The sequence below is a fragment of the Megalops cyprinoides genome, chromosome 15 (assembly GCF_013368585.1).
Source record: "Megalops cyprinoides isolate fMegCyp1 chromosome 15, fMegCyp1.pri, whole genome shotgun sequence".
Classification (NCBI taxonomy): Eukaryota; Metazoa; Chordata; class Actinopteri; order Elopiformes; family Megalopidae; genus Megalops; species Megalops cyprinoides.
In genome coordinates, this window is record NC_050597.1 from 15,995,415 (window position 1) to 16,139,593 (window position 144,179).

The following is a 144,179-nucleotide window of genomic DNA, read 5'->3' on the forward strand; positions in this document are numbered from 1 at the left end:
CTAGCGGAAAAGTGTTCTTGAGACTCCAGTCAGAGCTATATTAACAAATGGACAAACAAAAAACTCACAATATAGCATTTATAAAAGATATAAAGAAAGGATTATTAAAGATGCATCATCTACATTGATGGTTATCTTTAATGTATTTAACATTCAAATATTTAAAAACTCAATGACATCACTGGCCTATGATTTCAGTGCAGAATACTAATTTCCCAGAGACCCTGATGGACTCTTTATATCTCATTGTAAATTGTGTACGAGGAATAAGTTCATCACAAAACAATGTTCACAATGGTATGTCTAAAATGATCTATGCATGTAGCCTCAGAATGTGTTCATTCATGATGACAACCTTCAACAACATCAATGGCCTAGATTATGCTTGCCTCCCAGCAAGCTAGTACACCTAATGTTTACTTCAGTAGTGAACAATATTCATTTGGGATGAAGGCACAGAAGAGAATGACACTGATACTTACTCCTAGTAAAAGACATAACAGATTAGGAATTTCCCTTGATAAAACAATGTTTAAATCAAAAGAAATAGCACCACACAAAGCATAAAGTGTAAGCATATATACAAATTCTTTATTTGTTTTTGTGTTTTTTGCACAAATTTAATACATACATGTGTCATATAAATAACACGAGAAAGTAATAAATGTTTTCAGGTAATCTAGTTTCTAAGTACCTCACAACTGGCAGAAATGGGTGTAAAGTATACAGATGCACCCATGTCCTCTTTTGTTACTGCTGTATAGACCAGTGAATGAATGAAGGCTGTATATACATGGCTAAATCACTCAGCTTTCTCCACTGCTTACATACTGCATAGTAGTACTGACACAACTGTGTACAACAGAGTTTCATAATTCTCTTTCTGTTTGCAAGACTGTTTTGCAACTTTCTTAAAATGAAACATGCAGTACCAGTAATGCGTATGTTATGATGTATAGGTCAATGTGACATGCATTATATTTTGTGGCTAATGCTACAAATTGGTAAGCAAACCTCACAACTTCTTAACCACAGGCTGTTCATTGCAGAGGGCAGTTGATATTTCTGCAGCAGATGACTGCATTAATGTTGGCTTATGATTTTATGAATGAATGAAATGCTGTTTCATTATGTGCATCGTGATATGCATCTAATTGTAACTGATCATGAAGCAATACCCAGCCCTGTCTTGGAGACACCCTCATCTACATAAATTCACATACATCTATATCACTTGCATGCAGTGTCCATGAACACTGATGATTATTTACTGCTGCTCTTTAGGTGAAGTGCTGTGGTGCTGAGCAGCAGCAGCATCTCGCTTGAGATCTAAACACACAACCCTCTGGTTCTGAGTACAGTGCTATGTTAACAGTCCTACACTGCTCTCCGTAAAAGTAAATGATTCACTCTCACATAACTGGCCCTAAGTTAAACTGTCAGTGTGCCAGGGTCAGTTAGATGTGAGAAAAGGTCTAAACATACTCTTGGAGAGCATTTGGTGTCTGTGGGATTAAAGAAAGGTACTTGTGAGTTGACTGTAGAACAATGTGAATGCCCCTTGCGTTAACGGGTTCGCCTGGGGATAGGTGGGGGAGACAACGCCCTCTGGGGAGGTCTCTGGGGCAGGGCGCGGGATGGGCAGGGTGTGTAACGGTCCCGCATTGGGTTCTCTGGAATCCTGAAAGACATAAAAAGTAATACAACCTTATTCAGGCCTAGTGGCTCTGTAACCCTCTATTACACCATGAAGCAGTTCTGTCAACTGCTGGCTTTACTTCACAGAAAACTTTGGTGCTTGTCATTATTTTTATCATGCCACCCATGGAAAACATGACTGTCATACCCAAGGCAAGTATCTATCTCTGAGTGTTTAATGGACTCTTTGTGTAATTCTACAATCTATCTTTGTAAGGCCTTCATAAAACATTCACAAAGTTCCCACAAGCATAGCAATTCAATATTATAGAGCATTCAGCGAGAAATGCAGTTCTTTTTTAGTTTTTCCACTATTTAGTATTCTTAGGTATTATCTGCACCACTAAATTAACTTTTTAAAACAGCATTATATTATTTAAAAAAAAAATGTTCACATGTTCGGTCATATTATGACCAGAGAGTTTGTAAAGATGAAGACAGCAATCTACATTTCCCACTGAATAACCCAAAGCCCTACCCCTAGATACTTTTTCATATAAAACACCGTTATTGCTGGTCTGAAGACCTTGTGGCACATAGCATAATTTTCTCGTGCAAGTTTAAATGCTTTACATACAATAACAAGTCGCATTGCTCTCTACCATTTTCATATAGCAAGCTCATGGAGATATTTGCTTTATGAAGGTCTTATGAAGAAAAACCTTTTGTGAGGTATAACCAGATTCCTAATAAATGTAAACTGAAAAACATATTACTAATTGACTTCCTGTAAGGATTCATTGTTGTAGGATTCATGTAGACATGTGCATTAGTACATATACTTGTAACATTTTTATCAGCGATAGTTCATCTGTGTCTGAGACTGAAACAAATCCAAAAATAAAGCTAAAAGATCTCAGCAGCGTATCCTTTCAATGCCTTGCAGTGACAGACCCTTAGCATACAGCTACAGACTGCCTCCCTTTTGGCAGCGTGATCACAGACCCTCAGCACACAGCTACAGAATGCATCCTTTTTCTACAGCATAATCACACAACCAATCAGAATACAGCTACAGGCTAAGGAGGTCAGGTCTTAGTACACTGTATGGGCCGGATGTTAACAGATTATAGTCCATATTTTTTGGTTGCATTACACTGGGGTCTTTTTGTTTTTAAAGTGTTAGAGATACTAAACCATTGAAAAATAAAGAATGAAATAGACATTAATAACCACGATGCATGTGTGCCTCTATTTTAAAGTTGCCATCAGTGTTACAGCTTGTGGTTTTAGTGTTTTCAGCTCTGATCGTCACTTGCCGTATATGATGCTGTGGCGGCTGTAAAGAGGTATCAGCTTAATGAGAAAATAGTTCTCTTTGTGATAGGAAATATACATCAGAGATACTGGGCGTGATGTGTTGTCAGGCAAAAAGTGAGAGTAAAATGTGTTGTGTAGCTGGTCTCTGAAAATAGCCTGCCAAACTTCTACTTTGAAATGACTCCACACACTGTTACAAGAAGTGCACAGTATGTAGTCAGTGACCAGACAAGTAGTTCAGTAGTTCCTGTATTCTAAAGTCAGTATGGCTGGAGAATGTTTGAGATGTGTTCAGTACTTACTGCCCCATTCAATGAGAACATCATTTATAGTTGATACCGTTTGCCTTGAGATGTGCAAGAAACAGTGTTTTCATGTCTATGTTTCCTTTCTGTATTTTCCGAGGTAACTTCTCACAAGATTTCTCTGAGATAAGAGCATTCTAATGTCGTAATGTTAACAGGACGGCGATGAAAATTACCGTTCAGGTAGGCGTGGCGGAACGCGGGGAGGTGGCTCCACATGCCGTGGTGGACGAGGAGGGGGGTTTAAATCAACGGTCTCCTGTAAACATGGACAATAACAAGAGTTATACGGGACAAGATGGTTTACCCAATGGCAATACCAACTCAAATAATCATAAGCACCCCTGAAAGTAAAGGCATTGCCCTCCGTCATCCACAAACCCTGTCATTGTGGCCTGCTTACTAAAAGGCACCTTATAGGGATGAGCCACATGATATGCTTCACTGCTGTTTACTGCTCTGTGCTTGAGTTAATTCGATGCTGGTGAAGACGGAGGCAGCTCTCACCTCAAAGTCGCACTCCGCTCCGCTGCTGTAGCTTAGAGTGCTCAGCCTGTTACTCCCACTACCTGCTCAAAACAAAACCGAAAAGATGAACCCCCCTTGCTCTCCCTCGTGTGGGGGGAATAACATTACAGACAACAGGATGTAATGAGTGCATGGTTAACGTGCTGACGTTAGTTTCACACCCCTGCCTGAGGTGATTTTACTGTAGGAAAAAAACTTAGCTTTTATAATAAGGGGTTTCGAAACCAGTCCGTGAGCAAAATGTGAGGGTTTCAGAAAAAAAAGTTATAAAAAGAAATAATTATTTTAAAGGAACAGTAAAGCACTGCAGTAATATAGACAACTTGCAAATGGAGTCTGGGATGATACTATGTATACCTTCTGATGGTGTTCACAATATGAACCACATTGCAAGTCACAGGTTAAAAGTAATCCATAGTGTAACGTTCGAGAAACATCAGCAATTTCACAGAGATTAGACATGCTCTATTTGTTCTTCTATGTCCTGGGGGAACCGAAGATGTTACATGCACCGAGATACATTCAAGATTTTAACACTAACTGATCTGTAGGGTGAAATTAACACAACAAAACTGAAGAAAACACTCTGCTTTGTCCCTCTCAAACAATGTGAAAGTCTGAACCCAGAGACCACTCAAATCATCTGTCATTGATAGTCTTTTTACAATGTAGGGTTGGGTGAAGTCCAGAATTTCACATCATCATGCTGTCCTGACAATACTCCCCAATGTTTGATGTTATCATCAGGGGAGGAAGCTTTCCAAATCTTCCTAATTCATAAAAACATAAGAATATATACATATCATAGCCTTACTTTAACCTAATTATTTCCAAACTTTAAGTTCCTATGTAAAATTCCTGTTTGTCTGCAGCTACCACTACTGCACAAAGGCTGTGCATCTACAGGTGGACTTCGCAGTGTGTAGAAGGGGATTCTACACACGCCTACAGACTTCTATCTCCATCTATACCCTCCACACCAACAAACATTTCTGCCTAACTATACCCTTGCACACCTACACTCTTCAAGCTCCATCTTAACTGTAAAACATAAACCCTTCACGTTATTTATGAAGAAACAAACATATTTTGTGTGCATTAATCTAACCTTTTGAAAAACATTTGATTGGCAGGTATTCCAACCAGCCAGGTTCCCTTCAATTGACTGAAATCTGAGTTACAGCTGTACACTTTTGTATCAGCTCAGCCCATTTAAACACACATAATATGAATACAGCAAGGACACCAATATGCTCGCTCTTTAACAATTTTGCACTGGCTTATGTTCTTTTCATCTATCTTGATTTTTCTGTCCATCACATAATTACAAATCCTCCAGTGCTTTAATATTGCTTCACATCATTGTACAGCCAAATGCTTGTTCATTGCAGCCAGTTTTAAAACCAAGAGAACATCACACTGTAACACCTGACAACTGCAAGACAAAGAGATGACACTCACTATTCTAATAGCCACATTGGATTGGCATTTTTACTTGACAGTTCTTACATTTTGACATTATTTGTTTTGCAGTCTGTACGAGTATAATCTGGGAGGAGAGTTTGTATCCCAAAATCAAATTTCCAACACTTCCATGCAGCCATCAGTCTCTTCTGTCACATACTCATAATAAAAACTAGTGGGGAACTAACTGAACAAGTTTTCAGGTGGCTACTAAACCATTCCCAATCGGATCCTATTTTGTCATACAACTCTGTTAAGTGAAGAAGTCAGCTAAGTGAAGTGTTGCAAGTCTAGGAAGAGGAGCGCTACTGTTGATTTGAATCCCATTTGACTTACTGGATGTGCTGGAGGTGCTCCCTGTCTGCCAGCTGCCTCTCTGAATGGTGCGACTGGGTGGGGCTGAGAGGGTTGGCTGGGTCACCTGGCGGGGTGTGGGCTCATACACAGCACACTCCAGGCTCAGCTCCCCCCGAGAGGGTCTGTGTTGTAGGGGGGCTGTGATCTCTAGCTCTTGGGGGACAACAATGATTGAACAGTTTATTTAAAAATGTCTTTTTGACAGGGTTGTAGGCTAAGGAGCACAGTTTTCACATTAGAAGGGAAAGTCTTTTGCCTGTTTTCACAAACAGTACCACAGCACCGTGCAGGGAAATCAACCCTCAGCTCGAAGGCCTGTTAAACTGGGGTAACATATACTCTTATGCACAAACGACTGTGGTAATTTCTACAGTCACTCATACATAGCTGTTGTAACACAAATACCTTCTCACATGGCTGTTGTGAAACCAACACTTAATACAACTGTTTTAAAAAATATATATATATTCATACAGCTGATGGTTTATCTGCTTCCTTACCTGTTTTCCCTTGTTCTTTGTGTCGCCTAGTAATACTATCTCTTAGCCTCTTCAGATTCTCCTGGAATAGCAATAACACATTTATGTAAATGCTTGTTATGTACACAAACCAGCTGCTATGAAGTCACTCACTGCAACTTTTGAAGTTGATGATTTCTTTACAAAAAGGATAATCTACTCAATTTTTCTGCTTATTAAAATATTTTAAATAGTGTTTATTTCAGTATGTGTACTTGGGAGATGAGAAATGAGAAAATAATGAAGGCACACCCCATCAGCGACTGACTGCATGGCTAGGGTTCATAGCTGCACTGAACTATGAAAGAGCTTGCTTTATAGAGACGACATTGTTTCTCCAGTGGAAATTTGCCTTATAGTTGACCGGAGGAGTGTAGCACCTGCTGGAAGCGTAAGGACTGGGACCTCCTCTCCTGATCCAGTTGCCATGCCTTGAACTCCTGGACCGCCTCGTCCACGTTAATGGCGCCCACTTTCACCCTCTCCTGGAGTGAGATGAGCTGCCTCTGCCCTGGCGTCCTCATCCCCGCGTACGGGTCATAAGTGGATGTCGAGAGCCTGTTTCTGACAAGTGTTGGAGGTGCTGGCAGAAGGCAGAGACATTGGTCATCTTTTAAACAAATAAGCTTAACAACCAAAGATGGGGGCTGATTATGTCACCTTGCGGAACCTACAGCACCTCATTACACTTCTGTAAAGGTCAAAGTTCTATTTGGTAACCAAATTACACCTGATACATAATATATCCAATAATATACAATATATCTTTGAACACATGTAGACAAAATAAATAAAAGTGTAGTAAATATAAATACAGCACACTTAAGCGTTTATGTATTTACTTCTATTGACATGCATTTATTTATTTGTTACTACATATTGTAAAAAGGTTTAATCCTCCACATTTAGGGACAATTATGTTTAGATAATTTATGAAAATCTAGAGTTCTAAATCTAAATGAAGATCTAAAGTTTCACCATTTTACAAAAAGAGTTCATATAATTTAGCATGTTCCCTTTGGTGATATCAGGGATGAATCGTCTAAAATATATTTAAGTCAATTAATAAATGGATAATAAATTTGTTTTAAATGAGGAGTTGCAAAGTATGTTATGGACAGATAAATGTACATTTTAAAAAAGAACCATAACTGGCATAACTCTACCTGGTCCTCCTGACATCGGTGTTGTCTCTTTCCCCAATGGTTGATTATTAGAAAACACTGAAAAACAAAGAGAAGGTGTCATTTTAAATTGTCATGTATCAGATAATAGGAAATGCCTGAGAAAAAAAGGAAGCCACACTGGAATTGCAATCCTCAGAGATCTGCATGTCGTCTCAGATGCTGAGATTAAAACACACCTCTGGAAATGTATGTCTTCTGCTCCTCTGGCTCGGCAGTGATGGAGGGTCTGGGAATCGGCGCTGGGGGGCGATTTATGATTTCTGGGACATAGCTGGCATGTTCGTCCACCGTGTCATAGATTTCATCAGGATTACACAGGTTGTATGGGTCTTCCTCTTCCTCCCAGTTCTCCACGTTCTCCTCTTCTCTCCTCTCCTCCTCCTCTTCCTCTGGGTCCGAGCACCTGTCTGTTTTCCCTGTAAATACAATATTTCCCTGACATACAATGGAGCAGCAAATCATACCTTGATATTTAACTGAGGTTGATGGTCTAACCCACAAAGCGGTTTCTGTCCTAGACAACACTTAAGATTGTTGCTGAAATTAATGTACAGTATGTACACTGTATAACTAAGGAATACCAGTTAATTTGTTTTTTTAGAGTTGAACAAAGAAGATTATGGCACACAACAATAGTAAACAATGCATAAATGGGGAAATATCATTAGACAAATGTCAGCATCAGTAATAATTTAAACAGTAAACTCTACACACACTTTCTCTCAGTCCACATGGGGAAGTCCCATAATGCCTTTTACCTAGGAAAAACTTGCGCAGCATGGCTTCCTCAGGGTTAAGGGACTGCTGCTGAGCTTTCTCCATGTCTTCATCTACACAGGAGAACAGGATCAAAGGACAAATGCTGAGAAACATCAAATGCTGCAAAACAGTGCTTCACAACATGGACATGAGTACGGTTCAAACATGACGTAACACGTTCACACAAAAGGAACAAGCTGAAGTGTCACTGTGGGCTTACAGAGGTCCTCTATGCACTCGGGGTCCAGCTCCATCATGGACTCGTAGATGTCCTCCTTACAGCCTGGGTTCATGGAGTACTTCAGCAGGATGTCCCGCGATGCTGTGGACATGCTCTCATACACATCCTCATCCCCCTCCTGTGTGATGCTCTCCTTTATGTGAGATTTCAGCATGTCTGCAGTCTCCTGTGTGGCAGCATTCACACCATCAACAGAGAGTAGAGAGTGACCATCAGAATCCCTCTTATGGCTACTCTTACCTTAGGGTTACCTTTGCTGTTATATCCAAAGTAGAAAAAAAACTGAAGGTAAATACCACAAAAACTGAAAGTAAATATGACACAATACAGAAACAATATAAGGATAAATTCTTCGTAAATACCACCAACATATTAATTCCAACAACGTTTATTTCTTGTGACACCCTTCTTATAAGTATAATTTGTTATAATGTTGGTATTTGTTAAAAAATATACCATTTGATCAATATTTTATTTCTATCCATTAAATACCGTTTATGAATATACACCACTTGTCTCCCTTTGTTGACTTACGACATACTCATCCATGAACTGTCTGAGGTCTGAAAAGCCGTTCTTCTCTGCAACATTGTTTGGGTAGTCTCCATACTTATTCACCACACTGTAGGCCTGCAGGGCACCAGGACACTGCAGGAGGACCGTCGCCAGCTTCTTTAACCCGTACTTAGCAGCAAAGTGAAGCAACGTTGGCAGCTCTTCATTTCGTTGATCTACCCAAGAGATACAGGAAAGGTTTTAACAACTCGAGTTGGAGGATTATACCCCCATCCTTACTGGATTGTTGTTTCAGCATTTGAATACTGACACCATACATGCTTGACAAGGCCAGACACACAGAGCTGATCCAGAATCAGCTTTTACACTGACCAGGACTTCCATTCAGCAATGGAGCCTCTTTCCTTCTATTTATGCAGTGCTGTGAGGGGTTTGCAGTTTTTGTAAGACTTGTCTCAGGACCTGCAGTTCTGTGGTAAGACTGACATCAGTAAGCTGATGTATTCTGATGAAAACAGATCATGTGAAGGCCACTGACTTCATGATTAGAGTTGAATACACTGAGCCTGGATCTGTATCCAAATTCAGATGGAACCCAGGAGACTTAGCCTACTTAAGGAGAGCTGTCTGATGTCTTGCAACTAATATAAAACTCTGACATTTGAAACATGTATGGTTTTTTAGCTTCATTTAAAAAGAGAGATACTTACAGCTTGACATGTTTTCTTCTTCAACCTGGCTTACTCCAAAGAGGTGAAGACCACTTGCAGGTATTCTGCTTTTGAGTGAGTTGGTCAGTAGACTGTCCAGAGCCTCTGTACTCTTGGATGTGATATTAAAAGCCTAGAAACATAAATATACAATATTTATAGTATGCAGAACTATGGTTTAATGTGTGTTCAATGACAAACTATGACTGGTTGTTAGTTGTTAGTTTGGTTGTTAGTTGTTAGTTTGGTAGCCACATCACATAACCTGTCCCCCCCCCCCCCCCCCAAATTCCTGCATCTGCCTCCCACAATGTGCCTGTCTACCCAGTAATCCCTATAATGACAGGATGGTATCCAGCATCTTTGATGCATTTCTCTCAATAAAAATCTTTACATTCAGGTGCGATAACCTAGACTCCCTCACTGTGAAAATAGTGAACTGGATCGGTTCCACTAAACTCTTTTCACATTTGGCAATCACATTTTTTTACATGTATCAAAAGCACTTTGACTTGATTCCGAGGGCAATGGTTTCCAAACAGAACAGCACAATTTGGGCCAAATTTGGAGTTCTCAAATATGTCAAACCAAAAAGGAAGGTAACAGATAACAATAAAATAAAAAAAAACTGCTTACCTGACACATGAATTCCAAGGGATTGGCTATATTTTCGAGGTAGCGACTGACTTCAGCCATTCCAGTATAGTACGTTACAGGCATTGAGCAGATCACGGAGTCATTTAAATACACAGACGCTAACACGGAGCCTGATGGCATATCTGAAATAATAATAATTTAAAAAATCTAGTGATACATTCACTTTTAGTCACAAAATTCAATACAATTAGCTACATCTCTGTGACCAGCTGGGGTGTATGTGGAGCATCTCTACTAAACCTAATAACTCACAGTAAAATTGCTCTGTATTGAGGAATGCATTTAATTAGTGATGTAGGAAGCCAAGAAACAAATAAATAATTATAACATGCTAAGCAACTGCTTAAAATAGAGTCAACACTGAAAAGTGAAAGTGAGCAGGAAACATGCGTGAGGGGGGCTGGGGCGTGGGAGTTCTTAGCCCTCAAGGTCCGGAAGCCATATAAGATTCTGAATGCTCATTTACCCGGTGACTTCACACTGATGGTGTAGTCATTCTCAAAAGTCCCTGCTTCTCGTTTCGGGGCGCAGTCCTTACAGGAAAACTCCACTTCAGCTTTCCCCTTGTTGTCCAGCTTACATTTCAGTATGATATAAATGGTCACCTGTGACTATAAAATACACAAAATCAGAATGTAATTCTTCATATTTTTTTTACAATGTCTCAGTAGATATGATCCTCTCTGTAGATATCAATGTCAGCAGATGTCACCCTCTGTAGATACCACTGTGTCTGTATACATCACCCCCTCTGCAGATACCACTGTGTCTGGAGACATTCCTCTCCCCTTAAACATTACTGTATCTATTGGTATCACTCTCTCTGCAGATATGACTTTGCCTCAAGATATTCAGAAAAGTTTCCACTAGGATAAATATTCATGTCACAATGATAGACAGGGTTGACGACTTCCTGTCCATTGTCATTTTGTCTGTCATCATCCTCATAGGTCAGCAAATCATTGTTTCATTAGTACCAAATAAAGTACTCCTAGAAGGACATTATGACACAGATATATTTTATAAACCCTTAGCAAATCTGTTTATATTCTCTACATTTAATATTTCATTTAGGCTAGGGCCATAACATTCACTAAATTTTCCAATGACTTCCACGATTGACAGCACACAGTACAGCTCTGAAATGCATAAACAATGATTCAGCAATAAATGGAATCAAAACTATTCCTTTATTTTAGCTCTTTAAACAAAATTCATTTTAAACATCACTGTATTTTAACCAGACATTAAAACATTTATGAAAGTCAGGAAAGTCTATGAAATTACAACTTCCTCAACAACATCTGATAACGACCACCTTAAATGTGCCCGGCTATGTAATGTATTGAATCTATCACAGGTCTTAGCATAGGGCATGGAATTTTAGATACATTTATCTGTAGACACACAGTCTTTGATTTTGGACACAAACTTCACAAACAAAAAACATAAATGTTTCTCCCTGGTAACAAGTGCTGTTCAGTAACTGTAAATGGTTGCTGTGAACAAAAAATGGGAAGTTGAATCGAGGACCAATATAAACCCTTTTAAGGGGTGTGGCTGATTTATACAGAATGTAGATAACATTCTCTCTAAGTCACGTTTCGGAATTTTGTGTCAGTCACAATTACTGAGGGGATTTTTCTGCCAGAGCACTCAAAATTTGGTAAATGATGGGTTGTCTTTGCCTAAGAGAAACCACGGATGTCATGCTCCAGCTTAATGCAGCACAATCAGTACATTTACATTAGATTACATTTACAGTGACCAGCCAGTCATGGCATTTGCAGCAAAATTCTTGGACTCACAGCATGTACATTTCTAGTGTATGATTACAGATTACAGTAATGATTCTTACCCCACACTGTATCCTGCTGGGTTGAATGGTAAGGCCCGTCTCATGAATGGAGCCAGCAGAAACGGCTGGGTTTTCTTCCACAACTGTGCAATCCTGCTGCACAACTGTGCAGTCCTGCTGCACGATTGCGCAATCCTGCTGCACGACTGCGCAATCCTGTTGCTGTAGCTCTGTTTCCGAGGGTAATTCCGGAGGAAGGGGCTCCCCTGTCGGCACCTCTGGGGTGACATCAAGGCCTTTCTCTGTGAGGGCGCCAACATCACCCTCATTGCCCCCAGCTGCGAGAAACACGGTTACACAGAGTTAACTTCCAATCACACAATTACTTACGTCATTCAGTAATCAATACTCAACACCAGGTTTTCTGGAGCAATCAGCTCAGCAGAAAGGTGTCCAATTATTTATGGTTTCAACTAACTAGGATGGAGAAAACAGTGTCTTTTTTAGGATGTGGGAGCAGAGTGCCAAAACCAATGATAGTGTTTTATTCTTATGTGGATTCAAACAATTCAACTGTGTTTACAGAACAGGGTAGGGAGGAAGGAGAGCAGAACAGCTTTTACAGGGACCTTTAGGCAACCAAGTTACTTACAAAGACAATTTTTCAAAACACTAAAATAGTGATTTGTAAACATGTCCTACAGGACAGGCCAATTTAGAACCTTATCTTACAATAATACCGCCTATTGCATTTTGTCCATTTGCATCAAGTATTTTTAATGATAAATGACATACTTACAGTGACAGCGACATACTCTTGTTGGGTACGCACTCATGGAAACCAGAGGATTATTATATCACAATCAAATAAGATGCAATCATATACAAACACTATTTTTGAACTTTCCCTCAATATTACAAGTGTGTCTCGTCTAAACTATGCCAACTCACAGCTGCCAGTCTTAAGATGGTCAAAAGAGGAACTACACCCAGCTGTACTGGAGTTTACACATGAGAGGTTGCACAGTAAAAATTCTTTTTAGGGTGCAATGTATAAAGTCCCCCTAAAATGAATGTAGTCTTCACTCAACAAGCTGCGGAAGCTGCATGAAAAAAAAATTCACAACAAAAATACACTGCCCGATTTGTTAGTAGGAGCCTCAATTAATATTGTTTAAAACTTACACTATGATGCATTAGAAATCACACTTTTTCTTACAAACAGTGTGTTATCTCCTTATATCTTAAATGATCACAATATGTGAGGTAGGAGCAAAAATTACAAGAACAACTAAAAACAAAAAGGCCATATACACTTCTGTCCAGCAATCATACAGGCATAATAGTAAATGACAAAATAAATCTTTTGTCAGCGACTGTGAGTTTAACTTTACCCCTCAGAACCTGCCCTACACATTCATGAATGAAATTGTTGTACAGTTGAAAGGCCTGTTTAAAACACGGCACTGGAGTATTTAGCCATACTGTATTTTATAAAACACACTTGTGCTGCTCTGTGTGGTGGCACTTCCTATTCTGATGAAACATGTTATACTATTTGTGCTTCATATCTTTGCTTAAATCTTACAAAATAAACTGCCACATTTTATTTCAGAGGAAACTGTTGCTAGCAGATTCTGCTTGTCTCCGAGTAAAAAGCATGATTAAAACGAGATTATGGTTCCACAAATAAATCTTAACTACATGGGCATCTTTCTCTAAATCTCAAGTTTTGACAGGGCATCTTGTTGGCCAAACTTCCCAACTTTCCCAACTGTTATTTTATCTTTTGGTTTGATTACAGAAATCAATGATTAAAATAGGATGTCCTGATTCTGATACAGACAATGACTTTCTGTATAGCAGTTTCTATGATGTGTAGTCTGCCCACCGAGGAACCACAACCACTATCCTCAGGTCAAGCCTGTCTTTAGCAAGGGTTATTATAACAACAGCAGACACCTAGAGTTTCTCACAGTGTCATTTAACCACTGAGGCTTAGTGCCCTGCAACGAAAAAGATGATGGAGTCAACAGTCACAACATCATGTGACTATATAAGAGGCTAAATTGTGGCACACACAACTAAGTCACACACAAATCAAAACCAGAGGGATGCTGATAGACTAACTCTGACGTATCTGAGGTTAATCTAAACGCAACTACAATGCTATTAAATAACTCAAGGACGTAAATGACAGACTGATTGAGTTTTTTCTTTCATACTTTGAATTAACAGGGTGTAGGCTGTACCGAGGTAACAACCCAATTATTTGAAACTCAAGTGACTGTGCTTTTGTTGGACTAAGCTGCATTTCAGTATAATTCATAACAGGCATATTACCCATCTACCCACACAGTCCTGACCAGTCCTCCCACTTAATCTTCATAAAAGAAATTTTTAAAAAATAGTTAATGCTGGCTCCCCTTTGTTTTTCAAAAGATAACAGTTGTATTAATTATCACCAACATGCTCTTTAATCTTATCAAAGCATTCTCTCTGTTTTTAAGACATGCACATAAAATCAAGTCAAAGCAATGTAGTGGGAAAGCTCATTCTTAGCTCAGGGATATCAGAAAAGAATGCAGTATTCTATCAGTAAAATCTCTGCAAGACAAATCTGGTCGTCTCCAGTTCATCTCCACCTACCTTAGTACTAGTAACACTTCATCAGTATAAGGAGCTCCTTAGCTTAAAATAAAAACATTAATACTTGGCCAACAGGGAAAATTGTTAGCCTTATCTAATATTATGCAACGTGTTGTAAACCAGAGAAGTGAAGATGTACTGATTCTTAGGAACTTCTCTCGGACCAACCCTGCCCTCCAGGTGCCTACAGCCACCAGCAGCATGGCAGCAGTTTGATATGTTGTTTAGATTATTTTCTTTTATTAAAAGAAACAACTGCAAAGAGGTAAAAAAAAAAAAAAAAAAAAACTCCCTTTGTGGTGTCCATGAAGGTGCTCTGATGCAAAGGAGAGAGACAATAAAAATACAGGTAGGATGACAAAAACCTACCCTTAACCAAAGACAGAAGCAGAGAAGGCAGTCCACTGCAGGGAAACCAGCACGGGTTAGGTCACCCCAAAAATGCATCAATTTGAGTTCCAGTGAAAACAAAAAAGGCAGACAAACTGACCTAGCGCTTAGGGTTGCTATGGGCCCAAGCAGATGCTGTATACTGGTCTCTCCACCAAAAGGGCCTTTTCAGGTTTACCAGAGGGAGGTCTGCCTGTAGCTGTGTGATGGCATCACTAGCATGTGCCAGATAGAACAGAAAAGAGTGCAAAAGTGTGTGTGTATGTGTAATGTGTCTGTGCTCCAATCCTACCAATTGTTGTGCTCTCAGAGACCCTTAAGAGGTGGAAGAACTAGGAGACCTAACTAATTTGATGATAATTTGATTTAAATAATATCAGAGGTTCTAAACTGTTGGTAGCATTTTAATCTATAATCATTTTCATATCTTGTATGTTTACAGGAAACAAACACAGCACCCACAGCTTTCCTTGTTACAACACACATTAGGCCAATGACTGCTATTGTCTTGGCTGGCTGCATTTCATTTTACAGCTAGAATCTACAAGAAAATGAGTTGCAGTTGAAAGCTATGCCTTATTTATAACTAGTTGGTGGTTTACTTTGGCTACAATATTCAGCTTCACAACTCATCAACCCCAAAACGTATATAGTATTTCCTCTATATGTAGTCTGAATGCTAAGATAAGAACGCTAATTATTTATTACCACAAGCTGTGAAGCCATTTACTCATCGATGAGTTAAGAGCTTCAGTGGCAGTATGCAAAAACAAAGTATTTGTATGTGCAAATGTTAAGAACACGTTAGGTTTTGACAATTGCTGGGTTCGACAGCAAAGGTTCAAGGGAACACAGGCTTTGATTTTGCATTCTGTGTCACTGCAGTTGTATATGTTGCAATCTGTAAACTGTACATACTTATTCATTAACAATACAGTGACAAACCAAAAGAAAATGTACTAGATTATGTGTGGAACTGTGTTTTGACGTTGTTCATGCATCAAGCCTAGAATCCTTGTGAAAAACGCCTTTTCACCATCATCAGCAAAATGTCAAGTCCAAATTGAATCTAATAGCAATACACTTTGACCTTAACACTCGAGTAACGAAAGATTGCAAGGAAAGAAGTGCTACCGTTTGTGTTTCACATATTTTCATTCAGTTATTGTGAAACCTAAAATAATGTGACAGAAGTCCAAAATTATACCAATTGTTTAAATCTAAACTAAGGACAAGGCACATTCTTGGCTGGTCCACTAAAAAGTAATAGGTATAAGAAGGGATGCAGTATAAACAGTTCTTAATTGACTCGAGAATCACCTGTGACTCAAATTTAAATAGGTGACAGTAAATACGTACCTTCACATGGAGTACAGGAAAAACGTTCATATTCAGAGATGACGTCTTGAACTGTGGAGATGTACATGGCTGGGTCGTCATCGGCATAGAGTTTTCTCCACATGTGCCAACTTTCGAAGAACTCCTCTGGTATGTCACAGTCTGATACTCCACAGAAGAGCAGTACCATTTTATTAGGAGGATGGAAGGCCCTCTGGAAAGTCTTCCACACCTCAGAGTCATCCTGCAAGTGCAGGAACCCCATGGACAGCATAAGCACAATGCACTTGCTGCCAGTAAAAGCTGCAGACTCCTGCCACAGCAGGGCCGAGCTGGGATCCAGTACGTGCAGGACGATGGACTTCTTGGGGAACCTCCGGGAGGATTTCAGAACATTCTGCAGGTATTTTGCCCACTCCTCAGCCTCAGTCAGGTGAACTATCAACACCTCACACTGGACGCGGCATGCAGAGGCAACTGAAACATGAGAACATTTCGTTTAAGAAATGCACCAGTTTGCACTCAACATTCCATCTGCCTTTGTCATCTGAGCTTTGTACATATTAAGCTATATGTTAGTCTAATAAAGCACATTAGGTCAATATATCAAAACCTACTTGAATGATGTATTTTTAATTTATATAGGTCCTTATCAACATTCTTATGGTGAAATGAAGTTATAATTTGTTCCTAAATAAATGCTACATCTCTTTAAACACCATCTGACACCAGTCAAAACCTATATTTAATGTAGGGTAGGCACTCAGCAACAACACAATAACAATTGTTGTGATTGGCTTGCAAAATTGACACTGTACAGTACCCACAAGCTTAAATGTCCCACTCAACATGATGTCCCGCTCAACCTGAAGCCACCCTATTATGTCAGGTGTGTGTCAGGTGTCAGTGTTTGTTAGTTATTTCAGTCTAGAGTAAGGCACTATTTCAACAAATGTGCCTCTGTTTATACATGAAAAGACTCAAAAAAATCACAAAACTCGTAAAGAGGTGTATGTACAGGCTTTTGAGAAGTTTTGCCAATATTTTGTCCCAGGATTTTAAATAGAAAAAAAAAAACAATTTAATCTCCTCCTCAATATTTTTGTACATACTTGGAAATCGGGTTGGGTATTGTTTGGGTTTTTTTTGATACCGGTACTAAAGTGATACTTTAACAGTGCCGGTGCCTACAAACGGTGCCTGAACCGATACTTAAAAAAAGGCACAAAACGAAGGTCGAGGACATTAAAGAACGGCTTTCTTATTGATAATATCACTTGTATCTATATGTTGGTTAACTTACCTATTAGCTTTGAAAAACACATAGCATATGTTGTCACTCTTTATCACACCGGTACGCGCGAAAGGGTTAGTGGCACCGAAATCTGCGTTACGATTCAGTCTGGTAGATACCGGTCGTGTAGGAACCGGTGCCATATTGGCGCAGGGTTTCGGTACCCAACCCTAGTTGGAAAGCATGTGACTTTATGTCTATTAACTAAAGGTGATTTCTCAGGCAACGTGTGCCAACTCAGTCTGTTAAGGGTCTTTAACAGAATGATGGAGAGCATGTAGGCCTATCCAGTGCCTTGAAAAAGTATTCAGACCCTTGATCAGTTTTAACATTTTACTGAATTACAGATAATACATTAAAACTTCATTCTGTGTGAGATTTTATTTAAAAACAGTGGAACTCCAAATTATTTTTTTTAAGGTGACATTGGTTTTATGCTAGAAAATATATTTAAGAAAAATAAAAAAAATGAATAAAATGTGCAGTTAGCACCAAATACTTCATAAGTATCCATAATCTATCATAAGGCAGACATGGTTTGTCAAAAGCACATTCTGTTACTGAGTAATTTTCCATTATTTCTCCTTGTGAAATTTATATGTTTATTATGCCTCTACACATTTCTCTGAAGTAAATACAAAGTAAGTTGCAGTGAAACGTGCTAAAGGCCAGGGCAGTAAACCTAATGTTTCTTTCGGCCTCCTCCTATAAATAAGTAGTTCATTTACCTCCAAATAACAGGAAATAAAAGTGAAATGAACTGTGGTTTTATAATTAACTTTTCTCCATGTAATCATTAAGCAAAATCAATACTGAACAGTACAAACCTTATGTAAAAGTAACATTGTTTCTGATTCATTATGAACAGTTGCACTATAGTGGTATAGTTTAGAATAAACCATATTATAGCTTATTCACTTAGTTATAGAGCTTTCCTGGAAAAAAGCAAGCACAACAGCTTGATAATGACTGAAAATAAACACATAGACATAATCATATAAGGACCATATAAGAGGTCCTTTAACTTAACTACAGCTAAACCATTAATAGGGGAAACACACACGACTTTAAACCTTTTGAGAAGGACTTCCTCCTTTTAATGGATGGTTAATGATTTTTTTTTAAAGTAACACAATATTCAAATCACACAATACTGTTCCCTACTTGACTATAGAGGGGATACACTGAACAACAGTATACTGCAGAATATATGCATTCAAACATACCTTTAAGTCAGGTACATGAGAAGGATGAGCCAAGGATATGTTCAGTTTAATAAATATATATATGTATATATAACAATTATTTTAATGAAAAAATGCTGTACTTACCACACTAGCCAAAACAAGGAAGCAAACAGAGACACAGATATGCAGATACAAACCTGATTCTGTCATGATGGAGAGGCAGACAGGCACCAGCCTGCATACAGTTAAAGGGCAAAATGCAGAGAAAGACAAACTGGAGAGCGGTCTGAAGATCTGTGCTCCTGTATGCCACTGAACCCGTTTATGCCCTGCGTTTTTTTTTTTTTTTCCGCTCAGTCTTTCAGCCGCTGGTAGACCTCCATCCGCTCACAGCCCCTCAGAAACAGATATAGCAACTGTCAATTTCCTGATGCAGGGTTAAGCTGCGTCACTTCCCAAAATGCTTCTGCTCAGTGCAATGTTTCAGAGAGAGAAGTGTGCGAGAGAAATGAGCTCTGCTTGGTGGTGGTAATGTGATTATTGAGTCATGCCGTCATTGTTTCCAAATATTTGCAGACCGCACTAAAAATTAGTTTCATGGGAAAAAGCAACGTCTCTGTCATTGTGCATATAGTGTAACATTGGTAGATGGCTTCTTGGTTGTTAGTAGAACATCTGGCAAACTGTCTGTGGTACAGCCAAAAATCCAATCAACCCAATCAAAGATCTAATATGGACAAACTGTAAATAGTGTCTGCCCACCAAAGTGGTAAAGTTCTCCACAACCTCCAAATTTAAATCTATATTTATTTAGTTTCCCACACATCAGGAAGTGATGTGTGGGAAGTGATTCTGTTACAGCTCAGAATTGATTAATTTGTTTAAGATATACTAGAGCTAGTGTGGCACATGCTCTGTCCTTTTCTCCAGGGAAATGTTATCCAAAGGCACGCCATGTATGCTGGTGTTTGTTAAAACTAGGTGCTCAAAAATAGAGATTGATGTCACTTTTAATTGAATGATGATGTGAATTTGATGTTAGCTCTCTGTAGTACAACCTTTGTGAAAGAAATGAGTTGTTGGAAATGTGCTTGCACCAGCAAAAAAAAAAGAAAAAATTTATTTGAGCCCTCTGATCCAATAAGTAAAATTAGTTAAATATAGGGCACCTGAATGGATTAAACAGAGTCTGTTGTTAAATGGGCCTAAAACAATTCTTGAACAACAAAATAACCTTAATAGAAAGAAGGTTTGATATTAGCAAAAAATATTTTGAATAAATACTTTTATCTTCCAGCTGTAAGCTTTTGCTTTGAATAAGAGCCATATAATTTATACGTTAGATCTGCTAGTATTAGGGCATATAATAAATCAATATGATTAATAACAATGATGATAATAACATGATGCTGACAATAATAACACTCATTAATAAGAAATGGTAACAATTTAAGTGCACACCTCAGGGGAGATGGTCTGCCTTTGTCCTGTGTTCCTTTTTTTCACTTCCTGGTTAATACGAGAAGTGTATGAGTATTGGTGACCTTTTCACTACTACTGTGCTGTCTCAATATAGAAGGCAACACAAATCGCTAGCCAACTGAATATTGCTGTGGTCTGGACAAGTTAAATGCTCAGTGTGCTTCCGTTACTGGAATTAACTATTTCCAAGCATCGGAACAGAGTCATGCCTGTTAAAACTCTTTTACATGTAACCTTTGAAAAGAAGAGAGATTCCTGGATTTTTTCTAATTGTGTGTGTGTGGTTAATAAGGCACCCACTCAGATGCCAAATGGTGCAGAGAAAGATGTACTGACTATTGTGACTGTCCAGTTTGTACCACTATTTTGTTCCTTTTTCAAGAATGTTTTTATTTTTAACATTTGGCTGTGTATTAATGCTGTGTTAGAGCTTTCTTTTCCTATTGAATTAATACAAATGTACATTGCATTTCATAGTTAAATATAAGTCCAGATTCATTGTGTCACATTACTGACCCATTATACAATTCACTTGGTGTAATATAAAGAATAGGCCTACTCTCAGTCGTACTAGGCAGTTAAGTAAGATATTTCTGAGTGGATGATCATAGTGTCCAAGTACATGCACACTCATGTAGAAGTGTGCTCTCTGCTGGCTGAAATGTAACATGACATCCTCCTTTGCAGCCAGATTGGGACTACCTTGTCTCAATTTCATGGTAAAAAAGTGATAGGTGGGCCACGTAAAGTTACCTACAGTTTACATTATGTGCTTTGCACCATACGTATATGAGTTTAATCTGAACTGCAGTGTTCATACAGTACAAGAGTAAATTTGTTATGAGCAGCATTTATTTAAAATAAGAATTGAGAATCATATAAATAAAGAATTGGGTATCTACTATATAAATTGTTACTACTTCCATCCCTCATACCACTGTCAGGATAACATTTTTCTTCATTTTTCATTGATGTTTTAACAATAAATAAGATCTCCAGGAATTACTTTGATACAATGAAGCAAAAATATTTTGTGTCTGCGGTGCTCACATGTGTGGATGATTTTAGCAATGAATACCTACTTCTGAGGCAATTTCACAGCATTCTCAAAAATACTTTCTATATATCAGAAAGATATTAAGAAAGAAAATAATAAAGAATAGTTGAGTGAGCTGGTAAAAATGACATTCATTTAGACACACATCTTATGTAATTAAATAGAAATTACTGAAAGAGAGTACAAGCAGAGTATTTATTAATTGTAGCTATGTTGACCTAAAAGGGCTCCTATTTGTGAGGCAGAAAATAAATGCCTTTGACAGAGAATTATACCATAGCTGATTCAAGGTTTGAAAACACTGCAGTTAGTAATTTTGGTCCAACAGTCAATCTTGCAGTGCTTGTAAAACTGGTAGATGCTCAGCGACTTTATGTTGTTGCTGGACTCTGTCAGTGCGTGGCCCTCTCCCTGCCCGTGATCTCTGAGTTGACCGCCCCTGATGACAGTTGAGCAGCTGCTCCTGGCTCTGTTGCTGTGGCGCTGGTCACCCGCTCCCCCTCTTGCGCCTGACCGCTTTTGGGGCTCTGTGCTCCGGTGCCTCACTGGGTTCTCGTGGTGGGAACCCCGCTTGTTCTGCTCTTGGACTCTGCTTCCACGGTTATCTTCAAAGGCTTTCCTGGGCACAGGGCCATGGGGGTAGACCCTCCAGTTTTCATAGATGAAGGAGTCCATCACTGATTTGCTTCCAGATGGTCGGGGCGGAGAAAAGGCTTTCCTCAGTGGGCTGTTGTAGAGGAATTTGCTGGATCGGACTCTCACGGGAGAACGTCTCCATTTCTGTGGGATTTTACAGAACAAGCCAAACATCACAGTTTGAAGTCACACAAAGCTAAGCACAATCACTGGTTGTACTGAAAAGTTGTAGTAGTCTTTCAACAGTTTGTTTCAATGTTGCTTTCTGTCCACGAAAAGTCTGAAGATTAAGATGTGTCTACCCTCCCCAGGCTAATTAGTAATCATCTTAACAAGCTTGTTTCAAATCTCCTTTCTTCTAGCTGCAATGTTATAAACGACCAAGTAACCCACTGCACTAACATATACTGTAATGTAATTCTCTCAACTTATACAATGCCTTGAGAGAAGGGTGACCATAATGCATCAGTGTGCTAGAAAATCAGATGATCAGTGTTGTATGACATTATTGTCAGTCTTTTTTAAATAGTAGTCTACTACCGCTAGTACAACTGCTGAAGAGTGTTCCAGATTCCAAGCTTATGAAAACATATTAAGACTATACCCACTATTATGTTCTTTGTTTGCATGACATAGTAAAAATGCATTAGACTTTGATGTAAGGTTCAACTGAAATGAGAATTCAATTAAACATCAAAATAACTTTAAGATTCAAGACACAATTTTATTACATTCACAGATTTTTTCATGGCTGTCCTGTACATCAATACATTTGTGATGCACACAAACATATGCATTTCTTGGTTTTTAAAGAGACTGTTTGCTTTACCTTTGAGTCCTGAAAAACAGCACACTCAGGGATGCTGGGTAGGACTGACACACCTGCGCTCTCCTTTGTTGTGAGATTCCCAGAACTTGTGTTCTGCAGGGGAAAAATGTCCCAGTGCACTGGCATGTTGGCATATGCTGACTTCCACTCTTCTGTAACGTTGACGTTTTGTAAATATGCAGAACTCAGGTTTTGCCCTCAAAATGTAAATGTTTTCATTCAAGAAACTGTCTCCATAAACTGTCTGCAATTACACGGACTCTTTATCTAAAACAGTACTCAAAAGACCATCCTTTGGAAGCACCTGTAACTTGTGAAGTTGTTCGTGTCTCTCACTCTAGCCAGATCAAGGGGATCAGGGGGATTCGTAGGCCTCAAAGTACTTAGTGAGATTAGAGACCGCCAGCTGCTGCGAAAATGAGGGGGGCCTTTCGGCAGTGTCACACCTCATGAGAACAGGGCTGAACAAACTGTACACAGGCCGGGTGACCAGGGTGGTTGAGTCAACCCCATAACCAGATTACTGAGGGTTTAGTGGTGGCAGCAGGAGAAAGCACACTCCTTCAAAACAACAGCTGTTCTGTGAAAGCAGCAGCACTGACTTAACTTTGCTCTATGGAATGGAAGATAGTTTCAGATGTTAAGAACACTATCATTTTGCATACTTAAAAATGTTCTTTATGTAAATAAAGACAAATAAACAGTCATTTATTTTGAACCAATGTGTTTCATTTCAAGGCAAATGTCCAAAAAACTAAAACTAATGTAAGTATGGCAGACAACACTCAAAGTGTAGTATCCAGTAGTATCTGCAAAAACAAATACACTTTGAATATTGTGTTTTGACTATTACTTGAAGAATCTGAGTTTCATTTTTAGAAAATATTTCTCTCAGAGCCATTCAGTATTTCCTACAGTCCAAGTTATGGTGTGGTGCAGTGATTAAGGACCCAGGGTTATGAGGTTGCAGGTTTGATTCTCAGGTGGGCCAGTGCTGTTGTACCCTTAACTGAGGTACCTCTTCTGAACATCTTCTGAACATACGCACAGATATTAAAGCAAAACTGGCCTGGATGTCTGCCAAGAGAATATATAAAATAAAATGCCTGTTTTGCAGGGTATCCATGTATTTTAAGTTGCACAGCTCTGGAAGTTATGGGAAAAATGTTCTGTAACATTTCCTACAGAAATGTACGTTAAATAATTATTCATCAAGAGAGTTTCTGTTTCAGATATATTGCCCTTTGTGGCAATGAACATCCACAGCAAAATATTAAAATATTGAGAATATTTTTATTCAGCTAGTAAAATATGTACAATATGGTGAAATGGGACTCTGAAGACTTAATCACAATTTCCACTCTCATTCTGATGAATCGTACTGCAAGCTTTATGTTGATTGAGCTTGCATTTCTGCCCTCTGACCTCTGCCAACGTAGCCACAGTATAATCTAATGAAATTAGGCTGCATTTGGTACATAATTAGTTTGTTTTTATAAAAAATATTGCACCTTGCATTTTGTCTTGCACCATGCAGCTGACTTACTCAATATAGTTCCTATAAGATGCCCCTGCTAGAGAAAAAATGCCCTTATAGTTGCCTTGGCTCCAGGTGTCCAATAACAATACATAACAACTGAAGAATACAACTCTGCTACCACTATCAGATGCACTATTATAATTATGATAATAATATACAAAGAATAATTACACCAATACCAAAATAGAACACGTTTATATATCCTGGAGCTGATGAAGCCTGTTTGGAAGGATGACTCCTGCTTGTTCCACACCGCCCACACCACTAAGCAGTGTTCAGGGCTAAGGGGCCAAATCACTAAGCTAATGTAATCAGACAGAGAGAATAATGTCGGTATTGCTTCTGTTCCTGAATATTACTGTCTGATGCAATACAAAACATTCAGTCCACAATGGCAAATCACATGTATTTTTTTGTAATATTCTCTTATTACTTAATGTTGGTAGGTTCTTAAAGTGCTATGAGCATCACATTTCTCACAAATGATTAAAAGTTAAAAGCACATGTGCGGAGTTTAAAATACAAGACATATTAACAGAAACCTTTCAAAATATGTGAAATACTTTTTACTTGTAAAACAAATTTCAATGTTTGAGCGAAAAGAAATCCACATTACTGAAGCAACCAGATGTTATTTTGCAAGTTTTTAATCACTGAATAAAGCTGGATTAATATTAAAAAAACAGACAACATAAATCAGAAACAGTCTGCGAGACAATCCACTGTTGATCATTTTAACTCCACCTGATCACTCAACAATAGTCTGAAATTTTTAAGCCATTTTCATGGTGCTAGTTCACTGGTAGCAGGAGGGGTGGAAGTTCACCAATGTGATTTAAAAGGTACATCTTTGAAAAGGCTGACAATAGGGTACAAGAGACTGAAGATACTGCAAAGGAGACAATGCAGTTTTGTCAACCACTGTGAAGCTACAGGACAGGCGAGGCCGATCATTAGACATGGAAGTATGGAATGTAGTGCGGGAATGTAGCATGCAAGTAAAAGGTTACAACAGGAGCCGACAGTGAGCGCAGAGGAATAATAAGACACTGAACAGCACCAGCAATGACACCTGCTCGTGCTACTGACTTAAACATGTAAATCTCACATTCGGCAGTTTTTCCGAAATCTCCAACCGCACAAATCTGACCAATCACAAATCTATGTTTCTGTGATGCAACCATTATTGCTTGTGTCGCACGTTAATGCTATAATTATAAATCTGACTGGCACCTTTCTCTGTAGGAAAAAAGACTCCTCTCACACCATTTACGTAAATGTATTTAAAGTCATTTGACTGATGGCCTTGATACTGTTTATCTGACGAGACGACTGTCAGACCTACTGGGGTGAGGTAGCGCATCTATAGGGTTCAGTTAGGTTACTTAGGGGGGGGGGGAGTCATGATACAACAAGATGATCTGTGCGTTCAGTGGAATCTACCCTAAGTTTACCCACTCATGAAAGACCAGGATGGAAAAAAAAATAATAACTTTGGTTGAAATCCAGTGAGATACTGCTACCTTGCTATCTGCTCTCATCGTGTCTCCTCTCACTGGGAGTCACAGAATACTGGGTAATTACTATTATATTATTGATGATATTCAATGTTGTGATCATAATACAGCAACAGGGCCATCAGTCAAACTATTTAATACAGTTGGCACTAGAGACAGTGTTTGCTTTAAGGGCATAGCTGCTGCAGATGGGGAAGGCTGATTTATAGTCTTTTTTAATTTGGCTTCCTCAAAAACCATTCCATTTTAACCTGACAGTATAGCTTACCAATGCACTATAATTTACATTATATGAATTATGATATATTGATCATCATTTCTCAAGATTCTCAAGAGTGTGCGGTGATAATTCTCCTGACCTGCACAGTCAGTCTATCACAGGGTAACCACAAGGGCATTGCATAATTCACCCAGTCAGTCAGTCTGCTGCAGGTGAGCCGGGATCCAAACACAGAATCCATAGGCAGACAAACCGACCTGGGATGCAACCTGTGACTATGAAGCTGTGAGGTCATGGCACTCATCACCACCTGACCACATCATGTGACCATGGCAGCAAACAAGTACAGATATTCATCTGTACAGGTGCATTCATGAGTAATGAACACACAAGGCATAGCTAGTAATAGGGAGCACTTATGAAATCTGCAGCTGTTACAGATACACACACATCTTGCTATGCATCACTCATATTTAACAGTAGTTTGTGTTAGAGTGAGCCCCATTACCTTAAAATCCCTTGCTCTTCCTACTCCTTCAAACCTAAATTTAATTTTTAATTTCTGCAGTTACTCACCAGTTGTGCCCATGTTTACTACTGTAAGAGCTGCACAGTATGTTCTAACTTAACTTGAGTGCAATTAAAGTTGATTTACCTACTTATTCATTCAAGTGCTAACTTGACTCTTATGATGCATCAGTGATATTTGAGTGATAAGACAGATCACATGGTCAGATAGAAAACATGGTCAGATCACATCAGAGGTATCTGAGGAGAGGGTGGAATGGTCAGATCTTGAGCAGCTGTTCAGCTGCTGCCAGATGGAACAGGAAGTTCTCCGTTGCTGAGGGGAAGTGCCGTTGCTTCAGGGTCTCCAATGTGATTTTTGAATCCTCACATTCTTCTGCTAGAGACACCAGGTTGGCCAGAATCTCTTTTGTTTTTAAAGAAATATCCTGAAAGCACAGGTAAGGACAGGTGAAACACAATGAAATCAGTTACTGAAAAATACAGACTGGACAATGCAGAAACAAACTTAAATCTCACTTAAAGAATGAAATACACTGTGAATTATATCAAGCACAGTTTCACTTTGGAAAAAAAAATAAATCGTTTACTGTTTACCAGCACAGACAAGCAAATGAACAGATGTTTCATACCTACAGCACCCAAGTGTACCAGTGGCTCAAAAAGTAAGTAAGCTTGGCTCATGTAACCTGTAAGTTGCTCATATACAAATGCATTGCCCCTGTAGAGGAGTCCAGTCAACCGCAGGACACGTCACCACAATCCAAGATCTTAATGCTGAAAGCCAAGCAGACAGGCACTGGGTGCCATTTTTATAGTCTTGCGTAGGACTCAGCTGGGGACTGAGCCCACAAGCATCCTTGTTCTGGATGGACAATCTGACTACATGGCCACTGAGCCAGTTAACTTCAAGCAAGCAATACACAAAGCCAAATCCCAACCCTTAATCCAGGGCATCTGATAACAACAAGAGTGAAAATGAATAAAACTAACAACTAAAGATGTATATTTGAACGAAATACGAACTCACCTTTATAACCTGTCCGTCTGTCTTATCAGCATGTTCTGCAGACTGAATGATGAGCAGTCCGATGTCTTTGTGCAGTTTACCCATCATCATCGCCTCTGAGGTAAAATAAAATAAAAAAAAATCAACATCACTTTCACTGGGACAATAACAAGGATATTCTGAATTTCAGGGTTTTAACTGTTAAATTCAAAACCAACAGGCCCGGGATTCAAAGGCACCACATTAAAAAACACATTTTACTGCTAAATCAATTCTCATTCATATCAATGAATTTTGGAGTTCATTCACCTATTTAGGTGTACTCCCCCTATCTCCTAACCCATCACTGAAACTAATTAAATCCTGCTGTCTCACTCTTCTCTACTAAAAGGACAAAGAAACATGATTTAGCTGCAGCATATAACTTGCAAGCCTGTCAATACTATGAATACTTCTGCTACCCTATACATGATTCTATTTATCCCAACTACAGTGCCTTCCATATTTGTTATGCATGGGCATATCAGGAACATGACAACATTGGACTCAATTGCAGATGTGGCTCCCACCTTTTGCACTCTGGGAAACTGTAATTTCACTATCTGGGAGGTTGACATACACGTCAAACAGGTCAGATCTATTGCTTACTTCCGGATCCACAAATCCAGCAACATACCCTGAAAAGGAAACAAGCGAATTACTGATTAAAGTAGTAGAGCACATATCTACTAATACCTCCATGAGAAAAGCCTAATCTTAAGATCATTTGATTCAAAGCCACACTTTTTAGACAGTTCATTTTTAATGATGTAGGATCATGTAGGTTACCTCATATACAGTGGTTTTGGTGTCTTAAAAGCTGAAATCAAGACAAGTCAGACTTTGCTGTAGCTTTATCTACAAACTGTAACCAACAATATGTATGTGAAAATCAAATGTGTCAGTGTTTCAAAAAAAAAAAGTATTATAAAATTGAAAAACTTTTAACGTTTGGTTGCATATGTCTGAACACCCTTAAATTAACTTGGTGGAAGCACCTTTGATAACTGCAGTTTTTATGTTTGCATAAGTCTCCACCAACTTCTCACATCAGTAATTCTAATCCTTACACAGTTGTTTAAGGATGAATTTCTGAAGTTATTTCATTTACTTTATCCTCTGGATAAAGTAAATGAAATAAAACGGTGATATCAATATACACCATTAAAAAGAAACACTAATTCCAGATGTAGTGTAAGACATGCTATTACACATCCATACCTGTGCATAAACGAAGGGCTTCTAATTCTGTGTCATTCAGATGTACATAGGGGTGAAGAATTGACCAGTCTTTCCGATGCCACGTCAGTGCTGGGAGGACTCTGAGGCACACATTAGAGAAGGTTTTCTTGATGGAGATTATTTTCCACAAAGTTAAACAAGGAGGGCATTCAAATTAACTACTAAACATGAGCCTTAACTTTGAATAACACATTTAATCAAATATTATTTCAGTTCTTACAAAAGGTTTTTCATTGATAACTATGACTATGGCCAACACACTTATAATGATGTGCAATTATTTAAAATAGTGTGCAATGTGCAAGTAGTTAAAAACAAAGACCTGCCCACCTTTTAGAACTAAGCTACAGTGTTCACTAATTTGTAATGTAACCTATTCTTATACAGTTGAGATCATCACGTTATGAGTAATTCAGCAGATTTAAAGAACAGAAAACATACCAAAATCTAGTAACTGACAAGGTCAAAAACAGAAAATTTACCTCTTACAATATAAAAATTCATGACTGTGTGAGTGCTCCCACAAAACTGGCTGGCACCGAACAATAGGAGAGCTATAAGGAAGCTTTTATGAATAAGCATTATTGCTTTCCTGAATTGCACAACTCCTGCTAGTCATTAGTTGTCATATCTGTAGTGGTGGAAGTAAAAAGACTATTTACTCATTATTCAGAATTACCACAGCAGATTTAATTAACGTTCTCAGCACTCATCTGATTGTGGATTCTTTATAATAGAAAAGTCTTCTTAAAATATTTATTGATTCAGCAAATTTGCTAAATAGACATGCATCATGTGGGACACCTACATATGACAGGGCTTTAATAATATATGTCTAAACTGGGGTCTTTTTGATCACAAATATAAGTTGGGAATAGTTTTATGCATGTGTATTTATCCAGACAAACCCTTAATAAACTTCCCTCATAGCAGAAGTATTTGTGCATAACAGAGCAATGCTGCATTTGAGTGCATGAATTATCTACCCCTCGGCCTTTCAAATACTTAAGTTATGATTTCAGTTGCCATGGTAGAGCATGGATCATTATGAATTTTAAGCCCACAGCCACCATGACCCTGAGAAAACACAGCCCAACAAGTGTTTTTTTACCAAACCTAAATAAAATGTAGGGCAGTTTCAAACTTGTCAAAACACACTGCGGTGAAGCCCCGGAAACCAAAGATAAACATGGTAACTAGGTAATTACAGGAAACAAATCATTCTACTCCTAAAGTTAGCTTTGCAACTATCTAGCCTGCTAGCTAAGAAATATGAACTGTATAAAATGCAGAGAAATGACTCTTATGCTCCAAAATACACATACAACAAACAACTCTACAGCTTAAGAGATAAAATAACACCCCAATAAGGACCCAAGCATGTTATAAAATATTGGCACAAGCTGGCCCGATCCTTGCCGAGAACAACCTCTAGCATCAGATCCCAATGGGCTCAGGTCAGGTAAGTAGCAGAATCACTAAAGAGATTTGGAACAGTTTAGCACACAGAATCTGCTCTCAGATCATCCATCTGAAACTGTTGACATACACTGGAAAAAATAAGAGATGAATAGAAATTCAGTACACCCCTAGTATTTCTAGTATTCATAGCCGTGCCCCCCAACACAGATACACAGACACACACACACACACACACACACACACACACACCACGATCACCAATATTTCCATCAGCAGAATCACCTGGTGAACTCTAAGAGTGCTTCAACTCTAGGGTGGTAAACCACAACTCTCTTCTTCAGCATCAGCGCCGTGTAGAGGATGATGGTTTCCATTCCAAACTGGGACACCACATCTGAAACAGAGCAGATAAAACCAGATGAAACCCGCATGACACAACATGCACACCGTGCACCTGCACGGCTGTCGCTACCAGATTACCCAGATTTAATATCAAGCTACACAACCGGCACACAACTATAAAAAGGAAGAGATCTGTTTCATTTTTTTTTTACCCAGGAAGACAAATTGATTTGAATGACAAGACAGCAGGTTATGTTCTGCTACCACTCATGTTACTGAGTTTCACCGCCCTGTTTTTAAGAGAAAACTATGAAAGTCAGCAGGTCTTTTCAATCACAACATACAATGGAGAAATTTTGTTTCTTTAAGTGTTAGGTCAATAAAAAGTTGCAAAATAGGTGCAAACAAGTCTGTATTATGGGAATTCTGGTGTTTTATGACTCAAACCATATTTCTGCATGGCTAGTAAGGGGAGCTAACAGCTATTGAAAGTCAGATTCAGTGAATACAAAATGGTTATAAAATGCACCAATGCAAATTCAAAATATGAAGATCCATGACCAAAAACAGGATGCTTGTTTTAATTATTCCGTGGTTAAAATATCTAATGGGAGTTATCAGAAATGTAAATATCTTTATGCAACTGTGTTAAATAGGGATCTTTCTTAGACTAACTGGAACGCCTCTGTGACTCTCATTACAAAGACATCAGAAATACTTTTTTCCAGTCTTTTATTCAAACAAGTGAGGTGTCATGGCCCTTGAGATTCTTCTCACTGCTTACAGCACCACCTAGTGTCAGATGTAAGAATAGCAATTTAATCTCCAGTTAACAAGCACCCTCCACCCGAGTTCTGAATGTATTAATGTGTTAAACATAATCAAGTTAGACATTAGGTTTGTCACAGCGTTCGGCTAACATCTGAAAAGAGAACTGTGGATACATCAACAGTGAAAATGATATGCTTCCACAAACTCCTGTGAAGCATGTCTGATGACACTGGAGGATTAAATGCCTGAGTTTTCTCCCTGTTACAGTCTTGGGAGAGTAATTTGTTGAATATACCTTTGATTGAACCTGCTAGGTAAGCCTTCCGGGCATCGTAGTCCTTTATGAGAAAGGAGCCATTCTCATCACTCTGGCACACACCCTTGGTGAGCACAGCAATGTAGCCCTCCATCATTCTGACTGGGCTGCCATGTTTGGAGTACATCCTGAAACGGGACAAACAGCCATGTGTTCACCATTTAAGATAGTCTGACACTCTCAGTCCTATTATGCTTGACATATTTGCAGTGCTAATGTTATGAATTATCAATGCATGACAATGAGACAATATTTATGTTCAAAATATGGGCAAAGGGGTTGATTTGAAGTTGGAGGGGGGGGTGTGGATGATGGTAACTAACCTGCAAAGTATTCTGCTGAAAGCTGCATACTTCTCAGGGTTGAAATCTTTTGCTGTAAGAACTGTCGAAAAATGCGTGACCTTGAGAGAAAAAGACATTTTTGGCTTACGAAAAGGAAATGGTTCTGCAATGCAACATGTAGGCCTATCTATACAGTAAAAGTAAGCAATGCAGCAAAAACTTTAAAATGTATCATAGTGTATTACAAGCAAGTACAAATCGCCTGGAAAAAAATAAAATACTGAAAATTTCTCACAAGCAGGAATTGCCATCTGTGCTCCAAATCCTATTACTGTCACATTAAGGATGAATAAATATTTACGCCATTGGTCTACGTCTCAACAACACCGCCATAGCCACACCTTTCTCAAAGCGGTGGGCTCCTCCACTTCCACCGTGGTGATGTAGTACCAGGTACGGTTGAACTGGCCGAACACAAAGGTGTGCAGGACGGAGCCTTCGAGCGTGAGGCAGCATTTCCTTAGCAGAAGATCTCGCATCTCTGCGCTGACAGACGGGTAGCACCACACCCACAGCACATCTTCATTCACGTCTTTCTCTGAAGGTGAGGTGGAGTCACCATAACGACGCAACAAGGACAAAATGACATCGAATTTTACTGCAGGGCCTTGGAACCTTTCAGACTTGCCATGCTTAATACGTGCATTTATGTAGGCTATCGTTAAATATTCATTACCGATTAACCCAACGCTCAGCATCAGTTGAGTTTCAGATCCAGCCATGTTCCATCCCTGTACCTCCACCTGCAGTTCAGTACAGTGGCGGGCTCCTCTAAATCAGAAAAGAAAAAAAAATCCAGCTCTCTAACTGTCAACACTTGCATTAGTACGGACACAATTATAAACTACTGTTTGTCTGTTTCTGAGTGTGGTAACATAATCTAAAACAGGGACTATGCTTACAGTTTCTGATACTGCAAGATGTTAAACTGGCACATAGACGTTATTGGAATTAATCAGATGACAGGCTTCATTTAGCTAGCTGGAGCAAGCAGAGCACAATTAACAGTGTAGCTAACTAGCTGTATGTGGTAATTTCTCAAATGAGCAGCTGCTGATCTTGGTAGCCATTTAACAACTTTAAATTAGGACGAGGACCTAACTTGGCTAGTTGTAAACCGGCCACTAGTTAGCTGCCTTGCTAATCAATACATAGACATAGATTGCGGCATACATTAATACAATAACAATCCCTATGAATACAACTGACAATACTAACAGTTATCTTCACTTACATACCTAGCTAGTTTACCCATCTAACGCACTATTTGAGGTCTTAGCATGATTAGCTAGCTAGCTGATGTGTTAGCCATTTTAGGAAGAAAAGTGTGATATTTACAACACTTAGCAAGACCTTTGGGCTAACATTTGATAGTTAACAGTTGCGTAGTTAATATTTTGATTTGGAGAACCGACAGTACTGGAAAAGTCATACACTGAAGAAGGAAAAACTCCAAAAATACAATTATTACAGATGTGACATGAACCAAACAGCTACCTCTCCCTTCCTCTTTCCCCCTTCACTCTCAACCACTCTTTATCAATGGGCATTGCTGCCACCTACCGTTCTGGAAGGCCACTCAGGACCATATTACTTACCATAGAAATAGAATAACTGGATAAATACTAAATTACAGTAATTCAGACATAGTTAACGTGTCAAAGAGCAGGGCAATTTAAGAGCCGGGCAGCCATACAGGAGAGGGTCGAACTTTAATCTTTGCTTCTATTACTATTATCCTATCACTGGGATTATTGGGATGACAATAATACGCATATTCATTTTCCTGCAAGACCACTTAAACATCACGAAGCAGAAAGCAGACAGCATAGACGCTAGACGCTTAAGCATTACAAATACTGTACTGCACAGTGACGGATTTTAGAATTTAAAATTAACCAAATAACTGCACTACTTCCTGCAATACCATGAAGCCAATGACTCCATTATTGTGTGTAGTCTACATTTACACTCACTACTCATTACTATCAAAGTAAGGGGATCGTTAATTCAGTTTAAAGAGTTTTAAGCAGGACAGAAGTGACACTTGAGTGAAGGACTGTTGAACGCACACAGTTGGAGTTTTTAACATCAGCTATGGCTTAAAACATTAGTATTAGCAATTGTTAGCTACAGTCTCAAAAGGCATTAACAAATAAATAAAAGTAAATAATATGCGTGCCTTCGACTCACTTTTTAAGATAATAGTCAACAGTTCATTTGGTGTCTTCTTCTCATCCCCTTCCCCCATTCAATTTAATGTAACAATTTAATTTTGAAGAGAAGAATCTGAAATTTCTTCATTTTCGAAATATTACACCATGTGATTGGTTGTCTAAACATCCAGACAGCTACTTTGCACGGTAAGTAACTGTAAAAGAACTGTCAGTTGAGACCGATCTACTCACTTCTATATCTCCTCTATCTCTTACCCTCGTCCAGTACATACGGGGAACTTGTGTCATGAGGAAGGGTCACTCCCGCGCGTCATCCCTTTCTCCGGAGCTTGACAGAGCAAGTTGAGTGTCAGCTGCGGATGGATTGCTGGGTTGTCTAAAATATACCCCCGACACCTTGAAATCGTCGTCAGTTGCAAGCCACAACAATGCCGGCATATTTTCAACGTCCGGAAAACGCTCTGAAAAGAGCAAACGGTGAGTTATGGAGGTTGTATTCATCGGTAGTTTAAGAGTGTGTTAGCTAGTTAGCTAGCTGCAGCCACACGGCGTGGAGGGAAGCCATGTTGGAAAGAAACCCGTAATCAGGCCATATGTTCACTAGTAGGCCTCGTCCAGTAAATTGTCTGTCAAATAAGTCGATGTCAGTGTAGTTGTCTCGACAACTGATTCCGTCCTTAAGCTAGACGGCTGACTAGTTGGCTGCAATTTTTTTCTTCGTTCACTTGGTCCGTAGACAGCGAACCGCGCTTTTGAGATGGCATCTGGAATGATGCGCAACTTTTACCATGTTAGCTTAGCTGTAGCTGATTACTTAGGGCTGAGCACAGGGTAACGGGCTAGGTTTCTTGGTTTTCCAAGACCTTTATATGCAGTAGTTCGCAGGCTGCGTTTTTCCGTTAATACGTTTTTCACAGTAGCTGCCTTGCTAAGAGTGAAAATATGAAGGTTTTTTGTTTTCCGTCTAGTTAACGTGAATGTGTAGATTAGTTAACGACTGATGTTGCCAGCGACTTGGCTAACCTTTTCTTTTTGTAGCAGACATGCTACGTGTGCTAGCTATGTAGTTGATATGCTATCTTGGCCATCATGCAGGTGTCGTTAGCAATCGTTAGGTACTTATATTAATTCCGTAATTTAGGTAGCTCACTACCTATCGTCTATGAAAGTTTGTGAGGTCTTGTGTCGCTAGCTACGACTAGCTAGCGAGCTACTTCCTGACGGCCATGTCAGAATTAATTTGTTCTGAAGCAACTAAAACACATTTTATACGCAATGCCTTTGAAAATGAGATGCTTGTTGGTAGCTAAGTAGCTGTTTTCTGAACACAGAAATTTATTTTCAGAGAACACTGCTTTAAAACCTCCTTTTTGTATCTCATGTTGGCAACCTAGGCTGGAAGTTCAGCATCAGCTAACGTTACGTTATTGTGTCGGACATGACACGTGCCGGGCCTAAAACAAGTTGCGTAACATACCAGCTGTTTTATTTGGGCGAATTAGATGGATTGGTAGATATTCTGTATTGATAATTGCATACCACTATCTAAATATTGGTTACCTATGGACTGTCTAAATGCCCCAGGGTTTTTAAGAACCATGGTAAGTTCGCAGTGGGAATTCTTCTTAAACGTAGGAATTCAAGCAGTTTAAAAGGGAAAATTTCCAGTGAACGCCTTTGATGTTTTATTGTTGCATTTGTGCTGAGAAATATGTATTCACACAAAGTGGTTTTGCTGACAGTCTTTCGAGTTTTCAGGTCATAGAAGCCTATCAAAGCTGTGCAGTTTCTTAGCTTCACAATATGGCGCCATGCAGTGCTAAATTTGTTCCCAGTCTGTTTACTTTCTGAAGTGCGTGTACTGTAAAATATGTTCCCCGGATAAGAGCTCCTGTTATTGAGTAATCGTCGCTTAATATGATACCTTTTTCCTGTTAGAACTCCTATTATTGTCTCCAACAGGCTCTGTAGTGTCAAAAAAGCTACAGAGAATCTCAGTGTATGCTGATGTTTTTCTTAGTCAAAAGGGTTTTTTTAATATTTGATCATATGTGCAGCTGAAACTATTACTACAGCTGCACGTGGTGGATTGGTAATGTGTTGTGTTTCCTCCTCCTCCTCCTTTTCTGTATTGTCTGGAGGGGCCAAAGGGAGATGGAAAACAGGGGGGTTAGGGTGTGTATGTGGATGCCACTTGGCTGAAATCAAAACATTGCCAGTTGACATATCAACTGATAAATATCAATCAGGTTGATATTGGTGTTTGAACTGGAAAGTGTAACTAGGAATATGTTTTGATTTGCTTAGGGTTACTGCGCTTGCAGTTTGAGTGCAGGCATGTTCACAGTTCAGTTTGTATAAAGTGTCCTAAATTGCATGCTGTGAATTGTGGTGTTAGGCTGAGTATAATTCACTTCATTTTTTTCTGCAGAAATTTAACTGAATACTCCTGTCTGTAATTTTGGGGTTGAGAGGCGATGAAAGCACTTTCATTTAAATATTAACTTGTGCAGATTGTAAAACAATAAAACCTACACATTAAAAGATTTGTTTCAGTTTCAGTCGTTGCTCATCTCTTTTACAGAGTTTCTTGAGGTTGGCAAGAAGCAGCCAGCTTTGGATGTTCTTTATGATGTCATCAAGAGCAAGAAGCACCGAACATGGCAGAAGATCCACGAGCCAATCATGCTCAAGTACCTGGAGCTCTGTGTGGACCTGCGGAAGAGCCACCTGGCTAAGGAAGGCCTCTACCAGTACAAGAACATCTGCCAGCAGGTGTGTGCCCCACAAGTCTCACATGCTAGAAAGTAAAGTACCTAATCCAGACCTGCAAACACTCTGAAAAGAGAGCATTTCAAAGAAGTGTGCTTCTGTGTCAGTGTCCATACTCTGATCACTGGTCCAGGAAACCGTTAGCTTGCCACCTGAAGGACTGTAAATTGTCATCTTTTACCAGATCTTACATATTGTTAGCTGTGGGGTAACCTAGGAAAAGCAGCCCCATTTCAGATAAACAGGATGATAATTAAAATTTGAAGTACCAGTATAGCCAGATGAACACATTTATCTGTCCCAATTAGAATGGAGGGAAGGGATTGGCATTGAGAAAGCATCATGCATCTGCATTGAGTATACTTTCTTCACTGGTGCTCTGGTTGGTACTCAGCAGTGATATTCTGGCTTTCTGTCACAGGTGAACATCAAGTCTCTGGAGGATGTGGTCAGGGCCTACCTGAAGCTGGCCGAGGAGAAGACTGAGACTGCTAAAGAAGAGTCTCAGCAGATGGTGCTGGATATTGAGGATCTGGACAATATCCAGACCCCAGAGAGGTACAGGGGGAACAGTACCATAATCGTGGCATTTTTAGTTAGTAATCCCTTACAAATTTTTAGTTTTAAAATCAATTTTGCATCAGATGTACAGACAACTTGGTCTTTTCAGTGAGAGCAGTGCAAATGGCAAGGCCCTGGGAGCATATTTAGTTGCAGCTACATTTAAAGGAAACGATCATACACATATGACTATACATATACACTATAGTTTGACTGGCTGTGTGGTGTGATTGCAGTGTGCTGCTGAGTGCGGTGAGTGGGGAAGACACCCAGGACCGTACAGATCGCCTGCTACTCACCCCCTGGGTGAAGTTCTTGTGGGAATCCTACCGCCAGTGCCTGGATTTGCTGCGCAACAACTCCAAGGTGGAGCGCCTTTACCATGACATCGCACAGCAAGGTAATGTATACTGATTGTACACTCCGCATTTCATAGTCACAAACTGCCACAGTCTTAATCATTTGAGGAAGCAGGGTTTGCTGTATTACTGTCTTGCGATAAATATTTACATGCTTCACAAACAGAAATCTTTAAAAAACTAGCTCTCTATAAATATCATTCCATATGGTTCAGTCGTACAATTTGTAAAGTGTAAATTTTAAGAACTGTAAATCGGTGTAATTTTTCTACTCCCCCCATTGCAACCACATGAGCCTTGTGTGTCTTCCGCAGCCTTTAAGTTCTGCCTTCAGTACACGCGCAAGGCGGAGTTCCGCAAGCTGTGTGACAACCTGCGCATGCACTTGGGCCAGATCCAGCGGCACCACAACCAGAGCACCGCCATCAACCTGAACAACCCGGAGAGTCAGTCTATGCACTTGGAGACCCGCCTGGTCCAGCTGGACAGTGCCATCAGCATGGAGCTCTGGCAGGTTAGCAACAGACAATCTTTTGTCATTGGGCAGAGGCCACCAGTCCATCTCGGTGAGCACGTGAACGTGGTTCAAGGGCATATATTTTGCTATCACTAGCAATTACAATAACAGTATTATATCAGGATAGTCATCAACTAATTCTGGCCATTGGTGATTTCCTGCCAGCCAGCAGTCGGTTAGCCATCACTTGTTGTGGTTTGCTATCTAGCTCATTGGTCTGATGGCTTGTGAGCCTTCACACATTAAATGTGATTTTGCAGATAACATCATGCTACCTAGGTTAGGCTGTGAACTCTATTGCTGCATTTATACAAAAAAATGCCAAAAAATTACTAAAGGAAATTGTTTTTGGTAAAGGGCATATGTGAGTGAGTAAATATACAAAAAGATACAATCAGCAGACACTTAGCTCACAAATTACACACACATGCACACACATACATGTTACTATATGCCGTAGTGCTAAGGTAACATACTATCTGAAAATCTACAGTTGTAAATAACATGCAGCCATCTAGTTGGCAGCCTGTTTACAATAAAAATCAAACAATATGTAGACATTTCCAGGTTACCTATTGGATACACTGCTTTGCTAATATTACACTAAAAAACTTTCTTGAAGTAAACTGCAAACATTATCTCATTTTTCAGGAAGCTTTCAAGGCTGTAGAGGACATCCATGGACTTTTTGCACTGTCCAAGAAGCCCCCAAAACCACAGCTGATGGCCAACTATTATAACAAGGTGTCTACAGTGTTCTGGAAGTCAGGGAATGCGCTGTTTCATGCCTGCACTCTGCACCGCCTGTACCATCTGTCCAGGGAGATGAGGAAGAATCTCACCCAAGAGGAGATGCAAAGGTAGTCTGACACCTGAGGTGTTTGCCAGGTTTTACACCACTTCGAATTCATTGCAAAAGGTTCATCTCTGCTGTCTCTGTCCAAAGGATGTCCACCCGAGTGCTCCTCGCCACCCTGTCCATTCCCATCACCCCGGAGCGCACGGACATCGCCAGACTCCTGGACATGGATGGTATCATTGTGGAGAAACACCGTAGGCTGGCCACTCTGCTGGGCCTGCAGTCTCCCCCCACCAGGCAGAGCCTCATCAACGACATGGTACATCCCCTCCCCGCAGAAAGCGCATGCTGCACCGTGTACGCTGTCTGCACAGGAACGCTCTGTCTCACTCTGCTCTGTCCCTCTGCTAGGTGAGGTTTAATTTGCTGCAGTACATTGTCCCCGAAGTGAAGGAGCTGTACAACTGGCTGGAAGTGGATTTTCACCCTCTGAAGCTTTGTGGAAGAGTGACTAAGGTAACAGTTAATTTAGCGCTCTAGTTCCTCGTGTGTACCAAGTAATTTGTTTTAGTTTGTTTGAGTTTTCTGATGTTAGAAGCATGAGCTGGGGGTGTTTAAACAGTGGTTGTTTCTTTTCTCTGCAGGTGTTGAACTGGGTTAGGGACCAGGCTGAGAAGGAGTCTGACCTCCAGCAGTATGTGCCCCACCTGCAGAACAACACCATCCTCAGGCTGCTGCAGCAGGTAAGATTGCATCAGCAGCAGTCTTTTGTGAAGTGGCTTTTCATAATACTGGATTAAACGTCATGCTCTTTCTGTGGAAGAGCTGAGATGCCTCTTGATTCAGATGTGCTGAGCAACCTCTGGATGTGAACTGGTGATGGTGATTGCCCTCAGGAATAACCTAGTTTGGGTTATTGCCAATTACTTGATATGGTGATCTTGTGCTTTATTTCTATGTGGGGATCATTTCAAAATGGATTTCATATGGACTCTTCTCTGAAGCTGTATGTGCCTTTACCTCTTTCAGACAAAGTCTCTTAATAAAATACTGTTGCTGCTACAGCTGCCTTCAGTTAGCAGTTGTCTTTGCTAGTTACATCAATTAGATATTAGTACTTGAATAGACCAGGAAGTGTAGGATCTCCTTAGGTTTTTGGCAGTAACCTGAGTTGTACCTGGTTGTACTTGTGAAATCTGAGTGTGGTGTCAAACAGGCATGTAATTGTCTTTAATGGGTTACTTTATGCCAGTGATGTCATTACTCGCCTCTTTTTTGTATCAGGTGGCTCAGATCTACCAGAGCATCGAGTTCAGCCGCTTGGCCTCCCTTGTCCCCTTTGTGGATGCTTTCCAGCTGGAGCGCTGCATTGTGGATGCAGCCCGCCATTGTGACCTGCAGGTACGTCACTACTGGGAAAGTAACAGCCAGGGGTATGAATTTGTTGGGTAGTAATGATACATGGACTTGGGTTCAGTTTGCAGGGACATTTTCTCACCCTGTGAATCAGTGTAATATTTGATGCAGTTGGATACAGCTCATTTACTTATAAAAATGTACTGTGTGCAAAACTGAAATTATAATTTAAATAATTGAGTGTTGTAGGAATTGTTGGGATGAATCTGTGTACACTGAAGGTGTTAGTTAATAAATATTTTAAAAGTTGCATGAACTTTGTTGCTGCATTACAAGTCTGGAAATGGCAAGTGCTGTGCAGTTTGACAATCATTCATGCCTGTAATTTCAGTAGAATTTTCATCCAGTGGTTTACTTTGGAAAGCAACAGTGCTTTTTGTGGTGCATTTTAATTGAGTCATTGACACCACTCACTGTAATTCTGTGGTTTTATGTATGATAAAGTAAATCATTTTCTTGGCTTATACAGATAGTATTCAACATTTCTGTATAACTGTACCTTCCAAAGTTTTGCTTTAGTTTCTCACTTCTGCGGTTTAAATCATGACTAATTTTTTTTTTTGGTAAAATTCACTCATCAGGTACGAATTGACCATACTTCGCGCACCCTGAGTTTTGGGTCAGACCTGAACTACTCGACCAAGGAGGATTCTCCAGTGGGCCCCTTCCTGCAGAACATGCCATCTGAGCAGATAAGAAATCAGCTAACAGCCATGTCCTCCTCCCTGGCCAAAGCCATCCAGGTCATCAAGCCTGCAGCCATCCTGGTGAGTCCCCAACCCCTCTCTTCGGGGGCCTACTGTAGAGAAGAGAACTTTCTCACTGTAATCTCAAGGAAAAGTTTGAAGAAAAGCGTTGTTCATATAATGAAGATCTCTTGGATTGGATGAAATATTTTTTCCTTCTGGATAAGTTGATTTAGCTGAATTAAATACTGCTTTGATAAAGGAGTGCCTAATGGTTGCTGATTTCTCTAACACATTCAGCAAGAACGTGAGGAGCAGAGCCAACAGGCCATCGCCGCCTACCTGAAGAACGCCCGCAAGGAGCACCAGCGTATCCTGGCCCGCCGGCAAACCATCGAGGAGCGCAAGGAGCGGCTGGAGAGCCTGAACATCCAGAGGGAGAAGGAGGAGCTGGAGCAGCGGGAGGCCGAGATGCAGAAGGTGCGCAAGGCGGAGGAGGAGCGTCTGCGCCAGGAGGCCAAGGAGCGGGAGAAGGAGCGCATAATGCAGGAGCACGAGCAGATCAAGAAGAAGACTGTGCGCGAGCGCCTGGAGCAGATCAAGAAGACCGAGCTGGGGGCCAAAGCCTTCAAAGACATTGACATCGAGGTACTTACTGTCAAATGGGCCTTTTCTGTGTGGATACGTATGTATCATTTCCTGGGGACAGTACAAGCCTAGCCTTACAAAATTGCTGACCTGGTTTTTTTTGTTTGCCCTTACCTTAACTCCCCCGGTTGTCATTGAAAGTTACGTAACTGAATACAATTGTAATCACTAAATTAAATGTGGGTACAAGATGAGTAGCATTGACTGACACTGGAAAACATCTGTGTAGAGGTGGTTTTCTGTGTATGCTCTGTTGTCAAACTGCTTGCTCAGGATGTGTGTTCTGCATGCAGGACCTGGAAGAGCTGGACCCAGACTTCATCATGGCCAAGCAGGTGGAGCAGCTGGAGAAGGAGAAGAAGGAACTGCAGGAGCGCTTGAAGAACCAGGAGAAGAAGGTGAGGATGGACCAGATCCATGACTGATTTCACATGACGCCCAAATTATTCCAGATTACTCCAGAGCTACTCATCTACTTCTGTTGAAGCCGGAGTTTTACCTTCAGATCTGTAGTGACAAAATCAAGGAACTGGTGATGTCAAAATGTTATGGATTGATTTGTTTGTTGTTGAATTTAAAAAGATCAGGAGTATTTTGAGTACTTGCAGTGGGGTGTCCTGCAAGTGGCTGTGGTCACATCGCTACTAACCTAAACAGTGTTGCCAATCAATAGCATTTTTCTTTTATTGATTTGGGCAGATTGACTACTTTGAGAGGGCCAAGCGACTTGAAGAGATACCCTTGATCAAAAAGGCATACGAAGAGCAGCGCATCAAAGACATGGAGTTATGGGAACTACAGGAAGAAGAAAGAGTAAGTAGATTAACATTTGGATTTGTGTTCTTGCTTGTGGAAATATGTTCTATAAACACAGAGTGACAAACATTTTCGTAGTATTCTGAATTTACATCATAAATATAGTTTGTCAGCACAGCTGGTTATATAATGTCCTGGTTGTCATTGGTTGATGTCTGTTACAGATCAGCAACATGAAGGTGGAGCGGGAGAAGGCACTGGAGCATAAGCAGAGAATGTCCCGCATGATGGAGGACAAGGAAAACTTTGTGTCCAAGATCACAGCTGCCCGTAGCTTCATCTATGAGGTAGACCTGCACTGGCTATCAAACCATCTTTTTTACTTTTACATTTGGTCAACCCAGTATGTTCACATATCAGTTGTAGACATTTGTCTTTTCATTCTTTTTTTTTTTTGAAGACAATTGTAGTATCCTACTATAAGGCATCCATTTTTAAGAGCGCATTTGTTGAGGTTATTAATGAGTGTCCACAGACATTTTTTCTTTTTTTAACTCTGGAAATTTTCTTGATTATCTACTTGCAAACCATTTCTGACTTTGATAACCCGGGTGTGAGTTCTTTTCCTGGTTATGACCTCCTACTGTTGTAGTCAAACGGAATGAATAATATCTAGTTGTAATGAAAAAGAGGGAAAAATATGTTCATATTATATACGTACGCCTGTTTTAGTCAAGTAAATTTGCACTTTATATTTCATGAATGCATTAAAAATATAATTTTCTTTGGTCTTTGTAGGAAAAACTGAAACAGTTTCAGGAGCGCCTAGTTGAAGAGAGGAAGAAACGTTTAGAGGAGCGCAAAAAACAGCGGAAGGAGGACAGACGCAATGCTTACTATCGTCAGAAAGAGGAGGAGGCCCAGAGGATCCACGAGGAGCAGCTGAAGAAAGGTGTGACCTCAGTTTAGTTTAGCTCTAAGGTTGTGCTCAGTGTAATGGAAGGGGCCCATCCAGGATACATGGCAGCTTGGCAGGTTTTAGCCTGTTTTCAGCATCAGAGAACACCACGGTGATGCTAAAGATATTAATAGGGACATGCCATGAATAAAGTAGTGGTGTTAAATCCTTTGGTGGAGTGTGTGACCTTTGATCCCTGAACTGTCTCAGAGCGGGAGGAGAGGGAGCGGCTGGAGCAGGAGCAGCGCGAGGAGGAGGAGAGGGAGTACCAGGAGCGTCTGCGCAAACTGGAGGAGCAGGAGCGCAAGCAGCGCGCGCGGCAGCAGGAGATCGAGGAGAGAGAGCGCCGCAGGGAGGAGGAGAGGAGAATCCCAGAGGACAAAGGCAGCAAGGTATAGCAGCACAGCAGTGCAGTCATAAAGCAGTGCAGTCATAAAGTGCTTAACATGCCCTGCTACAGTTTTTCCTAAGGAGCTTGTTTTTGGTGCACACAAAATGAATAATCAGGGTGTACACGCCCTTAAACTTGTCAAGTGTGACTGTCGAGACTTGCATTCTTGGGTTTTCTTCTTGCCCAAATTTAAGTTTGGAAACTTAAACACACAGCTTTTTTGCCAGGTTGGCTGCACTGCTGCCAGTTCCACAATACTTGGCGTGTATGGTCTTATAATGCTTGTCACGCACTTTTGGTGCATGTGCTAATTACCAGTGTAATTATCAGTCAGTGATAAAGTGGTCAGAATTTCTGGCATTCAGTTGTCATGACATTGTGTAACCCTTCATGTAAAGACACCGGTAGCATTAGATTATAGTTTTCAAATGCTGCTTACGACCTTTATTTCCTGCATGTTTTGTCAAATAAACTTCAAAGTGTTGAAATTCAGGCTCAGCACAGATGGACACACAGTCTGAGATCAGATGTGAGCTCTGTTCCCACACTGTTCTCCTTTGCCAGGATCAGCACTGGCCTGAGAAGGACGAGGGAGGCTGGAGGAAGCGCACTGATGATTCTGAGTGGCGGCGCCCAGCAGAGCGGTGAGTCCTGCATCCACACCTGAGCACTACAAACAAGGATACCATCACTGCAGTCTTAGTTCTGTCTTATTTCTGTTTCATAAGTGCAATGATAAGGATAAAAACATCAAAATGAATGTTAGGTGCAAATTGCAGCAGACAAACCGTACACCTAATGTTCTAGTTATAAAAATCCTACTACTTGAATGAATTACTAGTAACATAATGCAGAATTTAGAGTACTGATTGCTCGCTTTTTAAATGGAGATGTATACCGGAGTGGAGGAGACTTTAACCTGCTGCTGTGTCTGCAGAGACTGGCGTGCGGAAGGCCGTGATGAGGAGAAAGCCTTCCACAGGGACGAGGAGAGGGAGGCGCCCTTCAGGAGGGGTGGAGACGGGCCTCGCAGGGGTGGCGCAGATGACCGGGGGCCCAGGAGAGGTTTCGATGAGGACCGAGGCCCACGCCGGGGGGGAGATGATGACCGTGGTCCCAGAAGAGGGGCGGACGACGACCGAGGCCCTAGGAGGGGCTTTGATGATGATAGAGGCCCTAGAAGAGGCTTTGATGATGACAGAGGCCCTAGGCGGGGCTTTGATGATGACAGAGGCCCTAGGAGAGGCTTTGATGATGACCGAGGCCCAAGGAGAGGCTTTGATGATGATAGAGGCCCTAGAAGAGGCTTCGATGATGATCGAGGCCCCAGGAGGGGTTTCGATGATGACAGAGGCCCCAGGAGGGGCTTTGATGATGACAGAGGCCCCAGGAGAGGTGGAGATGATGAGAGAGGGGGTAGGAGAGGAGGAGATGACCAGGGATCTCGCCGTGGAGATGACTCCAGACCTTGGAAACCCCTGGGCAGGCCAGGTATGTGCTGGAGCTTCCATGTGTAGATGTGAGGCCAGCTTAAAATTAGGAAAAGGAATCATTCTCTTGCTTCATTAACACAGGATGGTTATCACTGAATAGGGATTCTGTGTTAAAGTTTCCTTCACACTTATGGGTGACAGAAAAGTGTCCTTGTGATATGTGCTGTAAAGGGTTTGTGTTTGCTGTTTCCAGGTGGATGGAGGGAGAGGGAAAAGGCCCGGGAGGAAAGCTGGGGCCCCCCCCGCGATGCCGGAGGCCATGATGATGGCGGCGAGCAGGAAGGAGATGAGCGGGAGGAAACCGAACGCTTCAGGGAGCGTCGTCCTCCCCGGTGAGCAGATATTTCACTTTCATTTCTGAGTTTGGTGCTTAAAATGGGACCTAAAATGTTAAAAAGCATTTCCATGTAGGTTGGGGACCATTACAGACCTGTTCCAGTTTCAGATTTTCCAAATCAGATGATTCAGAAAATGTTCAGTGGAGTAGTGGTGTTCTATCATTAACAAGCATAAGTTTCTTTTTTGCTGCTGCTTTCAGTGAGGAGAGTGGTGGTGGCTGGAGACGGGGAGGTACTGAAGAGTCCAGCAGCTGGAGGGACTCTCGGCGAGAAGACTTTGACCGTGATGATCGCCGTGATCGCGACAGACGTGATGACCGCGACCGCCGTGACAGAGACCGCAGGGAGGACAGAGAACACAGAGGTCCAGCCAGAGAGAACGATGAGGGTGAGTTGCCCAGACTTCATGAAGTAGTAGAATTTGTTTCCTGTTGGCTAAAAGGATTGATTAATTGATTAATCTGAGCGTGCAGAGGGACAGAACCAAGCTAAATCCAGTCACACTGCGTTAAGAGCAAATTGCAGGTACTTTACCTAAGTCCAGTAACAATAACTGTACCCTGAGTGGTGTGAGATGTGGGTTAGTACCACTTTAATAATTCGGACGCCTCCAGATCCCTGCAGCTTGTTTCTGCAAAGGTAGCAGCTTTTTTTCCCTTGGTGTGTTCTGTCAGCAAGTCATAATAGGCAGACTACATTTGAAAGTTCCTGTGCGATCATCGGTGTGCTTACACATTCCTGCCTGCAGGGGGCTCTTGGCGTCGTGGTGGTGATGACAGGAGGGATGATCGCAAAGAGGAGAGGGACACCCCCTCGAGGGCTCCGCACAGGGAGCGAGAGAGAGATGGGGAGAAGCCCTCCTGGCGCTCTGACAAGGATGGAGACAACCCACGTCGCACAAAGAATGAGACCGACGATGAGGGCTGGACCACGGTCCGCCGCTGACCACCCAGCCAGGCTGCTGCTTTCCTCTTAAAAACGGCAAATGAGCTGCTCCATGAACCATTCAGTCCTCTCTCCAGACCCAGAGCTGGGGCATCATGTCTCAAAACTAGTCAAATACAATTTGCAGAGCTGTTGTTGTAATGCCAAAATTGACCTTTCTCAATCCCAATGCCCAATTTACCATGAATTGTTGTTTGAAAAGAAAAAAAATGCTTCTTATCCTCTACTAAATAGTTCATTCTCAATTTGTTGTGCATGCATAGAATATTTAATTGGTCTCTTGCAATATTTAGTGTGTGGTTCCTTGGAGGTTTTCTTAGCCACCAGTTGTGTCAACATCTAAGAGGTTTGAGCAGTGAGATGCTTCCCTGTATATCAGTAGTTTGCAATTTCACCTGTGCGTGTCTGCAGCAATTCTAACTAGTTGTGGTTCCTCACATGGTTGCATGCTTTTAGACAAATTCACTCTTATTAATAAAGTCATTTGCTCAACATTTGGCATCTTTGTTTCTTTGAAAAACACCCAGGTTGATTCAGTTTGGGAAATGAATACAGTTTTTGGCCATGTTTGGAGCAGGGGTAGACTTAAGCACTATTAGAATAGTTAGAATGGAAGAAGTGGTGAAGCAACAAAAACAGACTTGAGGTGCTAGAAATGCATTCCTAAGGTCAAAGTTTATACTGTATTTATAAATAAACACATGCTCATAAAAACTGGTATCTTGTGGAGGTAACATACTTAAGATTTTTTAGAAATTGTCTATTAGGATTGGTAGTGCAGGTGTTATTGTTTTGGGTTGGAGCCTGAAACTAGAGAATTGGTCCATTTAATTGAGCATGGTGTCAACTGCCTTATCTAAACAAGCTGTAGGGATTTTTATACATCCGTAGACCGGCATAGAAGGAGTAAAGTTGCCACCTAATGTGGGCTTGATGAGGGGAATATTTTAAGCACTACGTTAAGATATTCCTCTGAACCGTTAACAGAATGACTAGCTGGCAAGTTAACATGTTACTGAAAAAGCACCTTGGGGAGTGGCTAGTAGGACATAAAAAAGTCAAATTCAGGGAAAGGTGATGTCCTTATGGGACTTGCAGGACCTACCCATACTGAATCGTGTCTACTGATAAAAATAAAAGCACCAAAAGGGCTATACAACCCATATTGCAGGTTTGTGCTACGTATAGGCTTGTCAACCTGACGCTGGACAGTGAGGAAGATAGGTGCTCCGATTTTGCTTACTCTTGTAATGCATGATTTGGATATAGCTACAGTTTCACTGGGGCCACTGTCGTTGAATAGAACTGAACACATTTAATCTTAACATTTTCCTTATTTACGCAGCATGAGCTCTAAGGTCGTCATGAACCTTACCTAAAAGCGACAATTACATTTAATAATTATCATTGATTCAGAAGTGAACAGTCTGGCTAAAAGCGACACTGAATTACCTCTAGTTGTAGCTACAATATTAATAATAACAAATTTCAAGTAAAATATCTAGCAGATTTTGGCAGAACAGTTACTGTAATTTAAGTATTTTACTGCGCACACTACACTAGGCCTACTAAAATTCTCGTTAAACCTTCTGGTTGTTTTAGTCATTTTTATTTGTTATAAGACTACATTTCTATTACCTTCAGCCTAATTCGTAAGTTTCCAGATTTGACAGGAGGTTGTTTATGGAGGTCCTCCGAGAAAAAAGCACATTTAATTTATCCGGGAATAGCACATGATTATCTTAGTTAAATTATTTCAACCCTATAAGGCGCTTCGTTCGCTAATTTTAACAATGCAGGACTTAACACAAACTATGGCTCTCATTGGTGAATTGAAATATATTCTCGAAAGCACTTTTAAAAAGTTCCATGTACCATCCGTTAGTTCACGTCCTGTTTAAAATATTTTAATGCAAGTAATGAAACCACCATCAGATGTCGCTGTACATCATATAAGGCATGTGGTTCGATAGTGTGTTGAATAAAGTAACAAACTTAAAAAAGTAACACACTTTATTTACTGACGCAAGTAAATAATAAAGCACTGTCTACAGCATCACTCCCGAAATAAACAATCCATCCCTATACATGACTCTGACTGCAATATTCATATTAATCACTGCAGTAGTGCAATTCAATATGCTATTACATCTTGTACCAGTTCCATGCTGCCTTTGAAATATTTATCCTGTGGATTTTGAAATGCATTTAGTCTCTCAATAGCATATTTTAAAACCCTCAGGAAATCCACTTTCCAGACTCACAAAAAACAGCCATGCTCTATTTATAATGATTAAATTACATTATTAATTAAGAACTTTTACTTTGCAAGCCCACGCTTAGGGCAATTTTAGCAATCCACTTAGAGGTGTCACCAACAGCCATCAAATCTTGTCATTTTGGCGGTGTAATTAGTGTCATTCGATTAATGAATTCAAATCTGTTGTAAGAGGTAATCAAGCGTTTATATTCGTCATTTGTAAATGAGGAGTTTTGACTTTACCTAAAAATGTTTCGTTGGAACCATTTGTAGTTTTTTCCTTTGCGTTATGTGCTCACGACCCATGTTTGTGGAAATGGTAAGATTAAGCACCAACGAACATATTGATTAGTAGAGATTATGTCTCCACATCAACTTTGTGTGTGTGTGTGTGTGTTGGGGCGGGGGTACTATTCATGATACAAAATGATTTGTTGGGGTCTTTTGGAAAACTTCTGTTTTCAGCAGCGTTTTAAAGAGACTTTCCAAAAAGCCTGTGAACCTTCTTCCTTGCCCTCGGTTCGGGTTTCCACTGCGCATTTTGGCTTTTTCCATGTCCATGTTTAAGTCTGTGAGCTCTCTATCTGAGTTAGTCTTATCGATTTGATTTTTTTTTTTTTTTAGTTTTCCCTTGAATACTCAATATAGATTCGATGCTCTTCCTTATACAAGCCTCTTAATATTGAACGCGAATGAATGCATAATGTTGAGTTATGTTGTGTGCATAAGAGTTCTGCTTATTTGCCATTAAAACCTATTCTTATCATAATATTCGGACTCATTTTGAAAAGGTTTTGAAATTGTATAAACTGATGTATTTTGGGCCCGCGCGATAGATCTGTAATTACAGACTAGATTCAGATGTATCCTTGAAAGAGTTCGATTCGAATTCCATACCAAGGTCCCAGAGCCGTTTTAAATTGGACACAGGAGAGTAGCTGAAGTAGGCTGCATTAGTAAACGATTGCTCTGGGCGTAACAGAACAGCTGGCTTCATCCTTTTTTCTGGTAGAAAAAATGCACAGGCCCGGTAACAGGTCAGAAGCAGATGTTAGTGCCAGCAAAAGTGATACAACCTGCGAAACTTAAAACTGGGAATATAAAATGGAAGATAGTAGCTTCCAACTGTGAGGCTGACTCCGAGAGTTACATAAATCTAAATCAATTTGCGAGACGAGATACCTCAAGAAAATTGTCATTATATAGGCTTAGAGCAACAATGGCATTCGGTTTTTAGAAAATTCCTGCAAAAATATGAAAAATCAAAGTCAGTGAATACATTTTACATGTTGAATCGAACGTGCTTTCAATATATTAAGACACTGACGTCTTTTGTGGCTCGAGAGGATGCAGTTTAAAATAAGTTTCCAGTCCACGGACTCCCGAATGCAGAAGCATGGTTTTATTTATTTATTTGTTCAGAGTAATGCAAGAAAATCCAAATGGTAAAACGGTAAATACTACTACGATGACGTAATAGTGACTTAACATTATCTCTCAAGTTAAGACCATCTGATTCTCAAAAAAAAAGCACAAGTCAAGTCACTTAACAAGTCATGTGACAAACTTCATAAATCGTTTAATTTTACCGATAAAAGAAATACAGTTCAGTTCAAACAGCTGTTTGTAGGCTATTCTAGTCCGCATGATTCTTTGAGTTAACTGAAAATATTTAATTAAACTACAGCCGTTATATAAAACCTATTTTATTGTCACATCGGTATTTTATTCATCTGATACATAATCATCAACCACAGAAGAGCACCTCTGAAGGAAAATAACTTCTTCGTGGTTAACAGTATCGTGCTGTAATGCACTATTAATTCTTAACAGCCATCTAAATACTGCGCTTGAAATGGAAGCAGAGACCTGTGGAATTTTGGAACATTTCTTGGCTTGGTCGCCACAGATGTTTGAGATTGTTTACAAACAGGAAGATGGGAGGAAGAAGGAGGAAAGAGGAAAAGACTGACGGCTTTATTCGGTCACATGCATTCCAGTTGTGCTGCTAGTACGGCTACGCTTTCTTTTAACTTGCGTCTTCGCAAGCGCAAGTCTGGCATCGGTGGAAATGATTAAGTATGTTAGTGAAGTATTACATTTATTTCCTTTCACTGTTAAAAAATGCTCTAATACACCAGTTCATGAACCCCCGAAAGCTCTAAAAATTCACTGATTTCCATTCTCTGTGACGGTAATAAATTCTTCGTCGACCCGAGCTTTCTTTGAGAGAAAATGAGTAATACATGCGAGGTCATTGAAAAGGTAACACGTGCTTACCATAACACACTCAGTATTAAAGCCACATGTTCTTTGGAGGGGGTGCAAATATCCATATGTTTTCAAATGTATTATTACACAGTCATGGTTTTTAACCATTGTAGAATCATCAGGTGTACGGCGAAGCAGGTATACAGTCGATGCCAGGAATGCTGCATTTTGGAAACATGCTTGTACCACCTGTGTGTGTACGGTTCTTCGTTAGCATGCATAGTTTAAGAGGCTAGTGTACCTAAAATTCCTCAACCAGAGGAATTTTATCAACCAAAACCAACCAGATTATTTAAAGTTTCTCCAACCAATGCATAGCCTATTACACTCACTCACTGTATATTTTAGACCGATAGGATGTGAAAGGCTTTGGTTGTTTTCTGATACAAGGTTGCTTTTTGTTCGCAACGAAGTGTCACATATGAGAGGATTTGCACGTAAAATATGAAAGAATGCTTCATCGAGGGATGGGCAATACTCAAAAATACATTTAAAAATTGGGATAAAAAACGGTATGACACCCTAAACAATATTCTTGGTATGGTATAGCCTATGGCTTAGGAAACCTTGTGATGCTGATTAAGGTTCTTTTTTACATTGCTTTTATAATTATAGAAAAGCCTGACATTCATGATTCAGCCCTTAGAGCTGAGATAAATTCAATCATTTTACGCTAGAGGACGCAAATCGTCACCTTAAATGAGGACAAACGAATTTATCAATTCAGTTTTTGACACCTGTATACAGCAGTCCCATGAAAATACTTTCTATAAAAGTCGAATGATTTTCAAACGCAGAACCACTCCTTTGGAGTAATGCGTGACGACTAAAATTTTAACGGTTTGTATGACAGCGCCACTGATAGTCTTCGTGTTTGGTGGCTACATTTTTGCTGGTTTGAGTTGGTCCTAACTAAACTAAACACCTCATATTTTGTAATATAATACGTCTTTTCAAATGTCTACGGATTCGCTGAAAAAGAGTCTATTTAAAAATCATGGGATTATGGATGGTTGCTTTGTGGGTAAGGTGTGCAAATATTTACATTAGGCTTGCATTACACCTCCTTATATCAATAGAGTTAAGTATTAATGACATTATTTTCCATAATTATTCTTATACATTACTTATCTAACGGAAAATATTAAAGTTGGCCAGACATATGAAATACAACAGCAAATGATAGATGTTTATTCATAATTTGTTACTGGCAGGTGGTCTGAGATTAAGATTTAATCCAACCGACAGTTTTGAACTCACATTTTTCGCTATTCAACATGTTTTGCAGATGATATCCGGATATATTAGTGAATAACGTTCTATTTCGGCGATGAGTATTTTCTGACAAGGTTCGTTTGTTACAATATTTCATATCCTTCACCAAAACTATTCGGTACTCTGTCATACGGGATAACGTTAAAGAGGAAAACAAGTCAGTAAACGACCAGGGCCAAGAAAGAAATTACTCTCTCTCTCTCTCTCTCTCTCTCTCTCACACACACACACACACACACACACAGGTGCACACATAAAAGGCCAATGGAAAAGGAGTCGAAGTGAAATTGCAAATATATGTTCTAAGTCTGAGAGATATGTTTGTTCAAGGTTCGCAATTATTATATTATTAGGCCAACCGACTTGTAATAATGTGTAGGGTCAAACGTTGGACATATATGAACACACAACAGCTTTTATGAGAGCAGCCGTGTAGACTGGAAGTTCGGTTTTATGCAAGTAACAAAAACACTATTGATGTAAATTTCTGCAGTCCTCGGTGAGTTGAAATCACCAATACATTGAAAGTTTGAACAAGCCATTTAAGTATTTCCTAACTGATTTTGAACAATAAGGTATCGTCACGTGCACTGTCGAAATTCGAAAATGAATTATTGCCTCGCCTTCTACAATATAGTCCTCTATCCAAAGGGGAAAAATGAACTGAAGTGGACTAAATATGAAGTTCAGAGAACCGTCACATTAAAACTACGCTCTGTCGATCCTTGTTAATTGCGGATAAGATCCGCTTTCTCTTTAATTTGAATAAATAAATATTGCAACGGCACATATTGTCATCGACTGTCTTTGATACAAGTATGCATGGAGTGTAAAGATTTAGATTGTTAGGCTAACAGAATTTTAAAAATGCCAAAATGTGTTTTATACTTCGACTGAAGGCATTTTTAAATGTCACAGTCTGCTTAATTATAACTTGTGTAAATGAGCCTATACGCGTATTGAATGCATATTTTTAATTTTTAAAAGGGGAGGGGAACGCACTCCCTCCCTTGCGTTCTTACACGCGTTAAGCACTAAGAAGCGTTAAAAAGCCTGATAAAATTCTGTGCTAATACTAAGCGCACTATGAATAGAAACGGCTCGATTGGAAACACAGCTATATGCACAGCTATACTGTACCATTCTACCTTTAATATTCTGTTTGTTTCCCATCAAACAGCCAATCGGTATTTTTCAGTTTGGTCACTTAATTAAACTTAAATACACACACTAACGCGCTTTCACATTATTCCACTATTTTTATTCTTTTTAATGTTCTAACCCTTTATTATGCCGAAAAACTTAATTCACTGAATTGATTTCACAATAGGGTGAGTGTGCATCAGTAAATGTCCCTTATATTTAAATTATCTGATGCGGAATAGATGTAGGATAAATCTCAACAATTAATCGGAGTTGTATTTGATGTAATATGAAACATAAATGAAAATATCTATCTTTTATGTTCAACATAATGTTGAAGTTGTATAATATCACACTGCGTAGTTTCGGTAGGTCTATTTTCTGATTCATTTATTTTATCAGAAAATTTTTGATACCATAAAAAAACAAAAAAACAAAACTTGATACACAAAGAGGATGTGGATAAATGAAGGACATTCTCTGGAGAGGTATAGTTATGGCAGTCTTCATACGTGTTTGCTCTACAGCAAAAAAAAAAAAAGTTTACCTACGTTTGTGTCTTGCGTCCCATGTCAAAATAATGTTAATAAGGACGACAAAAGTGAACTGTCCCTTAGCATTTCAACAGTAATCCCCACAGCTAAAACCATTAATTGTGTTTTTTTATCCCTCTGAATTTAATGGGCACTGCATTCAGCGATGTGGGCTAATGGTAACCGTCTGATACCACGGAGCAGCAGAAAGAAGGGGCCCACGGTACCGAGGAAGGATGTTCAATGAGCACTTTCTTGGAACTATGACAGGAGGCGGGGTCTCAAAACAAAATTAAAGTAATTTTTTTAAAAAATATGAAGTAACACTAAGCTCAAATGCTGATTACATGATTTTAAATGGCTAATTCTGTTCCATAGATCTTAGATGTAACACATTCTTCTCTTTTGCTGCTACATTCAACGACCCACCCCGGACTTAAAAAACACAATAAGATGGGATAAAGCTTAATATTTTCTTAGACATTTACCAAAAGTCAGATGCAGAGAAGTATATAATTAGTACACTGCACCAATACCACAATAACAATGTTAAAAGTCCAATGCATTTCCACAATCTTGCCAGCAGAGGCCAGTAGTGTACCATGGTTGTTTAAAAAATCGACAGCTCACGGGAGCTGGGTCTTATCGTGCCGCTTTCTCAAACCACGTTGTCAGTAACTTTCTCCCTCTTTTTGTTATTGTAAATTGTGATGTACAGTCCGGTGAAATCCTTACCGATACTGGTTCCTAGGATTATTCATGAACACCCATGATTTTCAAGCGACACTTCATGCATTTCACTTTAGGACCAAAAGATGGCATAGGCACTACACACGTGATGGTTCAGATCGAGCAACAGACAGCTGTCTGTGCTTCACAGGACGAGTACAACAGCTATTTCTAATCCTTTACTGGCGGTTTAACTGATACCCACAAGACTAGGACGTTAAAGGAAATAATCTAATAATATAAACAATATCAATATTAATGAATGATTTAACAACGATCAATATAGCCAATATGTTGAATTTGGTTGCTCTTAGGTCAAAACCACTATTAGCTGCCTCTCCAGTTGGGTTTTGTTGGCTACATTTCTTTCGGTATCAGCATTAATTGTGAATGTTATACTACTACTAATAATGATGGTAATAACATTATGATTGCACTTGGGAAGGTCATCAAGAGATACTTAAGTTCAATACAGTAACGGAGGATACACTTGACAGCATGATAGAACAAATTAATATCTCTTACGTATGTATTTATGTATAAGGTGTTGAATATTTATGCTGAAAAAAGTCCCGCAACAAGAGAAAATGTTGGGAGCCTGATAATAATAATGCATTGGATTCTAAATGGAAAAAAAACAAACTTGATGACGGTGATTATTACGTCTAGGCTATTATTATTATTATTATTATTATTATTGTTGTTGTTGTTACAACTGCAACTATTATTATTACCACTAGCCTACTACAGTAGGCTTGTTGCTCTTTCTATTGCAGGAGTATCATATTAGAATAAAGACTAGCTGTTATCATAGTTTGACTGTCTACTGAAATATAATGACAATGTTTTTCATTTAAACTCGCACAAATAATATTTCAGAGTCACGACATAGATAGATAGGCTACAATGAAATTATTCCGGGTGAACACTTCGTCCGTGTACTAATTTGTATGTAATATTAAGGCAAATTGTTCAAACTTTCCTGCGTAGCCTACGCCTTCGTCGTCTCATAGTCAACTGCTTTTCATTATCCAAAGACTGATTACTTGCATAGTTACGGGTGATAATTTATACACCCGTGTTAATAAGGCCTTTTATGCTATCCACGTAACTTGCAAAACGCTCCCCCAATACATATATCGCTCTCTAAAGCCAATATATTACATTCAATTATATTGTGAAGACACGAATGATTCCTCTTTGGATTCTTATTTGTATCCTGAATATAATAAATTTTAGAAATGGACTTGAAATTGCTTGAAACGTTAAAAAGTGAATATAAAGCTACATTAAAAACGAATGCTACTTCATGACAAAATGAACGCGTAAACTGTCGTTAATTTGAGGAATTTTGAAAATTTTGTTAATAATTGAGACTTATACATTAATTTGCATGATTATTTATATAGAAACAGCTGAAATTATGGAAAATCTCAAAAGCTGTAATACAAAAGCATCTACTGCTCTATAGGTAAGATCTCCCGTAAGAAATTTCAAAATAGTAAGAGTCTGAATAGCATCCTACCTGTTCTTCTGGAACGTTACTGTTGTGGGTCATTTATGATGATTAATACAGAAACGCAACAATGGAAGTGTTAAGACTAACATTTAAGACATTCAGTCCATAACCAATTATATAATAATCGACATTATTTGGCGGGAAAAGTTGTACATTCAGGTGGTATATTAAAGAAATACTGTGAAAAAAACCCCAAAACACTTATTCATTACATATTCATAACACGCACACACACACACACACACACACACACACACACACACACACACACACGCACACACGCACACACACACACACACACACACACGCACACACACACACGCGCGCGCGCGCGCATAATTTTACAACATGTAAAGTATTGCTGCAAGCCCAAGTCGGTGCATTGCTCTTATGGAATACATGTTAAACTATAATTTATAATATTGGAGCAATATTTTAAATACTCACACAATCTCTGATAAATTCTTCCGTTAAAATGTTTAATTAATGAGTTCATTGCCACAACGAACGAGCTGAGGAAAATGTTTCGGTTTTGTGTCTTTTTAAAATTCGTAGATAAATACAATGAAGTATGTACATGAAATTTATTTATAAACTATTTTATTATCATGATAATTATATTAATGGTATTTCACGTAAATATTGCATTAGGAAAGCATGCCATGAAAACTACATATACAAAACGCTTAAGTTAATAATTATGTTTAAAATAAGTAGGCAGACATAAAATATTATGCTCCTTTAGTGCCCATTCATATACTAATCAATAACAGTAACCGACAACATACATGTTTATTCATGTTTTAGTTAAGACAAATTAAATGATACTTTTTAAATTTAATGGATACTGACAAACTACTAATGCAGGCCATGTTCCTTATTTTCACACACCATTTCAAATATGGCATAGACGACATATTATGAATCCGCGTATATGACAACCCTCGAAAATCCTGAACTTTAAAATCGTGATAGCGCTGAACATCGGAAGCAACTATAGGCCAATCGATGCATGTTGCATAATTGCTCACTCAGCAAGAGTTCTGAGAATTCCAATTTAATAACTGTTTAGTGGATAATAGATCCTTATATGACAAACAAACAGAGCGGTAAACATTGTGTGCATCTCACAATCCTCTTCCCAGTGCTCGGGCCAATAGAAACAGAGGAGCCTTCAATCCTAAATTAATCACAAAACGGACGGAGAAAATGAAAACGCGGAGAGACAAAGCGCCGGGTGTGTATGAGGGGGGGATGGGTGATATTAAAGAATGAAATAAACGGAGAATCTGAAAGGTGTACGTGAAAAAAGTACAGGCGACTTAGTTTTGAACGCATTTAAAACAAACAAACACAACCAAAAGACAAAACGCAAACACGGGGAAGCACAATACCTTTTGCTGCTTTTGGCATGACTAACTTTAGCAAGCGAAATAATGTATTTTCCTCTCTTATTCGCAAACGCACACGCATTGACAACGATGTTGATTTATCCTCTAGTCCTAAAATATTTACATCGAAAAACAGAAAGATTCATTAGAAACGAAACGATGCCGTACCCATAGCGCAGCATACATTCACAAACTAAAGTACCTTCTGCTTTTCTACTGGCTGAGATGAGTATGTAAATTGTTGTAGGTTTGGTTCTGAACGAATCCGTTCCGTTTTGCTCGAATCCGCCTCTCCGTGCTCGTTCCTTTTGACGCACTTAAAGAGTCTTCCCTCAACCTTAAGGCGAGTCGCAGCGACCAATCACCGAGCCATTACAGGCTTCAGAGGACGCTGTTTATGTGACTCCAACACTAATTAGGCTCATGAACTAACAAATCGCCTGCACAACTGGTGAAGAACTGATCACATGCATGGATTGTCTGGACTAGGCGACCACCTCTGTAGAGATTTGTTGTTTTTTTTAACATTCCCATCTGCTTTCTGTTCCTTTCACAACTTAATCATCGCAGACAAACTTTCATCTTCAGAGTGGAGTATTTCTTAGCGAGAACGCTTGCATCTGTTTGACTTGAGCTGGAGGGATCTTGACTGGTAAACCATGTTTCAACCGACACCGAAGAGGTGTTTTACCATAGAATCGTTGGTAGCAAAGGATAATCCTCTGCCGGCGTCGAGGTCCGAGGAGCCAATTCGACCAGCAGCTCTCAGCTATGCAAACTCCAGCCAGATGAACCCATTTTTGAACGGCTTCCACTCCAGCGGTAGGGGCGTCTACTCTAATCCGGACTTGGTGTTCGCCGAGGCAGTTTCGCACCCTCCAAACTCCGCTGTCCCGGTTCATCCAGTCCCCCCACCGCATGCGCTGGCTGCTCACCCGCTCTCGTCCCCCCACAGTCCGCATCCTCTGTTTGCCAGCCAGCAAAGGGACCCTTCAACTTTCTACCCTTGGCTAATACATAGATATAGGTATTTGGGTCACAGATTCCAAGGTATGTCCGGGTTTTATTTTTTATCTGGTTTATTATTGCTATTTTGTTACCAATTTGAGACTTTTCTAAAGCTCACTGACATTGCCTTAAGAGATTTTCCAGAATCTAAAAACGTCGATTTATGGAGGAGGAACATTTTGCTGAAATATTGTTCGCAAAATTATGGGCCTTTACATATAATTGGAGTCTTGAATGACATTACCTGTCCAACTGAATTTGCAATAGAGACATTTGTTAAAAAAACAGTTACTTTATATTATTGAAAACTGTATTTCATGGTTTTATTTCATTTAAAGTATAACAAATTAGTAACAAACTTGAGTATTGGCATGACGAAATTGAACATATGTTTGGAAAAAATACTCCAGTTCATTTGCTTTATTGACCGTCTTTATAGTATTTCAACAGGAAGATTGTATGTACACATTTCGTGCAACATTTAATAATTAAATCAATTAAAACTTCCCTTTGTTAGTGTTTTCAGCATAGTTTGTTATGGCGAAAAGTAGACTGTGCTTTCAATATTAGTAACCTGTTTACAGCTGATTATTGATTTGAATAAATGTACGCGAAATTAAACCACGAAATAATAGTGAGCAAACGTAAGCATACCTTTACAGGTAATATAGCGGCTTTTCTTGATCCTTGACTTAGTTACTGCATACGTGAAATTTATTTAATATTTCGGAAAAAAACCAATAATGATTTGGATCATTTATTATTTTTATACAAAAGAATCATATATCAAACAATTACACTTTTATTTTTAGCGTTTGTGAAATATTTGTACATGTATTATTTTAACAACGAATCATGTTTATTTTTGAAGAATCCAATTTAGAGGTTTCGGATGAACTCCTTTGCCGTAATTAGAATAACTGAATTACTTTCTGTATTGTAATAAGCATTTATAATTTGCTCACCTGGTTGATTTGTGCAAAGAAGTATTAAAACATCAGCAAACCAAATAATGTTGCTCGTAATTATGCCAAATAGATGCGCTACGTTTAATAAATAAATGGATATCGTATTTTGTTTGACGTTTTTATTCGTTTCTTGTCCATAATGATATTATTTTCTGTGCGTGCGCTCAGACAACTATAGTCAAAATTATTATTATCACTGTCACAACTACTATTGTCTAATCGCTTATTCTTGTTGCTGTTTTGACGAATGCGCAACTAATTATTTTCTGAAATAGAATTAATGTATGAATGTAATGTATGACTTAACTGATATTACTTTTAAATAGTTCATATTTTATTATCATATTTTTTGGGATAATTGCGGTTATATGTCTTGTATTAAGTGTTGTGTGATATATAGTGGTACTTTTAAAATTGATGCTTATTGGGGTATTCTATTTATTCGTTATTCAGATGTTTTATATTTTAAGAGACGGCTCTTGTGCAAATGGAGGCCATTTGATTACTCTGAAAGAAAAGTGTATTTGGGAGAGGAGAACGTTCTGCAGACTGAAAACAGCGATGGATTAATGAGAGGTTATCACTCTGGGTTGAACTCAAGTGTTGACAGTTTGAAAGAAAAGACGGAGCATAATTGTTATCTTTCCCGTTGTTGTGTACAGGCAATGAGACAAGCCCGGAAAGCTTCCTTTTACATAATGCACTGGCCAGAAAGCCCAAAAGAATTCGGACAGCGTTCTCTCCCTCGCAACTACTACGGCTTGAACACGCTTTCGAAAAAAATCACTACGTTGTTGGTGCCGAACGAAAACAGCTTGCACACAGCCTTAGCCTCACAGAAACTCAGGTAAGGCGCATGTACTTGAACACGTGATGTAAAACCAATTCAATCATATATATTTTTACACTGTTTTATTATAGTAGAAGAGCGGGTACAGGGAAAGAACCCATGTTAGAAGGGTTGCGCGCATAAGGGCAAGACCATGAGTGCACGGGCACTAATCTGCCTGGATCACTCCGTACAGTTTTCGTTTCAGTGCGTCATCGATACTTTTCTCGTGCTCAGCGTTCATTGAACAAAAGGACAATATATAATCAATGGCATTTTAAGTGAAATAAATAATTTTAAGGGATTGCTCGTAATGAACATTTAATTTACATGTGTGGATATTCAGAGTGAGAGTGAGTTCTTACGTTTTCATGTCAATACCAACTATAGCAGAGTGCAAGGGGGTTGCAAATATATCTGATATGCAGTATTTTGTATGAATATTTTCATGAATAGAATATACTGAAACATTTTAAATGACACCAAAAATCACTGCTTTTACATACCATAATTTACTACGTTGAATTCGTAAAAGTAAAACTGATAGTAAACTTGCTTAGAAATCTGCGCTGGCTGGGCCCAAACCCATGTTGGTCGCTTATGCCCATAGTCGTGTCGTAATCGTATTCTAGGTGCGGGGTTTAATGTCATTATTTTTAGAAGAGGTCTCAGAGAAAAGGAGAAGGGTTAACCTGTTAACTGATTTCACGAGATACTTAAAAGCCAGAGGCGATCAGAATGAATTTCCCTCGGTATATTTAAGATGGCATGTGTGCCTGTCGGTTTATGAACTGGTCGGGTCTTTTGTCCCATGTGTCTGCTCCGGCTCTTTTGGAAACGAACTCCTTTTAGGAAACCAGTCTGGAGAAATGAACTGCCGTCCCCTTCAATTAGCAACCTGAAAGCACATTAAATGCACCCCAGTACAGCACTAGTCTTTTAGATTTGAGACTTGTGTACAATAGAACTAATACGTGTGGTGAATTAAGCTGAAGGCTTTAGTATGTTACTACAACACTTTAAATGTTCCTCTGTAGAATTATTACTTGAATAACCGTGGACATACTTAAACACAGCACAGGTGCTTTATTCTGGCATTTGCGTTAACGTCAGAATTTACAACAAAGTGAAACCGACCTAGAGAAGTTTTGTCTTTAGAAATATCACATCTCATCATTTACCATATTTTCATGACGTATGAACAATTTGCTTTATATACCTGTATATAAATTGCCTCTGAAAATAATAATAAAACATTATTTGAATATTGATGTGATAGACTTATCAAAGCGTAAAACCCCTCATATTACGGAACAGAGACGCGCTCGAACGGCCAAAAGAGGTTACGCATTTAAATGCATTAACTTAAATCAAACATTTTTACGCATGAACATGCGCTTTTACGGAGATGAACATGGAACTGATATGTATATATGCAAATGCAGGAGTTGTGTATGTACACCCTGGGGAAATTTCTCCGAAAAGTCGTTCATATATTTATCGCTTCCCTGATGGTTTCGCTCATTGAAAGCCATATGTTAATGTATAACAAGTGTCAAGTGTTGGTGTGCTTATACTGCCAAGCAAACTACCTCTAGACTCCCCGGAGTTTAGAATACACGAATGCACATGAATGTAGGCCTCGAAAATCGCGTTACGTTTAAGACAGCGTGTGTGTGTGTGTGTGCGCGCGCGCGTATATATATATATATATGTATATGCAATGCGTAACCGTGTAAATGTTAAGATACATCAGATTATTATAAATAAGTAAAACAGTGTCTGACTTGCCAATATTAAACTATTGTTGAATATCTACAATGGACCTAATATGCTTCTAGTAACTAGCATCTTTTCTTTCAGTTGATGCTTTTACTTGTAGCACACCTGTCAAACAGAGAAGTGTCTTTCTCTTTTTTCCTAATTTTGATTTTTTTTTTCGTTTCCTCCCATAGGTAAAAGTTTGGTTTCAGAACCGGAGAACGAAATTCAAACGGCAGAAACTGGAAGAGGAGGGCTCGGATTCGCAACAGAAGAAAAAGGGAACGCATCACATAAACCGGTGGAGGCTCGCGACGAAGCAAGGCAGTCCCGAGGAAATTGACGTCACTTCAGACGATTAAAAACTGATTTTCTGAGCCCGGGAAAGCGGCGCGGAGGATGACACGGATAAGACTGCTATGTAGCAGAACGAGAGGGTAAAGACAATGTCAAAATTCGCTTCTATGGAGATCGGCAGCTGAGGGTGAGAGAGGTCCGATTGGTGGCACTACTGTCACAAACATGGAACTGTCAATTCAATTCAAAGTTCCAAGGTGAGGGGATTGACAGGTATCACATGCAGTCCACCCCCAACTCCCCTGCCCCCCCCCCCCCCCCCCCCTCCCTGCGACCACTATCTCCCACTAACCACCCATAAAATATAAATCCAATTCGCATTGGACATTTGCACTTCTAAAAGTTTCTAAATATGAACGTTCCACACAAGATACCAAAACACACAACTGTTTTGTAAAACTTGAATTGCATGGTAGCGGAAAGAATTTTGGTAGTTGTTTTAATTTGACCATTTTCCAAATACTTTTGTTTTAGTTCTATTTTTTAATCTTCTCAGAGATGTTGTGTGCTTCTTCCTTTTTTACAACAGTGTGCAGTCTTTGAACTTATGACTTCTCGTGTTAAAGTGATTGTGAAAACAATATGAAGTAGCAGTGCTGCGTTATAGTGTTTTTTAAGAAAAGGCAAAAAGAAAATGAATTTCAAAACTTTATAAAACTTTACTATACCACAGATAGATTGCTCTAAATGAAAGTATTCAGGACATTCCTTTAACCTAAAGCTTTACCATGTCTCCGTAACCTTGGTGCGAACATGTTGTCAGGACTGGCCCCTCCTGTTAAAGTTGCCACGAAGGACTAAATGTAATTGACGGCCGTGTGGGCAGCAAGCGTTTTAAGCACTGAGCGTATTTCATGTATAGTGGTACTTAAAGTTAATGTTTCTGTTAAACCCTCTTTTATCAGAATGTAAATAATTTTGTGTTTGTGTTAAGTTTGCTACAATTTTAACACAAAGTATACTTCCAAGAAGTATGTAATTGTCAATATTTTGTCAATAAAGTTTTATCAATATGCTGCTCAGTAAAATCACAGGGTTTTTATTCAAGGTCATCAATGAAATATATTTCAAATTGGGCACCGTGATTTTGCCTATTGCTTTCATGCCATCAGGATAAAAGATGAGCTGAGAACATGTTCAGATAGAGGCCCTTTTGTCATTATATAAATTTTAACAGATAATGACATTTCAGGTTACTCTTCAGGTCATTCGGCCGATCATGCGGATCGATTACTACGAACGGCGATTTCATTTTAGAAAATTCAATTTAAGCATGTTGGTTCAATTTATAAGCAAATGCGGTATAATTATTGGAAAAGATACACGAGTGATGCTTATGCTGAAATAGTTAAAATAGTAACATATAAAGAATGCTGTAACCAGTTCTAAAAAGCTCAGTTTTCTGGGGCAAGTGGTTGTTTTTTCATGCTTCATTTGCTTCTCAGCCTGATAGACGGCATTAATCAGTTTTATTTCCATTGATAGCGGAGCAGCGTCTGCTCTGTTCAAGCTACAAAGAGTCCTACGAGCTTTTGTGAAAGTGCAAATCAGTTTAGGCAATTATCATACCAGTAATATGAGGGGGAAAGGGGAAGCATTGCCCAATGGTCCGCTTTAATCTCTTAATCCGTGGATCCAAGGGGGCTTGGTTGGACATAATTTAGTACAATCTGACTACCCCTTACGATGTGATAAGGGAAGGTTGCAATGTGCCGCAAAAAATAGGAGCTTTGTTTGAAGTCTTGTCTTCGGCTGCCACAATTAGGATATGCGAGCACGCGCTGGTTTTTCCCAATTTGATCACAAACAAAACAACAGCAACCCAGTTTCGTTTTTAGAGCAAGTAAAAAACATCCTCCTTTACTCCAAGAATATAATCAGGTCATATATACTTCCGATTTGTGATATTATAGCCTATGTATGCCTACACATGTGGCCGAAAAAGTAAAATTTTGAATTCTGTACTGTTTTTTTATAATAGACTTTATTTTCAAGAACGTTATAGTCTATTAACTGCACTTAAAGTCTGGAGCGTGACCATATCCGTTTTGCACTGATGACCACATATTTGAGATATACTTTGTTCCCACTATTCCGCATGTTTCAGAAATAACTCGAGGTCCAACTTACAAATTTCCCGGTGAAAGCGGAGTAGCTTTTTCCATAATTGTTTCACAGCTTGATAAAGGAGCTTTTTTGGGAGGGGGCTATACATACAAACTATGGATGGGGAATTTTAAAGCGGTCTGTGGACTATAACAGCAATAAAAATCTTCAGAGAATACCATTAGCTTTGAAAAACCCCTAAAAGCTTTATTACAAACCCAGCTTTGAAATAGGGGGATTAGAAGGCTGAAAGGGTCCCACAATAGTTAGAAGAAAAGGTTTCATGCTAATGAGGTTAATGCCCTTTGTATCTCAGGACTCCACAACTTCATTACTCCTATCTCGAGCTACACCGAGCGGCTCAGAGCGCGCCAATCCACTCTAGCTTTTCCCTACCCTGGCTAAAGAAGGATTTGATAGCGGTCCTGTTCAAACTAGATAATTATATCTTTTCAAGTTGGAATTAAGATAAAGAAAGTGCAGCGAAGGCGGTGAGCCTTGATCCGCTGCAAACAAATTTGGCGCACTTTCTCCCCTCTCCTTGCCTGAATAGACAGGACAGCCCCCTCATTAGCGTCCCCTTTCCTTTATTAATTTCCCCCTCTCTCTGCTTTAAATGCGTCAGTGTTTTTCAGATAATTGGATAAAATAAAAATAATAAAAAAATTAAACAACTTATGTGTAACTATTTTGGAAACGCCACAAAATGCATTATAGTTAACTGCTTGATTATTTGAATTGATTCATTAATTTATTTTTTTTTATCTGCGCATACATGCACCTGGGATGGTAGTTTACGCATTTACAACATAAATGCCAGAATGTACGGTACAGTATATTGTTGAGACAGGCAGATATCTTCATGTAGACATGTAAAGATGTATTTGAAAAAAATATATATACACTTAGTTACCACATCGATACCTATGGCAGGGATTGTAGCAAACCATTACCTAAAATATATTACATCATAAAATAACAGATGTGTTCACATTACAGGGGTGATGATATTGCATTTGGGAATGACACTGATACATTCGCATTTCTTTAGGGCAGCCGGGACAGTTATCCTCAATGTAATATTATAATAGACTAATGGGGCTATAGCCCAGTGCTTGAGTTTACACATGCTACCCTTTGCCTTGTGCAGTAACACATCAGTGTAAAAGTAAAATTTATAGTATTGTGTGTTCTCTTCATATGGTCCAGCTATAATTTATTCATTCCTACGTGTTCAATAGTGCGAAGTAAACATTCTAAAAAACACAATGACATCTTCGTAAGTATGCAGATAATTTCACAGAAACTCACTGGATAAAGTCTACATAATATTGGATATCTGCATAGGACAATTACACCGGTCTTGGACTGGGACTGCCTAACGATGCATTTTGTTGTACTGGCTTAGGACAGGTGTCATGCTATTTCCTCTCTTCAGTGTCCTTTTTACTTTATCTGCGCCGAGTTAGACCTCATATATCAATCGATTAACTTCTGTAAACAATCCCGCTGTGAGCCGGGCATATGAGTATAGAGCACTCCGTGACCCGAGTGATCACCCGCTACCTCGTCAAAGCGGAACATTAAGCTAAAACGTTTTTAGCAATGTCACGCTTATAGGCAGGGAAACTATCAATCATCCAGGCACTCTGTGCAGTCATTACTCTGATACAAATCCATACAAATATAATTGTAAAATATTAAATGACTATGATAACCATAGGCTTCGTCAAAGAGCATATATTGTGCACATCCTCTTTACAACCCATCTTAAATGTTTATCCGTCATTTAAAGCGGTACAACCTATCAAATTGCCTTTGTGACCCAAAACCCCTAATCTACACATTAGTAGCTTTAATTATGGCCACGGATTCCACTTAAGCGAGTGGAACTTTTCACACTTCGTCAGTAGGGCCTACATAAAGGCGCATCTATGGTGATATTTTAATTTCTCCCCCCAAAACTACCACTTTCCAGTCCTTCTGCGACATCTGTTTATAACTGACACACAGCTCCACAGATAGCGTCTCAAGTTTAACACGCTTAAACACGGCTCTTCTCATCACCCACGGTCTATACAGGTGTGCGAAATATTATGTTGTAATAAACCCATCATTTAAGTCTAACAGATGTACGCCTCGTTCAAAAACAGGAATACAAACCCTTTCATTGTTACACGGGAAATAAATCCTTGTCTGCATGATTGGCAATTCAGAAAGCTCGCTCTAACGTAGTGACAGTTGACTCCCATCACACTCTCCCTCTTCCCCCCGTTTAAGATGATTTCTCTGCGCTCTCTGAAGGCCGTTTCCCTACTTAGAACCTGCGTCGTGCCACAACCCTTCTGATCGCTGACTTGCTAACTGCATCCTCGACCTCATCCACACCACGCAGTCTGTCGGCTTTTTGGGGCTAATATTTATAGCTTGGATCTCCGTTCGTACAGGCGGAATCTGACGTCAGGACAAATTTGATCTAGCCTGTTTCACAAATTGCTTCTGAAACTGATCCTTGAAAGGAGAGACCCAATCCTACACAATTCCCATGGCCTTGACATAAGGTACAGCGATAAATATACACCGCTAATGAGCAATTACCATATAATCACCCTCCAAATAGCTTACATAATGATAAATTAAACATTGTAGTGTCATGGATTGAGTTTCTCACTTTGTATATTATTTACGAAGGTGGTATTTTTTGCCACCATACTACATATTGAGGTAATTTTGTTTTTCAAACAGATCATTTGTGTGGTTTATTCCTGTGTAGCGTGCTGGTGTATATATTATCTATATTGTTAAACATAATATATATATATATATATATATATATATATATATATATATATATATATATATATATATATATATATAGCAATATACATTGTTCTAGTCTAGGTGGGTGAAATTTATTCCATATTTAACTGAAGAGACAAGTAATACTGGCCTTGTTAGGTATTTGAAAGTAACAAGGAAATGTACTTATTAAATCTTGTGTATCCTAAGCATGCACATGTTTATTCCAGGCAAACCCAATTACATGCGTCGTGCAATCCACTTGCCCAATACGTAGCATTCGGTCATGCGCGCACGTAGTCGCAGGGTATGCGTGTGCCAACGTCTCTGCTGCGTACTAAGTCCACTTTGTGTAGTTTACTCCTGCCCACCTCATATCTCAACCACGCGAACACATTAATATTTAAGGAAAACCGTACTTAAAAGATGTCATCCTTAGTGAATTTATTGAAGCAAACGATACTTGTGGCGCAAAGATGTGACATGTGAAACAAGAGATTGCTGGTCTAGGCTGTGTGGTTTTATACCGTCATTTTGTTGAATAATGTAACAGTATAACCTTTTTGCCTAATTAACGTATAATTTCATTTATTTAATTATTTGATATTTTATTACGGGGTCAGGTGAAGAATTTTTTTTTGCAGTCTGCACTGATAATTTTGAAACAAAGATAGTCTACTGTCGTAACTAGTAAGCACTAATAGGGACAACATTTTGTTGTCATTAACTTTTGTTATCATTAAGCTATAATTGGTACATCGCTGAAACGTAAAACTAAACTCAGTTTACCGAATGACTGAATTATGAACCCAATAATGTAATCCATTTAAAGAAAAGGTTCCATCACGTCTGGTCGACACGAAATTATAATACAAAATGTTTCCATTATCATCGTTTCATTGTAGCTATGTAATTAGCTCATTACAAACTCTCAACCTAAGTTCTAAAATCTAAAGGTAACATCTTTGTGCTCTTACACAGGCCTACAGGGCAGGATTTTTCACTCCTAAGCGCAGCATTTTAAAACTTTTAAAACTATGCCCAATTTGGGGACAATCAGGTGCACAATAATGGGATCTAATTTAATTCGTATTTTTTGTCACAAACTTGATGTCACTCTCTGAGCACTGGCCCGGTCAATATTCCACCAAAAGATTTTAAAATGTATCTTTATTGTGGTTTCAAAACAGAAATATAAAACGCAGAGAATCCTGTACCCCCACGACAGACAATGCGCAGGAAGAGGACCGGGGATTGGACCAGCAGTTGGTACAACGTTCGCAAAAGCAAGGTCGTTTATCCTCATTAAATGCAACTGTTATCAAGTGCCTTAAACCGCGAAACTATGAATTTATATGTGTACATTAACTGATATCTCACGATCTCTTCTCCTCACCCCTAACAACCTTCCAGCGTCATCCCTAGAACAAACACTTACATACACGCACGCATGCACGCACACACTCACACACACACACACACACACACACACAGCATTCTCATAAGTAGTCAAAATGGTATTGGACACATTTAACAAATTATTTATTCATGGAACTATATATATATTTACAGAATTATTTATATTTCTATATAAATTGTGCCATAAATTCAGATTTGTAATTTGTTATAATGCACAACATACGTATTGGCGTATCCTACTTACCAATGTCCAACAGTAACTGATTACAGTAATAAGCCCCTAAGAAATGATAGCAAACTTCTCTTTATGGTAACTTGTCTATTTACTTACGATTTTCAGTGTTAATAAAGCAAAATGGCCTCCAATAAAGTAGAAAGCATTGATCATAGAACATTATTTTTTGGATATTCACTCAACTCCTTATTGGCTTAGATGGCACTGGTACCGGCGGTCTTCGCTATTATGGAAGAAAAGAAATAATGTACATTTACGCCAAGACCATCAAAACTTTATCTCCGTCCACTGAGAATAGAAAATATCTATTCTGAAAACAACATTTAAAATGTCTTTTTTCAAATACACCATATCCGTGCCTAACAGCATCATAAATAATCAACCCCGCTATAAAAGTGGTGGAACTGACAGTGCACAACGAGGCGTTTTTGTTCGTGGCATGTTATCGTGGTTCTGTAGTGGTTCTGTATTGCTTCTGCGTTGCGTGATGTTATTTAAGGACTCAATTACTGGTAATATAAGGCCTACACAATTAATATGCTAAGTTGTCCTAATTACAGCATTGTGTTGTTTCTATTATATTTAACAAAAGCGATTTTTTTCAAACTTAAATTTTTCAAGTCACGTGCACCACAGTATTTACATATTTTTCTTTGACTGTTTACCCTCTTCCTCCCATATTATAAATGAGTGCGCTTAAAACAATATTTGACTCTATCTCGGGGATTTCATATCCCCCATATCCCCCCAAATCTATTTCAGGCCTAACGCTCTGACAACATGATTCTGAAGATTCCTGCGTAATTTGTGACACTGTCAGAATATTGGTCTCGTTGCCCACCAGCGCTTTCTTTCAAGCGCATCACTACAGACCTTGACGCATCGACTGAGGGGGAAAGAGAGTGAAAGGCAGTGACAGAGACGGACAGACATACAGACAGGAAGGCACAGATATTAATAGGAAAGCGTGGAAGTTGAATGCTTGACGGGTGAGCCACTAATTGTAACTCTTTAACCATTACTCTTGCACATTATAGCCTCCATGAGCGCACAGCAATAAGCTCACGCTGACAAAACAGTGAGTCCATGAAGCATAACCATATCTCTGAGGCTAAAGTTTCCATCTTTTGTAAATACAAACGTAAATGACTCGCAGTCAGGGAGGTAAACGGCTTGCCGGTCACACGACTTAGTCCTGACCAGGGCCTCCGACATAGTACAAAGACTTACTAGAGGTGGGTAGTTGTCTGCAATATAGTGCACGAAGTTTCAAACGTACATGGACGTGAATTAAATCAGAACATTGTTGGATATATCTATTTTTTTTTATTATTCTGTAACACTGAAAGGTTCGCGTCAACGCAGAGGCTATGTGGGCATATTTTGGAAGATGTTAGACCTAGAACTGCGATTTGTATATCTACGCATTTTAAATGGCTCCTTCCTACGTTACACCCGTTGATAGGCTTAATGAATGAATTAATTACCAAACTGTTTGATATTACTAGATAAACATTAGTAAAGACAACAAACAAATACGTAGCCCAAGCTGATGTGCAGGTGGAAAAGTAGGCCTCAGCAATTGGCTCAATTGCAGTAACTCTTGTAGTCCCAGGCTGTTATTTTCCTCTAGTTTTGAAATTGGGACATTAAACGGCATCTGTATTAAATTAAACCGGCTTTGTTGCCTGGGTAAACGCTTTACATATTAATGACACTGCCAAAATCTCAATACACTTTCAAAGCTTTGAGTGCTTAATTTGTAGCCCAGTGAAATGCAGGCCATATGCCTAATGCTTCAGGTGACAGTTCCACGAGGTATTTCTCTTAGGTCGGAATCCAAGGTGTTTATTCCACGACACTCAAGACGTAAGCATACATTTTTAATTTTATGGATTTGAGGGGACTTCTTTATCATTCTTCCTGCTGAAAAGAGGCGATATCTCGGCCTCTTTTCCGGATTAAAAAAGGATTCGACCTATGAAAGAATACCGGATTCTTGAACCAGGCCTATTACAGCCTCAGTGGAAGTGTAAAATGCGTATTAGTATCCAATCAATTACATTTTATGATTTGATTTACGGTAACATTCTGATAATTAATGACGTCAGTGTGTCTTATGCATTTAAAAGTAGGCCCGTGCATTTACACAACATCTGTTTTCCATAGTAATGGTGTAGATTATTTGTTTACTTCAAAAGTACCTACTTACAGTGGCCTGAAGATTTCAAATGGAGGCCAACGGAATAGGCCTACATTGGGATGAGTGCACAAGGGTGCTTACAGGAAATATTGACCTATTATGGACTTATGTATTACAAGCCAAATGAAACCATTGTCATCAGCATCGTTTTTTTTTTTGGTTGAGGGAAATATCAATAGGATTTTAAATGTGCTCCCGTTGATGCAACCTAAGAAAAATTGCAGGCTTCTGATGTATTTACTTTAATAAAACTTTGTGGGGTTTCTCACGCCCTTTTGCTCAGTGTACAAAATATGTAACGGTTACTTCATAACGGGACAGCCTACACTCTTGATATAAAGGACTTTTCGAGTGATCCTCTGGGAACTGGGGGGTTCGTTATCACAGTGATGAATGACTCATTTTATAATTCAGTATTCATATTGTGTTTCAGCAAGATGGGACTCAGAAACACAAAACTTTTTCCACCTGGAGACGTCTCTTCAGTTCTCTTTCTCCGCCTGTCAGACCCCGTATACGGCTGCTTGGGTGTCCGTCGACGGCGTGTGGAGAGATCCCTCTGCTTCAGCTCTGTCGGTGTAATGTTCTGACCTGTGTTTTGAGGGAAGGACGATATTTAACGCACGCACGTGGAAATACACGTTTCAGTGACTTTTGCACGTAAGTAAACAATATACCCAACTTCTTTGTATTTTGATATCCGTATTTAGAAAATGGAAAGACAAACAGTCATATTTAACAAAATTTTACATTTGCTATTTTGAACAGGAAACCAACATAAATACATATTCAGAATACATTATTTTTCTAGGTCAGATTCTGCAGACTTTGCAATGAAAAATGTGGAGGCTCACATTTTTGCGTAGTGCTTCAATGAAAATGTACAGTTTGGCGATAGAGTTTTCAATTTGTACCTCCTTTTGAAACGTTGATGATACACGTAGGCCTATGTAACTTAACTCTGCGTTACGGATCACAGTTACCACTTGCTCATGATGTGGCATATACAGTCGTTTCGGCATGATGTTTTCGAGCTCCAAGGGCAAACGTGTTTACTTTACTCCGACGGTGTCTTTAATATGATTTCACTTGCTCCCACCCTCTGTTACTCGGAAAACAAATTGCCTTCCACTTTTCTAGAACAATGCTAAATACGAAAACATTTATAGCAAATATATCTACAACTGACATTCCTTTCAAAGTACTAATGTGCAACACATGGCTGAACTATACACCTGATAAAATACCACCGAGGCCGCGATGTTTGGAAAATCCGCAATTCGTTCCTTAAATAAAATAAGCAATGGCTTCACTAAATATATCACATGTGCTGCCATATTCTTTTCCGCCTCTTTCACTCCTTTGGTCTATTTCCTCCGACCTGCGCCTTCCCAGTGTTCCGCCGCTATAGTTATAAAATGTTGAGTGAATGTATGTGTTTTTGATGCCTCGCATCACCTCATTTTTTTGTGACAGCAAGATAAACCAGGACGTGGCATAGGCATTATGAGGTTGAGAACTCACCAAACTATGGTCTGTAAAACATGACGCACACAAAGTGTCAGGTGTTTTTACTCACGTTTTTGATTGCAAGGGGCCAAACTCAGGTATAAGAAACAATTTCGTACAGCACACACTCATATACATTTAGTCATCTGTTCTGCTACCATATCTGGCTGTAATCATTTTAGGCAAACACAAAATTCATAATACGTACATTTTGTATTTCACACTTGGAATTTTCTCACTCTTATATTACAATAACTTTGTCAAATCCTTTGAAACAGGCATGAATACCCTTTCCCATTATAACAGAAACCCAGAGACATTCTGCTGGAAAGCAAATGACTCTCAAATATTGGATATTCTGTGTTAACAGTGTGTATGGTGTGTGTTGCACAATTGAAACAACTTCACCAAATTGCATATTGGGTCCTAGACCTTTTCCTAGGAAATGTGCTGATTTCATCACTGCCATTAAATTATATTATTCCCCTGCCACCTGGGATGAGAATTACAATACTTTCAATGTCCTACTGGAGACACTCTGCCCCCCATGTCACAGGGAGACCCTCTTACCAACTGGTTGCAAGGCTTCATGCAATTACATGCAGTGGACTGATGTCACCCAGAAACATAAACATTTGAAGACCTCTGCCTGTACTGTGTTCAGCTCTACTGGTGTTGTATTCAGATCTACTATATTCTGCTCAGCCGGTACTGTATTCTCCTGTAGCTTTGCTGTATTACAGACAAAAACAGATTTAAGTGACCATACGAGATGAAAAAAGCCAAATGTAGCTAGAGACATTCAAGCGTGCCACAGCACTTTTTCTTGATTTATGTCTTGATAATATTTGGTGAATGGTGATATGCCCTACGTGGCTTCATTTCAGACAAAATAAACTCACCACTCAGCAGATCTGTTGGCTGGGTTGCTGAGGATTCAAATGTTTTCTCTTTCTACTGTTCACTCAATATTTGTGTAAGGTAGAACATTTGTATTCTTATTTATAAAGTAAAAAATTTACAGGGAGGCCTGAGGCAAGCCCTGGTGGCTACATACAGTGTCTTTAATTTTTTTCAGAATAAGGGCACCATCAGCAGTTCAGTTCAGTTCAACTTTGAACTATTGTAAAGCTATTATATTGATAAATAGTTTCTATCAACTACTAGCAGCACTTAACAGTTGTTCTTACCAAATTCCAGATGAGATAGCTAGTTAGCTACTTGCCTAGCTAATTGTGACATTGAAAACTGAAGCCTGATTGGGCCGAATGTGTGTTATGAGATCAACAAACGTACTGTTAGTGAGCTAGCCATTACCACAATAGAAGGCAGGTGATGGTGTACTAACTTTCACATTTCTCCATGGTACAGTCAGTGTTTAATAAAGCACATAAATACATATATGTGAAAGCAGCCTGAGCAATGGTGATCTATCCAGTGGCCACCCCACCTCTACCTGTACTTTTTCAGAGACTAATTGTGCCTCAAAGGATAGATATGATTACGCTTCTGTGCAGCAGAGTGTTATGGAGACAGTCCATTGGTATATTCTCTTGGTTTTAAAGAAAAAAAAAAGATATTTATTTCAACCTCAAATGTTGTGTCTCATGGATGAAGAACTGTCAAAATGTGGTGGGAACACTCCTCTTTTTTCCACTCAGGAACTCTAAAATAAAGAAATCATGTAAGGGATTTGCCTTATATAACCACGTAATTTAGCTTCTTTATATGTCTGTTTCTCCATAATAATTGGTGATAGATAGAATACTTAGGAAGAGACTTATTTTGCATCTAGGTTTAAGTGTATTTAACAATTTTAAGATATTAACCACGCTTTATGTAGGATATGAGGACATGCTCTGACTCGATGGGCCACAGAAGCTCAGATCCTTTCCCAATGTACTCATTAATCAGAAAAACTGTGATGTAATGACTGCATCACTTGAATGTTAATTTCAGAGGTGGCATCATGACTCTGTCTTTGACATTCTCACGATGGAGAGGCTTCCAGTCCTCCTCAAACTGCAGATGCTGCAGAGGGCCAGGATGGTACGAAACCTTCTTGCATTTTTCAGGGGTGGAAAATTTTGTTCTAAACTGTGATGTTAGTAGCATTGCTTTTAGATTGTTATAGTCCAAAGTCGTTCAAAGTCAAAGTGTAACATTGCCAAAACAGTGGCACAGCTGAATCAGTGCTGTGCAAGGATGCCCCTGAAATGCTGTGTGCTAGCTGCCCCTGGCCTAACGGCTTGTTTTTCAGCCAAGTTCTCCTTTCAAATGAGAAAAGCAGGAGTTTTCCTCAGTTGAGGAAAAAAGTATGTACTTTTCTTTTTAAAACCTTTCAACCTTAAGCAATACAATGGAGCTGCCTTTCCTGTTAGCATCCACCAGAAGGTATTGCATTGTGTGTTACAGTAATTTACTTGACTGTATTGTATTACATCTAAAACAATATAGTATATGCTTGAGATGAGGGTTGTTGAAGTTTTCAGAGGTCCCGGGAGTCATCAGCAATTTAAGACTGTCGACTGTTTGGGGAGGTTGCCCTAAGGGTCAGCTGCCCAAGGAGAAACAGAAGCACGGACAAAAGGCGCACATCTAAATAGTATTATAAGGAGCAGGCAAGAGGGAATTCAGGTGAAAACAAACAGTAACCCAAAACTTAAACCCTTTGCTACCTAAAATATTTATTTACCTACTCCCAAACTGTCAACGTCTAGTCCCAGAACCTGTTACTGATTGAGAGTTCTCAGTTTTTGGGTGGCCTGTGATTCTCAGAGGGGGGGTGGCCAGATCAGGAGGCGGCCCTACCCATCCCTGCCTCCTTGTCAAGTCCTCATGTTCTTAAGTGCTCCTCTCTCCAGCGTGGCTCCTACGGACTTGATAGGAAATGAACTGAAACTGTAATTGTTTAAATATTGGCCACTGTCAAATGTTCACCAATCTATGGTAAAACAGGAAAGGATTTGAATGACTCATGGAAATGTCATGAGGTTGTCTTTACTCTGATCACGTTCACAGACACAGACACCACACATAGGCACACACAAATGTGTGCGCGCACACACACACACACACACACACACACACACACACACACACACACACACACACACACACAAACACACACACAGCTTTCTCATAAGGGGCCAAAATGATATTGGAGACATTTGACAAATTATTAATGGAAGCACACAGCTGCACATGTGCACACGCTTGTCTATATACAATTACACAATCATATGCTATATACAATTATATCCATTTGACCCAGAAGAGGGTTTTTGGAGGGTCATTCTCATGAATAATTTTGGGTCACTACATACATTCTGGTGTCACTGTATAGTAAACAGTTTCTGAAAAAACATCAAGAACTTCCCATGTTTATGCCTTATAGATCACCTGATTAAATGTGGGAAACATAATTTTTAAATGTGTATGTCTTTCATCAGTCTGGAACATATTAGCAATTGAAAAAGTTATACTACACCTGAAAAGGTACACTGAAAAGGTACACAAACTTACACCACATTTCTATCAGTCAACAAAACATTGTCTAGTGAGGGAACATATTTCTCCCTTTTAAAGACAGTGTCATTGTTAAATGTTTTCCAGATTCATAACTGGTTTTGCTGCTTTTAATTTATAACAGATGAAGGCAGTACATTTTTATGAATGATGTGGTGATGTCATTGGCTCCCTATTTTTCCTTAGTTTTTACATTATTTGTCTGGTTGGACTTTTGATACTTAATGTATAGCTACTAATACTTGAAACATCTGCCACACTAACTGGTAATGTTCAAACCCTGGGAACCAGTTATCAGTGTTATTGTCTCAGGGAATGCAACTCTCAGCGCTCTGTGTTGCTAACGTAATATTTTTCAATGAATATTTTTAATTAGATTTAGTCTCCTTCATTAATTTTTCTGAAGGCAATAGGTCACAAACCATAAAACCACAAAATACAATTCAGAACCTTTTAAAACTGCATTAATAAAGAAGTGAACACTGCTAAGAAAAGCAACATGAAAACCATGTGTGGTATTTATGTGTTCCCGGTATGTGTGGTCAAATACTTTCCTAGGATTTCATTTTCTTGTAGGTATGCAATTTTTACACAGAATTTCATGATTTCGACCTCCCACTGATGTATGTAAAATGAAAATAAGATGAACTTGTAATAATTTTTTTCAGACAAATATTGTACTTTTCCTTTGAAAGCCATATTGCTTTACTGGTAGACAGATAACCACCAATTATAATAAAGACAAGTGTTACATATTTTATCAAAGGTAGAGACACAACATTCCAAAGGAATACAATTTCTTGGAACAATCAGAGAAATCTGAAGAAGAAAACTATACCATTCCTTCATTGCCTTATAGTTTATGTTCATTATTAGCATAGTTAATCTTTTGGACTGAGGACTCAGATCACCTTCTGACCACTTTTTGAGTTGAGAAAAAGACTGAAGTGGAATGCCCAAAATATTAGAAACATGTGTTTTCTGAAATAAAACATGGCACAAAAACAAACCCTTGGAGTCATTTGAAAGAGCTATTATTTTAATCTACTCAACTAATTACACAACAGTAATAAACAGTATGAATGCTCATTGTAAACAAACTTTCTTTCTCCTGCACAGCACACATTCAACTCGTAAATGTAAAACAGTTCATGTAGAGAGACAGTCCACTGAGAGTTAAGTCAGGTTATTGTCCTGGACCACTCCTGTGGGAGAACGTACAGACATGTGATGGTCTGCATCAGTGAATATCTGCCATCCAGATCCAGAAACTCCCACCAAATCCTGGGCTTAAACACTACTGCAACTTTAATGCTGTGACCGTCAGATTTAGCTGAACACAAAGCTGTAGGAAACCATGCTTTACCTAGGTCATGCTGCCCCTCTCAGCATGTAACTAAGAGTGGATGCATAGCTAGTCCAGTAAACACATCTTAGACAGAGATAGGTTGTTACCCATCTCAGGTATATATGTGCTAAGATATCTGGGTTGTGTTTCAAGTAATACTTTGTCTAATGAAAGTCTGTCTACATGTTATGGGCTGTTTATGTAAATATTGGATAAACCAGGAAAGCGTATTTCAATATGAAATAAACATGAAAAAGTCCCATTTTAACTGAAAATGACAGAAACTTGTTTTCAACACATGAAGTATAATGTAAAACCTGAATTATAGTTTTATTTATGGTTATTTTTAGGCAATTGAACATAGAGAAATGTTTCCACCATGTGGGACAGGATATTTCTGGCCTGAATTATGGATATCTATTAATCAAATTGATCCACTGATGCAAGGGTGTTCAGGTCTAATATTGACAACAATTGTGGGGAAAGAAAACAATTATGGGACAGGGAGTGAGCCCTTTTGTTTAACTCACACACAGAAACTGGTTGCTAGACTACTCTGTGGCTATGCCCATGAATGCCTGAAATGTGGGCCAGTTTAATAGCATTTCATTTCACAATAAAGAGCTGCTTGCAATGACCCAGAGTTCTGCAGGCTCCAACTCTTTCTGGGTAACTTTGTCTCTCAGCCTTCTGGTTCCGTTCAATTTCTCAGGATGATCCGGGGATCCGAAGTGTCTTGAGAGCTGCACCAGGACTGGGGGGAAAATATCATCAGCACTGACCCCAGAAAACCTCACGTAAACCTTGCTATAAGTATTTTTTTCTGCAATTATCCATTAATTTCATCTTTAAATAACACTTCTCCAAGGTAATATTACTTAATAAGTGGATTTATAAGGCAACAGTAAAATACACTTACTTTTCTGGAGACAAAATATAAGAGAAAACAGTAAATGTGCATGTAACTACAGCAAAGACGCTTGTTTACCAGACTGTATAATTATTATCAATGAGCTAAAAACAAGAAGACCAAAAGTGTCCAGAATAGGGAGACAGTGTAGGAGAGCTTATGTCTCAGGTATGTATCATTTAACCTATTGCTAATATTAAATGAGCCATTCTGGACCTATCTAGCTACACCAATATCCAGCTAATATCTAATATCTTACCACTCCAATACCCAACCATATTAGTATGAAGCCATGCAAATATCAAATCATGACAATATCCCGCTATGCCAATATCAAATCACAGGCTCTTGTTCAGTTAGGCACAGAAGACCTGGAGTCTATGGAGTCTGTTATACAACAATAGCTTACTTATTACCTGAGGCAGATGTGACCAGTGGGTAATGATTTCAGGTGGAATTTCCTCACTCTGATGAACAACAAGCCTCCATCACTCATTGCACAGGTTTATGTAAGCTCCAAGTGCAATCATTAAAATCCGTTACCATCCTGTTTGTTTTATTTGATAACTAACACCAAATGCTGGATTGTCAGTTGCTTAAAATGGTTAAAAAAAATTCATACACTTTCTGTGGCTTGCAGGCACACGAGGGAAAAGTGGGACAGATCAGTTTAGGCAGAGAAACAGGGCTGCATGCTGGCACTGAGCATAGTGCCAAGGATACTGCCACCTGCTCAGACACGCTGAAGGTGCGCTAACCTGTGTTCACTTCAGTGTCTGTCACCACACTGCCATGAGTGGAAGCAGCTGTTGGCCCTAATGCAGCACTCATAGCACAATGGCAGTCATACATAATTACAATATGTGAAAAAACAGCTCAAAGGGAGCCTGCAGCAGTGTGGCTCTCCAAGTAGCACTCGAGTGGAGGGAAAATGTTCGGACAGTAACATCTAGGTTATGTCTGTAATGGTGACAATATGTGAATGACATTGATCTGATTTATGCAAGACTGACATCAGATAAAAATGAAATGTAGTGTCTCATGTGTATTCAACCTGCATGAAAACATGCAATCATCTGTCTGCATTCTTTATTGAAAACACCAGCAGGACAGTGAGGAGACTACAGAGGTCCCATGCAGAAAATGAAGTGTACCTTCAGTCTGCAGTCTGATAACCATTTGAAGTGCCTTAAAATATCTGTGTTGTGCATGGGAATGTGAAGTGTTCTGAGATTCAGTGGGCGTCATGCTGTGGTGAATGTTGATGTGTATTTGAGGACAGCCCATGAGGCTCAAGGCACCTTTGATGAGTATGAACTCAAAGCTATCAGTCCTCTACATAGAGTCCTGAGGCCATTCAAAAAGGTATCTGGCTTTTTAAGAAACACATAACAAATAAGGTGTGGGCAGCTTTTTATTCTCAGAGGTAGGGGGATGGCCAAACAACCAAACAAAATACAAAAAGCAGAGAGCTAATGAACTCTGTAATTAAGTGGATGCTGTCAGACAGAACTGATAATTAGGATTTTGTATCTCTTGTGTGTTAAGTGCCTGAGACTTAGGAGGTCAGAGGTTATTGCTGTGACCGGGGAGAGTGTGCCCTTTGGGACACTGCTGCGTCATAAGGGGAAAGAAGCCATCGTTCTCAGTAACACTTCCAGACTCATGGCAGTCAGGACACAGATATACAGAGGTTACCCATTGTGTTCACTGACAACAATGATTCTGCAGACCATTTGAAGGGTGAATTACCTGCTGTGCTTGAGTATGCGCTTGAGTATGTGCTTGAGTCCTCACCCATCAAGCTTCCATGCTGTCTGAGCTGAGGTGGTAAGTCAAAGCATCTAGGCAGAGAACCCTAAAAACTGTACAAGCAGCTATTTGTCCACCAGACTGTGCCACAAACTAAAAACTCTAACATCACTGTAGCTGTCATTTATAATTGTCAGGTAGATGTGTGCTATGTGTTGTTTGATCTAGCCTAATCTAGACTGACTCACATGTTGAAAGAGAATGTATGTTTATCTTGGTTGTGTGAAACCACTCCAGAATGTCACTATGACTGTATCTATTCACACCTAAACTGCAGCTGCAGTGCCACACAAGCATGTTTGAATTTTTTTGTAGGAAAAGATTCAGATGACTTGCATACTTTGATGCACACCATACAGCAGCACAGCAAATGTAGGCTCAGCGTCATGTGTCCATGGTGATACGAGATATTGAGGTGAAGTCATGTGAAACCACTGAACCCAGTAAGAACATTCGAGCGGCAGGACGGTGCTCATCACAGCTGCGTTATTTTGGAGTGCTGTGCAGTAAACAGAAGCAGCAAGGCTGCAGCACTCAGCATTCCCACGGAGGACTGCTCCATTCTAATTATCACGTTTACTTTAGATTCTTTGACTGTAGTGCTGATAAAGAAAGTTCACTTGGCCTCAATTAAGCATATTTATCTGAGATTATCCTTCGCCGAGATTTCCGCACAAGCCAAAAGATTATTTTAAAGAGCGGGCGATACGTAAGCAGAATGAAATGTCCTGATAAGGCGATGTCTCAAAAAATAAAATAAAGGAAAATTGATTCAAAATGAATTGCGAGGTTCTCTGTGAGCCCCTGCGCTAGTATATATCACCCATATGTGTATGTCCATTAGCACATCATATAAAGCTTAGATGGGACAGATGTCTGCACTCAGATGATAGGCCATGCTTTGAAGACACCCAGTGAATTTAATCGTTTGTCACTGACTTTCTGTGCGAAATGTGATTTGCATGAAAACAAACCCTGTCTGTGAGAGGCAAGTGACAGAGCAGAATCTGAATCTGGAGTGGTATTTCAGGGCTGTGTAGTTTGAACTGAATTTTGGGTGCATGCCAGCAAAAAATGGAAATGAGGTACAATTAATGTTATTACCATCATTATTTCATTACCAGATGCCCTCATCCAAGGTGATTTATTGAACATTAGTGGATAGTGCAAAAAAAAAAATCAGGTAGGAACAATAAGTTTCAAATACACAAACAAGCATCATGATTCAAAATCACTGAAGCAATTTAATTAGTACCTCCAAACACCTAAAGCAAATGCATTCCAGTGCATACCAAACCAGTTCCTGGTCAGTTTTGTAGTGCTGATAAAAAAAAAAAACTGCTGGCTCAGTATTCAGCCAATATGTATGTAGCGTGTGATCCAAACTGGGGCAACCTGGTACTCCCTAAACAAGTGAGTCTTCCAAGTATCTCTTAATGTCCAAGACCCGCCCATACCAAAAAAGAAGTAAGGGTAAAATAACACAGCTAAAACACTTGAATTACACAGAACATGTATTTCAACATTATACTACATACATGTTTTCTCATATTACATTATTTCAGGACCATCCTAAAATGAAGTTTCAGTGCTACAGGTGTGATGTAAATGCATATTGGAAACTTGAATATGGCTGCTTTCCAGTTTACAGTGCAGATATTATGAGGAATCAGAATTCTAAAAGAACTGTTTTTAATCCCAGGGATCATCTAAAAGTTTTTACAGAGATTTATTGGCATGACTCCTGAGAATGCACACCTCAGGCATGACAGATGAATATGTGGAAAGTCAATACATGAAGCCAGATTACTCCTTTTTGAACGATCTGATGTCTCTCATAGATACTGCATGTACTGCCATTCGTATGACTGACCTTCTGATCCGCAGCGAGCTTACACATTGTTGAGAGCCATTTACACTGTTTTGACTGGAAGTCTCTTGCTGGAGGGCGCAGCACCTGGGCTTTGAACCTGTGACCTGAGAGTAGAGGACGCCAGCCCAATCCCCCTGGCATCTGGTCAGGAGAAGGATCATCTCAGATAGAGAGACAGGCTGAGGATTTTTTATTGTCCCTTTCAGCGCTGGGGTGCTACATGCGTTCAGATAAGTAATTTCCTGTGACTCTCATGGGGGTCTGGGACAGAGTCAAACTGCTGCGCAGATGCTCATATTACTACTATCTTCAACGCTGGAACGAGGAGGCAGTCTGCGGGCGGGTAAATGTCATGTTGTTACTGAAAACCTGCTTACCCATCATATACGAAACAACTCAGGGACAGGTGTGTGAGGAAGTAGGTGAGGAGCCACTGTGTTAGGGATGGGGGACGGAGCCCCCAGCGTGTCATTGCAGGGTCATACGATCAGAGCCTAGGTGTGACAATTCTGTGAACTCCTGAGTAGCCCTATTCCTATATGGTGTAGTAAAACAAACATACATGCACGCAAGCAAAAAGAATAAAATCAGCTATATGATTCAGTTACAGAACTGTCCATGATGTAGAATCAAGCCATAGTGTCTTCTTTGAATTAAATGCTGCTGACCAAATAAAACAATAACAGAAAAATAGATACAATATGACCTTAATATACAAACGGGAGAAAAAGGTCATAGCCTTCAGGCCATGGCTCTTCAACTAGTTTTTCATGGGGGCCAATTTTTTTTTTAAATGGTAGAGGCAGGGCAAACTTTTCCCACTTCCTAAACATAAAACAATCCACAAATAATTTGTATGCATATGTGGATGAACAGTGCAGACTTGTTCTTAAAATATTGTGTATTCAAGTATGGTATTATTCAGAACATTCACAACAAAGCATTACATTATGCTTGTTCTTAAATGTGATAATCAATTAAGAGCAGGTAAGTGCTGATAAAACAAATGATATATTTTTCAGGTCTGTGAATCAATAAGGTGTAATGTTCCAAACTAAAAGGAATTGTAGATGAATAAATAAAAGGAAGACTTTTGATTATATTTACCCACTATGGCAGTGTCCAGAAAATACAAAATATAATGCTGGAGTTACAAGAAATTGTAAGTTTTAGTTTATGCTAATTAGAAGTAGCATTTGTTTTTCAATGTAAAGGGTCAGCAGGAAGCACATGGTGACCTGCATTTGGCCTGTGAGTTGCTAGATGAATAGCCCTGGTTTATGGGAAGACGAGGTTGGGAGGGGGGTGATTAATAATGAAAAGTGCAATAACTATGTTCACATGTTTTTTTTTTAAGGTTGGTGATGCTGAAACTCTTTTAGAAACAAAACCTAAAAGATGCAGAGGGAAAGTGTGCCAATGTGACTGGATGATTCCACTTTTCGTCCTGGTCGTTGACCACCGAATCAAGACCGGGTCAGGGGCCCATGCTTATCTTGGCCTGTACAGACTGTTAAACATGCGACATACTCGGCGGATCCCACTCAGCGAGTCGATCCAGGTGCACTCTCTACTCATCTGTAACGGCAGGTGCCAGTCGGCTCATGAAGTTGCACTGCTCAGGCACTAAGTAGAGCCTGCCTCCGCACAAGTGATTCTAAGACAAATTGGTTTGAAAAGAGTCAGCGTAAAAAACCCAGCGTTTGCTGGCTTTTGCCGCGATGCTCTTCCCTTGACGTGCACACTGACCTCTCGCCTCTTTTTGCTTCAGGCAGGGTTGCAGATAATGAGGCTGAAAAATGGCTGAAGGAATCCTAAATATTAGTGGCTGTAAATCAGCCATCCGTGGCCTATGGGTAGCAATTATCTTTTTCTCACTAATAAATCCCCCCAGTCACAGATAAGGTGGCTTCCCTTCCTCGTCCTAATGTGAAACTTCTCAGCCCAGGGGAGGCAGGGTTGGGGGTGGGGAGCAGCTCGCAGGAAACACAGGTAGAAGATCATTACACATAACTGTTATTTGTGACTTTTAAGCAGAAATAGATGCTTCTCTCTGTAGCCCTCATTAAAGCTTACTCTTTCTATTCTCATTGGTAAGCTGCACACAACAATACATACGCGCACACACACACACACACACACACACACACACACACACACGCACACACACAGACACATACACACACACACACACACACACACACAGACCAAGCAAAGCAAGGGAGCAAGATGCGTCCAAGTCATTTTAAAGAGCTCAGAACAGTATGAAGTTTTCTACACAGGTAATGCGTACTTCTTCAAAATGGACAAAGAGCCATTGTGTTACAATGATCAGCACCCTATAAACCTTATGGCATCAGTGGGATTGCGTCAGCCAGTGTAGGGATGTCTTATACCTTTTACAGGGAACACAGCTGCACAGTGAATGGTGGCACAGGCTATGGATCTGATAAACACATTCTCACTTTTTATCTGATTAGGTTCAGTGTGTTTTGAGGAGGTGTGATGTGAGGGGGGGAGGCGTCCTAACAGGCACTGGACTCTGTGTTGTGCCTGAACCTGTAGACTTGCGTTGATGAAGACTCTGCTGCGCTTGGACCTACAGACCTGTACAGGTAAACACTCTATGCTTGGACCAGCAGTACATAGTGCTGAAGACTCTATGCCAGTCTGCATGACTTCTTTCTGCTGAAGCAGACTCAGCATTCAGCCTTTTATTGGTCAGCTGCAAGGGACTAATAAAGCCATGTGAAAATGCAGAGGAAAACTTAAAAAGTACGACAAATAAAGAAACATTTCAAGCAATGAGATGAAGCTCTCTTTTTTCAAGTCCTTTTTCAACATCTTAGTGAACCAGAGCCTAATTATTCCAAGTTTAACCTCATTAAGCACACATACACAAGATATATAATTATCCCTGAGAGGATAGCCGGCACTAATACAAATTAAGAAAGATAATGAAGCAACTGAGACTGGTCATTGTGGCTCAATGAACCTCACGCAATATGAACTATTATCTGGTATTAGTGCCTTTGTTTACAGTTAGGACAAAGCCATTTTCCAGTGGCCAGAGTGGATACCAGCACTCTTTTATGTGTAGCAATACAGGAAGAGGCCATGGAAAGGATGTTTTTGAGTTATGAAGAGTATACAGCAAAATGCCAATCACAAATGCTTCAAACACATGTCAAACAAGCAGTAACTGAAAATTACCTTAAATTCAAGTGGAATGCCTCCATAGTCTGTTCCTAAAGAGAGATTTGCCATAACGCCGGCCCAACACACCCACCCCCAGGAACCTTGAGGCCTGCTGAAAGCTGAGGGATCCTGTTTGACACCGGGGAAAGCCCCGTTGGGCACTCATAAAAGTTCAATCTAAACAACAATTCACCTGTGCAATTCAAAATGCATCTGGTCTTTATGTAACAAGGCAATTTAGTGCCCTGAATGTCCCTGCAAGCCAAACTACTTCAAAGATGATGGTATTCTTCTAAATACCTCCTCCAGGGGAGGAAATCTTTCTTTTGCCTGCCATGACAAACACACTCAAACGCACACAATAAATCTGTGTTATTTCAACATTCCTCCACAGATCAAATGACACTCTCCCATCTCAGAGGTAAAACTTTTAAATGTGCAAACAAATGACACTTCTTCCTGTTCTGTAGAGCAATGTGAATGTCCTCATGAATGTATATCGTTTTGTCTTGTCAGTGAAAATTAGAATGTGATTAAACGGATGTTGGTTGTTACCCTAAAATCCACAGAGGTCAATGACTGTCTCTTCTCTCGTTCATCATTTTTGTCATGGACAAACCTGATCACATTCTGTGTAGCTAATGGTAATAGGGTCTGTAAGTATAGACATGTTCTGCAGATATTATCTCCAATAAACACAACACCTTGAATGCTTTTCCAAATAGTATTTATGATGAAATAGCTGAACAGTTCAGTCCGTTAATTACAAATCAATCACAAGCACACACACATACACACACAAACACAAACACACACACACACACATGCGTTTTTCTGTGTGTGTGTGTGTGTGTGTGTGTGTGTGTGTGTGTGTGTGTGTGTGTGTGTTCTGAAGTGTTTTTTATGTAAAAAAAGTATAAACAGATTTCTAAAACCCAGTGACCGTGCAGATTGAACAAGGTTCTGGAACAGCAGGAGTAGAGGGAATGTATTTTCAGGAGGATGGACTGGAAGTCCGGGGGGAGCAGTTTGTGAGGTCAGAGGGAGGAGTGTTTAGGGTCAGTGGTCTATGGGAGGAGCAGCATGAGAAAACAGGAAGCTGAAGAGACGGAGAATTTTTTTTTCCACTCTGGAGGTGTGACATTTTCTTACTAATTATAAAAGGCTGATCGACCCCAACGGCTCCTAATTATTCCAGTAATAACATCTTTAGATCCAATGTTCCGTTTTAATGAAATTTGAGCAGAATACTTTCCTGAAGCTTTCAAAGCATTATGAGAGATGGCTCGCATCTGGAATGTTAAAAAATTTTAAATTGCTCATTTTAATGCAATATTCAGCCTTTCTGCATTGACATCCTTTTACATTTCTTGTTACTGAAGTGTGTTATGATGAGTGGGTGAAGCTAACAAAATGAAAGAATATCTGAAATAACAATAATAATAATAATAATAATAATAATAATTACTGTTGATTAGTACAACACATTATTGATAATTAATAATGTGCCATTTATATAACAATTGTTATTAATAATATTTTAATAATACTATAATTATTATATTAATAATATAATCATAATCATCATAAAACAGCTGTCTGATTAACTTGAAAACTACACAACTAATGTTGTGACAGAATGACTGTGCTGATAATGTCACTCTCACTGGGAGCTGTGTCCTGGACAGTGGCCTCTGTATATATTTTTCTGGACAAGTGGAATGGTCATCACTGATTTTGGCTAGAGGCAAAGATAAGAATGGGGACAATAGGCCAAGCTCAGCGATCTGTCAGCGATCTTGGGGTGTGTGTAATGGTGCTGTAAGATCTTCTAAACTACCCTAATTTCCCCTGTTGTTGAAGATGTGTGAGTTGAGCTGGAAAGGGGGAGGGGGGGGGGCTTTGTTCTGTCAAATGGGAATTCATCTGGACCTGGGGCTGCACACTCAGTCTTGATGGGGCGCAGAGATAGAACGTGAAACAGGGGAGAGGAATGAAGGATCACTCGCACCTGCAAGAGGCTGCTGAAAGTTACAGCTCACTTAAGACAGCAGATTCCACACAGGCTAATTCCTCACCTCCACGGGGGCGGGGTTCAGCACACAATCAGTCAGAACTCAAGGAGTGCCTTTTTTCCGCGCATTTATCCCATATACTCCCCCATGCACTTTCCCCCATGGCATCAGATCAGAGGAAAAGAAAACTTAATGTTACTTTATATTTTACATGCTTTCTAGAAGGGCCCATACAGACATACATGGCTTTATATTTTAAAGAATGAGACATGTATGTATGATAAAATACAGCACACCCAGACGCAAGTACTTTTTTTGTCTACAATATTTGCTGTCACATATTGGAGAATTGGTGTACATTATCTGACATACTCCAAGACATAGTGCTTATAATGGCTTGGCTGAAATTCCTTTTACCACTTGGAGTAGAAGGGCTGACTACAGTAATGTAAGGTCTTGAGTGCAGTGCCCAGTTGAGTCAGTGCTTGGTTCATTCTGTATTACTGAAAAGGGCTAGTGTGCTGTTTGTGGGATGTGGCTATATATGGAGCTATCTCTAGGAGCCACTGGGACCCAGGTGTCATGCACTAGAGCTGGGTGGTGTGAGACCTGTGAGTGATGTCAGTGTCAAATGAGAACTGGCTCCTTAGTTCAGTAAGCTAGCTGTATCTCTTAGTGTCCCATTTGCATTACAAGCGTGGTGGTTTGAATCCTGAAGCAGATCAGTTTGTGTTGCATTGGTACTGTGGGCTGAATAATTCTGACTGACACCTATGCCTTTGCTTAGGCAGCTGCAGCAGTTAAATGAGAAAGTATAGTGGAGATCAATTGCGTGAGAGAGCATCTGTAACAGAAAATGATGTCAACTCCAAGAATCAGAACAAGAGCACAATTAATTGTCTTAGCTAGGGTCATTAGCTCAAAGAAGTAATCACGTATCTTGGCATGCTGCACGGACGGTGAAGATCGTAGCTTGAAAACAGATCTCTCCATTGCAGTCACTCCCACTGAAAAGGTCAAGGAACCTGGGAGTGGCAAAAGTAACAGATGGTTTTGTGAACCAGCTCAATTCACTGAAATATATCTAAAAATCTGACTAAAAACATAATGGCTAAAAGTATCCTTTGACACTGCCATATAGTTTTAGATTGAGCAATTGTGTTACAGGCTGATTACATGATCATTAAAAACATACACAAAAATAAATAAAATGGTTATAAAATATTTAATCTATTTTTAAAGAATACTTTATTCAACATAAAGCATGCCAATATAATGAAAAATGTCAACTTCAATGTATATTAAAAGTAAAAATATAGAAACGATCATCTCTGTGAATGGACATACATTGTCAGATTAATTCCAAGTATTTTTCAAAAAATGTTTATTTATGACTCAGACCAGATGTTTGGAAAACCAGCTGAAAAGAAACTAAGATTAAAGTGTTTTCTCATTTATTAGTTTTATTTTGACAGGACGCCTTGCAGAAACTCCCTATGATCTTCCTGAAGAAAAGAGAAAACACCTTGAAGCCTTTACGGGAAAAATCTGCATCCACGGCATTTTCAACCCATGTTCAATGAACTGGGTCATACTTCCACACCATCATGGTCGCGTGCAACTATTAGGGGGGAACGCTAAACCCCTACTTTGCAGGGTGCGCTGCCCACTTTAAAATAAAACACCTCCAAGTTCACACACTCTGAACTCCCTCGAAAAAACCTGCAGCTTCATAAGGTGTGATTTACTGCTACGAGGAGGGTATTTTACCAACATTCCTAACGACCGTTTTTAAGACTATAAGTACACGTGCGCTGATATCCGTGAGAGAGGGGGCACCATTATTTAAGGGCGTAATGCTTTTGGGGTCAGCTCTCCGCGGGGCGAGTGATGAAGCGCCAGCAGAGCACATTACCAATAAAGATGTCAAAGTGGAGAGGATTCCCCCCCCACGCCGGAGTACGACTCTCCCCACAGCTGGCTCCAGGAGCGCTCTACATCTGGATATGGGTGCGGGAGTTTTGGGGGGGGGGGGGTGATGGGGGGGATCATGGTGGTGACGAGAGGAATGTTCCAGAGAAATTGTACACTGGTAAACTGTGAATCTGAATTAGTCACATTCCACTCCGTTTTTTTTTTTTTCTTTTTTTGCCTTGCTTTGTGAGAGTCTCGTGGGGTGTAAATCGGTGGATCAGCACATTGTTGACATTTAGAAAAGGGGCCTCATTGTTTGTGGATTTATTTTAAGGAAGATAAATGTAGACTTAAGGCTTGATATAGTGCTCTTTAAAAGGCAGCACAGTGAACATGGAAACACTACCACGTTCTGCTAAACGCAAGAACGACCACAAACACCTACACATACAGAGACATAAAATGAACAAAAAGTGAGCATTTGTGTTTTTACGGAGCTTGGTTCAACAGGGGATTCTGTGGAGTAGTGAGTGAACATATCTTAAGGTGTCAGAGCAGCTAAACAGCTGTGTGAATCTGCCATGAAGATGAGCTCTGACAAAGCAGAGTGCCTATTGAGCCTCGGAGATTCAGGGCATGTGGGCTGGGATGTTACAGCCAGTGGCATTTTTCTTCCCTCTTTTTTCTCCTGTTCTCTCTAAGGGGTGTGTTATGTGTCACATTCATTATGAACTAGGGAAGAATAATGATATAGCTTCTTCCTGTTCCTTCCGGGAGTCGGCCCACTGACCTTAACCCACTGACAGAAGCTTTGGACGACGTTTGGAATGGGACAGGAACAATGCAAAGCAAAAAGTTGTATATTTGATAAAAGTCCATTGGTGATTATGCTCATGGTAGATTAAGGCCACAGTTATCCTTGCAGAATAGCTTTGTATTTTTCACTTATTAATCGTATGAAATAGCTGGAAGTATTACTGAAATTTGTGTTTTTGAGTAAGGGAATATTGCAATAATTGTACATTACAGATTCATCAAATGATACTAATCCATCCCATTTCAAGAATTTACATTGTGTGCAATGTCTGTAAGGCCACGCTGTCTTGGAAGTGCAAAACAAAGCAAAACAAAACAAAAGACCGGATATTCTGGTTTGGATTTCAAAATCAGAATAAATAAAGTTTCACAAAAGCAAAGAAAAAAAATTCAAATGACTGTTCATTTAAATGTCTTCAGTGAGACAGCAAATCTGCAAATTATTATCTTGACAAGGGAGTGAAGTCTTTTTTGGATGACTTGAGAGAAGTATGCCTCGTTCTGGCCAAGTTCTATCTGAAAACTCTTTGTGTAAAATCATATCACGTGAATTAGAATGTAATTGACGTGCTGTTGATCAATGGGAGGTGGTGCTGATGGCAAAGCTCCCATTTCTTTTGGGCTTTTCACAAAGTCAACAAACAGCCTCTTCGAGTCTGGCAGTGTGATGTGCGATGTGGTGGAGACTCTCTGTTTGGTACCATCAAACTACAGTGTGGAATGTTCAGCGGATCGTGGTCAGAGTTCTCGTGCCCTCATTTATTTATACTTGCAAATCCTTTTCCATATGTGCTCTCCTCTCAAACCCGCGAGCGTTCCTGCAAAGCCCGGGATGTGAAGAGGACGTAAAAATACACTGTATTTCTTCACCTTTTTTTCAGGAAACTCTTTTGAAATACAAACAAGGGTGCTGCATTATACATTTAAATAAACGTGGGACTGGAAATTATTCTCTTTGATGTGACTTTGCTGTGAAACATGTATGTTGCCTTTGTTAATTGAGGTTTGCGGCATTTGAAGAAAACCATCACTGAAAAAAAAAACTGTGATGTCAACCATACCCCCAGCTCTACTTTCTAAAATATGTAGCCTTTTTTCTTTGTAATACTACTGTATTCCATTTAAAGACAATATTTTGGGGATTCACTGCTCAGGCAGTCAAGTTTAGTCAATGTAAACTAACAGGGATACTGACAGTGATAGTAGTATGATAGATGCTGTCTACAGGGTAAGTTTTGGTGCAGAAGCCTGGGACACCCACCCCTTCCTATGCGTCCCAAGTTAAAGTGGAAACAGGGCAGTGCTCTCAAATGATCGGTGTCGAATGTCTGTGCCATCTGTGAAGGTAGAAACAGTGCAACAGTATAGACTGACCGCTTCTTTAGCTGTGCTGTCTGTGAAGGTAGAAACAGGCCAGCAGTTCCAGCCCCTGAAGTTGCAGAGAATCCCCAGTCGTCCTTCCAGTTCCTTTTAGCAGGCTATCAGATGTGATTCTTTCATGTGGCAGGGCCGTTAAAGGGGACCGGACTGGGTGCTGACGCTGGCCATCAAGAGGTGTTTCTGGGATATGTCACCACACAGGGCGTGAGCGTGTGTAAATTGCCTCTGCGGTGTGCTCTCTGTGGGGATTAGCGGTGTCATTAGGCGCCCGCCAATCGCCATAATAAGAGGTGTCACAGAGAATCTCTGCCACCTCATTAAAAAAGCATGCGCTGGTCTCCCTTTTTCACAGCTCCTGCTCATTAAAATCCAATTGGTCAAAGGGCTCATGCCATGAGTACAACCCCCCCTCCCCACACACACATACACACAGGCATTGGTCTGTCAGCCATGATGTGGGTGGGGCTTGGTTTCCTCCTCACTTCCCCTGTCTCTGTTGACTGCCTGAAATCAGACCCCCACCTCACTTCCTTAAAGAATCCAAACCCTGGGACTGACATGATCACTTCCTGGATGCATGATGTCTTCCACACTCTCTGGGAAGTTGTTGTGTTGCCTACTCATGTGGTCTTCTCCGGGAGGTGAGCTTTAAGACAAAGACAACAGGATATTGAAGTTTCTCCTAGCCCTGATGTGACAAGCTCTGTGGTGCATGTTAATCAATGAGGCAGACTACTCTCTGGCTACCCCTGGCCAGCGCTAATATGTAGTTATAAACTGTACCTACCTGTACTTATCTGCATGAAAACATGATATCATTGCTATTGTTTTGAAGACTAATATATGTCTGACAACTAACACATAGGATACTGAATAAACACACTATATGATAAATATAAAGTCAGTTATTACATTGTTGCTCATTCTGACAAAAACAAAAATGACCAACACATGTTCAACTTTGGGATGAAGCTGAGATAGACTGGGCACACAAATATTTGCCAAGAGACTAAGACCACCAAGTACATAGCATTTTACTGTAGCGCTTAGTTCTCTGTCTTCAGACCACACCTGATTAAAGCAGCTCCTCTGTACATGTGAATCCAGCTCATTATGGTGCACTGTGCATGCATGCAAAAAACTTCATTCATCACAATATGACTCACAAATAATAAAAACAGCTGTTATGGAATGCATGTATGTTTCTGATCATTTTGTAAAGTTTCTCACAGTAACAAAATAAAACAAAAAGCAAAGGCTTTTTTATGGCACTGTATTTATGGAAGTCACGTGCATATGAAAACATCCTGATTTCCCATTAGACAATGTCACAATAAACATACTTACTTCCTCTTGATATCTGACACAGCTTTTGACCATGGCAAATATCATACTGAAAAGTATGCTGAGAGTGGTCCTGATTCCAGCCTAACTGGATACAGTTATAGCTGTACATAAAAGTCTCACTTCAGATAGAGATACCAAAATACACCTGGCAATCCTGCAGCTCTGATACTCTCACCATTGATGGCTGAGAAGCAATCACAAGGACATTTGTGATAATCAGATCATCTCTGCAATAGTGGCCATTGCCACTCCTGCAAATTATAATCCAACACGTACATTCCTGCCACCTCAATGTTATCAGAAATACCTAAAGCAAAACAAATTCTAAGGGAGAAATCTTAATTCAGTCCAACAAGAGAGTCTGTGTTTTTTGAAGTTCAAAAACAGTTGTAAAACGTTTTTGTGCCAGTGACATTCCAAAACGTGAAAACTGGTGAAACGTGAAGGTGAAGCTTGGCAGGTAGGAAGCTCTTCTGCTCACGTTTCAGTCAAGAGTGCCAACATCATGGCATTCTTCTGTGCAGTTAATCACTCCATTGCTCCTTTTTGCTTCCAAGTTCCATGCAAAATGATCAGTTAAAACCTATCTGCGCAGAAATATTGGTCACACCTCTAGTGAGAAGCCCTGCTCCTATTTCCAAAAAGAGAAACAATTACATCACAGCAACATTTATCTTGTTGCAGCCCTTCTACATGTAAACTTTTGGCAGTCGTGTGCAATGCATACTTTGAATGAGAAAAAGTTTACAAAATTGAGAAAATGCCTTGTAAAAATTAGACACAAGATGCTATAGACAGGGTGTGATGTGAGTATTATCTTCTTGTGGTGGATTGTGGATTGTGGCCATAGAAGATAAAGCACAATACCTGAAGGACTCAAAGAAGGGAAAGGGTACTGTCATTTCTTTGAAACTGTCCCACTCAATGGCCTCTTGTCACCTCTGGGTAAGAAGGTAAGTGTGTGTGTGTGTGTGTGTGTGAGAGTGTGGAGTAGCCAGAGGGGTCCGTAAAAGCCTCATTACGTCTGCACTTATCTTTCCTCTGAAAGGGCGTCTTCAGAGGAGAAGACTCAAAAGGGGTGTACATAAACACATTGAGTAGCATCTCTGAGACAAGGGACTAATGCAGACACCCTTGGGCTAAGGGGAAAGAATGGGTGGGACTGACCCTGGTGAGGTACTGGGCGGAGTAGTGCCCTCTCTTTTTCTCAGGTAAGGCCAGAAGCAGCCACAGGTGTCTGCCCACAGTCCATCAAAACACGTAATTTGTACTTGTATGGGGTTTTCCATAAAGAAGCCCATTATGGTTTAAAATGAATATTTTTAACTGTCATGACATAATTAACATACTATTAGAGCACACCAGACTGTGAAAAAGATCTGACGAAGACAAGAGAGAGACTGGGTAAGCAGTGAGTGCAGATCATGATGATATATGGTATATGATGGTCTCATGTGAGTATGAATGTGTTTTACACACATTGCATCTGAAACAAAACAAAATGAAAAGTCAACCAGAATGAACTGACAAATACATATGAGGTTCCCTTCAAGTTTCAGGGCCAGAGGGAAGAACTGTCTCAAAAACAACCATGTGTAACTTTCATTCAGGAAATTTGAATTCCATGTAAATTGAAGTATTTACATGTGTTAAATATCCTGTCTGCTTTTCAGAATGTGAATGCTTCACAGACACAGACACAGACACACACACACACACACACACACACACACACACAGATAAGTACACAAACATTGTTTTGTGTACTTATATGGAATAAATTGGGTTGGGTCACAAATAAATTGCATTGCCTGTGTCATTTAACTGTATATTCTTTCAGAACATCATTTTATTGAATCCTGAATGTGAAATATTTCTTTCCCTATATAATTTAGTAATAAATCAATTTTATCTTAAAGACTGATAAGAGGACAAACCTATCAAGACATAATCAGGAGATATACAATGGACTGCAAGTCAACACTACGCAGTCCATGTCTCATTTCAAGGTAATTAAGGTAATTTTACTCCAATTGATTTTAATTTAGTTTCCATCTAAGTATTAGCCTTTTCAATATGGAGACCGTGAGAGTAGTTTAATTCCATATTTATCCCTTGGCATGCAGGTGGGTATCAGGATTTTGATTGCATTTATTAATCAAATTATTTGATTTCACTGTAGATTTCCAGATGAGCTGTGCCTTGGACAGACTCAGTATGACAGTATAAACATGCACTGCAAGGTAACAGAAGTTTCACTCTTCCATCACTCAGAGACTTTGTCTTATTTCTTATGGGTCTTACTGTAATGTGATATGGGAGAACTCATGTCACAAAGCATGTATGAAAATGGTAAATTACAAGATAAACTAGTGCATTGGTAGTGGTGGTGCATAATAAAAACCAGCACGCTTAGTGATCCTCAAGCAATGAAGACAGTTTGGTTGCTACTACCAGTCAGCTATTGCATCACACACACTGATTTCCAGTGACAGTAATGGAGCAGTAATGCCCTCATCAGTTATGTATTAGTTTTGGTGTGCTACTGTTTTTTATTAATTGTTTTATCTGAACTTCAGCACACATTTATGAATATTAATGTATAACCAGAGGCTTTATTTTCAGTACAATTTTGCTTTTCCTTGAGATTACATTTTAGAGGTAATATTCTTTAGCCACACTGAGGATCACTACATGACCATTTTGCATAATTACATGAGTTTTGAATAAGATAATCTCATTAAAGTGCACATATTCTCAATTCTAACACCTGAGATATTGATTGTTGAATGTCAATTTGTAATTTGAGGCTCATGAATGTTTCCTCTCCAAAAAGGGTAGTTGAGTAGCTGTACATTTTTCTAATTATTATCTTGGAGTCAGAACACAGTTGTAGGTCATTGGAATGATGCAGCCCTGTTGTTTCTGGAGGTGTTATACTGGAAAGGCAATGTTTATATTACATTTTGGTAATGTCCAACTGTTTTGACATGCATCACTGTCCTTTTACAATATTTAATGTCAATAAAGAAAATTGCAGCTTTTATTATTATTCGTGTGCCACCTGAATTTTGTCACTGGGTTGGTTGTAACCTGCATACCTGGAGTGTCAGAGAAAACAATACGAGCGTAAACAAGATTGTTATCCAAGGTTAGCAGGTTTGATTTAGGGGCTTTAAAGATCAAATGCTTCCCTGTCTTGTAGCATTCTTGCTAGTGTTTCTTTTGATGCCTCAGAATGTCCCTCTTCAAAGGTTCATTTCATACCACCGAATTAAATATCAAAACTTGTAAATCAATTTTATTTATACGAATAACAATTCTGGGAAGTTATTTTCTAGCGAAATTGCACTTGAGTTAATTTTTAAGTGACAAACAATTCTAAGATCATGCATGACTGACAGCTTTGTTGATAACAGTGTCAGAAAGTTATATTGTTTTTCCAAATAAACTGTTTCCCCCTTTCATCCATATCACAGTCTCTTAGTGTCTTTTGTCAACCATCATAATTCATTGATTCTCCTGAAAATTCAATATTTTCCAAAAAAAAAGAAGAAAAGATACACCTAAAACTGATATGTCTGAATAAAGTGGTAATCAAATAAAATTTGAAACTATGCCTTTTGAAATTAATTCAATTGTCTCACAAAAGTCTCTCTCAGATATTTGTAAAACAAAAAACATAATTTTTTTGCCCCTGCAATCACCTTTAGAAGTAGGACCCACATCCAAATTTATCAGGGTAAAATGTTCCTTGTTCTGTTTTACAACCTGTTGTCAATACAGCTTCTCTTTAATACAATGTAAATGCCACCCCAAGGCCCCAAAAGATTTTTACAACAGAAACAGGACATATCAAACAGGACATGTCCCTATTACCTATCACAACTTCATTTCAATGGAAAGGTTCATTACTTAGAACACAACTGAGCAGATAACCAAAACAATTCTCAATAATAAATGAACTGTTTTTGAGAAAATATAATAAATATAGATGAGTGATGGCTATAATGAGATGGGGGAAAGCAAAAGATAGTTATTAAATAATTCTACTTTCTTCCCATGCTTTCCATGGATGATAATCAGTTTACCACACACTTCTCTCTCCTGGTCAGATGCCCATTTTTTAAGAATAGAGAAGTATATTGTAGTTTTAAGCACACATGTCCTCTAATCTGATCATAAACTTTCCCTGCTGTTGTCCTGAAAAATGCCAGACCCTTAACTCCTAATCTGTGGAGACCTTCAGAAAACTTTTTTTTCTAAAACTGGATTTACCCACAATTCTCTTTGCCTTGAACCCCCCACACTGTATAATTCATAATGCCTAAGCTCTTTCAATACTCCAAAATGCCAGATAAACTTTTCTCATTTGCCCCTAATTTGGTCACGCAAGATAATGCCAACATGTGAAGGCTCTTTAAACTGCTTTTAAAATGCATTCCTGAAAGGAGCGGGCGATAGAACCTCTGCACCTTGTCAGCTCCCATAATTATTTCCAATCCAAAGCTGCCCTTAATGTGTTTATTAATCCAGCCGTTTCCTCAGTGTGAGAGGCATTCAGCTCCATTCATTTTTAAAGCCTTTTTTTTCAGTGGGCCTGCAGAAGCAAGGGCTGCAGAGGAGAAAGCTATTAGAAGCTAACACGTCTCCCTCCCCAGGGACTGGCACAGGCTCCGCTTGCCTTAATACCAGCCTCTTCATGGGGACGCCAGCTGCCGACCCTGGCATTCTCTGAGCCTGGACGCCGTCGGGCTCCACTTCCTGAAAACAGACGCATTTAATTAGAGTGGCGTGGACGAGCGGGGAGAGAGGGACGCTCTGCTGTGTGATGTTTGCGCTTGAGTTGTAGTTTGATGGTGTTAGAGGGCTTAAGTCTGCCTTTCCTCAGCACTCTCTGTCCAGACTTGCTTCAAGGTATCCAATGGTGGGAGAGGACTCCGCCTGCGTTTTGTGCTCCATGTGATCACAGGACACATTGTAAAATGGTCTGTCCTAGTGCTCTGTGCAATAAATGAGACAAAAGCATGCCACACAGTATTGTGCCTTAGATGCTTCTAGCACTAGGAGCATGTTTAAGTCTTACAATGTCTGTGTTTACAATGAATAGTTGAGGTCCCCTGCTTTGTTTTACATACATCCGTTCCTCTTCAGCAACTGTTTGCAATTAGACCAGATACATCCAGGGAAGTGGCAAATGGAAGAGCTGTTCCAACCACCTCCCCCTGATCTGGGTGGGTGGAGCTGTTCCACTTGGCATCCCACTCCTTCCGTTGCACGCTTGCCATGAGCACTCTCAGTGGAAAGCCTGTCCCTGATACCATCTCTTATCCTGGGAAAGGTGAATCATTGAAAAAATGAGAATTTCCTGGAGGAAATCAGACTCGAAGGAGATAAATCATGTGTTTCCATGAGTCGAAGGAGGTGAGGAGGTGTCCCCTTTAACTGCTCCCCTCTGAAACTAGGGACTCCTCTCAAATACATATCCCAGAATTCCTTTAGGGTTTCTGTCAGTCTAACTGCAGAGTATAAAGATGAATTGTCGGAGAAACTGTCAAATCACACTGGAGGTCTCAGATCCTCTGCAGTGGTCACATCAGGGCCTTTGTCTGGAATTTTGTGCAAAATTGCAGAGGTCAATAATAATTATTGATATAACATTGATAATCCAGAATGAGTTCTTTGTGAACCACTGGATAGGTCTGCTTTAGAAATTCATTTATAACTCAGCCATTGATCTGCTCTTGCTGGAACAGAAAGAGTTAGAAATCTCTTTTTCTGTAATGCAGCTTTTTTTCGTGTTATTGCTCAGGAAATGAACTTGCCAGCACCGAGTGTTTATGTGCATGTATAAAAACAGGTTCTAATACAGTATCTGGCTTTATAAACATTACATTATTGAAGCGTTAGAATGTCAGAAATCTGTGCAATAATGATAACGGTGCAGCTCCTATTTATTCTGCGCCGCTCCAACTCAGGAGAAACAAAGTGCAGCTTCATTTATGTGCTAATGTGAAGTGAACAGATAAAGGGCTAAGAACTGATCACACACCATGTCAGAAAGTAACCCTTTGAACAGCTCTTAATGTAAATGTAGAGGAAAAATAACTCATAAAGCCTCAATAGTCAGATACCCCATAAACTCAAATGAGCCGAAGGGGGTGATAACAAATTTGAAAAATTCTAGGCCTTGCACTGTGCTCTGAACGTATCATTCAGGTTGTCTGACGAGTGATGCCTTCTCTTGGTATGCTGAGGTCTCTCCACAGACTTATGGAGGAAATGAAAATTTCAATCATTGAGACTCGGCTTAGAAATGAATGGATGCATTTTTACCTATGAAGTAAATAACACCACTTCCCTATCCCCCACAAAAATGTGATATTGTCACAATATCAGATATACCAGATGTTGTGATACTGTCACAAACAAGTTGAGGTCTTGGTTAGTAACCATAATCAAATAAAAAATCAATCAAATAACAAACCAAATACCAATCTGTGGCAGCATTAAACAAAACACGAATTGCTTAAACAAATAATGTATATTTGTTTTATTTAGAAAGATAACTTGCCAATTCATGAGAGAAGGGTATGGGGAAGGATACGTTAAGCTGTGAGCTTTAAGATAATCACAAACCCAGACAAACTGTGAGATAACAGCGGCCATGCTTTCATCATCTCACCCAACAGCGGTGGGAATGTGTATAAAAATCAGATACAGGCCCAAAGGCTGAAAGCAATGCATCAAATCAGGGAATAAATGAAGAACAGGAATGGAACTTGACCATAACATTTACTCATTTAGTATATACTCTTTTCCAGAGTGACTTATCCGGAGCTGACACATAGCAAGTCCACATGAACAAAAAGGCAGATACAGTGACACAGTGGCAAAAGAGACAGTACACAATACTGATAAGCCAACTATAGTGCTAGACTAAAAGGACTATGGTGTTATATAGTAAGGAAATCTTAAGTAACATCATAACAAAAGCTGCAATGTGCGACACATGGTAGAAGCTACCATGCGATCATTTAATCATAGGGAAGGGTGAGTGGGGAGTACGGAAGCTAAGATATAATTTTAAGAGGCAGGTCTTCAGTATGCTGAAAGATGGCTTGCAGCTCTGTTGTTCTGACCACTATGGGAGGCCCATTCAGCCACAGACCAGAACAGATAGGAGAGGTGACCACCTGACCCCATAATAGATGCATAGCCAGGTTGCAAAATGTACAGCCTGGTATGTATGGGCTGATGTTGACCGATAGAATGGAGGAGTAATGAATCAACTGACCCTTGCTGCCTAGTAGGTGAGCAACAGTAAAACAAAATATGATATGCAATTGAAATTTAAAATTGATGCAAGGCCATAAATGGAGATGCATTACTGATAGTTAATAGAGGGAGATTGCATTATATTTTCATAGGTTGTGCACCAGGTGAGCAAGTTCTGGATAAGATGCAGAAGCTTGGTTGCATAGGTGAAGAAGTAGCTGCAGTAGTCCAAGTGGAAGAGGACCAAGGTCTGGACCAGGGGTTAGAAAAAGTGGGGACGGATCCTTTGGGTGAGAGGAGAGGATTACGGCTTGATCCTGACCATGATGAAGCTCAGATGATGGTTAGTCATCCATGTCAAGATTTAAGAGAAGCAGACTGAGTTGTGGGGTAAGACTGGTGAGTCAGACAGGGGGAGAAGAGAGACAGAGCTGCAGAGTGTTGCTCAGCATAACGGTGATTGGAAAAACTGTGGGAAGAAATAATAGAACTAAGACATTGTGTTTACTGTGAGAACAGGAAAGGATCAAGCTCAGAGCCCCAGGGGACTCTTTGAAAGGCTGCAAGAGGTTGATACAGAGCCTCTCTGGGTTACCTGGGACAAACATACAGAGAGGTAGGATGAGATCCAGCTGAAAGCTGTGCCTGAGATGCCCATTACAAGCAGGGCTGACCTGAGGTGTGCCCAAAATCAATGTAGGGAGGCCAAGAGGGTCCATCTATAGTAGGACCATGGGTTTGTGTTAGTGCAGCTGTATAATAAAGTCATATTTCATTAATTGCATGTGTTTTGAGGGTATTTAAATTCTTATGGATGACAACACCAAAACCAAAGGAATGGAAAACGATTTGAGAATGTTGCCCTATGGCTGCTGTTAATACAGTATTTTGCTCAACATCTTGAATAATTTGTTTTCTAAGCATAACAGTTACTCTGTTTCTGAATGCCTAAAGCATGTAGACTAACCATCATGTTAACGAACACTGACTTAAAGGCCACATTACTGGTGACTTAAAGGCCGCATTACTAGTGTGCTAAAAATACTCTGTTAAACATTTGCACATGTTGCTAAAATGTCAAAATAATGTACCTATAATTTTTCTTCCTCTTGTTAATGTTTTACATACACTCTCTAATGTTAATGCATTGCAAAGGTCGTGTACCTCAAAATGTCAGGTAATTACAGCATTAAAATATCCCAAAACTGGCATGCTAGTACATTCTACCCTTTGAGAGCCTGTTGAATGTCATTTGAAGGGTGAACTATCTGTAGTTTGGCTGTCAGTGCTGCAGAGTCTCAGTGTTGTGCCTTTTCACACATGCGCAGCACTCAAAGAAACCGGGACCCCTTCAAATCACGTGACGGCATCCATGCACATCATAGAACTGGAGAGATAGTTCTGCATCACTTCACAAAAATTAACATGTTGGTTTAGCGGAGAGTCTGCCGTGAATATAAATGGCTGTTTGTCGACTTCGGTAACAGTGGCCCTATAGCTAGAAACCATCTAAACAGGATCATTTGGCTTGACCGTGGAGAAATGCTTCAGTGATCCTGTGTGTTCTCTCCTAGCAGTGCAGACCTCATTTTTCTTAGGATGGGAATAAAGGAATTGTTGCCAGGCATCCAAAATGTCATCCTGCATGTTTGCCCTCAATGAAAGTGTGAACAACAATGAATACATCAAACAATATGTAACTAATAATAAAATGCATCACTCTAGTGCTCAGCTACACTATTACTGAATCTCTGAAACTGGCTCACTGCAAAATATGGTGTATAACTCCCTCTCTGGGATCAGTAGGAAGAAGGAAGACAGTGACAGATCAGCATGTTTGCATGATGCTTTCCTAGATTTACTATCTCAAACAGCAACTGTCTCTTATTCATTTGCAACTTATTAGACACGTTTTACAGCACATGCGGAAATGACAGCTGTTGTCAATCATCAATCTTTTTTGCAGTATAAAACACTTTCCCATTGCAAAACAAAACACTAAATTTACAATCATAGATTGGTAACTACCTATAATAATTCAACTAGTGTTCTTTAGCATTCTGTAAATTCAATGGTTTATTCCATTATCTGATCATACTTAGAGATCTAATCTGGACCATATTGCTATTTTGGTTAAAAGACGTGGGCTGAAGCACTCATCTATTATAAGTAACAAAGGTGCAGACTGAAACTAAAAATAAAAAGCGAGTGAGTCCAGTGTGGCTTTGATACAACATTCTGACCCTTTGAAAAAGGTCCCAAATTAGTATTTAAGAAAAAGAGCTAAAAAACAAAGCCTCAATGGCCTGAGTTCAGAGAGGGGGCAGGCTGGGATACCGCAAAATGACTCTGAGTGGTGGATCGGCATCACAAGAATTTTTTAATTTCCTGTTACTCAATAATTCTGTGCTCGTTAGGTCTTGGACAACGTCCTGCGCGGTGCACTTTTCTGATCATTTCAACCCGTCGTACAGACACAGACAAGATGTGTTTTGAGGCAATGCCATTGGTCGACTGCCATTCAGCTCTCCGACCTCAGCGTATTGTGACAGAGGTGATGGGACGTCTGTCTCCAGTCTGGCACGCCCACTATGATGTCACCTAAGGGGAATGGCAGGCATGTGTTACTATGGTGGTCGTGTTAAAACCCATTATCCTGTCTATCCAGGCTTATGAGGTCATTCTGATGAGACAGAGAGATTCTTTCGCATTTTTATATTGGAGGAAAACAGCTGAAAATCATGTGGAAAGGAAAGAGGGACTGTTATCTGTGGCAGGGTGTAAAAAAGAGGGGGGTGTGGTTTATATCTGCAACATGACAAGTGGATCTGTGGTTTATAATTGGGTGTCAATAGAGGTGGGCATGGTTTATGACTGTGGTGTGAATAAAGGGGGTCATACTTTATGGCTGAGATATTAGGGAGTATAATTTATGTTTGGGAAGTAGATGGACATAGTGTGATTTATTATAACTGTGGTGTGAAAAAATGGGGTGTGGTTTATAACTTGGATGTGAATAGAGGTGGATATAGTTCATATTACGTTATGAATAAAGCAGGACATGGTTTACAATTATGATGTAAATAAAGGGGGTGCAGTGTATGACAGGTGTCAATAGAGGAGTTGTGGTATAAGGGTGTGTGTGTAAATAGAGAGGGTATGATGTCTAGGGCTGCAGTGGCTGCATGCCTGTTTTTCCATTCAGCTCGTAACTGTTTCAGCTGATTCACTAATTGGAGAGTTGCAAGCATGTATTATGACATGTTCTACTCCTTATTTGTGAGTGCACTGTGACTGTCTTAAGGATAGGTAGTAGAATGCCATAGTCATTGTAGCAGTGGACTCCAGACTTCAGAGTTGATGGGAAATATCTCATTCTATAAATGTGTAAGTGTCAACATGGCTGTTGATAATGGTGGATTTCATATTCAAACATATACATATAACTTTTAATTTTGGAGACATCTGAGAGAAAATACTAATATATTGATCAAGTTATCTTTTTTAAAGCTATGAAAATTGATTCTTCCAACAGAAATCTAACAAGAGTTTTGAGAAGTTTTAAGACAACAAACTTTTGTATAGTCCTCTGTCACCAAAATTCCCCTCAGCTAAATATGCCATTATCTTTCTATCGTTAACCTAAACAGAATGCATATATAATCCAAACCAAATAACTGAAGTTTCAATCAAGCTATGCACGTATGCAGGCAGGTGGACTGACAGCAAGGCCATATCCCTATTCATCTAATAAATTACACTATTGTCTGTTCACATTTGACTTACTTGCTTGAAGCATGCAAGCAGTTAGATGGTGTGAAAACAAATGCTTTGTGCAAGTTGTAGGCTGCCGGAGGCAAAGGCGTTGTGGTGGTGGATGCACAATTCAACAATGACAGGCTCACTTTTCTAAACGCAAGTCAACCTTAAAAATTTTTAATTAAAATAATGACTGTCTAAACATTTATCCACTTTGTGTTCCTGTGTACACACACTTTGTCTAGACAGTGTTTTTCAGGACAGCCTGCAAAACAATATTAGCTTGCGAAAACAGCTCAAAATATCAGTATCAAATGATGTCATCTTCCCATGTAATGTAAAGCTTAGATTGAGGCTGATCAATTAGGATTTTCACTGAGGCAGAAAATAGGTTATGACAGTGCTGAGGTACAGGAACATAAGAGAAAAATAAACTTTGCCTCAGTTGCCAGAGAGAGACTGTTTTTTGTGCTTTAACGGGTTTGAAAAATGGACAGTGGCATCTTGATACATTTATATGCACCCAATAGACAAAGAACTAGCATAGTGGAGGGTATGTCTGTCTACGTTTTCTGAAATTACATTAGGTGTTATGAAATTAAGTTAAATCCAAGCAATTTAATTCCATTTTCTTTTATCTGACATTTTGGTGGTCATGTACAATACAGTGGTGTTCAAACAGGGGCTGCAAAAGGAGTTACATTTCTTGTAGGTGGTTGTAAAATAAAGGAATCAGCAACATGATTGCCATATTTTAAAGATCATGACATGCTATTGAATACGCTTCACCTACTTTGTACTCAGACATTATTTAATCGTTGAAATTCAACGTCAACTGACGTGTTGCGATTGAGAGCAACTTGCATGTGTTTGGAAGAATCTGTGATGCAATCAGAGAATTATACAGTTCTGTGTCTTGAGAGACACTAGGAAGTCCAAAAGTGCATTAAATGTTACGAAGTGCCAAGGAACAATTTTATGAATGCGAACACATAGTAACCAAGTTAGTGTGGCAAGCACCAACTGAAAGGAAATCAGTTATAATAATAAAGTGACAATAGTGATAATACCGATGATAATGGTAATGAGAATGTAGCAATGTTGATGGAGAAATATATTGAAAAGACACCTTAAAGTTACATACAGTATTGTACAACAGTAATACATCATTTTGGCAATTGTTCTCTAGGGCAATCAAAGGTAAACGTTAAGAGTAAACCTGCCTTTGCTTTATGGTAAATCTTAGAATTATGTTTAATCCAAGATGAAAATAATCTCTAAAATGCAGTATTACCATTAATTAACAACAGAAACAGAAGAAAACTGCCTATTGACAGGTATCTGGTACTTTAATTTTCATCTTTCATTAAAATCCTTTTAATTCAATAATTAGGAGACTTGATGAATCCATAAAATATGTAGCAAAACCTATTTCTGGTTAAATATATGTCTTATTTAGTAACAACAGAAACCTCTGAAGTCTCCTGCTACACATCACAGGAATTTTCTTCTCTGACTGGGCCTTTGTAACACCTGATCCAATGGAACAGTTGCTGGATGTAATGTGCTGCTGAACCTTGCAAGAAAGGAGACACATGTTCATGTGTGGAAATTCTGTATTCCTTTGACTCTGACGTTAACAGCAAGGTGTGGATTCTCACATTGTAATGTTCGCGAAACCAGGTGAAGCTGCAATTCAATTCATATAGAATATCTACTTGTGCATCTGCACAGTCTCGCTATATCGATGTCCATGAAAAAGCAGGGTGAGTCCATCCCAACGAGAAGATGGGAAAGTAATCATATGTGAACACACTCAAAGAGATGGATGGATGAAATAATGTTTGCTGTGGCATTGCAAAGGCAACAGGAACAGGCATTCTGAGTCACATCCTAATAAGGGTAATACATGATGGAAAAGGACATAGGTCTGAAAACGTGAGGTCCACAGCTCATGAAAGTGAGGAAAAATGTTGTGAAATATTTTCTGAAACCATAACAAGAATCCCTGAGCATACAGACCACAAGCTCCGAAAATAAGTCTAATGCTGCCATGGTATAATATGTTTCCTTGCCAAGCCGCACTATAACCATGAAAAATACATTTTTTATGGTTGCTGTTGAGGCTACAGTCACCTACAACTGAAGACTAGGTCTTTATATCTGATGTAATAATTTAGCTTTGGCTTATATATGAGGTCACAAGCAAATCTAGAGTACAGAGTAAACACTCTGATAAACTGTGGCAAGTCATTACATACATATTCATTTCATATATGTCACATATTGGTTTAAAAATAATAAAAATATTTAGATTTACTATCATAATAATAATAATAATAATAATAATAATAATAATACATAGATTTACTATGTAGATATGTAGAAGACTACTCTAAATGGCCCGTGCCCTTGCTTCCTGTGTGCAATCTGAAAAAAATGACAGTGGAGTGGGCTGCGGAGGAGATACTTTACTAGTGGTCACATCTGACTTTGCTGCCTCATTTCTCTTCGTCGGCTTCGTCAGTGACCAGTGGGGCATAGCGCACCCCCACCCCACCCCCCCAACCCCCCCATCCTCGGCACTCCCACGCCCCGCCCTCCTCTCCCATCAATCTTACAGCAATATCAAAGTCAAGCAGGGACCTCGGCACCCCCTGCCGTGAGGGGATGCCTGCACTCTCCGGCGTTTCCTGTCTCCCCACGGACGAGAGGGCTGGGGCCACGGGACCTGCGCCGCAGTGACACGGCCGGCAGATTTTAAGGAAGGAATGCAACAAATTTCCACCAATATCCCGCTCTGGGAGGATTCTGGCTTTGACGAGTGGCTGTACTGCGGAGCAGCTCTGAGCCATAACCGCTGTCCCAGACAGCGGGCCACAAACCACCGAATGGTCATCAGGGCGATATTATGGCAAGACCAACAGACCAATTTCATTCAGAGAGCTGTAGAGTCACATCAGACTGGGGCTGCATGACAGACACCATATTAAACAAAGAGAGTGAATGGCTTCTCAGAGCAATTATTGTAATCTACCCATCATGAATAAATCTTAGAGGAAACCTTCGTGTTCAGTGACATTGACTGAGATTTAATCGGAGCTGCTGTCCCATTGAAAAGGTGGTTTTAATGTCATTAAATACTTACTGCTTATAATGTTGAATTCTTTGGAGCACTTCAGCGATTTCAAGGATGATAAATTATTTAAAATAATAGAATATGTAGTTAAGTATTATTGCTGTATAAGCACATTACACAGTCATTTTCTACTTTGACTTGCTAACAATAGCACTGGGGCATACCATATCTTAGTACACACTGCTGAGACTTCAGTCTTGTGGTTACAGTAAATTGTACACTTACAGCTCACCTTAAAATATGATGCCATTGCAATCATGAGTACTCTTTCCCTTGTTTAAAATTATATAAAGTCATCCATATCAATTTTGCCTCTCTTGATGTGGGCACTGAGTCATACTTCTGAAGACCTTGAGCAGATTTCAGTTTATTGCATTTAGGACCTAAAGGTGCATATGGCAGTAAATGTGCCCACTTGTCAAAATACATTTTAAAGGGTCTATATACAAACAGGTTTGGAAGAACCTGAAGTTTATATGGTGGAATTAGACCAGATGATCAAAGGAGTTCTGTGTGTAGCTTAATCAAGCCTTTCAAACAGCAGTGTAAAAGTTTCAGCGAGTAATGCCATTGGTTTAACCAAGTATTACAAGAGTGGACCTTCTCATTCACATAGCCAGTGGCATATTTCCATGTAAATCCAGTTACAATTCCAACACTGTGTCAATGTACCAGTATATTTTATTTGCAATGGGAAATGAAAACAATTCTAGTAGCAGAATGCTACAACTGCTAAACAATGTACAACTTGATTAAACCAAGAAAATGACTCTGTCCCACCTTGCATCATTAACAGGTCAAAGGCCCACAGATATTCCACCTTTGGAAGCCATGGTGAAATTACAAAAACAGCTTTACTTTACAGGGTCACAGTGTCAACCTCCACACATTTAGAAACAGTCCAGCCCATCAACCCCCCACAGCTTCCCTCACCAACAGGGCGATCCCCAGGCCGGACCGTCTGAACTTTCCCACGTTTGTTGCCTTGCAGATGATGAATCATCTTCCTGGTTTTAAAGGCCTGCCCACTAGTTCTGGCACTGATCTGGTTGACCAGCGTTCCTGTACATAAATGTGAGCCTGTTCTTGTGCTTCGGGCCGAATGAGACAAACATTCTCAAGCATGTTGAAAAGTGTCAAGCCTCTTCAGCAATGGCTAGAGACACTGACAGCCAGGAACTTCCAGCGCAGTTTACCGGTGATCTGCAATGTTAGATGGGAGACAAGGGCCCTGGGGGTGATGAGCAGGTTTAATAATACTCTAAGGTGAGATGTCAGCCACAGGCACAGTTTTGAGTGAACAGGTCTTTCTGGATGGAGGCTTCTCCACAATGCCATAAATGTGAGTCTTTGTTGAAAAGAAACACGGAATATGTACAAGTTTGACGTTTCCGTGTAATCTTGAGTAATAAGTGTCTAAAATCTAATTAGTCTCTGTGAAACGAATAGCTTTCGGGCCCTTTGCTTTAGTTTAAATCATTCTGACTGTCAGGTCTGCACAAAGCTGCTCTAAATGGTAAAGTGAAGAAGAGTCAAATCTGGTGAATGTATCCAGTTTCTATACATTACCAGGGATGTGAAATATGTTTTCCTGAATCAATTAGATGAGATTATTAAGACAAATTTATAATCTCATCAAAAGAGGATTTTACTATGTGTACAACACTGTGAGAGAATTTGCTTTTGTAGTGACATTATATGGATAATAAATTATTCTGAAATAGGTTGTTAAAATTATCTTTGCCATATTAAACATTATATAAAAAGGCAGAATTTAACACTGAACCCATGACTTGTGTCTGGTTGGCCAAATGTCAAATATGCACTAGAGAGAACCCAAACACTAGTGCTGTATTGACATATAACAGGCTTTCTTTTTTCTTCAGGAAATCTTTATATCCTGTACATGTACATATATGTCCATTATCTTTTTTCTGGATGTCAGTATGTCATATCCTGTTTGTTAATGAGGGTGTATGCGAAAGATGACAAGAAAAGATAAGATAATGCCATAATGAGCCAGACAGGTTGAAGAGGACGTATCAGGCCTTTAATGTCCAGTATCCCAGGCTGATGATTTTTCCTTTCTCAAATCTTTCAAATCAGATGCAAAGGCACAAGTACGCAGCTTCCTGCAACACACAGAGTTAAAACAATGCTGTTCCATTCCTAGAGACAACAGCAGATAAATCTGCAGTATAAGCGATCGGTTTCATTTCAGCAGCAACCCACAGAATGCTTTGTGACTCTTTCCTCATGGCTATGGTAATAACAAGATGTTTATTTAGTGGCATTATGGAGCTTAACTTTTAATGATTAAGAAATTAAAATAAGTCCAACCCCTGGAGGGGCACCTCTCTGCTCTTCCCTGGTTATGTGTCACTGTGGACCTCATTTCAACTCTGACCCTATATTCATGAATGCTTTTTTCTCTCATTCTCTTTCTATTTAAGTTCTGCATAATAGAAAGCTATGTGCTCAGTCTCTGATGATTTTCTTTTGCCTCATAAAGGTAAGAGCAACTGTTAATCCTAACCTGAGGGCTCAGACAAGAGAAATCCCAAATGAAGGCAAGCATTAATTACAGGATTTTACAAAACAAACAGAACTGTTAGCCTGGAAATAAATGCTTGTAAATAAATGAATCATGTAATTTCATATTGTTATCTTTATATTTGATATGTGGAGAGAGAAATGGGACACACACACACACACACACACATGCACACAGCACACATGCACACACACATACACTACGACAAAAGAATCTGTCTGAAGCTGTTAAAAAATAATTTCTATATGTTGTATAGTTTTATGTGGTCTGGTTACATTGGAACAAGTTCATTCAGAGTACAACACATTCAGGAAACACAGGCATTCCCTGAGGAGTGAAACACAATCCTTATCTCTCATTGTATTGAATTCTTATTTTTAAATATGTGGTTTATTCTGTTATGACCATACATGGACCAAAGTGTGATGCTGGAATTTCTAACATTTTACATGGCTAGATTAGCCATTAGCCACATGGAGCTGCTGTGGTTTTGTTTCTGTCTCAGCACAGCAAACCGTCATAAGCTATAACAGCTTGGCCTATTATCTATTGTTGTCTGGGATACATCAGTTAAGCATCTGAACTCCCCCGCCAAAAGACAGGGTAAACAATGCCCTACCAGATCCCCTCAGCTCCACTGCACTCTTCTCATGCATCCCTTGCACCCCTGCCCCTCAACGGATCCAGCCTTGCCCACCACCTGCATGCTGCCTACCCCAACCACCTGCCCACTCTACCCAGCCCTTGCTGCCTTGCTTCAGGCCATGTCTCTGAGATTTGCTGACCAGGGGTGCAGGGAAGGACAACTCAGCTAAAGCTTCACTGCAAAGGCTAGAAAAGCCTTTATTTACAGTCTTTAAGCCACATCTTAAAACTGTTTACCTATATGTGTGTACATTTGGGTCAAACACTCAGACCAAGAAAGAGTTATCTGGGTATGTGGTCATTTCATGCCACAGACAGCTGGTGCAAAGATGTGTCTTTAATTTAGTCCTACTGCAGCACCAGGTGTATCCTGTGCTTGTTGCACTCCACTCTAAGCCACGCTAATTTATTTGGTTTAACCTCCTAAATTCTCTCCAGGATTTAGAATCCCGAGAATAAGGGATAGGGATTTTTTTTACAGGTCCATGACTGTTGTTCTCTTTAGGGCGTAATATAAGAATGTGTTTCTAACCTTTATTACACTGCAGATTCCTCACTGTTTATGTAACCCCGTCTTGACTTCAAACAATCAAATTTGCTCTTTAAACCGGGTGTGCTGTGGCAGGAGAAACAGTCACATAGTGACTAGTTCATGCTTTGATGCTATTATAAAAACAAATGACTGTAATACAGTTATGAGCTGGTCAAGACTGCAATTTAGTCGCTTACATCACTGGAATCAGAGGCATGACACAGGAGAGAGCTAGACGGAACTTGTCACCACCATCTGCACTACTGAAGTTATAGAGGAGGCTGTTTAATAAGGAAAGTTATTCATGCACAATAAATGTACAATGTATCCATCTGACAGGTCTTTGGTACAATAGATGACAGGGCCAATCTAAATTGACACTCACAGGTAATCACATCTGTATAAGTTAATGAAAAATCCACAAATGTGGCAAGGCACAAGCGATGTCTATAGTATCGGTGATGTTATTTTTGATCACATTTGAATGCCTTCACTTTCAGCTTCCACTTAGAGGAGGCATGGAATGTAATATTTTGATGCAAAATGACACCATGGGTTTTGAATGGAAAGTTATGGTATTACATCACTTTCCACCAGACAGGTTTATACAGTAATCCTTTGAAATCAAAGTAGTTCAAATCAATGAAATGATTGACAATATATGTGTAGTACTATGGAAATTACCCAGCATCATCCTCATAGAACTAAAACAAGAGTGCACTATATTCTATTGATTAGAGATCTGTCTCTATGGCTCAGAGAAAGCCAATTTTATCTCTTGTTGTACAGGAAGGAATGAGGTTTGCGACCTGCAGCAGAATTGCCTTTTTCATATGCATCCATGAATATACATAGACAGCCAGTCTTATAGCTGAAATAATATAAAAATTATATAAATAAAAAATAATATAATATTAAGTCAATCATGAGCAGTTATTTTACTATATTCCTCTATGTACATAAAGAAATATCTATAACTGCACTGCACTGCTTTTTTTAAACAAGATAGTAGATTATCCATTTATTTTTGGAGGCCCAATAACAAATAACTTTTATCTTGGCAGTGGCTCAGAGAGCAGCAAAGAGGCTACACTGAACATCTGCCTGTGACCACTGCTGACGGGACTGCAATGTAGAACTGAGACAAATCTCAGCTGAAAGATTTATATGAGAGGTAGAAAGGTACTTAATAATGCTGAGGTGCTGCAGTCACTAAAGTCTAGATTCAGATGTTTCTTTGCTAGGGGTTGGAAATACCTTCCCGGTGTGTTAGAGTTTGGTCATGCACAGTTGAATCATGCTGTTGTCATTATCACTGTTTCCTCCTCAAAGGTGTCCAGGCTTTTTAAATGATCCATTAACCCCCGCATTCCTGTAAATGATCAGCCGTGTGTGCCAAAGTTCTATCTGGTATGATTTTAAACTTTCCACTTGTTCTGCCAAAATGAGTGTTAAGTAATGTACACCAACTACATGATATTTATCCTTAAGCGGTCAAAAACAAGTGTAGATTTTCACTCTTTGCTCTAATCCATATCCGTAATCTAATTCTATATCTATTTAAAACTCCTAATATGGTCAATGGAAAAGGCACAGATAGGTGGAGAGAGGCCTGAACTCCATGAAAGGGTGGAAAGTATGTGGTGTATTATTCATATTTGTGAACATCATAATTTTGTTTTAGTACTTTAATTCAGCATCTTAAAATCCAGTGAGTCTTTTGAGTCATTACTTCCTGATTGTGTATATCTCCATGAACAAAAAAAAAATAGGATTTTACCCAGTATTTTATTTTTACTGGGGATAGACTAAGATTTGTAGTGGTGTGTAGTGAGTGTAGAGAGGTTTGTGATGGAGAACATTATCTGTTGTTCTGAGTATAATAATACTGGCACTGGAGTAGAGCAGGTTAATGCAATCCTCTCACCTTTGGTGCCTGGCTGCAGATCGAGTCACGGTCAAAAAGTGAAATGAGTTTGGTGACCTCGACTCCAGTGAGGCGAGAAAGCACATCGTGATACAGTTTGGCATAAAAAAGAGAGAGAAAATGGATTGCATAAGGGGGAAAGATAGAGTTTCCCAGTTTCCACCCCCCCCCCCCACTAAAATGAGCACTCCTCTTTGGCAGACTTCAAACACTTAATCGCCAATCATTTTTCAATAAGACCCGGAGGACTGCATTTAGCGCTACACCAAAGTCTGTAGCTTTTTTGTCCCCCCCCCCCACCCGATCCCTTGTGGCCATGCATCACGTTGAGGCCATGGTTACCCCTATGATGAAGTTCAACTTTATCCTCCTGTCTCGACTGTGTTCCCCCCTCCCGCAGCCTTTACCCACATCATCCGTATTAATTAGGATATTGTCCTCCGAAGAGGGCCCACAGCAAAATCGCCCTTTGATCTGACTGGACAAGACGTGATTGAAATGAGATATTATAACTGCCGTTTTCATCTGGCTCATTAGACACAGAGTGGACAGACCAGCAAAGCATGATGGATCCCGTCTCAGAGGCCATCCCATATGGCTGAATCACTGCTCTTCTGCAGTGACTACCATGTTCAACAAACAATAGAAACTATACACAACTATACATATAACTACACACACACACACTATATATATATGTATATATATATATATATATATATATATATATATATATATATATATATATATATCCCTTTCCATATAGCCCTTAATCTGGCTCATGAGATCCTGCAATGAAAATCTCCCTGTGTTTTGCCTGCTTCATTAATAAAAAAAGATGGGTGTCCAGGCGCAATCAGGAGACAATCTGGCATTAGTTGACATGTTCTCGACCACACACCGAACAAAAAGACTTAGGGTCCCTGTCAATCCTTTTATGGCTACGGTCAGGATCAAGTGAGCAGGAATTGAGGAAATGATTACATTATGAAACATTATGAAAAGGACTCTTGGGATTGAATAATTTGTCCCTGTCCTTCTCTGCCTGCCTGGTAGAATCTATCCCCATGGTTGATGATATTCCTTTTGGGGTAGAGGAGTAACTACTTTATTACATCTTTGACTTATGTTGGGCTATCATTTTTTCTTATAAAGAGTAAACAGATGGTGAAGAATTACAGCTCCGGGGTAATGTTTTAACAGAAATAAAATTTCTTAAAAGCGATCATTAAGCAGCTTCAGTGTGAAACTAGTTAAAGATTATTTTTGGTAACGTGGACATAGATCCAGGAATATGACAAGGCACTAATCCAAATAGGAGTCAAGCGTTACTTTGGTTGCTTTAACGTACAGTCCTGTCTTTTTGCAGAGAAATGTGGCAAGCATAGCTGAAGCAGGTTTGTTCTCTCTCAGTGTAAAAAGCCTGACTTTAATTTATGGTTGGATGCGTTTAATGTCATGAAAACACTCAATTAAGTATAAAACCATTCACTAAAATGTATGATAACTATACGCTATGGTTTATTTGCTCATTATGATCAGGTGACTCTCTTCTTTGTCTCGGCATGAAGATATGGATATGAACCCCATAACAATACAATGCTAAACATTATACTATAACAGAAATACCAGAAGCAGACCAGCTAAAATGACCCAGGTGGTTTGAATGGAGAGCGTCATTATGTGGTGTGCTAAGTGCAATATTTATTGAGTGAGATTACCACGACAATCAAACGGAATGGAATGCCAGCCAAGGTTGGTGAGGTCTCAGAAACCGGCGGAAATATTTCAAAGAAAGGACATAGACTTCATTTTAGAAAAGAAGATGCTTCAGAAAAAAAAAAAAAAGATAAACACAGCACTAACATAAAAGGTAACATATTAAAAACATCCCTCAAGAGTGTCCGCCGTTGGACAAGCTTGTTTGAAAGGGCCACCAAATCTGGGTTGTAGTTTGGCGGGTGGGGGGTTACGAGCTAGGGGTAGGAGAGGGAGAAAGGGAGAGACAGTTGAGAGGGGAGGGGGGGGGGACGTAATGAGTGACATATTGTGAAATCTGTACCTACAAAGCAGCGTCTTCTGCCATGCAAATTAGACTGCAGCTCCCTGAAGATAAGGATCTATTTGAAGGGACACACGCGGAATATGAAGCTCTTAATTCTCTCATTAGTATTCTGCACCGCTGATTGGCAAGGAGTGGGAAAGCCAGCGGAACTGACGCCGGCAAAACCTAATATTGATTTGTTTAATGGTGTCAGGGAGTCAAAAATCACAAATCTCCTGTCAATTGTTTATGAAGCAGTTAGCAAGGCAATGGATGCCCCTCGCTTAATTAATAACTCATTACTGCGATGTGATTATATGCTTGAACTGTTAAATGGGCCCTCGTGTTTAAACTACAGGAAAAAGGTGCTTTCACAAACCCAAATGAAAATAAGGTTTTGGATAAATGTGAACTTTTTTTTCCCCTTTTCTTGTTTGAATGTGTGCTGCCAATATTTTTTTCTGATATGTTCCTCCTACATTTCTGTTTGCAGGAAAACAAATCAACCCTAACTGAACCGAGGTACAGCACATACACACACACGCACACACTGAACTTAGCTGTGACACCAATGTGCTCTATGATGTCATTCAAACTAAGTGTTGAGAAGAAATATAACTCTAAATATGTAGTGGCTACAGCTTCTAAATCAACAAAATGGAAATGAATGACTGCAGTCATTCCTAGTGGACTGATAGATATGTTTTGCACGTTTCCTTGCATATTGGGGAAATCATAAAGAGCCATAATTCTCTACGCTTAATGCTTCAGTCAACAACAGTCTGGGAATGAATTCCAAACAGACTCTAAAGATTTAGACTCCTCACAAAATAAACCCACCAACACAACCAAATGACCAAATGTTTTTTTCTCAAAAAGGGGAAAATATTCATGAATTTCTGGAGTGTTTACCCAACCACACAATACTTTGTGAATATAGGTGACATGTGTAATTATTTCAGGTATCATATCTACCTTTCCTGGCATCAAATATCTTCATTGGTACAAATTGCAGACTTAAACATACAGACATTATGTTCCACAATGTAAACAGACAAACATTTTCCATGATGTGGTTATATTTTATATCTTTTTCTGCAACCTCGGTGAACATATAATTTACATAACCTAATCTGTCATATGAAATCACAATGTGTCTGTGTAGTAAACATTTAGACTGATACGTGAAGCTGAAAATGGAGAAACTACAATCCTTATGAAGGACGCCGTAGAAAGCTGCAGATCCATTTATTTGTAAAAATATATGTAATTCCCCTTACCACTTCATGGGGATATTAAAACCAAATATGTACTGAAAGTCAGGCGCAAACACATAAATCTTAATATCTAAATATTAGGTATCGAGAGTAAACACTTTTCCCTCTCAGAGAGGAAATGCGTGTGCTGCTTTAAATAATGCTCTATTTCTGCAGCTGTGTGCAGAAAGGGGCAGACACACAGCTATGCCCACAGTGCCATTTTTTGAGAGTTCAGTATTTAAGGATCCATCTTGTCCTAAAGACGGGGATAATAGGACAAATTCTATAACCAGGCCTCAGAAATAAAGGCAGGTTGTGTGGTGCTTTTTTTGTTGTTATTTCTTTCTCTTCCTTGATGGCCACCAAAGCGGAAAAAGGGATCCGTCCCTGCGACTGAAATATGAGGCAGGGCTTATTATATATGTTTTTGAAGCGCCCCGGCATTTGCCAGCGCGGTCATGGAGTTAAACGCTCCACTCCACGCATGGGCTTACACATTCTTCCTCATTTCATTTGTCATGACGGGATTAGCAGTCTCCAGTGTTATAAATACATTAAGTGGACCTTTGCAGGCACTTATTATGCTTGATTATGCAGCTGGAATGGGAAGGTAGCTGCTGTTTGTAGTTAAATAACTCCTCAGACGTTTTTTGAAAGCAACAATCTTCAAAGCATTAACGGGTCAGTGCTTTCGGTACAAAGCAAAGATTGATTTCCACCCTCCCACTCTTTGTTCCCATAGTTTAAAGAAGACAGGTTCTGCTAAATTAGTTTGTCCATGTTATTAATGGAAGAGCCAATTAAACTCCCATAAAGCGGCAAGGGTGAAACAATGCAGTTATGGAGCCCCCCAGAACGCGGCCGAGCATAAACACAGCATCTCCAGACCTCTAAAGGGAAAAAAAGGGAGTGTGCGGCGAGCATCTGTCCCCCTTTTCTGCTAATTCTAATGAAATGCTGAACTTATGTTTGAATAAAAAAGGGATTAGGTTTCGTCTGGGCAACTTGCCATCCTATAAGGATGATGTAAATTTGCCTGGATTACAGCACACATCCTGATTCATCTAAACATCTCCCAGTTAGTGTCTCACCCTGAGGTGTTCACGCTGTGATATATATGAGACACTCGCAGAACGACACCAAACATAATGCATGGTCATCAGAGCGCCCTCACAATCCCTGACTGTAGTGATCTCTGCTGGTATTGTTTAGACAGCTGAGACAAAATAACCCATTTACGTATTTATTTTTTCATACAGGTATATCTTTCATGAAATAATCTCTCTCTCTCTCTCTCTCTCTGTCTCTCTCTCTCTCGCTCTCTCTATCTATCTATCTTGAGGGATGGCAGATAAAAGATAATAGACTCATTTCTAAAGTGCTACAAATGCCTAGAATCTTGAAAAATGAACAATGCTTGTTTGGCATGAATGCCTTTTCCATTTCTATAAACTGCAATATTTATTTATTGCAGCCCTTAGACTGAATGTGTGTCAAATTGAAATTAATTACCAGGAGCAGAATCGTGATTGCACTTTTCTCCTTCACCACTAACTTGAGTTTGAATTTTTCTTTGTTGGTGTGAATATCATGACACTGCAAATGCATTTTTAATCTATTATCCTCTGCCTTCCATAATACATGCACGATACTGTTAGCAGTCACTCCCACAGGTGAAAGAGTGCCAGATACTACACAAATGAAGCAAAGGTCATAAAAGGAATGGTCAGGTTCCACCTGGTTCCTCAGTGAACACCCCTGCATTTCTAAAGGGATGCATAACTGAAAACAGACAACTAATTGTCAGCTCTCCTTGATGTCTTTCAGAGCAGGTAACCACCTCACCCACAGAGGTGGAATGCATTAACTCAGGCCACAGCTAGACCAGAACATGACCAGGCTACTGACGTCCAAAGGTGCTGTGACAGTCACTGCAAATCAAGTTCTCTTGCCTTGTGGACTGGTCTTAACTTTTAATAATGCATTTAAGCAAGTATATTTTTTTTCACTACTGGTGCAACATTTTTCGTTTCGAGTTTGAGACAAAGGGAAAATTATGTTGGAGTCATAAGCATCCGTAACACTTCCTGAGACGTGTTATTCGGAGTTCAGTCCAAACCACAGAGCAGGAGGTGTAGCACTCAGGTGTCGGGGCCTTCCACAGGAGTTGTGACCTGAGCACTGACACTCCCCACATCTGGCCCCAAGATTGGGGACGCCTCCCCCACCAAACCCCAGATTAAAAATGCAGTGGCGGGTTCTATTTAACACCTGTTAGTCCTAATTTCCATTCTGGAGGACACAGCGGACTCCAAATCATTTATCACTTCTAAAGTGCTTCCACATGGCAGCCTGTTCCTGGATCCCGCCTCCGGCCAAGCTTTTCCAAACGTATTAAAATTCAGCTCGGCCCAAAGAAGTTGAGACACTGATGTTTCATTGTGGTGATGTCTGGTAATTATTAGTCCAAATTACGGTCCGCCTGTGACTTGACAAGGTGGACTCCACGTTGAAGAGAAGAGGGTGGGGGTCTGTGGACCTATACCCCCACCCTGGGGTTGTCAGTCAGATACTCTGAAGCAAACAGACCCTTGTAGAAGCAACCCCTAGAAGACCCATGTGTGAAGGGCAATGATGTCCATTACTGCACCTGTATCCGTTCCAAAGTCTTGACCCCCACACCTCTCAGTCTGTGCCTATGCTGGACATGAGGGTGCTTCTCTCCCACGATATCAGCCAATGGACTGTGTGGCTAATGTGTGGCTACGCTCAGAGAAACAGATGCTGTAATTCAAGAATACATAAAAATATATACCAGGAGATTTTCTGGCTCCTCTGATATTTGTAGTGGTATGGCCCCTGTGCCTGGTTTGCATGTCATTAATGTGATTCACAAAAGGACTTTGTTGTGGTATCACCATTAGAACTTAACACCTGTTATATAAAGTCTTAGGCAAGTGAGAAAGAGATAAAAAATTGATTATCTTGTGCATATGTATATGAATTCTGTTCTAATTGTAGATTTTAAACATATATATTAAAGACATAAGCATTAAGGTGATGTTTATCATGAGACGTGTAATCACGCTGCAGTTTTATGGAATGAGTTGAGTTTTTTTTTCAATGATCACAGAATCTAGCCTTTATGAACACTTGCTTCTCGAAGACATCAGAATCATATGAATTTATGTCTTTAAACTCTATCCATGACAGCCATCAATTTCTCACTATTTTCTTTGTTTGAGAAGCAAGAGATTTCCCTCAACTTCAGCCTAAACCAATAACATAATGGAAATATTTCTCTCTCAAAATGGACTTGCTCATTGCAAGACAGCATCAAGAGACAGAAACCACAGTGGCTAGAGCATGTGAATACCCTTAAACTCTGTTTCTGGTAAATTGGCATGCAGATTTAATACATGAGAGAGAATGTGTTGATTATTCTTTGAAATATAAGTATAATATCAGAAATATGATATAAAATCCCAGAGGTGGGTAAACAATAGAAAACACCATTCCAACACTCAACAGCTACTCAAAAACTACTTCTATGCATATGCACTTATCTCTATATGTTTTTTCTTCATATGAAATTGAAGAGAACGAGCATATATAGCTAAAGGTTCATCATCTTTCATTCGTATTATGTGTACATTTTAGAGGACTGAATAAGAATACATAATATGTTGTGCAGGATAGAGTTCCATTACCAAAACATGGGTATGACATTGGTTTTCAGTAAAGATAAATAACATACATTGAGTACAGCAAACTTTTTGGATTATTGTGAACTCACAGTTAACTAAAATCATATTTTCCCTTTTCAGAGTTTAATTAAAAATCTGAATTATTACATTTTGTTTACTAAATACAATTTCAGCACATTTTCTCAATCTTTGAAATGAAATTGTTTGAAACTTGGTGTAAGTGTTCTTAATTAAAGCAGGGCTGTGAAAATGTGCACTAATCAGATATGGCTAATAACAAAGTCCATGAAATTACTAATTAGGATTTCATTAAAAGGTACTGCTTTATCTGCTAAAGAAATCATAACCTTTAAAAAGCTTTCAGGAAGGCACATGCCTTTTCAAATGGGTGAAAAAAGAGAGAAATTGATGTCTTTTGATGTAATATCTCACTTAGGTTTCTAGCCAAATAGAACTGTTTAAACATGCCATTGTCTTGAACGTAATTTATCAGACTAATTAAAGACAATTATTGTCTGGGTAGGGCTGTTAGCAGCATACAGCTCCTCTCAAAGAAGACCCATCTCCATGAGCAGAAAGGTGTGGCTTGGTAATGGTAATTTTAACATAAGGAAACCTGCATAATATAAAGAAAAAAGTCAGAAGATATCCTGTGTCAAATGAAACATTACAGAAATATTGAAAACAAATGTCCAGTTATGTTATTTGTGGCATGGGCATGTGTTTTACATTATGTATAAAAAGTTTTACTGTTTTTTGTCACTCTCAACTCTGTGTTGTGCACGAAAAAGGCAAATTTAATGTTTTTAAAATGACAAATGAGGTTCAATTTCAACTTTAACTTGTATGCATACACACTACAGTCACATGGTGTCATCTTAGATGGTAGAAAACAAAAGCAAGCAGCCACTTGTCACATTTTACTGCATTTAATGTCACTGAAGTCCATTTTCCCTCACACTGGATTTGTCAAAAAGTTGACATTACTTACTGTTTTTGTCTATGATCTATTAGTCATAAGTGGCAATTTATTATTTAGGAATATGATCCCTATAGTTATTATAGTGAAATAAACATAGACCCCTTATTCATATTCCACAGGTGCGATATACCTACATGGGAATAGATCTGCAAAAGCAAGCATAACACTGAAAAGAAACTTATACTGAAATTGGGTGGGAAGAGTGGTGGGGGGGTGGGGTATGTACACACATTTGTGTGTGTGTGTGTGCGCGCGCATGTGTGTGAACGTGTGTTTGTACTTTCATGTATATGTGTGCATGAGTGAGATTACTGTTTTGTGTGTTATATTCAACCTTACAGTAATGCTTAGCCGCATCCAGTGACTGCACTTTCCTCAGCGGAATAATGAATATTTCCTGAAAGGCAGCAGCGAGGGGTTGTTTTGACCAGCAGGGGTGCGTCAACACATGCCAAGAATCACGCATCCCCTATAATTCAAGGGCCCCATTAACTTAATTGCCAGTATCTCACACAGAAGGGCATGCTGGGAGCTCAGTGGTATTATTTGCCTCATGGGCAAATCTTTGCCCCTGCTCCATTTACCCCTGCTCCAGAATCTATGCAGAGGAGTGCTGGAGAGAGAGAAGATGGAAATGGCACACACAACATAAAATGCATGGGTAAAATAGTGGTATTGGTCAGATTAAACACAGTGGATTAAATTAATGACACTTCCTTCAAACATATTTACACAATCTCACAATGTTTTATCAGCAAACCTGTTCTATTTGTTTTAATGTTCTAGGGTTTCAGAAAGGAAACAGTAATACCAAGACAAAAAAGGAAAAAAAAAAACTATTTGACATAACAGTCTATTAATCACACATTACCTTTTGGGCTTGGACTGAACTTTTCAAGATGTAGTTTATGTGACATGGTGTGTACAGGTACAACTACCAATCAGGGACTAAACACTGAAACTGATATGCTGCTTGCTGAAGTTTGGCCCTGGACAAATTGGACGATTGTCTTACCTATGATGTTAGTGGCTCTAAAGTTTACAAACATCATCTCTGATGGCTTTCTGGAAAGAAGAGCTCACTGTGTAAACAACTTGGCTTTGAATGCTGACAGTTACTCTGGTTTTCCAGTGGTATTCTGGGTCACGTGTAGACCAGGGAAGTTTTTACAAGTTCAGAGTATGGTGTCCAAATATTGTGTACATCAAACTCAAGCATCTTTTTTTCAACAGTGAGATGTGAGTGTTTTTTCTCAGTTTGATTTTTTATTATTTCAGCTTTAAAACAGAAAATCTAAAGATTGTCACAAAATTTGTTTACTGTATTGCATGGGACACTGTCCTTCTCAGTGCCAGGCATCAGAAAAAAAAATGGAAAAGATCATGTGCACAAAAAACACTGGCTAAATGGCAATGGGTTTTAACCTTGCCAACATGTCTACTCATTATTTGTTGTATTGGGTGTGCTCTTCTATCTACATTTCTGATGTATCAGCATTCTTGCAGAACCCGTGGTGCTCCATTGTGACTATTCTTTGCATTGTGCTAACTTTAATATAATTTACTTTCTTCCCGGATTGTAACAGTACCCAGCATCATATCCTTACACATAAAGTACATCACACTGATACTGCATAGCAATGTGGTCAAAACGACCAATTTGTATTTATGATTGTACTTTGTTCATGTCACTATTTATATTAACATGTTTTCAAGCTGATGTTGAATTAAACACCAACAACAATAGGTGGTCTGTTTTTAATATGTGTTTCTGGGACAGCAACACTGTCCAGATGTGACACAAGACAAATATACGTGCAGTTTATTATAGAATTGAAATATGTATTTAAATAAATCGCAAGTGATGTTAATACTCTGTGAATCATGAAATAAATAAATAAATTACAAAACTCAAATAATGCATTTCTCACAAACAGGAAGCTGTTTGTTTTCCCCTTTCATCTCTGTACAAATGAGCATTGACTTAGCAGTCAACCCTCTGCAGTAATGAAAATGTGAAACTGAAGATGAAAGTGCACTTTGGCTGTGAGTGCAAAAGCATTGGATGGCACTTTGGCATCTACAGAGGATTCATATTTCATGCGGCTAAGCGAGCTAAACTGAAGTGCAGTAAACCTACAATGCTGAATAAGTTAACAATTGCTTAAGGGAATGTTATTCCCGCATTCGCACAGTCATTTCTCATGGGGAGTTTTCATGTTTTGTTGGGTTTCCTTTTTTTTTCTCGTCAAACCCTCCTGGATTAAATTCCTCATAAATCAAAGAGCTGCTGAAACAATTGTGCACCGTTTAAGACCCGGAGAAGAGAAACAGTGATCACTTTATCCTACAGTAAGGGTGCTGTTTATTCTGTTACTGACCAGCAATGTACAGAGTGAGGGAGAACAAACAAACAAAGAATAAAACTAATGGCAGATAATGAGCCCTTCTCATACGTCCCGCCATACAATAAAAAATTGGAAACTCTAGAAATTGATTAGCATGGTCACTTTAGTTGATTGTGTCATGGTTACGGGCAATTTGTGCCATTAGTCTGATTTGTGGTGCACCTTCGTTCCCCCGAAGCGGAAACTAATTTGCACCTCCATATTGTTGACACCGGCGCATTAGCCCATGAATGTGGCAGCACCTGTAATTAAACCAGATGGCCAAATAACCCTGTCAAGACTGCTTCAGCACAGTTGACAAAGTGAGCCCAAACAGCTCCTAATTCCCCGTCTGGTTGCACAGAAAGCTTGGCGTACCTGCACTACTCAGGGCAAATTCTGCCGTGAATTCCCACTGCTTGCTGTTATGGTTGTCTAGCCTGGCTGTGTTCTCTCATTACAGCTTTAGGCACAATTAGTGTGTGTACTCTAGATACAGGAGAGAATCTGCCAGGTGTGCTGATGTAGCATCACTATATATTGTCTATTAGAGACAGAAATTAATGTAATTCGTGAGAATAAGTGGATTGAAATGTTTTTAAAAGAGTAAATGGATACTGATATAATATGCATTATAAGAACTCAGAAACTGTAACAGAGGTACAGTTTGATTAGAAAAATCATTTTAAAAGATTGTTTCTCACCCAAAAATGTGACCAGCTGTTTAACAGCACCAGATTTAACATAACTGAGTAATGGATTGGTGGATTGCCCACTAGCCTTTCCATGGCAACCCTTTTGATATAAATGGTCCCCATGGTCAATAGCTGAGCCATCCATTTTTGACATAATAAGCAATCAGACACTGACACCGCAGTGTATCTCTGTCAAAGTGCTGCTACACTAGAACATCTCTCTGCCTCACACACACCCTGCCCAAGCCCTTGTCCCAGGAATGATATGCCAATCAAGAGTGCAATTGGTCTCTACTTTCACAGGGACATTTCAAACAGATGCTGACCAATCAGGGGCCTTCTCATGAAGAAGAGCCCCCATCAGCACATCAGAGTTCCCCTGCACAGGAACCAACCGGATCGCCAGAGTGCGGGCCTCTCTCACATCAAACCCCAAGTAATTTAATTTATACGCAATTCTACAACAGGCCTTATCAGCCCCTATCCCCATAGACTGCTGCGAACCACCGAGTGAATGTGATACTGCCGTATCGTTTTTTGAAGCACAAGATTACAGAATCTAAATAAACATAATAAGCTTCGGCAATACTCTTGTTGCCCATGCCTTATCTAAAAATACTCTAATGAGGCTCAAACATCTAACTACTTGTTTCGTGAAGAAACCCCTTCTTAATGATACAACAGTGAGAGAGAGGAGAGAGTGAGGGAGAGAGAGCAGGAGAGAGAGAGAGGGAGAGAGAGAGAGAGAGAGAAAGAGAGAGTGAGGGAGAGAGAGAGAGAAAAAAACATTAATTATTAGACCCAGTGGGATCTTTTATATTCTGTCTAGCCTGGACAACACCAATTAATACAGCAATTATTCTCCTGCCCTATAGCGTGAGGTTGACTAAGCTGCCTTCTCATCTGATGAAGGGGAGGGGGGTGTTGGGGAGCGGCACTGCACGCTGAAGCCAGATTACTCATCTCCTCAACACCCTGCTTTATTATGCATTGCTGATGGAGAGAGATACACGCAGTGAGTAATTATTTAGCCAGCGAATTGCGAGTCCTCCTGCAGATAATTGCCTGTAGGGTCTCATCTGGGGGGATTGGGGGGGGGTGTCTGGGCTGGGGCTTCAGAGGCACCAGAAAGACAGAATTTACCCCCCCCCCCCCCCACCAAAAAAGAGAAAAATCTGTTCCTGTGACAGACCAAGCTGGCCACTCCTGAAGCATGCGTGAGCTCGGGATGCAGTCCCTGCTTGTCTGTGCTGGGTGGTGGCAAACACAGAATGCTCCGTGGCTTCGTTAGCAAACGTTGCCCTTTTCCCGCCAGCAACTGTAAAATCCATTTTGACAGCCAATGAAAACGACGCGGATGCTTGCATGTTATCTTGACGTTACCATGCTTAAGCCGAGCTCCGCTGATGCTAAATGGTGGTCATAAACCTTTTAGGAGCTGCACAACCTGATGCAGCCTTGAAAAAGAGCAAGCCGCAGAATGCGTGGGGGCTGAGGAGGCAGGGTGGCGCGGTGCAGCTGCTACCTAACTTTCTCCCCTTCACCACACAAAATAGGACTTTCCTATTTTGACAACACAACTGGAGTCATTACTCATGTTTTTGTTTAGCAGTCCCCCTCAACGTCGATTTATACAGCATATACTTTTAGACACATTCCATCTGTACAAATGTGTATTTACTGAAGCAATTCAGGTTAAGTTCCTTGCTCAAGGGTACAGCAGTAGTGATCCACATGGTATTTGAACCCATGACCTTCAGATCTACAGCTCAGAGCCTTTTACTATTGTGCCACATACTACTGAAATTAGGCCATTAGGTCATGCATGGAGAACATGCCTGATGGAGGTAGTTACTAAATCCAAAACTAAAGATGTGTTTATATAGTTTGATGTGTGTAAGAGGCAATGTAGAGCTATCTTTCGAAGGAATCCATGGCTTTGAAATCAGGCAGCGAGTCAGAGACACTTTAAAACAGCACGCAAGTGTGTTGTCAATGGTATTGTATTACTGTCTGTAATGCTGTAATTTATTTCTGCATTTCACCTGATCAGCAAACAAAATAATTAAACATTTCTACATCTTGTCTCACAAGCCCCTGGTATGTTCAGAGTGATTAGATGAGGGGAATTATAGAGAAAAAAAACATCTCTGGATTAGCCAAGAACACAATAAATACGTCAATAAGTACAGGAATAAGAACCTCCTTTTCATGAAAGACGATTCGGTGACTGCAGCCACAAGAGGATTTGTCAGCATAACACAGGATCTCAAACAATGGTGCCTGTGAGATGTGACTCACTGAGGGGTTTTGGAGGGAGAATTTCTGCCCGTCTGCCAAGGATCTGTCTGTGGAATGTGCTGGAGTGGGGTCAAAGGTCAAACATATTACCTTACATCTTGATATGATGGCTTGATGTCAAGGTTATAATTCTATGAGAGATTAAAACTAACTGCAATACGCTTTGTACTTAAGAATGAGTAATGAATTTTTAACAACTGTTTTCATTTTCTTCTTACAGCATTTAAAAATGTTTAAAGTTCAGTGATCAAAGTAAGTCGTTGTGTAAGTATTAAAAATGCAACACTTGCTTAAATTTGTCACTCTCATAGTCAAAGCATTCTAGTGTGTGTTGAATCAGTGTCAGAAACAATATCAAATGGTTTCTATAGTGACTTACTATGTTCTATGAAGTGATGTAGATCAATTAAAATTTGAATGCATTGCTGCTGTAAAAATAAACAAATCAAAATAAGAAGGAGGCCTTTCTGGAGTATTATGACCAGTGAGTCAAAAGCAATATAGAATGAGCATAAGGCGAAGCTATGCACCTGTCTAATGGAGGTGCTTGTGTGTGTACGCGTGTGGGGAGGGTGGCAATGGGAACTGTATGATGAAGGCTTTTTACATCAAAGTTTTCACCTAGAAAAAAAAATATACGAATATATTGTTCTAATTTCCAAAGGATCTGGGTGCTTTTTTTGGAGTGAATCTAATGGAAATTCTGAATTAAAATCGGCACCATGTCCATTTATCATCTGTTTTTCTGTCCGAGTGGAGAGGATGTTTTGTTCCCTTTCGAGCTATCTCCAAGAGTGCCTTCATTTATTTACAGGGGTGTCATGTTGCGTCAGTGCCCTGTTGCACAAAGCCAGCCTTGACTTTAAGAAGAGGGTGCTGTCATTGTCAGGCAGAGGTGTAGAATAACATCTCTTGAGCAGGTTGTAATTAGAGTGCCTCGTGTGTAATGAGGGTGCAAGATTGCGTCTTGTCACGGGTGCCAGGGTGCTGGTGCCAGGACGAGGGTGCGAGAGCGCGGGTGCCCACCAGGGGCCGGGTCAGGCCAGGTGGGGTGTTTTTGGAGGGATGGAGATGGAGAGTACTCAGGGCTTCTTATCTTATCGTGCTCTCCAGTTTGATTATAGGCCTTTTCTGAGAGATCCCTGAAAAACACACCTGCAGCATCAGGACAGTAGGTGAGATTAACCTCTATTTCACCAATATACTCCTACATTCCATATAGCACAAAATCATAATACAAATGCACTTTAAAACATTATTACTAACAATATTATAGTCTTTGTTTCATAACAAAATATTATGACACATATTAACACATTGTTAACATTAACAGAAACAGAAACAAACACACACATGCACACACACACACACATACACATAAGTATGCATAAGTATATAAACACATGGATGCATGTGTGTGCAGCCACATACACACATACAAGCAGAGATATAGACATTATTCATGAAAGGATTTCATTTGTATAAATAATGACCAAAGGGCTTTGAGCTGACCACCAAAGTGAACACTATCACTAATACATAGTGGAGAAAAACCTATTACTCTGTTGTTCGACTGTGTCCATAGTTGAGAAGGTGCTATCCTGACCTGTATTCTAGCTAGGTGTTCTGCAAATGCCATCCTCTGTGGATGGAATTTAGTTTTCACTGCTGCTCTAGACACCAGCGCTGCAAACACAAGAACAAAGATGGAGCCCCAGTCACCAGCATGAGTGCCCTGCCTGTTGCCTTGCACCACGATTGAATTACACAAGCTTTTTTCAGTGAAGTGCTCTTTTCCTGCGATTACATTTATGTAACTATGTTCGCAAGATATGAACCCTATATCTTTTCTCCACCCGACTTTTTTTTTTTTTGCTCTCTTGGCAAAATGAAAACTTCTCTAAGAAGCAGATTGAAATTTATATCAGTTTGTCAAGTGAGAGCCAAAAACGATCTTATTCAACATTATTTTGATATGTTTGGACCCAGAGATACGAGCAGAGACGTAGAGGACCAAAAAGAAGATACCCTACACTCCAATCCAGACGAGCGCTCTCTCAGAGCCAAGATCCTCCTTTTTACCTCATCAATAAGCCCTCAATCTGACCTACACTTTAAAAAGCCTTTTATTGCGGTTGCTGCCTCTTTGCATAATATTAAGCCCTGAACTACATTGTGTCTAACTCTGCACAATTTCCTTGGCAAAATAGAACTGATCCCTCTCCAGGCTAGACTTTAACTGTTTGTTGGAGGCCTGTAGTGTGGCTTTAACCAGTCTCGGCGTAAATAGATGAAATGATACAATTTCCAAATAGAATTGCCTCTCCTTTTTCAAAGAGCAGAAGATAGCAACTTTTACCTTGTTTTTGACATTGAAAAAAAAAAAAACAATTTACCTAAAGGAAACCTAAAGCACTGCACTCCTACAAGTAAAGCATTTACCTAAAAGGTATATTGTTAATGCAGAAGTTCAAAAAAAAGAAACAAGTAAGGAAGAAAAACTTAAATGCGAAAATAATAAATGCTCATACAGCAGCTGCAAATTTAGCCTGATGTCCTGTCCAAAACACAAGCTTTTACTGAAGATTTCCCTTTCTAGCCATTTACAGGAGCGACATCATTTTTGTGCCAGTCTGAATTGTGAAAATGAGTGTCGATACAACAGAGACACAGAGTGGGGCTTTCCTCTGCACCCTTGTAAGTGAACAATCCTGGCGGGTACCCAATAGGCTGTACAGACATCTTAATTGGACTTCTATGACTATCAATACTTTTACAGCGCATCTCAGACCCATTTCCTCTTCGTTTTTGCAGTCTATTTCCAGACTACAGATCAGCCTGTAATGTTATTACCCCCAGAAATGATGTTGGCAGGTGCCCAAGAAGGATGCTTCACTGCCTGTTCAAGCTGCCTGGCAGCCCTGCTCTACAATGCTGGAAAGCATCTGTAATGGTCCTGACATTATAAAGAATGAGAAACATTTTTGATGTTGGCTGACTGAATCCTCTCAAAACCCACTCTCTACAAAGAAGAGAGGAAATTACAATTTTTCAAAGGAGATCTTCATACCAATGATCACTAAAACACAAATTACAATAGGCCCATAGAATACCACCACTCTGCTCTTTTTCTTTGTAGGTGGGGGTTGCATATCTTCAACCCCCAAATATATATAGCGGTGATCACACCTGTCAGGAAGGGTGTCATTGCTGGGCTGAAGTTTATGGCAGCAGCAGTAAATTCCAGCTCCACTAAAAGGCCTGATTTTTTGGCGATGTGATAATGTTACTGTTCCCAGCCCTGGCAGGTACCTAACTTATACACACTAAATTGAGACATTGTTCTGTGCTGTGAGCCTGAATAATAAAAAAATCAAAAACTTTTTTACACCCAACTGATGTGGGTGTACCTTCAGCATAAAAGCACATAACTACAGTATAATGCAATTGAAGTAACCTGTGAAAGAGTTGTACACTGCCATTGCGACTTTTCAATTTATTCAGAAGAATTTGTCTTTTAGATAATTGTTTGACACATTAATCATTGTTTTATTCTTTATTTTTACTGTATAATATGCTGCATTTATTGCTTATTCAATGCAAGGAATGGATACATTTTTCAATGATAATGACATTGCTGTCAACGTGATGTTCCCTACTTCATCCAGAACCAGGGTTAATACAGTACCATTTTATGTTCTGGGGAGATAAATGTGTCATATGTCCATTTTATCTTTGTTTCGACTGAAAAGCACTGCATATCATGTTTTAACTGCAAGCACACCAAGATGTTGAGTAGAAGCTACAGACTTGACAGACTAATAATTAACCTATATATTAATGCCCAATAATCCTTCCCCACACTACTGCCACCAACTCTCATTTATCATGACTCGCAAAGCCCCGAGAGACCCGTGACACTGGAAATGTGAACGCAGGAGGTAATGGCCTCGTTGGCATGCGGTGAGCCAGGCAGGAGAGAGCTTTTACCTCTCCCCAGCTGTGCAGAAAAAGGCCCCTCGCAGTTCTGCAGGCTCTGTGATGTGGCCCCGCACGCCACAAAACATTTTGTTGCCCTGTGTGGGGGCTCCAAAATATCAGGGCAACACATTAATTTCCCTGCACACCTGACCACAGAAATAGAATGTCACCAGCAAGGAAAGAATGTCTGGGGAGAAGGTGGGAGGATTAATCAACACCTGCAGCCTTTTGAAGGGGATTTACGGAAAGGCAGGTAGAATAAAACCACATCAACAACAGCCACGACAACAACATTTCTGTCTGCAGATGTGATGTGCAGAAAGCCCACTGAAACACGCCATCTATAGAATATGTACTTTATACTTGTATGCACTTGTCAATCAATTGTCCTTTGAAAAGACAGCACCTCAAAACCAAAGTTTCAAAATCAAAAAGAGGGAATATTTTTTTGAACAAAACATATTTAGACATTTACTCATAGAAAAGTAATTAATGTGTATTCATGTTTTTGTATATATGCATTATACTTATGTATAAAGGGATAGTGACAGAGGGATGTGACAGTATGTAAAACTGCATGCGGCAACATTTTCTCATGACTTGAAGAAACAGCACCAACTGCTGGCTGACAGCCTGCTTTTCCACAGTCCATGATCAGCTATGACAAATTCAGATAACCTTTTTTACAGGCTTCATTCTGAGCTTACACTGTGTTTACTGACATTTATGATGTGAAACCAGTACAGTTGCCTATGCTTGTGAATATTTCAGTTTTCCCATACTTTCTTTTACTCATGTATCATGTACTTTGTGTAGACACAGACACACACAAACACACACACACAGACACACGCACACACACACACACACACACACACACACACGTGCACACACACACACACACACACACACACATAGAAATACATACAGACACACTGACACTAGACTATCTAGACACATGCAGATGTATTATCAATTACAATCACTATTTCCTCTTCCTCAGCTGAGGACTAAAAGCAGCACATGGTTATTGACTATTGACTATTGTTTAACTTTCTGATTGGGTGGACAAATAAATGGTGTGGAGCTCCCGATTCACAAGAAACTAAAAGCACTTCAATGTCTACCCAACACTTGTTTCATGGTTACCCCTTGTCTACTCCACACCCACTGCAGGTAATGCTCTCTGATTTCCTCTTGCCTGAAGTCTAACAAAGAAGACGCTGGACAGACAACGAACCCTCTCCTTCCCACGCTATGCATTTGCAGACACATGGCTGGTATCCATCTCTTCTTGTAATGTTCTCTGCCTTTGTCTGGGTTTTCCCTGGTAAGGTGCACCATTGCTCTGTCACTGCGCAGCCTTTCATTGCTTGCACCTGCTAAAACATTTGAGGTATTTGAGCGGCAAGGCAACACATTTGCTTTTCATTTAACCTGCCCTGGGAGATCTTTGAAGTGTCTAATGGCAGAGCAGTAAAGGATTCTCCACTTTAACCATTTATTCGTGGAGCACATTCTCCACCGCCGACGCATCAGACGGGAAAACAGGTCCGGGACACTGTTTTTTGTGCTGTTGTTTCATTCTCAAGTGTCGCACATTGAATCAGTGCTCATCAAAGGAGTTTTAACATCTGAATTAGCGGCGAGGGGAGGGAACCCCCCGGCTTCACATGAGTATCAAACATTAGAGGTGAGAGGTTTGAATCCCATTGATCTGGGGACACAGCAGTGCTAATTGTCTATTGCCTCCACTCCAGTGGGTCATTAGCGTGGATCAGTTCACTGAACGGACCCTTTGTGCAGCCGCATTGAAGAGATTCACATAAAAGATTCTGTAATCAAGTCGACCCAGTGCCAAATTACCAACACCAACCATTCAGCCATTGAATTTTATATTATCCTTGTTTTGACATCATTTTTTGGTTCGCCTCATGCGCTGAGAATGCATTGCATTTTCACCTGTGTTTCTGTGTGTATATAGGGAGGGGTGGGGGGCGGGGGGCTTAAAGGATTTAGTGTGTATGGTTTATGTTAGGACCGACCCAACCTCCTGATCGGAGCGGGTGGTGCTGGGGTCAGCTGAGGGACGGGGGATGTGTTAGGCGACCATGGGAGTGATGCATAGGGGGGCTGTGTGAGCTGAGGTGTGTGTCTGCCCGAACTGACATGCGAAGTGTGTGAGGGACTGTTTGAGGGATATTTCAGCTCTGACTTGCCTACTAGGGGGATATGGAGGGGTATACCAGCGTAGACAGCTCACTAGATGTACTAACCCAGGAACAGTCTCTCGTACACAGCTTTTTTACATAAACTTTAAACAGATCTTAGACTTTTGAGAAAGCTTAGAGCTTAGGCTTTGGAAAGGCTTGTGTACACACTACAATTTTTCCCCAATTCAGTTTTTAAGTGCCCTTTTCATGACTCTTGGTGTGTGTATGCTGAAATCATACCTTTGCCTACTATATAAGATTGCATGGTGCGTCAAGTCCCTAGAGTGATGATAATAGCTCTTCTGTGGACTGTATGAGCTGCGAGTGGATATCAAGCAGTCTTGATATTTTTACCTATTCCTGTTCAGAGCAGGGTTTCACTAGCAGTGAGGGCCTGCCAACAGCCAGTGAAAAAATAACCATTCAACGATAATGTAATTTGCCCTGTGCCCCCCATGAAGCCATTTTCTGTGAACGGTTGCTGTAGAGCCAGAGTAAAAAGCAGGAAAAGAATGAAAAAGAAAAAAATTCAAAACTCAAACACAAAATGCATTAACCCAAAAATATGTGCAGCTGGGTGAAGAATTTATTAGCGCAACACTAAACTGCACAACAAATTCATACACGTTTTCTCTTGCCTTTTAGTAGGGATCCAGTAGAAGATGCACTAAACTGTCTTAAGGGCAGAAAACTTTTCCTTTAATCTCTCAGATTTTATTTGCTCTCACTCTGCAGTGCGTTTTTCCTCTCCACTGAATGAAACACAAGTGAGATTATCCCTGATTTTAGAATGCCTGCAACAAGTCAGTCATTTTTACGATCTCAGTATGAGCCCACAAAGCATATACAGGTGGCTGCACTGGACACATTAAGCCATGTATCTTTTTATGAGGATAGTATCATTTCTTTAGGTTTTGAGTTGTAAAGGACAAAGCCTCCAATCCCCAGCATGCAAAGCTTGGTTGCTTAATCAAAAGAGAGAGAGATGGCAGAATGCATTGTTGGATTCCTATAAAATTTAATTTCCTACAGAGTTGTTTACAGAAGCACGACTGAATTACATAGTAGCTTATTTATTGCTTTAATAAATAGATAAGCAAAATATAATAAAAATAGCTCTTTTGCCTGGATTCCCACTATAGTTATAAGAAACAATGTACAGTATAGATTTGTAAAATTGCATTAAAAGTATATTTTAGCTTTGTCAAGAGCATGAGGTTTTATTTAATTCCTCTGCAACGAACTAACATTACAAAGAACAGATGCACAACTGGTGGAAAGAAGTAGCTGGCTTAGTCTGATTTAGTTATATTTGTATATGTGGTACATTTTCAGTGTACTTGCATTTTGGAAAGAGGGAGCATTAAGAATGGCCATATTTGCCCAAATGCACAATGGCATCTATCGAAATGTGTACAAGGGAATATTTTCGCTTTATTTTGAGTTGCCAAACGTTTGACAACTGGTAGATTGAGACCCACCATTTACTTGCCTTGGCAGCCATTGGATTGTAAAGACATTTTCCTTATTGGTCCCTGAAGCCAAAATATGACCTGTTTATGAAAAGGTTTGACTGGTTGTCAGTCTATGTGATTCCCGAACTGTGCATACCTTATTCTCTGAGAGAAAGCAGTGTTTGTGAAGGGAACAGGTTGTAATTTGTGACAATAAAAAGTGAAGCTACTACTGAGCCACAGGTTTCAATGGAATAGGCTTGAACATTAAACACTTCTCATATTATTGAGAAAATAAAAAAATAAAACAGGGATATTAATTTGCATTCAAAGGCTTGATGTATTTAACATTTATAAACCAGTCTCATAAAGACCACTGACATGGTGTGTGTATGACACACCCCACTACCCATGTTTCCTGGTTCTCATTTTCATAAATCTTATTTTACATTTCAATATGAAATTAGACAAGCATTCTAAATGATAATTTAATGCAACGTATGCTGTCAAAGACAGCCCTATGAGCTATGACAGCTTCACTATTATGAAATATAAAATTCAGTTATTTCTCGATGTTCCAGATTGCTTGATGGTAATTGCTATCCCATACAATGGTTTTACTCTTCTAGGGTTAAATCCGAAAAAGTTAAATGTCAAAATAAATGTAAGGCCTATTGAAAGTAGTAGGTAAGAAATGCTGATTTAATTCAAATACTGAGTGAAGGAAGAACAAATAAACATATGAGTTGGGTGGAGGAACAGAGGTGGGATTCTTCTCTTTGGGGCTCAGGGGTCTTTCTCTTTTGCTGTCCATCACATCTCCTTGCTCGGGTCTTCAGATTTAACCACGGCCCCGCAGTGCTTTCTCTGCATGCTCAATTTACTGCAATCACCGTATGTAGACCACCTTGGACAGCTGGCCCACTGCTGACAGAGAAAATCCCACTCCGGATCAGAGTCAGGATTCAGGACCCCTGCACACACACACACACACAAACACACACACACACACACACACACGCACACACACACATACACACACACACACACACCACTGGTCTTTCCTTTGGTTTTAGATGAGCACAGACTAATCACTTTGGGACCCTTGGAGGCAAAAGGTAGAAGGGGAAATAGAGTAGCCATCTCCCTGCACTTTCCCTGACTTTTTTCCTCACGTTATTTATTTGTATTTGTAATGCAGGACTCCCTCCCTTTTGCTTCTGTCAACCACAGCTAAACAGTCTGTTAATAAGGCACAATCTTCCTGTTATCTATAAATCCTAAGTAATAGGGTTAGAAAAAAAGAGATGAGAAAAGGGACACAGGGCTTAGGAATCAAATAAATCCCACCTGGAACACTGGTAGAAACTGGCACAGGTCTCCTTATATTACACTCAAATTACTCCATTTGTTCCTCAAGATATTTTAATCCTGCCTGACCCCAAACTTCCCATGAACCAGGCCCTGAACAAAAGGCCGCCCACTGTCCCGGCAGTAAATCTGTTGTCTCCCTTCCAGCCCCTCAGCCGGGGATCATAGATCACCACTGTGCCGCAGCTTGCTTCAATTTACTCAATTAACTCTGGTAAAGCACTTGTAAGTTGTGCAGATGTTGGTTTATTATCGGGGCCTAAAATGTACAAGTGAGTTCAGAAGCCTGGGGTTATGGTAAGGTTGAAGGAGGGGGAAGGGTGACCCTTCTCACTGCTAGTTTCCGCAAACAGAGAGACAGAGTGTGTATCTGTACTCTGTGTGTGTGTGTTTGTGTGTGTGCGTGTGTGGGTGTGTGTATTTGTGTGTCTGTGTGTGTTTTCACCATAGTTAAGGTTTGGTACAGCATGACACATTTTAAGTTTTTTTTAAGAAAATCACAAGAATGAAGATTCTATCACTGTGGAGAACAGGTTGAGGAGACTTGTTTTCTCTGTGCAAGGAGATAAAGGCGGTGATTAACAGATGTTTAATTGAGCCATCAATCAGGCTGAGAAGCTGACTAAAGGCAAGCAACGACCTGAGTAAATTACTGCCAACAGCACAGCTGTTGGACTCTCCACTCCACCCGCTCTTTCTGAGACGCTCCTCTGAAGATTTTGTACATATGAAAAGGTTTACTCGCCAAAACCTTGAATCAATCGCACTTAAAAGACCTTCCAAAATAGACGGTCAGTCTGGCATGTTGCCGGATTGGATTGGAGCAGACAGGGGGGTGTGTACCTGTCAAAGTCCCACCTCCTCAAAAAAAAGCTACCAGACAACCACCAATTGGGCTGCAACTACAAATTCTATCTAAGAAGGTCAAAACAATAAACATCATGTATGATAGACCTTCACATTATTTCATCACATGACCTCACCACTGTTGCATCAGTAAATGGCCTTGCCACATTTGAACAAATATGGCCTACTGCAGACAAGCCTACAGACTGCAAACCCTCTCTCTCCCAAATTGTAACTGTCAGAGGCCCTTGCATGTCACTGTTTAGTGACAAGTAACCTATCATCAATATTCCAGCTGATAAATGTAAATATCTCTTGATTTATGTGGCCAGTGTTTGTGACAAAGTCAATAGAGATCTTGTCACAATGACCTCTGTAATTACCCTGTAATACAGAAATTACCAGAGCTTTTCAGAATTGTGGCGTTAATTCTCCAATGACCTTCTCACCAACTCTTTAAACAAAGAAATAACTATTATAAGTGCACATTCTGTTATAATAAAAACACACACTATTTCACTGTCACACAGTGATTACAAAAAAGATTATTATTGGTCTGATAAGAGTTACATAGCCTTACTACTTTTAAACACTGCTGTTTTATATAATGTTGGTGTAACATAGATAAATCAAAGTAAATGTAACTTGGGGAATGTAAAGTCCACAGTAAGGAGGATGTTAATCTTAAACAGGTGTAGTTACCATCACCATAAAACATGCCATACAGTTGACAGCAGCTATTTAAGTTTTTTTTTTTTTTCTTTCAGCTGGCCGACTGCATTTCTGTTTAGAGCAGCAGTGGCTGACATTCATGGTGCTTGAAAATAAAGCTTTGACAAATGATTTTCTTCTGTTGAAATAATGAAAGAGGCTGTCTGCTGGAAGTTTTTCTTAGGGAGGGCCTTATCTTTGGCTAGTGGGCAGGATCCGCCACTGCTAAAGGTATTTAGGGAGGCATCTCTTTAGTTCAATGGCATGTGAGTCAATTTTATGAGTCAAACAGTATTCAAGTACAGGTTGCCTCAGCAAGGATAATGATTTTTCTGGAGTATTTTTTTTTGTTTTGCACTTGGCTGACCTCCACAAATCAAATGCACCAGTTTTCTCATATATCAGGAGACATACAAATCTTTTATAAATCAAACAATTATTAAACTATTGTTATCAAATGTAAACCATACAGAAGTGCTTCTAGCAGCAAAATTAACATATTTCTTTTCCAATGTGCATGTGAAAAGTAAGCGTTCTGCATCTCAGGCTGTTCACATTTTACAGGGGAATGTTTTCTTCAATCCTTTAAGGGTAAATTTTTTAGGGAAAATATGCAAAAAAAGAAGTCTTAACTCATGGTAATGCTTTTGGATCCATAAGAAAAAATCAAAAAAATTTTTGGTTGTTATGAAAGGTTCGTGTTTGCTACCAAATATTAATTACACTAAAATATAGGTCTAGGTCAGATATTTCTTTAAAATCATTCAGTGATAGTGCTAGATTTTATTAGAATATTTATCACTGGCAACATAGAGGTGAAGTTTCCATAGCTACCAGTGTGAAATCAATTACCTATGTGTAAATATACAAATTATGACATGTGAGAAAAAAAAAAGGGAAAATGAGATCTATCAAATATGTTTCCCTCCAAAACATGAACTGAAGTCAGATCTTGGGGGAGGCTGTAATTAGGACTCCTTGCTAATGATATTCCCTGTGGAAAAATGACAATTTATTCAAGTTAATGCTTCTTATTTTCTATCTGAGGTATATTCTGCTTAATTATAAAACAAATTCAATTGTTAATCTATCTGCAATGACACAAACGACATCTTGTTCAATGAGCTCTGAGTCAGCTTGATCCAATTATGCTAGAACAGAGACATCTGTAATCACCACCACCACCACTAGCACCGTTCACGTGCAAAAAAAAAAGAAAAAATGCCAGCAAAGAGATACAAATATTTTAAACGGAGCTGAAGAAAGGAGCAGTGCTTTAAAAGATGGGGTGAGGGGTGTGGGGGTAAGAACTGTACATGGCATTGGTCCCTTGGGTCTGCCCTAATAGGTCTGTGAGAGGGGGTGACCCACGCCTCTCATTTCTCTGCTGTCTCCATTGGCAGCTCCTGAGGGAGTAATATCGAGGAGCACACCTCCCTCTTCTTCCTCACTATGTGATGTCCGGTCTCTTTAACCCCTTGCTGTCCTTGCCCTGGGCTCTTAAACTCTGCAGATGTTTGCGTCCTGACTGCAGCCCTTCCTCAGTCACAGGAACAGTGCACCGACCGAGATCTGAACCAATGACCATATGATGCCCAGCCCAGCTGATGTTATGTTACTCAACTTGGTTCATTGTGTATGTAATTGGGTAAATGATAAATCCGCTTGAAAATGATATCTGATGAGAGATGTCCAGAGAACACCTTTGGTTGTCAGAGATGCATGGCTACATTAGGACTTCAAGTTGGGAACTGGGATCCTGGGAATTTTCAACGTTTCGTTGATGTTTCTTAGGAAAAATGTCGAGGAAACTCAGGAAAGCATGTTAGTGATTTTGTACTGGAAAAATAAAACATGACTGGACAATTTTCCACTGGAGGAAAAAGCATGAATTAAGATAATGTTGCAGTCACTAAGCAGCAAATTAAATGGAGAGATCTACTTTTCCATATTGCTTCAGTTCACCATAACATTTTAATATTCCCGTAGCCTAAATCATCCATATGTAAACTGCATATTTTAAAAACATAATTTTCATTATTTTTTAATTGTTAATGATAGCTAGCTTTTTGTGTCTTACCAGGATAGGTTTAATCAGCTTGGTAACAGTAACATCTCATAAGTCGTAGTCATAGGAACCAGGGGAGAGCCAAGGATCAGGCACTTGAGTCTCTGGAGTCTAGAACGCAAATACACAACAGGCTTGGTAGCGGTGGCATTTCCCCAAAATGCATTGTGCGTTTTCACAAGAGGGCTCAATGAATAAAAACAAATATGAGAGCCATGTGTCCTGTGCTTTATTGAGAAATACTTGTATATGTAGAAGGGCATTGCACAATTTACAAGGCAATATCAGGTGGATAGGCCTACTTTATTATACCTAAAACATTAATTCACATACATAATATAAATTTCATTTATTATTTGGAGAAAAATGGAATTGTTTAAAATTAAAACATATTTGATGACAAAAAACTCATGCTTTATAAATGCAATTTAACAATTAAGTTGAAAGCATGTCCTAAGTGATATAACTTGATTTATATTGTCAATGTATTTTATTGGTATTAACATCCTTAAAGATCAAGTCCAGTTGTTCTAGGAATTCCAGCTTTCAATGTAGAATAATTGAGACTTTCCTGGGAATTGGATATATGTTAAATTGAAAGGACAACCCAAAACCCTACTGTAATAATATCTGTGATACCATTATGTTTGACAGTAACCATCATTGTGTTGTTCAACCGGTCCAAAATTTATATGCTCAAGGGGTCTCAGCCAACAGTAAAATTCTGGATAACCTGCATTTCATGCTGCGAGTTCAATCATTTAAAAATGGTATTTGCTGCAATGTTAGTGGTAGATTTTTTCCTCACTGGTCTGTCCCATAAGGCTTTAAGAAGAGACAAATGTGTGGAGTGCCAGAGAGACAAAGCACTGGCGTCTTTGTGTAATGCTTGAAGGGCCAAGTGGACACTGCACCTCTGGCATTCCAGAGTGCATGGACTGGCAACATTCCTCTGGCTAACTCCCCCTCCCCCGTGATGTAATGTTATTATCAATTAGCTGCCATTAATTTACCAAAAACAAATAAGCACCTCACTGAGCCCCTTAAGCGCATGTGTTTCTGATTTCCTGGTTCTTTATCAGTGGCCGCTGTTTGCATGATCCCTGGGCAAAGGGCCTTATTCTGAAGAGGTCAGTGCCTCCTCTCCCCAGACAGCAGTACTAAAGCTCAGTGTTCTTTCAGAACTGTTTCTGCTTAATGCCTTCTTCCTCTTCAATCCTAACATTTTGTCATTTTGTTTTATGCAATCTCAAGTAAAGCTGTGGTGGCATATATTTCATTCTAACATTTTTTAAATGTTGCACTTATAGATGGACTTATAGATGGACTTTCCCTAACATTTTTAAGTTTTAAAAGCTGCTGACATGAAGTTCAAAATTGGTTTATAATATATTCATATCGATTATGAAAGGTACAATTAGCTATAGAGGAACTTAGAATGTACATTTGTTAAATTGTTGTTTTTTTTTATCTTGCTACAAGAATTCTCCAGTTGATTGCATTTCTTTTCCACTTTCACATCATACTGGTTCAATAACGGGAGTATAGTATAATCTCAAAGAAAAATAATATGACAAACTCAAACGAGGTTCACTTCGAAGGCCTGCGTTGACTTGAAATATTATGTCCTGCTGGTAGCTCTGAGTCACTCCACCACGCTGTGGATTGAAGTACAACTGAGCAGCTTTTGGACAGAAATCTCTCCTTTATGCAAAAAAATGCTTAGTAACAGCTCCTTCTCGCCGCTCTTGCCATGTTACATTTTCAACAGATATTCTTTGAAAATTCTTGGATGAAGTCAAGTGGCTCAGTATTACCTCAGTTCCACTGTAATTTTGAACCAGGGTGGCCCATAAATATTGCTTTTCCAATGTACAGCTGGAAACAGGCCTGGTGGAGGTGAGTTTGCAGGCTGTACTGTGTGTGACTCCATTTTACAGTTTTGAAAGAAGGTATATATATATATATATATATATATATATATATATACATACATATAAAAAATCAACTGGCTTCATTCCACTCAAAGGACAAAGTTTAGGACAAAGTTCATCATTGCTAGATTTACATCTGGGGCATACTGTCAACAGTGTTTATGCACACACAACTAAGCCTGGAATAAACTGAAAACTCAGCTCATCATCCTATTAAGGCCTACTGTAGGTTCCACCACGGAAAACATGAAGGTATGCAATGTACATAAGACATCAATCCTGATGAAACTTGCCAGGAGTTCTTCACCACCGTGAAAGAGTTTAGAGGATTACTAAAGACTTTTGGAGTCAAAACAGTAAAGGAGAAGCATGTTTTGGCCCCTTGAAAGGTTTTTCCTCACTCATTCTTTTTTTCCCTTGGCTCTGAAATCATTTAGTGCTCCGCTTTACATATTCTCTCTTCTGCACCCCATCTGAAAAAAGTATTTAATCTAGAATACTATTTGAAGTAATGTAACAGTACATAAAATAAAATCTTGTGAAACTGTAAAGGAAAATAGTGGATTGTTTTCAAGGCCTCCACAGAGAAGCAGACTGATATTAATAAAAGAACCTCACATTTTGAAAATAGTAGTAACAATAAAAAGCAGTACTAAAGGACCTGATTTGTAATAAAACAATATTAACGGATGGGTAGGTGTGATGTACATTCTGAATAAAGGTTTTTGACTGGGTTATGTTCATATTGGTGAAGTTTTCTCAGTGGAAATTTTACATACATTTTTATTGCTTTCACGCTATGAGGAAAAAAATCTACAAGAGCTGTACTAAATAAACACAATCTGCAGTGCAACTCCATGGATCCCTAAGGAGCCATTGTGATTTACTACAGTAATCCCTACTGCCGAGCCAGGCTCTAACCTCTCCTCTATCTGCTGTAAACATAAATGAACATCAGGAGTGGTGTAAAAACCCAGTGATTGTATACAATAATAATAAGGCTAAAGCTGACTTTTCCAGATTAGACTCTTGAATCTGGCCATATCGTTCTCCACACAAGGTACTGCGCACAAAAGACGGAAACTGACCCCTTTCTTCCAGATGTAAAGTGGGGAGTAGAAAAGACCTTCTGATCATTCGATTCTGGCTGAAGCCACTACACTCCACCTCCCCTCCCCAAATCACGACGCACTTCCCTCTCAAGACGGCGTCCCTTTGGGCGGCTCAATCAGCGCCACTTTGAATGCTGTTTGAAGTTTGTCATTGTGAACAAGGCTTGGTTTCCTTGATTTAAATGTGCTGCTGACCAATTAAAGGTCTGCAACAGAATGCATTTTACAAGGGCTCTGCAATGCACAAGAGCAAGTTCCTTATGTGAGAATGATAATGTGAGACAGTATAGTTTTCCTCATAATGAGGAATAACAAAACCAAATCCTAATCTTATGCGTGTCACAGGGTGCACTTAAGGCTGTGAGACTATTTTTTGATATCATCGAATTATGAGTGTTTGGCCAAGTCATTTGCGTCCTTGCAGCCTGTCGCAGGGCCACAGGACCTCTGTAGCACTGTCTAATTGGTAGCTGCTAGACTCTTCATTTACGTAGCGCAGATGCGTCTTACTAGGTGGCAGGTTCGATGGCACTTTGGAGTGTGACACAGAGTTGCAAAAGAGTGGAGGCCCCTGTTTTCACTAATCCTACACCGGTGTAAGGTCTGTACTGCCCCAGGATGTACCTAGGGCCACCCCAATTGATAGATCTCATATTCTTCAGTGTTGGACGATCCAAATTGCAGGTTGCCAGCATGCTGCCCATACCATTGCAGCACCAAAAAGTTAAGACCCTTTCAGTCTTTCCTACAAACATAACCAAAATTTCTCATATGTCTGACTTTACATTTACATTTATTTCTGCACCATATAAGGTACTGCACAGAATTCAGATCCCACTTCTTAAGCTTACACAATGAATTCAAAATATGTTGCACTTTTCTCCTATCTTCTCCTTCATGTCAATCTTAATTTTCCTGCCAATTACAGAACAAGTCATGAAGGTCCCTAACTTTGCTTGTCATCACCAGTTTGCCTTAGCCTTTACTTTATCACAAGGTGCTGATAGGAACATCAGCTGTTTGTAAAGAATTGCAAGAAAAAGAAAACATCAACACTTAACATTAACACAGAAAGTTGTAAGTTAATGTACAAGCTTTTTCAAAGTATATTACTTTCCAAGCAATAATGAAAAGTAAATTGTCTTTTAAGTATGAGAGTTTCTCTTAAAGTTTTCTAAACATTGCTCTTTATGTACCTTGGTATGTATACTCCTACAGTAAATGAAAATCCTTGGTAAGAATTTTTATTGTGATTTAAGATTATAAACGGTGCTCTTGGATTCTTTAAGGATACAGACCCAGGGTTTCAACCCAAAAGGCATGGGACGTGAGTCTTTAAACAGACCCACTAAGCAGGCAACAACCAGTGGCTTCAGTGGTTAGTCACCATCTGCATCCTCTGCTATGCCCATGATTAGGACCTCTTCTGTCTATGATTCTACTGCAGTCCAGAAAAATGTCTGGTGTTGTCCAAGGCGTGAGGGAAAACCTCCATGCCCCCATGCCACCCCTTCCAGTGTCACTGCCAAATTATATTATAAATATGCAGTTAGTCATATCTCTGACTCTATTCTTATTACCCTGTTATTGTTATTAGATGAGGGAAGAATTTGGCCTTGGAACTTTCTCATTATGTATCATTTTGCAGGTGTAAAAATGTCCACAAACCACTCTCTGATTCAACAAGACTGCATCCCTGTGTCTGACTGTGAAGGCACTAATGTGCACTGCTAATAATTGGTGTGAATTGGGGAAAATGATGATATTTAGATCTGTTCCACCGCAGGAAACAGGCTGACTCTCCTGAAGTTTTGGGATAGAAGGAGTGTCAAAATGTAGTCCATGCTTACTAATCCAA

The 144,179-nt window shown here is 39.6% G+C and overlaps 4 protein-coding genes across 6 annotated transcripts; 2 read left to right on the forward strand and 2 right to left on the reverse strand.

The window, feature by feature from the left end:
- Positions 1 to 1,046: 1,046 nt before the first annotated feature.
- Positions 1,047 to 19,134, reverse strand: pik3ap1 (phosphoinositide-3-kinase adaptor protein 1). The gene is made up of 17 exons (XM_036546925.1): positions 19,054 to 19,134; positions 16,397 to 16,852; positions 12,059 to 12,336; positions 10,667 to 10,811; positions 10,180 to 10,322; positions 9,544 to 9,676; positions 8,852 to 9,048; positions 8,297 to 8,483; positions 8,076 to 8,147; positions 7,494 to 7,733; positions 7,297 to 7,353; positions 6,511 to 6,713; positions 6,113 to 6,173; positions 5,592 to 5,765; positions 3,771 to 3,832; positions 3,440 to 3,522; positions 1,047 to 1,681 (listed from the first exon to the last, which is right to left on the reverse strand). Exons 1-17 carry the CDS (start codon positions 19,064 to 19,066, stop codon positions 1,567 to 1,569), a joined length of 2,619 nt encoding a protein of 872 aa, XP_036402818.1. The 5' UTR covers positions 19,067 to 19,134; the 3' UTR covers positions 1,047 to 1,566.
- Positions 19,135 to 25,069: 5,935 nt separating this feature from the next.
- dennd10 (DENN domain containing 10) lies at positions 25,070 to 33,662 on the reverse strand. Of its 2 annotated transcripts, none has more exons than XM_036546704.1 (10): positions 33,648 to 33,662; positions 32,827 to 32,921; positions 32,492 to 32,688; positions 32,130 to 32,209; positions 31,786 to 31,934; positions 30,660 to 30,771; positions 28,935 to 29,035; positions 28,244 to 28,351; positions 27,696 to 27,790; positions 25,070 to 27,093 (listed from the first exon to the last, which is right to left on the reverse strand). In XM_036546704.1, exons 2-10 carry the CDS (start codon positions 32,870 to 32,872, stop codon positions 26,926 to 26,928), a joined length of 1,056 nt encoding a protein of 351 aa, XP_036402597.1. In that variant the 5' UTR covers positions 32,873 to 32,921; positions 33,648 to 33,662; the 3' UTR covers positions 25,070 to 26,925. The 2 variants fall into 2 exon arrangements, with proteins under 2 accessions (XP_036402597.1, XP_036402596.1); XM_036546703.1 differs by having other exon boundaries at positions 33,622 to 33,659.
- Positions 33,663 to 34,628: 966 nt separating this feature from the next.
- Positions 34,629 to 47,451, forward strand: eif3s10 (eukaryotic translation initiation factor 3, subunit 10 (theta)). The gene is made up of 22 exons (XM_036546859.1): positions 34,629 to 34,804; positions 36,912 to 37,102; positions 37,521 to 37,657; positions 37,897 to 38,060; positions 38,334 to 38,533; positions 39,188 to 39,396; positions 39,483 to 39,654; positions 39,747 to 39,851; positions 39,980 to 40,078; positions 40,620 to 40,736; positions 41,333 to 41,518; positions 41,738 to 42,085; positions 42,379 to 42,483; positions 42,785 to 42,898; positions 43,066 to 43,188; positions 43,640 to 43,793; positions 44,010 to 44,191; positions 44,755 to 44,834; positions 45,128 to 45,681; positions 45,877 to 46,015; positions 46,222 to 46,409; positions 46,770 to 47,451. The coding sequence occupies exons 1-22, from the start codon at positions 34,756 to 34,758 to the stop codon at positions 46,964 to 46,966; spliced, it is 3,813 nt and encodes a 1,270-aa protein (XP_036402752.1). The 5' UTR covers positions 34,629 to 34,755; the 3' UTR covers positions 46,967 to 47,451.
- Positions 47,452 to 58,449: 10,998 nt separating this feature from the next.
- emx2 (empty spiracles homeobox 2) lies at positions 58,450 to 63,256 on the forward strand. 2 transcript variants are annotated; one of them, XM_036547023.1, is made up of 3 exons: positions 58,450 to 59,137; positions 60,726 to 60,910; positions 62,848 to 63,256. In XM_036547023.1, the coding sequence occupies exons 1-3, from the start codon at positions 58,747 to 58,749 to the stop codon at positions 63,013 to 63,015; spliced, it is 744 nt and encodes a 247-aa protein (XP_036402916.1). In that variant the 5' UTR covers positions 58,450 to 58,746; the 3' UTR covers positions 63,016 to 63,256. The 2 variants fall into 2 exon arrangements, with proteins under 2 accessions (XP_036402916.1, XP_036402917.1); XM_036547024.1 differs by lacking the exon at positions 60,726 to 60,910.
- The last annotated feature ends 80,923 nt before the right edge of the window (positions 63,257 to 144,179 follow it).

Bases quoted from the DNA above. Each gene is read 5' to 3' on its own strand.
- pik3ap1 (XM_036546925.1), bottom strand. The intron at 10,323-10,666 runs GTAAATGAGCAT...TTATTATTTCAG, and splicing joins CATCAGTGTGAAGTCACCGG to ATATGCCATCAGGCTCCGTG. The intron at 3,523-3,770 runs GTGAGAGCTGCC...CCATGTTTACAG, and splicing joins GAGCGGAGTGCGACTTTGAG to GAGACCGTTGATTTAAACCC.
- emx2 (XM_036547023.1), top strand. From the start codon at position 58,747: ATGTTTCAACCGACACCGAAGAGGTGTTTTACCATAGAATCGTTGGTA. The intron at 59,138-60,725 runs GTATGTCCGGGT...TGTTGTGTACAG, and splicing joins TTTGGGTCACAGATTCCAAG to GCAATGAGACAAGCCCGGAA. The intron at 60,911-62,847 runs GTAAGGCGCATG...TTCCTCCCATAG, and splicing joins TTAGCCTCACAGAAACTCAG to GTAAAAGTTTGGTTTCAGAA.
- eif3s10 (XM_036546859.1), top strand. From the start codon at position 34,756: ATGCCGGCATATTTTCAACGTCCGGAAAACGCTCTGAAAAGAGCAAAC. The intron at 42,899-43,065 runs GTAAGTAGATTA...TGTCTGTTACAG, and splicing joins AACTACAGGAAGAAGAAAGA to ATCAGCAACATGAAGGTGGA. The intron at 43,794-44,009 runs GTGTGACCTCAG...GAACTGTCTCAG, and splicing joins CGAGGAGCAGCTGAAGAAAG to AGCGGGAGGAGAGGGAGCGG.
- dennd10 (XM_036546703.1), bottom strand. The intron at 32,210-32,491 runs GTGTGGCTATGG...TTTTCTCTCAAG, and splicing joins AGCCCACCGCTTTGAGAAAG to GTCACGCATTTTTCGACAGT. The intron at 27,094-27,695 runs GTGAGTTCGTAT...CTGTGCTTTCAG, and splicing joins CAGACGGACAGGTTATAAAG to GATATTTCTTTAAAAACAAA.